The sequence below is a fragment of the Phaethon aethereus genome, assembly GCF_964289735.1.
Source record: "Phaethon aethereus genome assembly, chromosome: 21".
NCBI lineage: Eukaryota > Metazoa > Chordata > Aves > Phaethontiformes > Phaethontidae > Phaethon > Phaethon aethereus.
Window position 1 is genome coordinate 1,483,120 of NC_138597.1, and position 124,425 is coordinate 1,607,544.

A 124,425-nucleotide genomic window follows, 5' to 3' on the forward strand; every position below is an offset into this window, starting at 1 on the left:
CTGAAACGAACCGCGATCTCTGCAAGGGTGGGAGATGTGTGTCTGGGCAGCCAGCAGTTGTTGGGGCTGGGAGATAGGCAGTGGAAGGGTTAGAGAGGGCTTGAGCAGCAGCTTGGCATCTTCTTAGATTCTTAAGCCTTTAAACATTTTGCAAAGTGGTTGAATCACTTGATTTTTGTAATATTCATTGTCTCTTACTAAGAAGAGCTGCTTAGCTATGAAGGGTGTCAGGTGCTAGATTCCTGTAAGACAGTTGAAAAAGTGGAGACGACAGGGACACCGGGGAAAACCAGCAAGTGCCTCTGTAATTAAGGGCTTCATTCTGCGTATACATGGGGGGATTGAATTATGGTCGCACGGGCAACATTAATCCTGTTTTCTCCTAAGTTTGGAGTTGTTTGCTTTGTAACTTGACTTTTTTTTTTCCCCTTGGATGAAGTTTTTATGGTTGTAGTAAGTATTTTGGCATGGAGAGAGGGGATGGCACTGTTTTGATCAGATATATTGTATTTTTTTTCCCCCATGTGACATGCCACTTGATGGAGTTTGTTTTTTGGGGTTCTTTTTGTGTGTTTTTTTTAAAGGCTGTAGCTTGTTTCACTAGCTTTCCTTCCCCTGGCTTCTGAAACTTGGCGTCTCAAAAGAGAAATTTATTCTGAAGGGAAAATTGATTCACGAAGTACTTGCTAAATAGACGGGTTCGTGGTGGTGTGTGTTGCCGCGTTTGGGGATAGCGGGCGGAAAGCCGAGGGAAACAAGTTGCAAAACTTCTTGCTGAGGAGCTTATTTAATTCTCTGCTGCTATTTAATTCTCCTTCCGATAGGGAGAGCATGGAAGCTTTCCAAGCTCTTCATACGTTGCAGTGCAGATTTCTAAAACACAACGTGCTGTAGGTGAGTTTTATCTTTTTACCTTACGCTTGCTTTTGTAAGACTGGTGTGATTTTTATCCTATATAAGCTCGCTAAGAGGAGCATGAGGCTACCTCCCGTCCCTTCTCCGCTGCGTGCACAGCAGGAAAGATTCGGGAAGCCGAAGGATTTCTGCAGCGTGGGTACAAAACCCCACCGAGGTCTCTCTAAGACCCCCGTTGCACTACCTCTTTAAGACCACAAGCGTGCTGTGGGAGCTCCGCTTGCGAGGGCGAGAGGCAGGCAGGAGCTAAGAAGTCACCCACGGGGGGCATGGATGCGGCCGTGGGTTTCGCCGCCGGCGGGAGAAGACCCGGCGCTTGAGCTGGCTCGCTGATGAAGCTCTCCGGGAGCTCGCGGCCACGTAGGATCGAGCACGCCGAACACAAGGCTTTGCCCAGCGAGCGGAGAACGCCGGAGCTGCAAAGGATGGGGTGATGCTGCGGGAGTTTAAGGTGCTGTGGCTGGCGTAGCTTTTCCCTTTTAAGTGAGCTCTTGTGGTTTCCGAACCTGCTAAATTAGGTGCTTCTGCTGTTAGGATGCTCACCTCCTGCATTTTAATTGCATGTTAAATAGAGAAGAGGCTGCAGGGGAGAAATGCGCTCTTATAACAGCTCTCTGCCATCAAATACCTCCCGATTCGGAGGGTTGTTAAAAATTCCTTGCACCAAAAAGCTGAAAGACGTGCTTGAATGCGATGTGGTTCCTTGCCCTCCTGTAATCTTGCTTAATGGTTTTATCTTTTTTTTTCAGTCATTTCATACACAATTTTGGTACAAGCAGGGACACGCCTCGGGATTATATAACCCCGGGGATAGCTGGTGGGAGACTCGCTCCGTTTCTGTGCAGGGGTAAAAATCATTCGTTCTGGAATGTTTTTTGTGTAACGCGTTTGCATACGCGCCCTTGGGTGCCCGCAGATATTTTTAGTCATGTGAGAAGGTGCTTACTCGTTACCATCAGCTGGAAGCGAAGAAAGAGGCCGTCAGTGCGTGCTCAGGATAAAATGGTTGCTAGTTGCTGAAAATGAGCTTAGGTAAGAAGCACAGTTCGAGGGGAAAATGAATCCATTTTGGAAGAAAATGTAATAGTGTTTTTTCTTTTCTCCTCCAATCTTGGAAGTAGGAACAGAGCAGAAAAAACGGTACAAATTCTTGCTGTGAGAGCCTATTTTACTGCATGTTTTCAGGTTGTTCGTCGCTGTAAAAGCGCGCAAAAATCTTGCAGTATTTCTGTTTTGTAGCATGATGAGAGCAAGCAGACAAACGTGATACAGGGGGGAGATTTCTGCAAGAAATGCCTCCTGACTTTTATTTAACTCTGCATTTGTCAGTGCCTCTGCTCCAGCTGACAGGCAGCTCTGGTCTGGATTTTTTTCTTTAACCGCTTTGAAGAGAAGTCGTATATTCTCCCTCTCTTCAGAGCGTGGCTATGGCTGTCTAATTAAAAGATAACCTCCTCCTCTTGCGGAGACTTTTGGTTTCAAGAAAAATTCTGTCTCGTTTCCAGCCGGTGTTACTATCTTTGCCTGCCTTCTCCCACCGGGTCTTTAACAGCTCCTGAAATTCCCCAGCTTGCAATCACTTCTGCAGCCAGAGGGGGACTAGGTGGAACTCCCATTGCATCTGTGCCTGCTTTTATTAATCTGCCAGCAGTATTTCATTTACATGGATTTTTAAATATATATATTTCATGAGTTAATGAGCCCTTAACAGCAACGAAGAGAATCCAGAATCTGTGCTGCCGTCCTTCTCGCGGTTTTCGGCGTGATGCTGATGGAGGAGGGCGAGCTCTAAAGAGTCTTTCAGCCCAACGCAAGCGTGAAAAGCAGAGGCTGTAGCTCCACTTTACTAACCTGCCGGTTGCAGATGTGATTTAAGAAGTTCCCCTTGCTCCTGCTCTTCTGCGTCGTTGCCCGCCTTGTCTTTTCTTTCAGCGGTAATGGAAGGGTCTCCGAAAACGGTGTGAGGTTTGGGTTTAGCTTTGCTTTTCCAGTCCCCTTCCTCCCCTTCCCACCCTTCTGGATCGTTTCAGAGCGTGGCTGTACAAGTACTTGAATTGGTGCAGCTGAAGAAGGTGGTGTGGGTGGCAAGGGTACAGGAGGAGGAGGAGGGCTCAGGATCCTCCCGAATTGGATCGAAGCATGCCAGAATAGTAACATGAAAGAGCTGCCTGAATTATTCAGCGTATCCTCATTTTCTTTGCGCTGTGGTTAATTAAGCGCTGCAATGGAGCCAGGCGGGATTCTGCTTTAACGCTTGCACTTTGCTGGTGTGATGGGGGCAACGGGAGGGCAGCGTTCGTGCAGTTTGCATCACGTCTCAGGTTGTGCAGCTCTCGACGGTACCGAAATCTCTATGTAGTGAGAAAAGACGAGTGCCCCGGAGGATGGTTTGCTGTGGTCGTGGATGAGACGATGCTGCTGGAGGAGGTTCTGCTTCCCACCTGCCTGCCATCATCCATGCACGTCCCGTGGTGGAGTCTCCCGTGCTGCCATGCTTAACCACTTCTAGGAAAAAGAGCCTTGTTAGCAAGAGGCTGCTGATGAATTCTTGCAGTCGCCCAGGCTCGCTTCTCCTGAAATAACAGCAACCGTCACCCCGGGATGCACTCCTTTGGGAGGGCAAGGAGGGTAGTCACTTCTGCCGGGGGGCAGAAACAAGCTGCAGGAGGCTTGCGGGGAAGCGGTCACCTTTCCACCGGCCCAGCTCTTCGCAGAGAGTCGGTTTGTAGGTGCCAGAAGTTAGATGTCGGAAATAATCACTTTCTCCAAGCATTATGTCTCATTAAGGCTTACCGGAATGTAAGGCGTTTTTGTCCCTATCAGTCTCACATCCGGGTTAAGTCCTTTGGCAAAAAGGACTTGAAAGGTTTCTTTTTAATCTGATGGGAATCATCGCTTTCCAGAAGTGATCTTAAATGGCAACCCCAAACTCTGAAAGTCCATCTAAACTTGCTCATTCCTTTAGGCAGCTCTTCCTGGGTGCAAAAAGAGAAGTTACTCTGCTCAAAGAAGATTATTTTCTCCTCCTGGCTTATATAAGTTCTAAAATAAGAAAATAAATCCCAACCTTCTCAAGGATGAAACATTTTTTTCCAAACTCAGGAATGATCCCTTTTGAAGCAGCGATTGCTTCAGTTAATTGGCAAAACTGCCTTGAGACTGGAAATCTCAGCTGTGACCAAAGGCCGACAGCTTAAAACCGTGCCTCCGCCCTATCCTTCTTTATCCGAAGATGGTTATGGGTGTGAGGGTAGGCTGCTATGGCAGCGGCGTGCAGAAATGATGTGAGTTTTTGTTCCGTCTTGCAGTGTGTTTCTAATCCTCCTCTCCCAAATTTTGGCTTTCTGTTGGTGTTTTCTGAAACTCGGGAACAAATGTAAGATCCTCGGGATGAAGGCTGAGGAGTGACGCCTCGGCTCCGTTGAGGTCTGTGGCAAATCTTCCTGTTGCTTCGCTGAAGTCAGGATTTTACATCCAATTTTGTCATTAAAAACCTCTTTATTTTATCAAACGATACCACTTAATGCGTGAACTGGCAAGCCTGCAAATTGAAGACAAGCCTTAGACCCTGAAAATAAATTCTTGCACTTGTGTAAAAAAACAAAAGAAAAAAAAAAGCTGTAGTCTGAGTGAGCAGCGTCTTGGGAACCAGCGGTGCCAGATCCTCATCTCGGTATTCGCAATCCGGAGCTGGTCGTAGGCGTCCTGTTTTATACCTGCCAGGCTCTAATGGGAACATGACTTATGTGCAAAGGTGTTGTGAAGGTCAGGGGTGGTCTTTTTCGTGCATAAACCTATAATGCAGTGTTTTTCTCATGTCTGGCGTTCAAACAACGAATATATAACAAAATTGGAAGTTTTTAGAACAATTTCTGGGGATGCTTGGTGAGGGTGGACCTTTTTAGCGATGTGTTCGGTATCAAAATAGCGTGATGGTGTAAATTCGTCTCTGTTCTGCCTTAGCACTGGTCTCGGAGGAGGAGATCCAGCCGGGTCGTGCTGCAGGCGGTCGACAGACGCAGAGCAGGTCGTGTCTGAAGGGTCCTTACCTCAACCTTGAAGTTTTGTGTGTTTTAAGGAAGGGGAGCAGGTGGGATTGTGGAGCTTGGATCGCTCTCGAGTCTTGTCAGCGCTGGCAGGGTCTCTCCTGCCGCTGTGATGTTGGTCTCTGCAAAGGTTCGGGCAGCAGCGTTTCTTTGGAGCTCAAACTTGTGATGCAAAGACTCTCTTGCAAGACTGAACCTGAGTCAGCTTGAAAACTTAACTTACGGGTGTGTTTTTCTCACGAGAATAAAAGTCAAGAAGTGTTTTCATGATTTTATGGGTTTTTTTAAGCATCCGCTGTCTGTTAACACACGGGGTCTGTGTTGCTGGCTTGTGTGCAAGAAACTTAATCAGTCTGCTCTCGTTTTCCGAGAGGCTTTGACACAGAAAGTGTAAGCAGCAAAACGGTGAAACCTGAATATGGCATTTATGGAAAATTTTTCAGCAAGTTAAGCGTGGCTTTTTTTATGATGGTGGGTGTTAGGTCTTGAGCAGACATATGCTGGACCTAAGGCCACAAGGTGTTACGTAAGTCAGGAAGCTTTTTTCTTTTTAATACCTGCATCCCCTTGTTTTATTCCGCAGGTAAAACGAATTCTAGCTTATTTGTTGCATAAAGTCTTTCCCCCCCTCCAGATTCCCACAATACCATACCAATTTAAGAAAACTATTGCTATTCACCTCTAAATAACCCTGCAGCTGATCATCAAAACTTAAAATCTCTGTGACAGCCCCTTTTAGAAGCGATTTTGGTGGGTGGATGAGGAAAGGAGTTACTGGTTGAAGAGAGGCAAACAAGGAAACAATTATAACGTGATTCCTGCGTGGTTAGCAAAACAGGCGCTGCCTTTGTCAGAAAATGCCCTGCTGATCAGCAGGGTTTGTCTCGCTGAATGCGAAGGGCTTGTGGGTTTTGGGTTTTTTCCCTTACTCTTTAAAAAAAAAAAAAAAAAAAAAAAAAAAGAGGTTGGGGATTCTCTTGACAGGACGAAGGTTTTGTAGATTGTTCGGCGATTTGTTTGCTTTCGGTTTCTCTTGCTGCATTTGTCGGTGATATCCGCCTTTTGAAGCCACACTTTGCTCCTCTTTTGGAAAACCGTGAAGGATCGTTGCTGCCTGGTTGCATGTGAGTGCCTCGGAGATGTTTGTGTGTCTGCCCGAGCGTGGAAGGTGACGCGCTGCGTCGATGGACGACCCGTTGGCTGTGTGTATCACCCGAAACGCCACCCTTCCTTCGACGTTGCTTTCCTTAACTTGCTGTATTGCAGAATCCCCCGAGGTCCTGTTCAGCAGCCCCTCGAGGATCGGATCTTCACTCCGACCGTCTCCGCCGTGTACAGCACTGTGAGTATCTGCGGAGGGTCCTGCCCGCTGGCGGCACCGCGGTTGCGTTGCTTTTGAAGGGAGCGCGCTTTCCAAGCATAAGGGTTTTTAAAAAACAATACAGTTAAACTCCACACAATTTAAAGAGCAGTCAGTTAAAAAAACGCAACTTTTTTTTTGCCTGCTAAAATAAATGATGCTGAATTAAGACCCTTTTTGTTGCATGTGAGTAGGAAAAGAAGAAATATTGGGGACTTCGGGGTCCATTCCTTTTTTCATTAAGTGTCTGCAGTTTTATTTAGCAGATAAGACAGTGGGTTTTCCTAGCAGAGTTTCACCTGAGTAAAAATGTTACTGGCCATATTTTCAGTCTGTCGCTCCATCTCTTTCCTGCCTCCTGCATCTTGAAGACTGGCTTGTTGGCGTGTATTAGTGGCTGCACGTTTCTAATAGTTTCTTGTCAGAAAAACAATCAAGGAGGGATTGTTTTTCACGTGAAACATTTCGTTATGCAGAGGAAGATATGTTTTGATTGTAGATTGAATATTTGGGATAGGTGCTTTTGGCTTGCTGTCCTACGTGTTTGTTTATAAAGCTTGGTTATCGAGGAAATTTAACTTAGAAACGTAGCGACGTTTATTTGTGAACTATGATACCGTTTTCCTTTTATTCATTTCCTTTTTTTCAAATGGTAATAGCTGGAAGCCCAGTGTTATTTATAAGCTTTGCTAAATCAACACAGCCCTGGGAAAGTAATATTTTGCTTTTCTGGTGGGATAGTGCAAATATCTTTAATGTCAAAAAAACGCTTTTAAGCTGCTCGTTTAATTATTTGGAAAACAGGAAGAAAAGCTGTAGATGGGAGAAATTCACTGTATTTTATGCGGTAACATAAACTGCTTATAGAAAAACAGAAGCTGCTGTACAAGGTTTTCTCCTTCCCCCTGGTGGCACAAATAACGGGCAAAGGGGTTATCAGCTCCATCTCCTCCATGTGTGGAGTCCGGGTTTGGAGCATCTTTAGCCCCTTCCTTTTTTGGACTGTAGAGAAGAGTTTTGTGATCACCTCTTCTACCAGAGAGACGGCTGCCAAACGATGCAAAGCCGAGCTTTGCACAGGATTAAGTGCAAAAGTGCTGTCCGGTGCCCGTCGGTCCAAGGGAGGCAGAGCTGGTAGTAGCTGTAGTAGCACTAAGACCCAGGCTTGACTATGGATGGTCTGGTGGCCAGCCAGCAGTGGATTTCCATCCAGGTGAGTTGGAAAGGTCGGGTACAACTCTAACGAGGGTTTAAGCTTTTGAGGTTTGTGGCTTTGACACCAGTGGATCGACAGACTCGAGCTGCGGACTGGTTTTGGGGTTTTTTTGCTAGCTCTGTCCTCAGTATCGTCTACATATATATGTGAGTATATACAGCTGTATGTATGTGAAAAAGCAAAGCCAAAGGAACATAAATGTACAAACAGTTGTAATAAATAATTAACTTTATATAATCCTTTATACCCCATACAACACTTAAAAACCACTTTAAAAATATCTGAATTCCTTTGTGGGGGGGCGGAAAGGAGGTGGGCTTTTTTTTCCCCAATTCTTTCATCCAAAGACATAATTCAGATGCCTGTGGGAAAATATGACTGTAAAAATCTAAGTTAATGTAAAAGTAACTGTGAAGAATGACCTAAAATAGCTTTTTCAGCGTGGAAAAATATCACTCCTTGATATATTACAGGAATAGAAGCCAGGGCTGGGAGTATCTTGGTTCTAGGCTTTAGGAAAACACAAGTTAGAAAGAAAATTCCATGTTTTAGGGACAGGAGAGAAATTTCTCAGATAGGTTCCTTTTGAGCTTCTATTTGAAGCCTTTGGCAGATTGCAAATTTAGAGAAAGTCTGAGCGAAAATGAATTAGTATGGAAGAGGCACGTGACTGGAGGTCCTTGACAAATTCATTCATCGTGGGTCTCTGGTTTATTACAAGAGTAGCAGCGTTGTGTATTTAAGATCTGGGTTTGCAACAAATAGGTCATTTTTTAGTTTATGATTTTTAGATATACTTTGTCTAGATTTTACGAGAGTCATGTAGTACAGAGGTGTGGAAGAGCACCTTCTTCAGCACCCAGGGACTGCTTTTTGATGTATGCATTTTATTTGCTGGTTAACGTATGTGGGTTTCCACGTGGATTACGCATCGCAGTTTTCAAATACGTGTATTTTTGGCAGAGGATGACTGGTTTAAGAAGAGGTCTGTGGTCTGATAGCACCGTGCAGTGACTGAGCTGCCTCGGTGTTTTCCCTATGGGTATGTCATGCATGGGGTGGGAGGACGTATCATTTGAGATATGGGCAACCCACAGATGAAACCACTATTTTTAGTTAGATAAAGATGAAAAATAAGTTGGTTATCCATTCCATAACTTTCCATATGCATTCTCAGGACCTCAGTTGTGCATTCCTGAGCTCTTTTTTTTTTTTTCCAGAACTATGTGCTGCTTGCCAAAAATGGGAATGGAAAATCATGTGGCTTTCACTATGAGCCCCAATAATCTCCCCTGAAATAAAAGCGGAGGAACGCGTTTTCCTGTAGGGCAGAGATAGGAGGTGAGAAAGAAGCAAAGTGTGATTTGTGAGATTAAATCCAGTTTGTCCAAGAACGCAGATATGCTTAAAATTCCCAACAAAACTTTGCAGAACCTCTTTCTCAATGAAATCATACTGGTATTAAAAACAAAAACACCTAAGCTTGTCATATATCATCTTCATTTATTTTATGTAGTAATACTCTAGAAAATACTGATACTTGGTAGGTTGGGTTGTTTTTTTAAAATAAATAAATCCAGCAGTAGAGTATTTTAAAGCAAGTCACAGTTGGAAATAATTATTTCAGTGAACTAATCTCGTAATAATTTCCCCTCATCTGTAAAGGAGAATGCCATACCCTAAGAGCTACTTTTGGACATAAAAGTTTGGGGTTTGTCCTGTCAGCAGCTTCTTGCGAGGTGCTTCCTAATTCTTTATACTGCAGGAAATTAAGGCAATTACTTTTACATCTGCTGTAAGATCCCAAACCTGTGGAATCTGGAAAGGGGAATGGAAGAAGAATGAAAACTGTTTCTGTTGTAAAATATTTCAAAGAAGTCTGTTCAAAGCAGCTCTTTGGCTTGGGGTTTGGGTTTGACTTCTAACAAAGGGACCTGCACCTACGGTGACCTTAAATATCGCAGGCCGCCGTGTGTGCCCGCACCCAGAGTAGCGGGGGCTGATTTCTGTTGAAAACAAAATGAATATGGAGTAATGATCAGAAGCAGATGTGCTCCTCAAATTCAGCGTGAGGCATGAGTTGGGAATCAGAGAAGAAGAATAACTATCTTAATGTACGCCCCGTTCTCACACAAATAACCTTTTTTGGCAGATTACGGTGGAGGTTCGTAACTGCCTCAGTAACATGTTGTGATCTCAAATGCTGAAGCTTGAACCAAAAATACTTTGGGATAAACTTTTATAAGCAAAGGAACAACGGTGACTCCTGGATGTGAACTGATTAGAAACGAGTGCTAATTTGGTGTACCAATTTGGAGGGAAGTGCGTGCAAGTTGGTTGGGTGTAGCCTTGAGCAGCGTTTCTGTAGCACGGCTAGACCCAACGCTGATTGAAATTGTCTGGATTTTAATTGCAATCTCACTGTGTTTCTTTGGAGTAGGTACAACCTCGTGTCAGGTTGCCCAACTCCAAGCCAGCTGATGATAAAGAAGGTAACGTGAAAGTGAGGTGTTGAAGAAACTACTTGCCCCATAAGGCTTGACTCCATCATTCGCTGCTTTGGGTGTTCATTTGGTGGCTTTTCTGCAACGGGGTGCCTGTTGGTGGCCCCCCGAGAGTTTCACACCCAGCAGAGATACTGTGACTCACCTTTGTGTCCTTTAAGGGGATCTTCCTGCGATGAAGAGAGTCCTGTAGAACAGAGATTAGGGAGGATTAGCTGCTCCAGCTACCCTGTGCTTAAAGGAAGGATCTGGGTCAGGAGGCCGACTCGTTCCCCTGCCCGGCTGTGGTGGGAAGCGTGCAAGAGGAATGCTCCGTTCCTCGGGTGCTGGCAGCACTGCTTTGAAGCTGTTTGCACCAGCCTGAGCAAATAAATTGAATGCCGGAAGGAAAGAGGTTCTGTCCAAGTCTGAACCCCTTTTTTTTATTTATTTATTTATTTAGGAAAAGAGCAGTTCTTAGTGATAAACTATCGTCCCCGTAATCAAGGGATTTTTGTGGCGTGCCCCATCCATTCTGATCAAACTTGAATGTTTCATGGACATAACTATGTATCTGAAATTAGGTACTTGGAGTGGGATGTAAAATACCAAACTTGCCAAAGATGCTAAAACCAAAATATTTAAGCTTAAAAAAAAAGAGGAGGAGAAGTCTAGCCTGAGTTTTTATTTAATGTTTCGTTCATCATTTCCTTTAAAACACAGGATTAAGGCTTACTGGAAAACTAAAGTTAGCCTCTTGCTACTCACTTAAGGAAAAAGGAAAGTGATGCTCTAGGAAATTAATATGTAGTTTTGTGTGTTCATTTTTAGGAGAATAACTTAATCTTTAGATTGAAGAAGGATACTTCCTTCCATAGTAATCACAGACCATGTTCTGCAGAATCCCTTTTAATAAACAGAAAGCCAAACCTCAGGCACTATGAGGGCAAACATCTCATTACACAAGTGATGAGCTAGTGGAGTCTCTCCCTGGTTGATTTTTTTTTTTTTTTAAAACTAGTGAATAAACACACAAATTCAGTGAGTTTGCCTCCCTTTATCACCTTTTAACATTCAAACCTGTATCCTGCATTTTAGTTTCTTTGTAAGTAATTTGTTGTAGGAGCCAAGATGAAGGTGTGGAAGTACCTGCGTTGCTGTAGCTGGTGTGAAAGGCGCTGTGCTTTCGCTCGTGCTGGAAGGGCAGCTGGTCTTTTTTGTGGGTCTGCTAAGCTAGGCTTGGCTTAGTAGGAGGTCCTGTCAGGTCAGCGGTAAGACTCCCATCAGATACTATCCAAGTGCGTTGCTGCCACAGTATCGAGATGGTATGGGTTTATGATCATTCGGTTGCCTTAATTAGGCTTTAAAGCAAGTTTTAGTAGGTCCAGACCCGTGTCTGTGACATATCTGCTCCTTGTCTGCTGCATTGCGGAATGTGGACCGTCGCTCACGCAGCTGCACAGCTTTCCTTTCGGTTTGGCTTTCGTATTTCATGCCCAGTTCAGAGCAGCATTCCTTGCAGTCTTTCATTAACCTCCAACCTAGATTATTTGCATGTTTTAATTTCTGAGGAGGGCTGGTGAATGCTCATACTAACCTGCGATATTACTAGTGCCCTCGTCCCCCTTGTCAGATGTCTGTGTGGACTCGGGTGCTGTTGCAGATCAGAGGATTTCAGACGGCTCCGGCCTTAGCTGGAGTAGTGTGGGCACTTGTTAGTGTAGGGAGATACAAGCTGGCAGTGTTTGAAGTACCACAGCTATTGCAAAATAACCTCTTCTCCACGAGAAGCGACATCCAAGGAGGCATCTTGGTGATGAGTACGCGCTCAGCCTGCTGATGGGGCTGTTCGGATGAATGATTTCCTTGTATTTTGTGTTGCCTTTGCTTCCATCTCCCTCCCTTAACTGCATTTTTTGATATCAGTCATGATACATAGTCATTTCTGAGCACCAACTACCGTACGATTGACATGACGAGTCTTTGAAGGTTGCCTTAGGAGTGGCGGAAGAGACTTTGATTTTCTTGGGGATGGGAAGTGGAAAGTTTTATGATGCTCTCTTGTAACGCTGGTTTCGATTCAGCCGACTGAGGCTGTGTGCGCGCACCTGCCAGTCTAGATCAGCCAAAAAAAAAAAAGATTCCACCCCGGGGAAAGGAAGGATCCACTTGGGGACAGAGGATGAGCTTCTCTGTCTTGACCCACCCTTTCCTCTGACGAGCACAAGGGTGCTGTAAATCTTCCCGCAGCAAACGATTCCGGACCGTTTCCAAGCCTTGAGAAATTGCACGTCGTCATTCTCGTTGCCAGTCCAGCTGTTTTAGTGGTTTAGGTAATGTAACGACAGGCATCGATACTTGGAGTGCAATAAAACGACTCAGAAAAAGCATTTAGTCGTGAACTCTGTGGCTTTTGCTCTCATACTCTGCTCTCTTGGAGCTTGGTGCTAGTACTCCGTGATAAGATCAAGAGCCAGGAATTTCCTTCTGCTTGCTTTTCCGATGCCGGGGAAATACATACACGCATACCTCCCTACGCGGTGGCAACATCCCCTTCTAAGCATTGCCTGGTTTTGTGCTTTTAAGTGCCTGTAGCCAAGCAGTGCTTTTCAGCAAGCAAAATACACGTCTGAGAAAAGGTCAGTGAGAAGTGAGTGCTGGACTATAAGCTTTAACCAAATCTGCAAAAATTTAGTTGTGTTGAATTGGGGGGGGATGCCACCCAATGGTTATGTGATTCTTTTTTTCCTTTGAGTCTCCTTTTTTTAATGTGGTCACTATGTATATTATATTTAAAACATTGCCATTATGGAGATAGTACAGTGGAGCAAGCATGCGTGTCGTGAATATATTTTATAACATTTTACTTAATGTGTTTTGATTAGGTTTTTTTTTTTTTATAGAAGCTGAGAAAGGAGATAAGTATATGCAAGAATTGCTTTGGTGTTTCATTCTTTGCTGGTGGCAAGCCCCTCAGCTAACAAGGCCTCTGTGCAGTCCTTTTTTTCCCTTTTTGGAGGGGAGGGTGCAAATTTTCCCCTTACTTTGTTTTTGGGTCACTGGTCATGTGCACCCTTTTGCAAAATCACAGTATTGTTTGATATGGCTTATAATGGAAAGATCGGAAGATCCCAGGCCTGAAGGCAAAGGGACATTGCAAAGCAAGACCACAGCAGTGAAGCTCATCCATTTCTTACACGTTTCCACCCGTGACTCCAGCTGATTTTTTTGATCCTTCCCCGTTTTCCTGAATCATACAAATAGTTACTAACTTGTACAGTGTTTCACTTCCATAAATATAGATTATTTTCTGTATATATGAAAGGGTGCTGCTAGCTGCTTTTGTAAAAAGATGACGACAGTATCTATACAGATTGGATTACTAATACTATGTTTTACTAACAGTTTATCTCCACACAGGTAACACAAGTAGCAAGACAACCGGGTCCTCCTGCCCCATCCCCTTACACTGCACATGAAATAAATAAGGGACACCCAAATCTTGCTGCAACGCCACCGGGACATGCATCGTCCCCTGGGCTTTCACAGGTAAGACCTGGCACTGGAGCAGAGTGTTCCCAGCCTCCTCCTTTTCCTCTCGTCCGATTCTCAGCTTTGCCGCTCAAAATTGGACAGAGCTGTCCTGTCTGTGACCAATGTATAAAACTTGATCAGTGACTAATGTCTTTGTGTGGCTCGAACCTTGCAGTGACTTTACAGGTAGCACCCAAGTTTATTAGGCACCAGTTCATTCTTGATTCTGTAACAGAAACTAAAAGCAACTTGAAAAATCATAGGAAATACTCATTGAAGAGGAATGTGCTTCGCTGTTGGGTGAGGCTGCTTTGGGGCATGGCCTGACTTCCATTTTAAATGCGGTAAAAGTGCCCCATGTCCTCTCTGTTAGGGATTTTCCATTTCACATGTTTTATAGAGGATGCTGCAACTCTGTAACTCTTCTAAGAAGCGGGACAGTAAAATGAATTACAAAAATGAATGCTAATAAGAGAAAGGAGGCAAAGGACTGATTACCCCTCAAAAAAGTACAGAAGGAGAGAGAAATAGGAGTTACAATAAGAATGGAGAAATAGTGTTTAGTAAGATATGTGGAATAAAATTGCTCTTTTTGTAGTCTTTATTAGCTGAATATTCTACAGGGTTGACGTGAGAGTGGACAAGCTTATCTTAATAAAGGAAGAGGCAAAAGAGACAGGTAACGGAGCACAGAAAGAGGGGAGATAAAAGATACAGGCTCGGGGAAAGTGGGTGTGTAAAAGCGTTGAGGTCTGAGATAGAGGAAAGCCTTAAGTTTCGTTTGCTCTTGTTTAATTTATGCTTGTTCGAATAAATGGAACAAAGTAGGAAGAGGCGAGTAGGTCGGCTGTTAGGAAGTGCGGTTTCATCCTGAACAAGAAGTGAGGTAGGGAGGCAGGATGACAAGCCGAGGATGGGCTGGGAACGGCCGTGTGCCGCGGTGAGGTGGTGGTGGGAGCCTCGGGCGTGTTGCAGAGCTGGGAGAAGGCAAGCCTTCTGGTCCTCCTGCCAGCCTCTTCAATTCAGACGAAATATTAAACTGCAGCTGACCTTTTAGACTAGGAGATGCGTGAAAACAAATAAGGTCGCGGAAGGAACACTTCACCTTAATATTGCGCATTCTTGATAAAACGTGGTGAGGAAACTGGAAACTGTGGTTGTGTTTGAAAATGTGCAAATGCTCATCCTTCACAGAGTGGAAAGTTAGAGGCTGAAGTATCTATTCAGGATCGTAAAGCTTGCAGGCATTAATCGGTGGTCTCAGCGCCGTTTCTTGCAGTCTTGCTGCATGGTTGTTGGAAATAAAGTCTCTGGGTTGAAGACTGAACCTCACTTAACAGAGGGAGAACGTAGCAGGGTTGCAAACCCTAAAATGCTGTCTGGCTTGTGTTAGGTATCAGGAAATTCATTCCTGGTAAACCTCATCACCAGAGGGAAGCTAATCATACGGCAGATAAGAAGGGAAGAAAGAGAACACTCTAGGCAGCCTCTTTAAAAAAATACTCTAATCAAGGATTTTTTTCTCCACTTAATATTTTCCTGTTGAGTCAGTGCATACGTAGAGAGCGGGCTCTGTGCCAAATCACCACTCCAGCCAGCCGGAAAAACGCTCGTTTCCTGTTCTGCTGGCTCTTATCGTCTTGGAAATGAGTGTCAGATTGTGTCACTCTGCTGCTGCTAGTAGGAGTGGTTTGACCTTACGTCCTCCATGTCAGCTGAGGATCCTTGAGGGCTCTAGGAGGGTATTTGCCTCTGGCTGTACGGGGCTGGCCCTTGCGTGCTTAGCGAGAGGAAGAAAAAGCAAGATCCAAGGCTATAAGCCAGGTGAAGCGTCGGTCATCACGCTTTTTTGGGGCCGTCGAGGAGCGAGGTCTGGGGAGCTTTCCCTAAGTGATTCCTACAAAGCTGGGATTCGGTAGCAAAGCAGAAAAAAAATAGAGGTTTCTGTTCATTCCCAGCACCTGCTTGCCTCTGACCAGGTATTTTCACTCTTGTAGTGTCCCATCAGTTGACCCTCTCATTTGCAGCTGGCGGTGAAGAGTTAAAATGGAAGTGCCTACACGTGGGACGCTTCCACCAGTAAGGCTTAAAAGGGGTTCAAGACTCTTGACATAAGCGGTTCCAGGATAATGTGTCCCCAGAGAAAGCTTTCCGTACCCCTGAACTATTAGAGGTTTGGGTAAACTTCAAGGTGTTGTTTTTTTAACACTAGTATTCTGAATGTTCTTATGTATATCTCACTTTGACCCCTGTCAGGTGTTGAGTTTCAGTACGATACTATGGTAAGAAATTCCCCAGTTGAGCAGAGCGTTGGATGAAAGTATTACCTTTTCATTGCATCTATCATTTGACTCCTCTGGGTTTCATTGAATGCCCTCTCGTGCTTGCGTTAAGAAATGAGGTGAGTGGAAGTTTCCTATTTCCAGGCCGCTTGTAGTTTTGTGAACTTGTATCGTGACTTCATTTATTTGTTGTTGTTGGTTTTTGGTTTTTTTGGTAAACAATCCAAATCCTTTAAATCTCTCATCACTTGAAAGTTTTTTCCATGCTGTAATTGTTCTTTTTGTCTGATTCTTGGACCCCTTAAATCCTGCTATTTCCCTTTTGAGATAAAGGGACCAGAGCTGTCATGGTGTTCTGATGAACGGTTCATTACTGATTTCTTTAACAGCAATATAACACTTCACAAACTACTCTGTATCTTAGTCGGCGCTATGCTGATGATTGAACGTTGAGCGAAGGTTGTCTTTGCATTTGTCCCGTCGCGCCTAAAATGTAGAGGTGTGTGTTTGTGCATGGTGAGGGGGGTGTGTGTTCTTGGTTTGACAGAGTAATTAAAAGAGTAAGGAAGAGACCACTTCATTTGAATTAGAATCTGATTAAGGGATCATTGATTTCTCCACCAGAGCTGTGACTTCATGAATACTCATGAAACGGAGTCTTTCCTAGGTAGGGACTGCTGTTTAGGCAGTGAATGAAAGCATACTGCCAGTCCAGGGCTCAGCAGAGAGGTCAGTCCCTTGCTTTTATCTAGTAGGCATCTCAGCATCCCTCCTCTTGGCACTCGCAGTCACTTACCGGTTTCTTCAAGCGTGGGGATCTTGCAGAAGCCGTGCTGGAAGGAGAACGGAGGGTTAGTAGCTGCTGCGGTTCCACAAGTGGTCCCCTCGCTGTCCTGGCTGCTCTAAGGCTGCCTGTTCCACTAAGTCTGGGTGATGGGAAATTAGGTAATATCTTAAAATGTTAGTAAGTGATAAAAGGAGCTGCTGTCCCTTACAAAAGCTCTGGGCACTGGGGGACACGGTTTATATGTCTGCAGACTTCTGCGTGACAAGGTGACAGCATCGTGTTGAGTTGTCTGTAAGAGAGACTTTGGGAACCAGAGACCAGGGGTTGTATGGGATATTTAGTGTCTCCCGTGGGAAGAGAAGTCAGGTGCAACTGTATGTTGTACCTTTGTAGCTGGCTTTCCTTGAACTTTATTTAAATAAACAGATGGTCATGCGGTGTTGCGGTCTGGTGTCTTTTTCACTTATTCTTCTACCTTTTCCATTTGACATAGCCAAGACAAGAGAAAGGCTTGCTGTTCGACTTCCTCCAAAGTCTTTCATAACGACCAGCCTCTGGCACTTTGCTGCCCTTCAGAATTAGTTTCTGCTGCAAATCAAGAAGAGCTTGGCAGCGATGAGAAACAGTCCCACGCCCCCATCTCCGCAGCAAGAGACAGCGTTTCTGCTTCCCAAATTCCAGGGCCTTGAAATCATAACTGCTGCTCTCAGGAATGTGTTGAACTCCGCTGGCATTGGGGAATGCGCAGCACATGTTGCTGCGGTGATGTTATGGCCAGATGTGGCCCCACGTACATAAAATTTCATATTCCTGTTGTTCTTTGCGTGAAAGGGCCCCTCGTACGGACTGGGCGAGGAGGGGCGCATCTCCAAGAGCCTCGCAGACTTCAGAAGTGGCTGGTTTGAGACCATTCTCTTTCTCAGCATACAGAGGAAAGGAGAAGTCATTGGGAAAGGAGCAGAGAGGTTTCTTCTTGGGCCTGACTACCGGAGCAAGTCATCCCGAGATGGTGTGGGGCATGGATTTACAGTGTGCCTGGCACTGCAGGGTAACTGCTCGCCTGAGCACGGGATGGGAGATTCTCCAGTGCGAGTAGTGCAGGCAAAGAGCATTCTCACAGGCCGTTAATGCAAAGCAGCTGTAACGCTGTAAATCTGCCCCCCCTGCTCCGGCTTTACATTACGGTGATTTATGGCGTAGCCGTGTCTTAAGATGGGAATAGTGAGAAAGCAGAGCTCCTCCAAAGCAACCAGACTGGGCTGGAAGGACGCAGCCCCGAAGTGCTTCTGTCTGTCCAGTGAGTGACCAAAAGAGGAGGACATGGCTCCTCTGGTTGTACCATGAGCAGGAGGCAGCGGGCAAAGCTTAAGGCATCAGGAGAAAACAATTTCATCCCTGCTCGTGACCTAGGAGTGTTTTGAAGGTTCCCAAGGAACAAGTGCAGTGGGTTCTGGCATGTGAGATGAAGCAACGCGAGAGAGGAATGGTTTGGAAAAGACTCTTGGCTTTCTCCGCCTCAGCTTTAAAACTGCGGGCTCCGCCGTGCGTGCCGAGGGATTATTTTAAGTCCGGGACCACAGTTTGTAAGCACCGACTGACCGTGCTTGGAACAAATCGCCAGGAATTTCCCCTGCAATCAGGGAAAGCTGTAGCTCTCGTTAAGAACACGCCATGCACTGAGCAGATCAGCGATTTGTGCCCACGGCTACCTCTTAGGCTAAAACGATGGAGTACCCAGTTAGCAGAGGACCCTGTGGCAACGGTTGAGACCTTACTCTGAAGCTGTTGTAGCTATTGTCAGCTGTGTTTAGTAATCCCTTATCTGTTTCTAACAGTGCCAAGATACACCCACAGAAAACAAAAGTGCAAGAGAGCCGAATTCTCAGGATCTTGGTGTACAGAGACCTTGACTTCTAGGTGGCTGATGTAAATCCAAAACAGATTGTACTAGCTGGAACTTGTTACCATCTGGTTCTTTGCCTTAAGTGAAAAGAGTTTTGTGGTCTCATTCCGGTCCTCAAAAATGTCACCATTGCTAAATTAGCATTTGTAATAGCAGTGAGACATTCCTTAGTATCTTAAGGTCTGGGAATCCATGCCAGGAAGCGCGTCTGCGTGCCATCTGTGGCATGTTTATAGGCAATCCCCAAGCCCCCCTTTTATTACCTTGGATCCTTTCTACGGGAGCCGGAATCCTGTTATAACCGTGATGTTTATTCAATACTTCCCTCCCATCATTCGTAGCCCAATTTAGATTTCAGATGCTTTTAATAAAGTGACGTTTATTAACGAATTGAAATGGAAGGAGGAATGTAATTTAATCGTAACCTTGCCCGTTCGTGCCCTGTGATAATTCGGGTGCCCCGGGACGTAGTGAGTGTTACGGGAACTCTTTGTTCGTGTTAGAGGCAGCTACCTTCCGTGTTTTGTTGCCTGCGTACGACGCGTTACACTCATCTTCCCCCAAATGCAGCTATTCCCCATTATCCGAGACCGTGTATGCTTTACTAGGAAGAAGCAATCTGTGTAAAGTCAGATGATAAACTTCCATGGCCCCTGGCGCGCCGGGGGCTCCCTAATTTCATCGTCTCATCTGTACAAACGCCCTGTCCGTCGTTTTCTGTGTTAGCAGGGCATCTTTTGCGGACCCTCGCTCAGAGTCGGTTCTCTAAGCTTCGCAGGGAACGCTTCACCCAGAGAGCTTTTCCGTACAGGCACCTGCTTGTTTTATGGAAGGTGCTCTGATAGAGGATTTCATGCTGATTAAAACCACACAGAATCCTGTAACTTGTAGAGCAGGTATGGTTGTCAGTCGGGATATTAATTAGCGATCATCTTTGTGGCCACAATGATGTGGATGCAGAATGAAAGATTAGACTCTCCTTGTGCAAGTAAAGAAATCGGGGCCGGACCAGCCAAGAGAGAAGCTAGCATGTACGTGCTGCCCCTCTGAACAGTGGATTTCAGTTTCTTGGGTCTTCTGTCCATACCGGATAATGAGGATAAAGAAAATTTCAACACCAAATTCTTGATGGTGCTTTGTGGGCAGGAAACCTGCCTTCCAGAGACATGCTTTAATGTCTTTTTCTGAGCAGTCAAGAATTTGACCTCTTGTACTTCTCACTTCTTTTCTTGTGCAGGCTTCTGTACATCCGGGTCAGGCTTCTTCACAACATGTATTTTTAATGCAGCTCGCTAATTCTGGGCTTGCAGGAATGTATGACTGCAGGTGGCGATTTGAAAACGTGAGTTGTTTAATAGCTGATAAATCCAGGAGAAGTGTAATCTTCTTTCGGCCTTTGTGTTAAAGACCTGCTGGAAGTGCAGCTGAACTCTCTGTTTTGTAATAGGATTAGTAGGTTTTTTGATTGGGTTAATAATATTTGCTCATACAACGTATTTCATTATTTTTGATTCATTGCTCTGCTTTTTACCTCCTTAGTTTAAATCTGGGCAAATCTGTGCTGGAAACCTAAAGCTTGTCTGTGTCTCAGCAGCTGCTGTCGGTGCCTTTTGGGCTTCGGGGTGCTATTGTGTAGGGATGCTCAACTTCATGGGTGTCTCCTAATTTGGGGAGAGCAGCTGGGTATGAGAGCTGCAGGAAGGGAGATCTGGGGTAGTGGGGAAGGCATAATGCAGCTTCAAACGCCGATTAACACTATTAACCTTAATAACTGTTTCCAAGGTTAAATGATTAATTTTCAAAAGGCGCTAGGTGGGATGAATGAATTGGTTTTGGTATCTGTGCACTTAGGAAGGACTAGAAACAGCCTTAATTTCCTTTCTAACAAGGAAAGAAGGAAAAACCTGTTACAATTTTTTCACGTACATGTGCAAAGTACAGGTTGCAGCACAAACGCTGAGTCTAGTTAGGCCAAGGTCTGCCTGCAGACCCACCCCCTCACTGCTGCTACTACATTTTGCGGTGGATTACTGCTTTGAGAGGTGTCTTTAGTACTTCTCCGTGTGGTCTTGTGTGCCCAGCGGGGGAAAAGAGTGTGGTTTTTTTCTACTGTGCTTAAGCTTTTTCTTTCGGGAGTAAGCCTAGCCTGGCTCGGAGTCTTCCCTGGCCCATCCTCCCTAGTGTAAACTGAGTTATTTTGAATAAGAAAGCTCTCACGGTTGGTGTCTTGGCCACACAACACATCCTGGACGCATGATCTAGCGGAAGAGTTTTCTTTTGGCTTGTGATACTATTGTGAATCAAAAGCAGTCTTAAAACTGCTGGTAACTTTTTTTTAATTGAAATAGCATTTTTAATAGAAAATCAAACTCCTCTGTAGTTGTTTTAAAATTCTACAGATCCCTTTCTTCAGGAGTTTTCCGTGCACATTTTCTGTTCTCATCGTCACGTGGACTGTGCTTTATTTTGGTGCTTTTTAGACTTTCCCACTTGTTGAACCACATTTTTGTTCATAATATAAGACAACAGAATAATGTGAGGCAACTTGCCATTTTCTTATGTTTAATAATTTCTATTCTGGTATTCCTTTTGTAACAATACCTTCTGTTCCATGCAATTTAATGGATGTTTTCTTGCATGCTCCAGAAAATACATCGTTTTTAAACACACAGAATGTGTTGCAGAAAGCAGTATGTCCCAATAAATGCTAAAGTCAGCACAAAAGTCAGAGCTTTACATGGTCTGTGTTTTGTAGATGTAGAGGGTAGAAAATACCCCTGCAACTAGATGAAACTAGGGAGAAGGAGCCCTTGAATTACTGGAGTCCACCGTTAGCTGTTGTGTCAGACTGAGGAACTGAAGAATAACCTCCGGAGCCACTTATAACTTCAGGAGGGAGAACCTACCCAACAGGGGTGCAGGTTTGAAATCCATAAACAGCGTGGTTCTCCTGCGAGCTGAAATCTTGATCTGCTGCTTTCCACTCATGACAAAGAGCACAAAAGGGTTTGATGGTTACGGAGCAGTAATTCCACTTTTGGCTCTTTGTGGCCCGGAAGGGCTGTGCCAGCATTCTCCGTAGACCCCTCCTTACGGTGCCATTAGAAACCGATAATTTATTTAGTTGCTTTAAATTGTCCAGATTTGCGGTGGCATTTCTGGGCTTCGGTGTAATGCAGTGAAATCTGAACATTTTATCCGATTGCTGCCATAGACTCATAAAATGGTTAAGGTTGGAAGGGACCCGGAGATCATCGAGTCCAAGTGCCTGCTCAAAGCAGGGTCAGCTAGAGCAGGTTACTCTGGACCATGTCTACTTGGGTTTTGAATATCTCCAAGGATGGAAACATCTTAGAGATAGATAGATAGATAGATAGATAGTGACAAATTTTTGGAGCTTTTTGTTTGGTCTTAGAGAAAAGGAGGAGGAAGGCTGCAAACCTGCTGCTCTTTTGGCAGTAGGATGGACTAGAGGGGCTCAGCTGACTGCAGGTTGTGTTCCTGAGCCAAAGTATTGATCCTCAAAGTTCATGTTCTGGTTAAATTGGGACAAAAGGCACTTTGTAAACTCCAGGATGTCTCTGCTGAGATTCACAGGTCTGCTTCCAGCAGCAGAGGTGTTGGAATGTCTCCCCCCAACACCCGCAGGCACACACACAGTCTCTGTATTTTTGAGTACCTTTATTATGGAAAATAGCAGTTCACTTAATTATGTCATTACCAGACCACCCCCAGGCTGCAAGCCACGTGCTGCTGCCAAGGCAGGGACTGTCATTTCAGTCTCTGTAAGAAGCCAAGTAAATCCATGCTAGTATTTACAGATGTTATGAAATGATAATCTACTGCAGTGTTATCCTTGCCCTCGTGCCTTCATTAACAACAGTTTTGAACCTAGGCAGATTCGGTGTTGATGGATTTAATAAACAAGTGTCTTTAGCCATGAGCAGGACGTCTGTCCACCCCAGTGTCTCAAAATTACACTTGTTTAAATATTTCACTCTGCATCGTCAGCTGACCACATCACTGCGGTCTGAAATCGGGCATGGGCTTATCAGCTCAAGTGCCTTATTTTTTTTAAAAAGTAGAAAGATTGTTCCTTCTCCCCAAAGCTGTGTGTTACATTTACCTTTGCAGCGTGTTAAGGGACAGTTGCATTCGGCCGTATAGCTGCTGATAAAATAATTGCAATTATTATGTTAAAAACAGGGGGTAAGCCTGAACTTTGGGAATATAGCATGTCAAAGAGGGACGCTTTCCACTCGCTTTACCTTTTCACCCTCCTCCTTCATAACATCCCTACACAAATAGTAACCAGTGTCTTAAGCAGGAAGGAAAGGAGTGCGTAACATGCGCCTATATTGTCCTTTGCACAAACTGTCTTTGTCCGGGGAGGAGGAAACCACATTTCCTTTGCTGCCTTCCCTCGGTGGGAATCTGATTATTTATGTTAAAGTAGAAAAAAAAATGCCTGTAGTTCTGCGATTGTTACATGAGACACTCTTTCCCTGTTCAACTTGCTGCCTGTGCCCGCTTGAATGCGTGACGCTAAATCATACGAAGCCATAAAAAAGGCTGTTTAAAATTTAGCAGGGCAGGTAATGACACAGATGACACACCTCGAGACACGCTGCTGCGGAGGAATAGAGGCAACAATGGTTGGGCCACGTTTGCAAGACAAGTAAATTCCTTCTGGGTCAGGATATTTTTATCCTTTTAAAGGCTGAACTTAATATTTACCGACACGGGGAGTCTTCCTAAAGGCTCGGCTTATGGAAAAAGGGAAGAGCGGAAACCGGTGTGCTTGTGAGGAGGAGGAGAAGTGAGGATGCTGACTGCTGCAAGCAGTGCAGGCTCTTTGCTCGATCTTCTCGTCTGCAATTTGGTGAATCCTTAAAATCGGGCAAGACACCTGGAGCTGAGTGCCTGGCATTTTGAGGAAAAGGCTGTTGAACACACCAAACAGTCACGGCTCCTGTTTACTCTTTGCTTCCATCCGAATCCAAACCTTGAAGCTTCCTAGCAAATCCGATGTGCAAAGATTTTGTACCAGTGTCACAAGCTGGTCCCATCCCAGCCCATTTCAGCCCCTTCATCAGGAACAGGGTATTTGTACCATAACTCCATTAAATTCTGTTTTAAAGTGGAAACCCTTAATCCGCACAACCTGTTCAGTGTCAGAGAAGAGCTCTGCGACTTGCATCATTAATTTTAATGAGGCTTTGAATATTCCAAGTACTATATACCAATATATGCAGAAAAACAGTGTTTTCAGGTTACTGATGCATCTTGCGGGGTAGCAGCACTGGCTTATAGAAAGTCAGCAGAGTAGAACTGCTGTGTATTTTTATTTTACAGAGATGCTATGATGAGGACAAGCTGATTTCAGTGATGCTGGATAATTTGCAAATGAGCTGCTTAAAAAATTTGAAATTCTTGATGCTATGTATACCAAAAACCCTGCATATTTGAACATGTAGCTGTGAATGAGGACTTACATTTAATCTGATAGTGTGTTTGACGATACGCAGTTGAGGTGTCGTCGTAAATAACGAAAGCCAAACTGCGAGCGTTTAGAGGGGAATTGTCCTTGTTTATTGGTTTAATCGTTGTTGTGCTATTTGTAAAGCTGGGATAGGTCACAGGAGTAGCGTGAGAATATGCTTTTATGCATTATTTGAGAGAGTACTGCATAGAAAAGCCTGAAGTGGATGAATTTAATAATTCAGTCTTCTCCATCATCATTCATAATATTTGCAGATGAGCTGGTTCTATATATTACAGATACTACAGATTTTTTCCTACTGTACTCAAATTATTCACATTATACAAGTCATTGCAGACAGCAGCTTCGAAGTCTGCCGTGATCCCGTTCTGACTTCAGGGGAAAACAAAACAAAAAAAAGAGATAGATTTGAATTATCTAGTTACCAAAATAGTAATAAAAATCATGTTCAGAAGAAATCCAGGAGCTGAGTAATGTCATGTTTGCATTCAGATGCAGGAACTAACCTGAGGTGGTTGCAGCCCAGGTTTCCAGGTATTGTAGTGACACTGGCACGGGTCCAAGGGAATGCTTTTTGATGTGTCGGGCACGGTTCGTTCCTGCAGGATTTCTACGAGCTGTTTTGGCACTTACTTCTCTTTCCCCGCAGGACTTGTATTGCTTGTACACGCAGGCGTTGGGAGGGCTGCGGAAATGCTGTCGGCGTTACGTTGTTGTTGTGCGTTTGTCACCAAGGTGGATGTTTCTGGCTCGATAACGTAACCCCGAGCAAAACTGCGACTGGCGGGGCAGAGGGACGCTGAGGTCTTGTGCGGCTGTTTCGGCTTCTCATGGTGTTGGCTTGTGAGTGCAGGTGGATTAAAAGCTCTAATTCTTCGCTCTCTGAACTCTTCCCACAGGTTGCTGACTCCACGGTGAGGTAGCTGGGTCCTGGGCATCTCCAGAGATGCCACTGTTGGGAGCTCAGTAACTTAGTTAAAAAGTATTTTATTTTGTCCATTGCCAACATACTCATTTTAGGGCAAAAGCTGCTTCATCCCCAGTTCAGTCACCTCTGCTGCAGGTGCTGCAGCGCCTGGGAGGATGGCAAGAGACAGCGAGAGCAGGAACCTCTTCATCCCTTTCACTTGATGCTACGGGTGCTACTAAGTCAGCACCCAGGTGGAAAATGAGCCTTTTGTTTGCAGTGTGTCTCGTAGGCTGTAGTTGTAGGTGATTCTGGACTGTCCTCGGATGCTCTGGCTGTAGCTGTTATCTCGGCCTTGCAATAGTATCGCTTTTCATATTGGATAAAAAAAATAATCTTGCTGTAACGTTCGGTCTTCAGAAGTTTTAAACATCTTTGCAGTCACTTGAAGGCAGCACCGCTGCTGAAAGAGGAACGGGAGCAAACACTTGGGTTTGGGGAAAGGCAGGATGGCTGCTTCTGCCGACACCGTGAGTTTGTGCTGATACGCACCTCTCTGAAAATTAAGGCTATTCAGAAACCAAAGCTTCAGGAAAAATAAAGGTATTGTTTTTGTAGGAGGGACAGTCTGAAGAACTGCTCTTCTGGTGTGCGCTTGCCTGCGGGTGAGTCTTATTAGGTAGAAATGAAGATACGGGTTTTAAATTGTAATCCCCTTACTTTTTTAAGAGCTGAAACCTGAGAGATTCCTGTTTATTGGGTACTGCACGGTTGCAGTCGTTTAGATTGTACAGTGATTCCATTGCAGGCTGTGGGAGGGCCGAGCAAACCCAACTCAACAAATATACCACGATTCAGAATTAAAAGCCGCATCCTTGCTGGCACCGTCCTTCCATGCTTGTGAACCGAGTGGCGGTTTATGCTGCTGCCGGGGATTTCTTCACCGGCATCCGAGGCCAAGCTCCCGCCATCCAGACCAGTGACCCAGGGGAGAACTTTCTAGGAGGCTCTAAGAGCAGCCTCAAGGGCTGGTGCATCAACACAGCCAGTCCTGCGTTCCCTGTTGTGGTTTTCCTCGAGGGAAATAGTCAGCAGCCGGAAGGAAAACTGAGCTGGGTTGTTAAAATTGGGGATGAAAAGGAAACACCTGTGCGATGATCTGGCCGATGACTCCCGTAGCGCTCGCGCCTGTACCTTGCTCCAGGGGCAGTGGCATTTTGTGTCGGGGGCTTGTATAAATAAGAATTTCGAAATGTAGGGACAGGACCCCTTAGTATAAAGTACACTGAGTGTTACTCCCAGTGCCCACCTGGTGCGGCTTTAGTCAGTATTTAGCGTTTAACCGGGTCAGTGAACGTCTTGGAGACCACTGTTGTGCAGAAATCTGTTTACATGCAGAGAAACGCGTGTGGTTTTGTTTGGGGGTCATTTGAGGGCAGAGATGGATCTTGCAACAGTTTTAGCCTGTTTTCATCCCCTGCACGCTTTTGATATTTTACATCTCAACGTAAAATGGTTCAAAATGGTTTTGAAAGTCCGTGCGGTGACGCTTTCAGTAAGCTTTTAGCTGGCTCCTCTCCGTTCATGGGTGTAGTGATCTGAGCCCTCAAACGAGGTATAAACCGCTACGGCAAGGTATCATATTTTTTAATTCATGTGTGGGCATCGCATTGCTTTCTCTTGTGGAAAAAGTGGCCTTTGGGGTTGCTCCAGGATAGCTGAGGGCTGCCTTTGGCCCCAGCGTGCTGCATGGTGTTATAAAATGTTTTGCTTACGCTGTCATGTTCCTCCCAAAGAGATTAAAGCTTTTTGCTGGCATTCAGCAGAGTTTCAGCTCTCCCCGGCCAGGAGCATGGTCGCTGCGTTGGTGTTACTGGGAAGAAACTGGAAGTCCGAAGGTTTTCTCGCCCAAGGTCACAGCGATAGCGATGGTAATAGAGCGGCAAGCTCCTGAGTCACGGTCATGTGTTGGAACTACAAGACCATTTCTCCTCCTCGTATGTAACTTCAGTAAATATAGACTCGGCCGAACCTCTTCCCTAAGTCAAGAGAGGATTCAAGAAACAGCGACAGAGCTTAACCCCTTCCCACGCCAAACCCAACAGCGCTGCTGAAGGCAGAAAGCTCAGCAAGCGACACCTTTCTGCCTGGGGATTTCGGAGTTTTGTTGCCCAAAAAAATTTCCACCGGCTGCGGGAGGCAGAGCGCTGCGTGACTCAGCGTTTTCTGAACCTGATGTGTGTACTTTGCCTGTTTATTCCCAGTACAGTCAGTACCGAGGGAGTCATGTTTCGCAGCAGGCTCAGTGTTTATTAACCAGCTCGGGAACTGATCTAAGAATAACTTTTTTCATTTGTTTTGTTGGTAGGGATTTTTTTTTTTTTTTTTTTGCTTAGTGCAGTCAGCAGCCCAAGGTGGAAACTGCACAGAAAACAGATAGAAAGGGTTTTCCCCAGCAAGTTACGGGAATACATAAACACACAACGATTACTGCCTTCCCCCCATGAATAGCCACATCTGAAATACCAAATCACCAAGATGAAAGCTTTAAGGGAAGCAAATTGCTCTGCCTCGAAAGTGGAGCAGCTCAGCAGCCGTCTGTGCTGTTCCAGCTCGGGGTGCTGCAATTATTTGAACTCCAGGGATTTCAACACCAGCGTTTAGATGCTTCTGAACCAAAATTTTTATACAGAGTAATATTTGCTTCCCAGCCTTCCCCTCCGTGGTAGTTTATTTAGGGGATTTTTGGAGCATTTCGTTGCCGATAACTTCATTTGCTCACCTCGTCCTCAGCATTTTAGCCACAGCGCATAAAAGCCACATATTTCCAGCGTGACTGCATGTGATTACATTACTTTGTGTACCTATTTAGGTGCTTGGCACAGAAAAAAGTCCTTTTGACAGATGAATAGATGCGATACTTCTAACCAGCTGACTTGTCTGAAAAGCAGTGGAGTGCTGTGATTTATCCTGTCAGATGTTTTGATAGTTTATTTAGGCTGCCATGTACTTAGATGTGAACTTAGTACCCGCAGAAATTCATAAAGCACGTTTTTTCCTCCCCTTTTTTTGTTTCCCTGTTACGGTTTTAACACAAATACCAGCTAAGGCACACCTCCCTCCGCTTTGAAGCGTGCCCAGCAGAAGCATTTGTTGTTGTGTAATAGTTGTGAAACATGTTTATTTAGGTGATGTTTGTTGTCTCCAGCGGGATTTGTATTGCACTCGTTCTTCAAGGCTGCAGTTGTGAACCTAGCACCCGGAGCGGTCGTCTGGGTTAGAAACAGCATTGGTTGTCCAAAATTACCGTGTTTTGATGACAGCTTAATAGCAGGAACCCTTCAGTGGCTGCTATTTAAGCCTTCGTATGCTTTTTTTCTTTCTTTATAACTTAATTTTCCTTATAGCCTATTCTGATAGGGTTTAAATAGTAAAGCAAATTTAACACTAGATTGCATCGTCTCGCATTTGCCTCTCAGCCCTACTAGTGTCAGAAATGACATCTGTTGCCAATGAGGTGGCTGTCTTTGGCACTGTATTTGAAAATGCCTGCTTTGCAGTCTTTCTGCTAAAATTCATAGGTTTTTAGGCTTAATGATAGCTGCGCTTCCTTTCTTTCAAATTTCCTTTTGCTTGGGTGATTAAAAGAAAACTCAGGCTGTTTTGGAGGTGGGCAAGGACCTTGGGGGTGGCATGGAAGTTACATCTGACTTAGGCTTTGTCCTGTTGTGTGCAACTTGAGCCTGAAGAAAACATGTTTCATGAGCCTGAAGAGGGAGGGGAAGAGCGGATATTTTCCTCCCCTTTTGCTGTGATGCTACGGGAGCAGCAATTGAAACCATCTGGGGTAAGGTCTCTTCTCTTGAGATGCAGAGCTGGAGGCAGGAGGAGCTGGTGGTCAACTGGTCCACTGAAGATGTGAGTGTTCATAGTATTTCCTGACACGGTCACCTACCCTGCGTGCTGGGATAAGAGGAAGCCGCTGATCCTCCAAGGGGAGAAGCCTTAATCTCCTCTTGGGCAGAGATCCCAGATGCAGAACGTCAGCAGCGAGATACTACAAATGCAAGACAACTTCTCTACGTTGCAGATAAAAAGATACCAGAGTTTCCCTGCGTCTCGTTAGTGCTTGATTATTCTATGCTGGGCTGCGATCTCTCGTTTTCATGGTGTCATTGCTGCTGCGAGATACGGTACATACTGCTCGTTATACAGCGTTGACACGAACAGCTCAAGCAGAATCACACTTGTCAAATAAAAGTGGAAAATATTTGATGCTGCATCTGACATCTCAAGAAATTAGAAGACTTCTTGTGAATTAGTTGTTAACGTGACTTAGAGGTTTTGCCAGTGGTAAGAAGGGAGGGAAGCGCTGGCTGGAGAGGATTAGACCGAATGAGCTCCCGGAGAGGAGAGGCGGTGGAAAACATGCCCTGCTTACCTGCCAGAGGTTGCTGCTTGCAGAGCAGGAGCTGATTAAAGCATTTAATTGCTCTTCAACCAGAGCCTTTGCTGCTGTATTGATATAAAACTACTACAGAACAACATTCTTCAGCTAAATATTCTCCCAAGTGTGCCTTGGCATCCTAGATCACAGAAAAAATCTAGTGATACGCTTGGAGACAGACATTTTTATCATCTCTCTGACCCAAAAGGCAACGTGAAAATCAAGTAGAAAAGAACACAACGTCCTGCTTAGTTAGCCTGTGTAGTAGGAACACTGTCCCTAAGTGTCTGGGACTATTTTTGGGCTATGCTCAGTCCCCTCATCCCCTCTGCCATCTTCTGTGGTTTGTTTTTTTTTGTGTTCTGAGACTGGATAATTCCTTTGTCAGATTGTTTCTAAACTATATTTTAATTTACCTTGCATTATATTTTAATCAGCAGGAGATTAAGTGAGGATTTTATGTCTAGAAAAAGAAGAAAAAAAGAGTAACAAAGAGACCCCAGCTGTCTCCTAGGCACTGCATGGGACACTGGCCAGCGGGTGCTGGGACACTTGGTGGTGGATGTCTCTCAGCGATCAGGTGTACTAGGTGCTCTTCAAAGTAAGGCATATTCTTGCTCCACAATCATCCTACACTTGCTCATACCGAAAGGGCTGAAGAGGCTGAGCTGTGGGTGAGGTCTGTGACTCTGCTGTAGGACTCAGCCTGCGAGGTGAGGACTGAATACACGCTTTACGCAATACCATACTATTATGCCCACTTCATTTTGTAAGAAAAAGTCCTCTTAAATTGCTTTCGTTTCCTTTAAAGCATACATCTTGTAAGGATGGGTTGACTCTCCTTTGAAAGCCGGAACGTGCTTGATTATACTCAATGTAGTTTGCTAATTCAGACTTGGAAGTTCTGCAGGCTTCAGGACTGAGTTTCTTTCTAGAAACAACATGTTTTGTGTTGTTTCCACACCACTTCTTAAGCTATTTGCCTAAAACTGAGCTTCAGTCTTTATGCTGGATCACCTCTCTTGAGAGCTGAAGTTTTATAAGTTTGTTTCTTTCTTTCTTTCTTTCTTTCTTTCTTTCTTTCTTTAATACAAACAGGTTTGGCCTACCAACTATAACTTAGTTTTATTGTTTAAAAATTTAATTATTAAAATCAAATATAGCACAGTTCAAATCGAAGATACCCTAAAATGTGCCTGAGGGCTGGTGCAGGGAAACCTGTTCTCTCAATACCACATTATGGACTCAAACGATTCCCTTTATTCCTTAGACCTGCTCTTGAATTTTAATGCAAGGGCCATGAAATTCAAAGATGAGAAGGGATTCTTCAGCAAGACTTGCAACGTGAATGTGTCATAATTCTGTGTACAGAGAGGTATTGCGATGTTTTGAAGCATATCTTCTCCCATAATCCGTAAAGTGAGCCCAAAAACCTTCTCCCAGAGGACACCTGAGACCTGATGAGCTGCTTTATTCATCGAGTAAATCTGATGGTTTGTAGCCAGGAGGCCAGTTCCTCTTGAAAGTGAAATGCTGCTGCAGGCTAGTGGCTGGTTTTTACACCGTTACAATAATAAACAATTTAAGCAAAAAAAAGTAAGTTACAATTTTTGTGTTCCAAAAAAAAAGGAGAAAGGTGCTCTGAAAAGCGAGTTCTAAATGTCTCGTTGAAATGTGTAATCGGCATAACTCTGCAGCTCCAGTTTATTGTTACTTTGGGCACATAACATGGGGGAGAGCATCTGGTGGTATAAATTGTTATAGCCCATTGAAATCAGTGGAACTATGAAAAATTTACACAACCCGTGGTCTGCCTTACATCTGCGGCGATTTCATTGTGTGGCGAACGCTTTAAAGCAGCAGCGGCTTGTATTAAACGTGTTCGAGGTGGTTTCTTGTCGTTTGTCTCATTTTGGCGGATTTATCGCAATACCTAGAGTTCCAGTGGTCCTAGGAAGCGAATTCAGAGGACGCTTGCGCAAAGTACGTGGCGGGGGGCTCGGACAGCACAGGGTTCTGGTGACACGGTGTTGCACTGACGTGCCTCTTCGCTATGTTTTCTGCTGTGGCACTCGGGGAGCTTGGGGTAGCGTTGACAAATTGGTTGGGTCCTTGATGGAGAAGGCTTTCTGCATCGCAGTCACCTATGTCATCTTTATCTCGGTGTCAGTCAGCAGTCCACCTGATAACGTGTTCAGTTCCTGTCTTTTGGGATGAATCATTTAGTAGACTTAAGTTTTTATTTCCTTTTCTTGTTCCCCGGCAGGCTCCTTACCCCTCAGGACAGAATGCAGCTCCTACCACGTTGGTGTACCCTCAAGCCCCTCAAACAATGAACACCCAGCCTCAGACCCGCTCGCCGGTAAGGGAGCCCATGTTTCCATTATCCTGTGTTCTTTCTTCCTCATTTGTGTGTTTCTCTGTGTATGTGTGTGTCTCTAGCACTTGGCCGGTTCTCTGGAAGGCGTGTTTTTACTGAACTGGAAGCACGTTCCAAGTGGCAAATCGTGATTGATTTTTTCAGGCGCTGTCCTGGTAGGATAATTTTCCTTTTAAAGTGGCTTATCAGAAAAGAAGCAATGGAGGAATTCTCATCTACGTTCAAACAACATGATTTATTTTTAGCATAGTTGCTTTCAGGTTCACTTCATTTTAGAGTTTAGATTAATTACCAGAATCTTTCTTGTGTCTTCGTTGCTTTTATTTTACTTTTTTCTTTAAGGAAGTATTTCATAAAGTGATAGACCAAGGATCAGTAAACGAAAGCTATTTTCTGCAGCAGCACTCAGTCTCAGATGGCCTGTGGGCACTACCTCTGAATCAGTGCCACTGGACCAGTTCTAACCATTTACTGCCTAGTAAAAGGTTGTATTGGTTGTATTGTAATACTGCTCTGCCATTGTAGGACTTGGGTTCCCCAAATGAGGCTCTTTTTGGGGAATCTCTGTTCGTAGCACAGTTCCACGCAATGCTAGGAGACCCTTCTAGGGCATCAGATGCTTAGCCCAGCTTCTAGAGGCATGGTAGCTCACCATCACGATGTCTCAAGCCTCAGCCAAGGGAGCAGCAATCCCTGTGCCTTTTGCGAATCCGCATCTGCGTCGTAACGCTTTCAGGTTACCTGTAAAACCACTGCACCGTTCCCAGCACTCTTCTCTTTTTAGAGTAAGATGAATGCTGCTGAAGCGTGGCAACTGAAAGCCTCTGAGACAGAAGTCTTCTGTTTGCCCACATAACAGGTATATAAATATACACACAGAGGGCAAGCTTTCCCCCCACGTGCCGCCGCACCGATGCGCTTGCCCTGCTTCTGGAGGTTTCGCCTCCAGGGGATTCGCAGGAGTGTTGGTTCTGAGGCCCGTTAACCTCTGTGTTGATGAACAAGCCAATTAACATCAGTCTGATGAAGTTTCTGTGATGTGGACAGCTGTGAATTTGTAACTGGATCCTCCCCCACCTCCTTAGTCCCCCGTTCTGATCAGTAACACAGGATACTGATGGTAAAAAAACCCTCTTTTCTCTGTAAGTATAATCATCTACTTTATCTTTAATTGTTGAAAAACACAGATAAATTTATATGGTTAGAACTGGAGCAAAAACCTGACTGAAGAGCTGCATCTCTAAACCAGTTTTTTTGACAGCCCAGCAGAACAGTGCCAATACATTGCACAGACAACTGGAAGAGGAGGAAGGTTTTGGAACAGAGTCCGGTTTACAGGTCCCTGGCTGGAAGAGGCTGGATAAAATACTGCATTGTAAGCAATATAACAAACTGTACTCCTTCTTGCAGGCAATTGTGCCGATGGCACTGTTTTTATTTCTTCCTTTCTTTCTTTATTATTTTTTTTTTACCACATCTTTTTTGTTGGCTGATCTACAGAAATGCACTGATTTTGCTGCTTTGCTAAAAGCATGAGCTACAGTGGCGGTTTCTGCCAGGTTCAGTGGCAACGCAAGGTCCAAAGTTGAATTGCAGTTGGGAGGGTCTGACCTGGTATAGGACAGAGACCAGGGGCACTTTGGGTTTGCTGCTCAACAGATAACGTCCTCAGGAGATTTGGCCGGAAAATGTGTCAAATTGTAGGGTTTTGGGCCCATTCTTGAGGAAGTATCGAGGAAGAATTTGTCTGCAATTGTCAGCCATTTTTCTACTTTTTTTTTAAACTCTCCTGAATGAAGTTTTTGCCATCCGCTCTGCTAGTGACCGTTTCCACCCCCATTACTAAAAGCCGCACCCATAACATCTCATTACACCTCCCCACCCCAAAACAAATGCAAGACTAGCCTGGTCCTGAACTACTCTTGCATTTTGTTCTGGACTTGATTTACTGTTTTGGTTTGGGTTTTGTTGTTTGTTGTTTTTTTTTTTTTAAGTTGTTATTTTTTAATTTTTTTTTTTAACTGTCTCTCTTTGGTGGTGAGGGGAGGGTGAAGAGGGGACGAGGAAGGTGGTAGGAAGTTGTTACCATCCCTAGGCTTCCATAACACAGTCCCATCTGTCACGCAGCTGGTGCGGCTGGTGTGGGTAGGTAGGCTGTTGCACTGACGAGGTTGATCCTAACCCCGCTTCCTCGAGCAGCCGGAGCTTCCTCCATCCTTTTTCTACATCCAAGGGCCATTGGCAATTGCACAGTTCAGGCTCTTCTGTTCCTTCCAGGACAGCTGCCTTTGCAATCCAAGTGGCTTCATGTTTTCTCCCCGTTAGCATTGTAGCATCGCTCCGATAGCAGGAATTTCAAAGTGCGGCTCCAGCTTGGGGGAAGGAAAACAAAATCAGAGTCATTCAGCCCTACTGAAAATTACCCATTAGCTCTTGCCGATGCCAGCCCCGAGCACCGGGTGATTTTAACACAAACTCTCCAATTCTAGGAGGTCTCGCGATCGGAGAGGGTGTTTGAGCGATCCAGAAGCGGTTATTTTCAGAGAGGCTTGAGGTGTGCCAGTTCAACATCAGCAGATAGAGAACATGCCCCGCTGTCCACAAAGCAATGAGCAGGACCATAAAGAGCATGGGTGGCAGAAATGTTGGACCCAGGTTTCTTAAAGAAGTTTTCCTTTCTATCTGTTATGTTCATTGGACAGAGGGAAAAAAAAAAACCTCAAAAGTGCCTATTTTAATCTGAGCCAGCAGTGACTACAGTTTGTTCTGTTGCTTACACCTACTAATAGGAATAAATCCTATCAATCTGAATTATTTAAAAAAATTTTAAAAATCAATAGCCAGTGGTGACCAGTGCAAAATAGATCAGGGTATTTTTCACTAACTTTGAGGGGTTTTTTGTTGTTTGTGGATTTTTTTTTTTTTTAATTTCTTGTAACACATATTACTTTTCACCATGGAATATACTACAGCTTCTTAAGATACAAGCTTCCAGCTCCTGTTTTAAACACAGTGAGAACAAATCTTTTCTGTGGAACAGTGATAAGAGAGGTACTCTCGCCCTGCAATTAAGCGACGCAACGTTTTTGCATCCCATCGTTCTCTTTTTGATGAACTTTTTCATTGGTGTTTAACATGGAGAGTGTAGCCCTGCCGGAAAGGCTTGTGTCAGCCCTTCCAGGGTAAGCTTTGTTCCCTTTTCTCAAACACAAGACGTCGGAACTGGTTTTGAGTTCTTCCTTTAGGAAAATAAGGACTTGAAGTGCATTCACCTCCTGAGACTCGTCCAGGTGCCCGTTTCTCATCGCTGTAGGACCCATCGGCAGAGCCACAGTCCTCTTCACACCCTGAGCCTTGGGAGGATGCTGAGAGTCTTTGAGTGCTTCTGTCCCGTGGTTGCTATTAAAATAGAAATTTTAGCTCTTTAGTCTTACAAGATGATCACGCTTTGCTTTTTTTTCTTTAAGGCTTAGGGAAAATTTTCAAGGGTGGGAAAACACTGTTTGGTGAATGAGTGCAGGTCATTCTTTATAAACTCTTGTACTAGAAATAGTCCATGTGTGCATATTTTCTTGTTTCCGAAGGTTTTTATGACTTTTCCTCCAAGTGTCACGATGAAGTGAAGGTAGAAGGCGTATGTAAACACTGGTATTAGTATAGACTAGTTGTTGGAAATCTTAAATATAGGCAATTGAAATGTTTATAAAGGAGAAAATCAGCTGGACCAGTGATTATTTATGCTTCACTTCTCATGTTTGATGGCATTAAAATAGCTGGGAGGTAGGGCTGCAAGTGAACCCTGGTCCACTTTTTCCTACTGAAAAAACCTCTTAATAAGAAAATCAAGAATTAGTAGCCAGTTTTGATCACTCTTCTCAGGCAGAAAGTAAAAGATACCGAGTCCCTGTAGCATGAATCAGCAGAGGTGGACTGTACCGTGTGCTTCGGCACGTGCTGGACGTTGCCAAGCCATCACAGCTAGCAACAGGTAGAGGCATATGGTGGGTAAAAAGCCACCATGGGATCTAGTTTCATTTGCTCCATTTAATTATTGGAGCTATTATCAATAGATTTATCGGCTCTCATCGTGGAGCTCTGCTGATTACACTGGGAATTAAGGGTTTAAAGACCTAACTCAGCTTCTGGAAGAGGATACCTTGTCATCTTTATTTCTATTTTCCATTTCTTGCATTCATTTTTATTTCTATTTTAACAATCAGTTACTTATTGGGAAATGCTTTTTAATGTTTATTGAGTATGTTAAATTCTGATTGCTTTCCTCCGTGTGTAACCCAAGTGGGTGGGAAGTGATTTAGTAACCCGAGCTCAGGGCTGGGAACCAGGACCTCCTGCACTCCAGCTGAGCTCTACCGCTGACGCCTTCAGCTCCCCGGGGTTAACCGTCTCCTTCGCTTTCGGATGGGGGTGACAAATCCAACTCGTTAAGGAGGGTAATGTGATCATTGTGGGCGGGGGGGGGAAGGCTGAAAAACGAAATTGCACTGTGTGTACGTGCAAAGAATTGCTGATCTTTGCCTTGCAGGGACTTTCCGGTGGCCCCCTCGCCGGCAGGACACTAGCTGTGCCTGCCTGGCTCTTAGCTGCTCTCCAGCCATGAGTCTCCATCCTCCGCTCCCGCCAAATATTTGGAACGGCTCTGAGTCCAGCTGCTTTGACCATATCCCTCCACCTTAAACAGTTTAAAATCGCCACTGCTGCTTGTTTTAAGTTGGTTTTTGGTTTGGTTTGTTTGGTTTTTTTCCCAGGCAGGATAAAGAATGCCTGCATTCGTACCCTGTAGTGCCTTTAAAATAACTAGCAGCTTTGGCTGTTCATCTCCCAGCGCTCGAGCAGCACACTTCCCCCCGTAGCGATGTTCACTCGTTACATCTCAGTACCTGTCTGTCACTGTCCTGCAGCAAAGCTTTTGACTGTTTTGTGGTTGTTCGTTCTGTTGTTTTTTTTTTCTTGTGGGTTTATTTTGCATAGAGTGTGACATTTTGGTTCCGTTGTGGTGTTTCTGACTCTTTGTGCCTTTCCTTTTGTGTTTGTTTCTCCCGCCTTTCCTCAGTTTGCAGCGGGGCCTCGACCTGCCCATCACCAGGTACAGTACCCTGCCCCTTCATTATCATCCTAAACTAATTGGCTGGGGGAGGCGGGTGGTTGGAGGTTGTTCACCCACTAACTCAGAACGAAGGCTCGCTTCGGAAACCAGCCCCAGTAGTAGATACAAGCACGCGCATAACCCCGCTAACAAGCTGCCTGCAACGCAGACTTAACACTTTTAATTCTCGGTTGGTGTCACTGCACTCATTAACCACCCCACTTAACGCCCTTTCCCTAGGAAAGGAGAACTTGTAGAGATGGTTGCCAGGTATTCGTGAGGTTTGCTTGCCTTTTCAAGTCGCTAGAAACTTTGCCGAGTAGTTCCCAAACTAGTTGGTGAATTAAGTTGCCTGAGCTGAAGATGTCAACGAGAACCGGACGCTCACATCCCTGAGACAATCCTACTTTTCAAACTCGGAGCGAGGCAAATGACTTCCCAATTCATACGTTTCTTGTGTGATATGCCTGGTTATCCGTTATCATTACACTGCTTCGCGTTGTTTTTACTCATCCTATGAAAGCCAAACATTTAGGAATCTTTGTAGTATTCCTGTTGCATGACTTGGGACTCCGTAAGGAACCACTTAATTAAGAAGAATGAAAAAATTAGGAATAGCTCTCTCATGAAACTCATGGGCAGCGCTTATTAGGATGGCAGAAATACCCAGAGGACCTCTTCAGCGTTGGGACAGATGCACAGGTCCCATCTGTCCTAGTCAAGGTGTCCAAAGTTGGCTTTTCTATCAACTCCTACATTTGTCTTTGCCAAACCCCTTTTCCTTGGGGACTGAGTTTTGCTGCTTCTTGTAGCTTTTGAGGGGACAGAGGTGGCACTGGTGGGTGGAAGGGAGGAGGAGAGGCACGGCAAGTGCGGGAAAGCTCTCCCAGAATCAGCTGTCTTGGTGTCACTCTTCCTTCTCTTGGCTTGGAAGGAACCAGTTTGTTTCCACCAAGTTAATGGCGGGTGGTGGAATCCCATTAATTCCAGTGATGTCGGGACAGGGGCTTAAGTCATGGCAGGTTTGTTCCAGGAGAATTATCTCATTCTCCCTTTGCTCCTGTTAGTCTGAGCAGTTTAATACTGTAGAGATGAGCACCTTTGGGAAAGTGCTGTCTCAGGACAGCAGGTACGTGCGTTAAGTGGGCACAGACACTCAAAAAAGCCGATAATCATTGTTCCTTCCAGCTCAGAGAGCAGCATGGGGGCAGGCATCCTTCCAGAGCAGGACAAAACAAGGCTTAAAAAGTAGAATGAGGCGTTTGCACTTGTTTGCTTGCAGGCAAACGTCACATGAAAGAGAGAGAGAAATTATTTTTGTGCTTGGCAAGGGATTGCATTGACAGGCGGTGGTGGAGGAATGTTTGCAGGATTACTGGGCAACGTAGGGGATGACGGAATTAGTATCTTGTTTAGATACTTTTGTTCTTGACCTTAACTTCAGGTCTGTGTTTATATTACACGATACCAAAAATGCATTGCTGTTCAGAAACTCGTTAGTTCTTTCACAGGTCATTATTAAGGCAAATTATATATTCAGTGTGAGCTGTTCAATATTCTCATAAAAATTACTGAGCTCACTGCGAGCAGATTTTGGACCACAAGTCTTGAGGCAGCACAGCCTTGGAGGAAACTATTTCAGCGCTTGGTGGCTTTACTGGTATGACTCTACCACTAATCTGTCATAATTTGATTTAAAACGTTCTTTTGGACCCAGTTGTGACCCTGCCTGCAGGTTAAAAACTTGTAATTTCCAAGTGTTTTCCTGATTTTATCACTACATATTTAACTGTGTTGCAGTTAGATTTTTGACTCATATTACATTTGAAGTCTGCTTATAATTATCTGCGAGAAGCTGTCACTGTTAGAAAAACATTTCAGGCTTTATTCCTAGTTATATCCGTCTTGCGCTGGACCAGGACAGGCACAGAGGAACCTGGGCTGTCGATGAGCTATTTGTTTCTTTTAATCCAAAAGTATCTGCCCATGGTGTGGATTGGGGATGGAAAGGGGGGTTTTGGCCACCGACACGTGCAGGAGGGACACGGCTGTTGAAGTGAGTTCGTCCCAACTTAGAGGATGCTTGAGACCAACATAAGTAATTATTCCCATGTGGGAAACTTTTAACATGCTTAAATTGTGTAACATAAGCAGCAGGCTTCGAGACTGCGATTTTGTAACCTAAAAAGTCCAAAATAAGTAAATTGACCATAGCGGTGTTAATATTTGTTGCAGCAACCAACGTGGTCTTCTAAGAAAGCAGCAGCCAGATGAGGTTTGCAATGATTCCTGTGTTAGTCCCAGTGTGATTTTATTAACATATGCCTCGTATTGATTCTGTCTCTTCTTCAGTCCAACAATGGATCGTTCTTTAATGTTATCTCCTGTAATTATTAGATCTTTAAAGTACTTAAATGAGCATGATTTAAGCACCTGAAGTTGACTGGCAACTTCATAAGCAGGATTTTTTTCGGATGGGAGTGCCTGCTCTGGTGGTTGATAGCCAGTTGACGCTGTAGAAGGTGTCATCAAACTCTGTACAAGAGAAAATATTAGAATGAGATTTAGGACGCTGTACTAATGGTGACTGAAGCCAAATGAAAATAGTTGTGGTGGTTCTGATTAAAAGTAAAATCTGTATCAGTAATCCTTGATTCCAGTAACACGGCTCCCCAAGAAACCACTGAAAAGTCTCGTTCTACAAGCAGAAAGAAAACGGGTCCTTGCAAGTGTTTTGTGGCAGTATTTTTAAATGTACCGGCAACTTGTGGTTTGGTTTTTTTGTGGGGTTTTGTTTGTTTGTTTGTTTGGTTTGGTTTTTTTCTCGAAATGCTGTAGCAGACTTAGCTACTGCCCTGCCTGGGCTCGCTGCTCTTTCCCACTTTCTCCACGGAGCATTCCTTTTCTTTTATTTCTAAGTGAGGCTCTTGAGTCACTTTGTTGCTTCTGATCCTCACGAAGCACAGTTGAAAATAGCAGTTTTCTTCTAATCTGAAGTCCAAAATGTAGAATAACCCTTAATTTAAGAAATGACTTCAGGAGCATATGGGTTATTTTAAAATGGATGCTCAGAAGAGGCCAGTGTAATTAAAAACAGAAATAAGAGCAAGTATAAACTGAAATGTCATAGTTTTCTGACTTATAATTGTATTTGAGATTAGTTTACTGGTTATGGCAGACTAATTTAGTTTGAGGTTGCTGCTGTAGTTTGTTCCAGTTTTAGCTTGGGGTTACTCGAGTTCTTTTGGGTATAGCTTATGCAACAGAAAGCTGGGTTTGGCCGTGTGCTGTTGTTAAAAAGCCTTGTGATTTGGAGAGGTTGGGAATTTATGCCCTGAGCTGACTCAAGACTGACCATTTTGTAGCTTTTTGGAGTATCTCGAGTTAGAGAGCAACCGGAACCAGCCGCCGTAATTATTTCTCGATCTTCATCCGTAAGCGTGGAAAGGAGCTACCAGTTTTAAATGCCATGGCTGACACAAAAACAGGGTTTTCCCCTCTGTTTTTTTCATTTAGTAATTGATACAGCTGGGAAGGGCTGAGGCAGGGAGGAAGAGCAAGTCCGGCGTCGTGCACCAAGGGCTGCGGTAGGTTGCTGGTGGCCAGTGGGGAAGCAAGATGTGGCCCTGCAGAGTTTCTGCTGCAGCTCCTGCTTCTGGCACCAGATCTTTACATCTCAGGGCTGCAGTTCCTCAGCTGAGCCCTGGTGCCTGTGTTCAAGTTCGAAAGGTCAAATATAAGGGAGGGACGGGATGCCGTCCGGAGGGACCTGGACAAGCTGGAGGAATGGGCCCCTGTGAACCTCATGAGGTTCAACAAGCCCAAGTGCGGGGTCCTGCACCTGGGTCGGGGCAATCCCCGGTGTCAGCACAGGCTGGGGGGTGAAGGGATGGAGAGCAGCCCCATGGAGAAGGACTTGGGGGTCCTGGTGGGTGAAAAGCTGGACAGGAGCCAGCAATGTGCGCTCGCAGCCCAGAAGCCATCCGTGTCCTGGGCTGCCCCCAAAGCCGTGTGGCCAGCAGGGCGAGGGAGGGGATTCTGCCCCTCTGCCCCACTCTGGGGAGACCCCCCTGCAGTGCTGCGTCCAGCTCTGGAGCCCTCGGCACAGGAGAGACACGGACCTGCTGGAGTGGGGCCAGAGGAGGCCCCAGCAACGCTCGGAGGGCTGGAACAGCTCTGCTGGGAGGACGGGCTGGGAGAGCTGGGGGGGCTCAGCCTGGAGCAGAGAAGGCTCCGGGGAGACCTTAGAGCAGCTGCCAGGGCTGAGAGGGGGCTTAGAAGACAGATGGGGACAGACTTTTCAGCAGGGCCTGTTGTGATAGGACAAGATGGTTTTAAACTAAAAGAGGGGAGATCTAGACTAGATCTAAGGAAGAAATTCTTCACTGTGAGGGTGGTGAGGCACTGGAACAGGCTGCCCAGAGGAGCTGTGGATGCCCCATCCCTGGCAGTGTTCAAGGCCAGGTGGGATGGGGCTTTGAGCAACCTGCTTTAATGGGAGGTGTCTGCCCATGGCAGGGGGGTGGAACTAGGTCTTTAAGGTCCCTTCCAACCCAAACCTTTCAGTGATTCTATGATAATGTGCCAACTTTCATCTGCAAGTAGACGTGGTTCCTGCTGCATTGCCTGTGCAGACACCTCCTCCTCCTCCCTCTTCCAAGTCGGGGCTAGGTTATCCCACCAGCCTTCTCGGTGGGACCAAAACCACTAAAAATTAATAACGGAGCTGTCTCAGAGTGTGAGAAGCTTCAATAAAGCCGAGAGCTTGGGTGTGTGATTTGATTTTATTTGATTCAATTTGATTTGATAGCATTGATGCCAACTTGTTGAACTTCCCTTTTGCTTCCTTTCTCTACAACCTTCTGCAGGGCTTTGTGGACCCATCACAACTGCCAGCCTTGATCTGATCTAGAAAAAAACAGACAGGTGCCAATGCACGTCGTGTTTGATGGGCTAGGATTAGCATAGATTTGTTTTCAGTGCTCTTACCACAATCTCATTTTTCAGTGAAGCTTTTGGAGTACGGAGGAGGTGTTCCACAGACCTTTCACTGGAAGTGACGGCTTAGAAATACAGAGTAAATAGAAAATCAATTAAAATGCAGTAGTGGTTTATCAGAAGGAGGTTGGTGCTCTCTTTGATCATTGATTTTTCTAGATGACAGCCTCTTATCTGGCTGCCGTTCAACGGACTTTTGACAGAGGGTCATGTGGGAAGAAAATTAAGCAAGAGAAGATGATGGTTAATAAAATGATACCGAGGGGTGTGTGTGTATGTAAGGAGTGACTAAGAAGTAAATGGCAGGGTCATGCTGAGAGGGCTAGGCAGGAGGTTAGTAGTGGATTTCCTTAATATTAGTGTTAATCACTCTGGCACAATTAGCAGGTGTGTGTCTGCAGCAAACTCAATGAGCACAAAGCTAGAAAATGTGGTCAGCACAGGGATGCTGGATGCAGTGCAAGGAGGACCGGCATGATGGAAGCAAGGCGTAATCCAGCATTGCAGGATGCTTCAGTGCCAAGGAGAAGCTTTATAGAATGAAAGTAGGAGCCCATCAGCTGAAACCAGCTGTGCAATGCCAGCTTTGGATAAACCACAGCAGTTTTTTCCAGCTGAGATAGGGAGTTATTACTGGCTGTATTGAGGAAACCTGTCTGGACCATGTGCGCAATTCAGCTTTTTTATTTTCCGGAAAGACTTCCTTGAGCAGGTGGGTGAAGGGCTGCTGAGATGACGAGAGTTTTTTAAATGAGCAGCTGAAAGAGTTGAGCTTGAGGCAGCCAATAAAAGCAATGTCTGAGAGGGGTTTAGGTGCGCTTTTCTGCGAGTATGTCGGAGGAGCGAACCTAGGAAGGAAAAAGTTAAAAGACCATATTGCCCAGTAGTGGACAGATAAGGGATGGGACCATGACTTGAGGACCATGGCTCAGGTCCTCGCTGGTTGCTCAGTGACCGTGTAGCACGTTTCACACTAATTTGACCATTGTAAGATACAGCAGAGCTTAATTTTTGAAGGAAGTAGTCCAGGTAGGGTTGATGTAACGCAAGGTTTCGCTTGGAAGCCTTGCTGTGACCCAGGGTATCTTCGTTCTGGTCCTAAGTGGGTCCTGCATGTGCTCCACTCCAAATCCTGCACTCATTAGAAGAAAGAGACAAAATACCTTGGATTTTAATCTCCTGATGTTCTCCCATGGGACATCATTAGCGTTACTTGAAAATGTTGTCTGTGCAGGCATCTGACCTTGCAAGACACATTTTTCAGCAAATCAAGTCAAAACAGTAAAACATCTCTAAGAATGACTTTGAATATTGCTAGCTTAGCTTTGGAGGGACAGGAGCAAGGCTGGAGCATAAAGGAGTTTGCCAACCACGTGATACTTATTTTGAACAGTAAAACCCACACACAAATCAGATGCCCAGCCCTCTGAGACCGGATTTCCTTGAGAGTTTTAGTCTTACTTATAGGAAGTGGAGTAGCTAAAAGCAATTCAGACTTTACCAGAGACATCTCTGGTTGGCACGTCCAAAAGCTTTTGATGGTCATTTGGAATAATGGATCTGCTTTTCTTCTTGCCGTGTCCGTCTTCCTTGCGGTAACGAAATCCTCCTCCTTTTTTCTTAATCTCCGGATTTGAGCTACCTCTGCGATGGTGTGGGCAACACGGAGTGGTTTGGAGAGGTTGGTTTTTTTTAACACAGAGTTTCCTCCTACTGCTGTAGAAGAGTTTAGCGCTACCGTGGTGGTGTTTAATGCTTGATGGAAGAGCAAGCACCACCCGTTTTGGCGCACGGAGCGTGCTTTCCTTCCTTCTGCTACGGCAAGAAAGAGACTTGTGCTTCATGAAGTGGAGTTTCTTCAGCGTGTTACCCCGATGGATAATATCTCATGATCTTTCAGACACCGGCTGCCGGCGACAGAAATGAAAAGCTATCCATAAACCAGGAGTTTCCGCTGCTGTAAGTTTTCCCTCAGTTGTTTCAGGGATGTTATTAGGTTTCATAGGTCCAGCAGGAACTTGAGGAGCGGGATCCACGTCTGCGACTCGCACCGGTGGAGGGCTCCCATCTCTTGCAGTGAAGGCTTTTCCATGCTGCCCTGTGGATGCAGTTACTGTTAGTAGAGAGGCAGGTCTCGCTTCCACCTCCAGCCCGTTTTCACTCTGCATAAAATACAGAATCATGGTGGCTATTGACTCCCCCCTCCCAGGGAGACTTCTGCTGTAACCAGTGAACAGGTTAGAAATAGTCATTATTCAGCAATCTGCAGTGAAAGAAGAAAGGACTTTTGCACTTTTCAGTGTCTTTGGATATTGAAAAATTGCAAACTCTAGTTATTCTCACCATAAATTCAGCGTGTGCCCTTGGTTTATGCAACGCTCGTGCAGTTCCGCCACATCTGGACAGCCACACAGTTTTTACTAGGGTGGGAGCATGGCAGTTGCTCTACAGGTTTTCTTTCTGCGCCCTCGCTACCAGAGTTTTCTCCCCAAACAGTTGCCTTCTCCGGGTTCAGGTCACACTGTACAGTGTGCCAGTGACAGTTCTTCATCCGGGTTCACAAGGTTGAACCGAAGAGTGCTGTGCTCACCTTAATGTTGTCAGGATTTCTGCGACGGGGAGTCATCCGTAGCTTTCCTGGAGAAACCATTTGCTATGGGGAACAGCTTAGGTGTCGTAAAGTCTTCAGCAGCACCAGAATGACCATTTTAAGCTCACTGTCATGTCAAATATAGAAGCATCGCAGCTTCCTTCCGCCCTACCCCATTCTTCCTGAATGCCGAGGCAGATAAGCCCAGCTCATTCCTTCATTCCTGAGCGGTTACCACTCTCTTCTCGCCGTTCATGATGTAGTTACTCACAGGTCATTTGCGTTGATGCACTTCATCAGGCAGCAGTCTTCAGTGTGATGTATGATGACTTTTTTTTCTTTTCCCCTTTAACAATTAAATGCATGGCATTTCTTATCGTGGTGCAGAAGTGGAGACCAAGTCCATGATCTGAGCAAGGGTTTCTGCTTTGTCTGCCATCTCTGTATCACTGACAGAGCCCAGAAAGGAAAAATGTTTGATGTTGTAGGAGCAGAGTAAACATAAAGACTTTCTGTAGTATCATATTTCCTGCAGTTAATCATGGTTAGGTTTTTTTTTTGGTTTTTTTTTGTTTGTTTGTTTGTTTTTAAACTTTTATACTTCCAAATAAAATTTTTTTAGATGAGTTTCTGACCCCTGCCTTGGGATTCTGGTAGAAGAGTCCTTGGTACCAGTTCAGTGTCTCTTGTTTCGGTAAGAGATTAGTCAAAGCAGGGTAGAAAGATAAATGGAATTGTCTGCAATTAGGGTGCATGTTATATCCTATTCCTTCCTACTGATCTGTAAGCTGTTCCATTGGCTTTCTTTCTGTTTCCCGCTGCTTTCTTGCTTCGTTATTGAAGGGAGGATTCAGACCTATACAGGTAATTTTAACTCCTGGTTCTGCATGGCATAAATGTCTCTATTACTTGTATCGTTACTCCGTTAGTGAATGCGTTAATGTCTGATGCATATCTTACCGACTGAGTTTCAAGATTGGAAAGACTCTAGAGCAAGGGCTGCCAGTGCCGTGAATGCTCCGTACAGTGGATGCCGATGCCTTTCCCGGCGCGCAAGGGTTGAGGACGGAGCATGTATCAGTGGGTTGCTCGGTTTGCTGGACCTAGTCCATCTGCGTGGGGCATCACTCCATGCAAACGTGGTAGCAGGGTTTGGTGCCACCCTGGAAGAGGTTGCCACCTTTCTGAAAACGGAGGGCAAGACAAGTCACCCGGCTCAATCTGTATAAAAGATAGGCACGAGGAGCCTCTGGCTTCTCTAAAAATCTGGCTTTTTAGCTGTTCTGGAGGTATATTGAACAGTTGCCTCGATCTTTTATTTCCCTAGCATATTTATAAAGGTGGCTTTTTTGGCAGTCAACCTACCTTATAAAAAATATATTTGACAAAAATCATTTTTAACGTCTGCTCTGAAAGTTGAGCTGTATAATTCAGTAGATACAAACGAATAATTATTGGCATTTAAAGTTTCTTACCTTTTTCTATCTTGTAAAATGGAAGGCCGTAGCATGATCTTGCTATTTACAGTGAAACAGAAATTGTCCTGCAGTTTTCTGAATGCCTGGCAACCCTTTGGAAGTAGTATTATAATATTGTAATGATATTTCAAATATTTTTCCCAGGAAGGCTGACTGATTCTTTGGTTTTTTTCTCTCCCTTCTCTCTCCATTCCCTGCCGTAGTTTTTTCAGAGGCCTCAGATACAGCCTCCAAGAGCTACCATCCAGAACAGCAGCCCCTCCATCCGTCCCGGTGCGCAAACGCCGACTGCGGTGTATCAAACCAACCAACACATCATGATGGTTAATCATCTGCCAATGCCCTACCCGATGCCTCAGGGCCCCCAGTACTGTATACCACAGGTAAAAACACATTGTCCAGGCACCTAAGGAACTGCAAAGCAACATTTGCTCCATCTGGATTTTCTCAAGACTTGCCACAGAGTTGCAGGGAGTGCGAAGTTAAGCTGGTAGTTGCGTATTTACCCTCTGTCCTTTTTCTGTGCGAAGTATTTGTTCTTCCGAGCATGGAGGCGGGAGGAATAAATTACCTTTCTAGTTCTTGAGGTCCCCCTCAAAAATGGCATGAGACTAAGCTCTTGGAAAACGTTTAGTGCTATAAATGTACCTAAATTGACTTAATAGCTCTACAATTACTGTAAAACCTTGGGCCTTATAAAAACACAGTACTACTGTAATCAGAGGAATGGCTGTTTTCTACTTCAGCTCCGAAGTCCTCGCTGCCTTGTCTTGCAGCTTGCCTCTCTTTGACGGTAACGTTTCTGAATCTGTGATTAATCAGTTTGATAATCAGATCCTTATTCGTTTGGGGGGCTCGATTACAGTTTGTGTATGTAATAGCATGAAGTTGCCCAACTCTTTGTAAACTTGATGTTTTTTTTTCTCCCTCCTAGTATCGTCACAGTGGCCCTCCGTATGTCGGGCCCCCGCAGCAGTATCCTGTTCAGCCGCCAGGACCAGGACCCTTTTATCCAGGACCAGGTCCTGGAGAATTCCCCAATGCCTACGGTAAGTTCTGCTTGGAGATTTCTTAAGAAGTATTTTCTGGGTGTGTTTTCCTGTTGTCCAGCTGAAGATTTATAATAGCAAAATGTATTAGCATTTGTTTGAACTTCAAATAGCTGCTCAGTTTGGTTGTGTCACAGCGCTTATTATTCACTCCTGAAAAATTCACAATAACAGAGCATTGTTTGTATGATTGCTTAAGGAAAGGCTGCAACTCACAGAGCTACCCGTAATCACATACGAACAAGAATAGTGGCTATTTGTTATTCCCTGCTGGATCAGTATTATTTATTAAGGTATTGTGGATACATCTGGCAGCCCTGGTTTCCATTGAGCTATGCCCTGAATATGTTCACAGCATTACAGCAGTTAACATTTCTTATCCCTGCATCCCTTGTTCAGTGTTTAGCCAGGGAGGAGAACAAGCCATGTGGTTTATTCACCAGTCTCATGCTGCAAAGATCAACTTACTCCTGTCAAAGAGCTTGTAACCCGTGCACAGGCTGAAATTTGCCCTTTTAATGGGCAACTCCTGGTCTTGCCTTTTCTCAAGAGCAAGGGTTGGCAGATTGCCCAACACAGTTGTGCGCGCTGTGGTTGTTTGGCACGCTATATTCGGTATATTTGGTTGACTCCTCCAGGTATTGAGCTTCAAAGCTGCCCCTAAAAATTCAGAGGCTGCATGTCCAGCGTCGGGCACCCCTCCTGTCTGCGTCTCACCGGTCCTTCTCTCCCCTGGGACCTCACAACTGCCTCTCGTTTGGGTCCCAGTTTGCACACCCCGTGTCCTTCAGCATCCCATGCCGCCTCTTCTCTTGGCGATCATCTTCTACGTAGAAGTCATTAAGTCCTTCCCTAATTGTTTCCAGTGTGTTGCCATCTACAATATATATCGTACTTACATCACAGTCCCCTATAAGGTTTTCTGTGGGATCAGGTATTTTGATATTTAAAACAAATCAGCTCCTGCAAGGTGTGTTTGAATGAGATGCAGAATCAGGTGTCTTGCAGTCATGTATATCACTACTGTTGTTTGGTTTATTTACCCTCCCTTCCTCGATTATGGGAACACTTGAAAAATCCACCAGGATGATTCTAGTCATCGCCCTGTTGCATGCTTTTTTTTTTTAAGGGTTTTCACCTCTCGATAGCAAATTTGAGGTGTTTTGTTCAGTCTGATTTGCTACCTGCCCACACGCATTCTGTAATCTGTTGGGGGCAGAGATACTATCAACTTTCCAGGCGGCTTTAGCTGTTGGTATTTCGGAGGGTTGGACGTGAATGATTACCTTCCGGGCTGAACAGTGACAACCCTGTACTGTTGGCAGAATTGCATGTTTGCTCTTCACAAATACAGATTCCTTTCAAAGGGGAGAAGAGGCCCAGTTGCTTCCCTGCTTCTCATTTGAAAAGGTCTGGACTCTTTTTCCTTCTTTTATTTTTTTTTTTTTAATTTATTTGGTGTATATGGAGCTAATGGGACTGCTTTGAAAGGTTGCCATGAAGCCTTCAAACATGGTTATGCAATTTCTGAATAAAAGGAGAGCAATTATAAGGCAGCTAGTTCCTGTTTGCTTATTCTAGAAAAAATAAAGAGAAGAAATATTGCAATGACTCTTTAAATCTGATTTGCTACATGAGGAAATTACCCAGTATTCCTCTTTTTTTTTTTTTTTTTCCCCCCCTGCAGTTACAGGTCTGCTTTCTTACTTTCTGCTCACTTAGTGCCCTTTGTCTGTCTTCACTTCTGTAATTTGGAAAAGGTTCCCTTCCGGTTCCTTTCTACTCCTGAAAATGCCTGGTTTCTTGCACAGAGGCTTGTAATCTTTCAGCCCCAGCTTGTTTTTAGGTTGCTGTGTCTGCAGAGCATCAGTGGGCGAAGCTGGAGCCCTCCGTCACACAAAGCATTTTCCAGGCAGAGCAGGTTTAGCCGAGGAAGAGGATGATTGCAGGTTTGCCTGTACTCGTCCACCTTTCCCTCCTCTTGCTCTCTCATTATTTATGTAGGGTCTGAAAATGTTCAGTGTGCTCATGGCGCTGCTCATGGCATTGGAAGACAACTAAATTTACAATACAGGCGTGGGTGATGCTGCTGGCAGTGGCCTTTCCCATAAAGCTCAGGACTTTGTGGCCAGTGTGGCTGCTAGGCATGAAAATCATCACAGTTCGTCAGGCTGTGAAGTGATAAGGGAGAATCCTGCAGAAGACAAAACTTGTGAAGATGGACAGTGCATTTTTTTAAACTCTCTCAGTTTTGCAATTTATCTTTCTCTTTTATATCGGTGAGTTTCCGTGCTACGTTGGGAAAGACCTTGAAATGACAGATGGAAAGGAGGGAGAATAAAACTCGGGTGCCGCTGAACTGGAAAGGATCAAAAGGCAGGGTGCAGAGCAAAGAACGTCGCACTGAAAAATGTGCTTGGCTTGTTGCCACAGAAGCTATATTTCTTCCCAGAACTTACTCCTGCTTTTTTGGGGATTTGCTTTTTTTAAAGTATTTTTCATAAAGGGAGAGTCCTTCCTTGAGTGCCTCGGGATCACCTTATAGGCTATCTGATTAGATCTGGGTTTTAGGAAACTAGGAATCGAGGTAATTAACACATTGCAGGGCTCCCAGGCTTGCTCCTGGTCCCCCACGTTCTCCAACCTCATGCTGTACCCCTGGCCAGCTTGGCCAAAGCATTAGTGGGAAGAGTTGAGACTTCATCAGTGTTTTTAAGGGGAGAGAAGCAGGAGGGCTCTCACTTCCCAAGCCATGGGGATGCTGACGGAGACTTTTGTGCCCTGAGGCCGGATCTGAAGTCACGCTGCCTACCGTGAAGTTCAAAGTGAAAAGTTCATTGAGTAATTTAGACCACCTTAATTGCAGCATCCGAGAGTGAAGGTAGGCTGAGCTTTTAGCAGCTTGACGGCGGTGCCGTGCAATGCCCTCCACTTTCAGCTACCTGCTTTCTACTTCAGCAGAGAAACATTCTTGCTCTGAGCATGCAGACAGGGAGCCCGGTCCGAGCTTTTACTTTCCAGTTCTCAGTTTGAGGAATGCGTCCTTTGAAATTACAAAGCAGGTTGTGCTGGGCTGGTTGTGTTTGCTTTCTTGGATTTCACCGTTTGCTTGACGTAACTAAAAACGGGAGGTTATTGCTACACAATACAGATTTTCATTCCCATTTAAAGGTTAGTTCAGCTGAAGAATAAATCAGATTGTTCCAGATGCAGGTGTGAGCAGGCAGGCCATCCATGCTTAGAAGGAAAAAAAAACCCAGCACCATCTTAAAAGTTCACCTGATATCTGGTCCACAGACAGAAAACAGCTCTACTACAGCTCTACCACCTTTCTTTATGTCTGGTGCGTTTTTAAAGCACTCAGTCATTTTGAGCCAGTCTTATTCCATAAAGAAAACTGTATTGGATATTATGAATGTAATCAACAACGCAGCGTAATTTTGCAATAATAACAGTAGTCATGCTTTTTTGTGTTGCAGCATGAGAAGAACATTGCTTGTAATTAAATTTTCTGGCTGTGCTTCAAAATAGGTTGCAGTTGACCTTGCAGATTCTTTGTAATGGCCTGACTGAATTTCTCTACAAAGGCAAAAAAAAAAAACCCAAACAACAAACCCACCTGTTTGTCAGTCAAAGGAGTCCAAGGATGGGCCACTTTTCTTGTCATGCCTTGGCGATTTCAACAGCCTCTCAGAAATGGATGCATGTGATTGGGTGGTTTTTTTTTTTTGTTCATGGAGGAAAAATAATGAATCACAGAATCACTAAGGTTGGAAAGGACCTTCAAGATCATCAAGTCCAACTGTTAACCCAACACCACCATGCCCCCTAAACCATGTCCTGAAGTGCCACATCCACACGTTTTTTGAACACTTCCAGAGATGGTGACTCCACCACCTCCCTGGGCAGCCTGTTCCAATGCTTGACCACCCTCTCGGTGAAGAAATTTTTCCTCATATCCAATCTAAACCTCCCCTGGCGCAACTTAAGGTCATTTCCTCTTGTCCTATCGCTGGTTACTTGGGAGAAGAGACCAACACCCACCTCGCCACAACCCCCTTTCAGGTAGTTGCAGAGAGCGATGAGGTCTCCCCTCAGCCTCCTCTTCTCCAGACTGAACACCCCCAGTTCCCTCAGCCGCTCCTCATCAGACTTGTGCTCCAGACCCCTCCCCAGCTCCGTTGCCCTTCTCTGGTGGACACGCTCCAGCACCTCAGCAAGTGAAATAGTGACTTAATCGCTTGTGTTGATGGAGTAGCAGCTTCTGTTTTAGTGCAAGTGGGGAAGAGCAAAACACAGACCGGTGGCCAGCTGGATGTTGGAAGTCCTGGTTTTTGAAGGGAGGGAGGAGTAGGTGGCCAGTTTTACCTCTTGCGCTTGGTTTTGTTTCATTAACAAATGAACTGCATTTTTCACTTGTTGCTGTCTCGTCATCCTTTCGCAGGAACTCCTTTCTACCCAAGTCAGCCAGTGTATCAGTCAGCACCCATCATAGTGCCTACGCAGCAGCAGCAGCCTCCACCAGCTAAAAGAGAGAAAAAAACGGTAAGTGATCATCAATAGCTGATATATCCCTTCTGAGAATTGTTGTGCTTCTAAGGTTGAAGGAAATTAATAATGATCTTAAGCCTAAAACTGAGCTTTATCTTCACAGAGAGGCTAAGTCTTACCTCTCACACCTAATTGTAATTGAACATATCACAATGCTGCAACATTTGTCTTATTTTCTATTTTCTGCGGGGACTTTCTGCTCTGAGTTTGTGACATCTCAGACAGTCAAAAAGGAAAATAATTTTGCTGGTTTTGTAATGAGCATAAATGAAAGCAACGTCGTCTCCCCAGGCCGGGGATCCTCAGCTGCCGTTGCTGCTGTGTAGAGTTTTGCCAAAGAGCCAGGTGGGAATGAACAAACTCAGATCAGTTTGGGGAGACTGTTGGGAATTGGTTCAGACTGACAAAAAAACCCCCAACAAATTGTTCAATATTACGCTTTGGAAAAGGTAGAAGAACAATAAGTTGTGGACTTATTTGCAGGTTTGAAAGAACCTGAACACATCCCATTATCAAAGTAGGTAAAGGTTTGGAGACCACATTTCCTCTCTTCCTAATTCACTGGTCAGAATTTGAGACACACAGATTAATGAAATTTAAACCCATTTGCAGGTGGCTGATGGTAGGGAATAGTAAGGAAGCCAGGTGAATGTAACATCTAAATAGAAAAAGTTAGGGGCAGACTTGAGTCTGGGAATAAATAGTCAATTCTGAATGATTGAAAAGGAAATTACTTTACATCACTGTGTGTGTTTAGAGTGGTTTGGAAACACTAAAAGAACTATTTCCTGGCGAAAAAAAAGATATGGGATTTCTACATGTCTCAAAATGCAGAATATTTGTATCTTTTGATTTTTGAAGTTGATCTGAGATGACACTTGATTTGGGAAACTGGAAGAGCTGAGCAATGGTTTAGCTGGGCTTGCAGAAAAGGCCTTTTTTGTAGCTGCTTCCAGCAAAGGGCGATGCAACTTCTCTTCTGCCACCTCTTCACCATCCTCTTCAGTCCTGAGGAGTCTCTTTTCAGCATCCAAAATGTGTCATGGCCAGGTCATTGATGTCATTTGAAAAGCAAAGATGTTCAGAAACACTCAACCGTGCTTAAGACAGTTTCATGCCAACAAAGTGAAGTTCTTTGAAGCAGAAAAGCAAAAGGTTTTTTAAATGCCTGAGATGCTTTTCTCAGGAAGTACTGTTTCAGTTTGCTAATTGGTGTTGCAACTGAAGAAATGAGAGAAATTAAAGAAAAAATAAACATAGATATGTACGCACACCCACATGCACCATTAGTTGAGTATTTGAGTACTACGAACTTTCATGCAGGGAAAGCTTGTTTTAGTGCCATTGACTACTTGTCAGGAGGAGTGGGTATGAATTTGTGCTGACTCTTAAGTCCTTGTTGCTGGGGTTAATTAAATGTTTTAGCAGAAAAACACTAGTCTCTTCTTTTTACTCCATCAAAAATAAAGAGAAGACCACATCTTGTCAACATCATATGTGCCGTGTGCATATTCATTTGTCTTCGTAATCCAAAGAGTCAAGAAGACATCACACGATACTGAACTTGATAAATCACAAAACCCTTCTGCAGCTAACGACTTTATATATTGCCAGTGGAAAAAGGCACGGCGGTTTCCAGCAACACCCCTGCCCTCGGAAGGACGATGGCTCTAGGTTTGCTTGCAGTTGTGCTTGGCACAACGGGGACTTCTGTGTGCGATTTATAGAGAGAGTTCAACCAAGAGTTTTTGGGAAGGTGGACAGACAAACAATAGCACTGTCTTCAGGTTTATGGAAGTCTTCAATTCTTACATTGAAGAAAAAACTCTTGTTTTGAATTAACTCAGACAGCTTGACTGTTCGCATATTCGGTGCCACACATTGGCTCAAGTGCCAGTTGAGGATTCAAATGAGCGTGTTCTCCAGTGGTTTATTCTGGACAATATTTTTCCTTCCTATTTTGGGGCTGTGAAGAGACTCAAGACCATACTTGTTTCCTAAATGCCGATGAGTTTCGTAGGACTTCAGTTTGTTCTTCTTGCAATTTCCCTTTCCTCCATGCAGTACTTTTTGTTTCCTTCCTTCTGTTTTGCTGGTATGACATTTCTCAATGTGGAAGGGAAAAAAGAGCTGATTTGCGTTCCCCCTTTACCAGCAGCTGGATTGGCAAGGTCACTGAATTTCCTATCAGGGTAAAAAATGGATTTTTTTTCATTCCTGTGCTTCCCGCTAACTGACAAGCTTAGTTCTGTAGCTAAACTGTCTACTAGATTTTCTAAGTTGCAGTAAACTTATTTTCCTGAAGTAGAGACTATATTCTGAATTACAGGGTCATGCACTGGGGTGCACTTGTTTAGACCTAACTGGTGTGGTTGGTGAGCGTTTTGATTAAAAGAGGTTTTGAGATTACGGGGTGACATACCATGCATTTCAAATTATCGAAACAAACCAAATTCCAACGTTCCTGCAGAGCTCAACCCAGAGCATCTCCTGCCGAGTGTAATGGAATTATGTCCTGTCCATGCTCTCCTCTCCATAAACCCCAAGGACAGCGTGTCACGGGAAGACTTGTTTGAATTATTTCTTTGTTCAATACCGTAGATCCGAATCCGGGATCCAAACCAGGGGGGCAAAGATATAACAGAAGAAATAATGTCCGGAGGGGGCAGCAGGAACCCGACTCCTCCCATCGTGAGACCCACTTCCACACCTACTCCACCTCAGGTAATGAAGCGGCCGCGTAGCCTTCTCTCAGTGATGTCTGCTTTGCTTTGCTGTTTGTTAGAGCCAATTCCTTTAACTTCCATCCACACCACCGATCACCTTAGGCACCTGGACAGTCCTAAATTGATGTTCTTTGAGGATTATTTTTTTTTCTCCAAGTTTGGTCATTTTTTACCAGCCTGTAGCTCGTAAAGTGTGGAGCTGCAGTGCTGCTACAAGTTCCCCATCCCTGTTTTTTGTATCAGCAGTAGCTTTTAGAGCTGGTAAAGGCTCCTAGTGTTACGGGAGGAGCGAATATATTTGTGAGAGATTTGATGTTTCCATTAGCGTCTTGTGCACCTGAGGAAAGTCCATATCATGCATGTGATTGATTATATATCTTCAGTTGCATCACTGCCCATACTAATGTCTCTCTGCTTTAGTAGTGTTGTTTTAGAGTAACCAGAACGACTGTAGCTCAGGAATTTTATCGCAGATTTGGTCTCTGCATGTTCAACCTTAAGAATGCATTTTTCTGATGTAGGAAAAAGCATAAGTAGCTCAAACTGACATTTTCCGTAGCTCATAAATATCTTCAAAAATCCTTGTCGCACGTCTTTGGGTTTCTGACCCCTTCTAAGCCTCTGTATCCTGCTTCACCTGAGAAGTCCACGTGTAATGTCTGGAAATTAAACTGATCGCAATCCAGGTCTGTTCTAGGCCTTTTTGACCCAGGGCCAAAAGAGCGCTCTCAGACTCGCAGACCAGCAGCCCTGACGTGAGCGTAAGTCCACCATGATGTGAACCGCTGGGGCTGGAAGTGGCTGCGTTGTTGGAAAAAGATGTAAAAGATTTCTCTCCTCTGACCAGCTCTTCCAGGAAGAGGCGATGCCTCCTTGATCTGCCCATAGCATCGGAGGCGGAGAGGAGGCGCGTGGCGGCTGCCACCCTCTTCCCAGCTGCTGGCTTGGTGTAGCTGCTGTTGGCTTCCTACGTCATCTCAGCTCTCCCTCTCTTTCGGGAGAAGCGGTGCTAAGCCACAGGCCACTAAACTCAAATGTTTCTGAACAACTGGAGAAGAAGCTCTGTGGTTTGGCACAAGCCTTGGAAGCTGGCTGTGTTTTATTGAGGTCGTCGTCTGCTTCTCAGGGGCCTGATACAAGAAGACGATCAATATCAAGAAGGTTCCCCAAGTGATGGGGGGGCTTTAGATCAGAGCCTGGCTGAAGCTGGGGTGCAATTTCTTCTTCTAAGTTCTTCCCTGTTCAATGTCAGAGACTAGCTTTTGCTAGCTTTTAGGTGAAACAGCCTTTCCTAGGCTGCGACCTTACTTTCCCCTCTGCATCTGGGTAGTTTTTCTGATGACTTCCCTGTGCTGAGGCAAAAGCACAAGCTTGCCTTGAGACACCCGTGGCACTGGAGTGGGAGCTTGAGGTTGCAGCTGAGCCGGTAAAAGTATAACCGAGATGACCGAGACGAAGTAAGAGCCTAGCCTGCTGGTGTCCCCTCCCTTGAGACCAACGGGACAGTCATGGCATTTGGCCGTTCCCCTGATTCAGTCGAAGTGTCTTGTCATACAAAGGCGTCACCGTTTGCTTGGGTCACCTGCTTTCTCCTCCTGGTCTCCGTCGTGGGCAAGCAGCAGCAAGGCACCACGCTCGAGCAGTTCCTGGCTAGCCGTGTTTTTGGAACAAGCTCTGCAGTACTCAACTGGAAAAAGTTGCTTTTCTGCCTGAGAGTGGTCTGATGATTAGTGACTGCAGCTGGAAGGGGAGAAGAGCTGAGAGCTGGTTACATATAGAATCGGTTAAACTTCTTTCTTAGCATTTTCCATGAAAGAAGGTATTAGTGATGTATAACGTCGGAGTGTTGGTGAGATCTTCTTCCCATTACTTCATGCTAAATGACTTCCCTCACTAGCAGTGGGGAAGAGTTTAAAACAGCCAGGGCTTCAGGCTGTGTTTATGCATGGTGCAGCTAATCCAGGCACTTACCAGATCATTTTTGCATTCTGAAATCTATTTTAAGTCAAACAGGACGAAATAAATGTTTTTCAAGAGGAGATTAATAAGCATGAATTTTGATCGGCTGTAATTTATATGCAGAGCAGAGATGTCCAATCATCTGCGCTAAGGTATGCAAATACGTCATTGTTTAATGTCCAGGCTTTGTTTTGATGAGGCAACTGGAACCACTTTTGTTAATCACAGAAGAGCTCTGAAATAGAGTTCGCCAGAAAAAGTTCATTAATGTAACATAACTGAAAATTTAAGCCCCCTTAAACCAAGATGTTCGAAGTTTATTGTCCCAACAGCATCTCTAATTCATTTCTTTGTAGCAAGTGTAGTATCTTGGATGAAATTAGATGATGCCTTAATAACTGTGCTCAGTGGCTGAATTCCAGTAGTGGTGGATGTTGTAATTTTGACAGTCTAAAATTGGTAAACTCTAAATATTCAGCCATACCTTTGCTTGAAATGTGCTAGGGCTTTTTTATATTCCCTTTCCCTAGCTGATAAAAGCTGTGAACAGTCAGTGTGAGCTTCCTAAGAAAATACCTGCCTCTTGGAACGCTCACAGTTTGGGAACGCTCCTGGCATAGCTGCAAGGCGAGCACCGTTGCTTTGTTCCACCAGCCCTTTGGATCAAACCCTGCATGTCAGGACGGGGTTGATGAGATTTCATCTGGTGGAACGCTCAGTAAGCGAAGATGCAGTCTCCAGGCTTGACGAAGCATCATCTAATCAAAGTGACTCCCAATCCAATGACATTTTAAAAATATGCTGAATTCTAGTAGCACTTCATTTGTATTGATTGCCAGTATCTGATTCTCTAATCTTGTTATTTAGACAACACAACCACAGAGGGAGAAGCTTGCTCCAGAAGTGCGTAGAAACCACTGCTGTAGACCAGTCCCTGTCACAAATTTTACTTTTTGTTATAATTTTATAATAATAATAAGGCCTATTGTGTTGCCTGTTTCAAAATCTTCTTTTTTCCCCGGGTATTTGGATTTTTTTTTAACTGACCCAGCAAAACCAGAAAACTTCAACACAAGCCCAGAGCACCCTCGTCTCTCAGATTAAGATTAACATCAAAAAAACAACATTGGACTTGTCCAAAAAGATGAGCGTTGCTGCCAAGTCTCGAGCCGCGTGGTTTTAGCCACTTCCATGCTTCTCGTATCTCCTGCTTTGTAGTTGGCATCGCTGACCAAAAAGTGCTTTAGGTGGAGTCTTCCCAGCACCTCCGCAGTGGTTGCTTAATTGCTAAAACGCTTTGAAGTTCCTGCGTAAGAGGAGCTGACAGTAAGTGGAGACTTTATTTATACGTTTCTAGCGGGGCACTATTTTCCACACTCCGTTTTTTTCTGGGAAGATAAATGAAACCCAGGACCACATATTGAGTCTGGCTGCAGTATTTGCTCGGCACTGACTTGGCTAGAAGATCACCTTTTAAAGAGTAAGAAATGCTCTAATTTTCCTGGCAAACCTCATCCAAGTATCGATGAGTTTGTCACATTTTGTGTTTGCTCAGTCTACGGGCCATGGAGGGATAGAATAGCAGAGCCACTCTTTTAGCATCATAAATCACGAGAGCAATTTTGAGTGGGTTTTTTTCCTAGAAGGTCCCTAAATGCTCCATTTTGAAGCTGAGAGCCTGTAAGGGTCAGTACTTAAGTACCATTTATATTGCTTTGCAGTGTCATTCCCACAAAATAAATGAGTGCTTTCCAGATTTCTTAAGAAAACATGTTTACTGACCCAAGGAGTTTCTAGACTTACAGGTTTCTTTGTCCGCTAGTCTCGTTTGGTTCCCGTGATTCTTATCACATTCTCTTTTTTCCCCACTGCTTTCGTCCATAAATTTTTCATAAAATATAACTAATGATCCGCTGAGAGCAAGGGGAAAGCGTTCTTGAAACCTGCTTGTTTGTAAAACTCTGTTTTCTTTGGCTTCCTTCAGATTTGGCTGGAGGTAGGGATGCAATTCTTCATCCATAGTCCAGCCGGTCTCATCGAGCTCGTTCCTACAAGTGGAGCAATCCCAAATAAAATTTCAACCCTTCACCCCGCTTACTTAGATTTTGATTTTGATTTTTCCAGATGTGGTTTTTCACAGTCCTCCTTTACCTTTCTGTTGCCTGAAATGGTGAAAAGTAGTGTATTGAAGATAATTCACTCTTTATTCTGCAGTGTTCAGCTGCAGTAGCTGAAGAAGCTGGAAATGGGAGAAAGAGTCCCCGGCAGAGGAGCAGATTGCCAGAGAGTTTCTTTTTTTCGGGAAATAAGCTTTGCATGGATTTCTGATAGCCTGTCCGAAATAGGGAATTGGACACCCATGTCATGGGCACTCTGCTTTATTTTGATTGCTTAAAAATCCCTTTTCCTCTAGATCTTCTGAGAAGTCAGCGTGGGCGTATAGCTAGATAAGAACAGCCACCTGCAAAAAGCTGCGTGGCTCTCCACTTTAAAGTATTAAATTTAACTTTAGCCCCATTTCTTCTTTGCATGGTCCCTGGTCCGTGCTTAAGGGGATTTTGCAAATGTGAACAGTTGACTTGCCCCATCTGTGTTCACTCTAACATTCAAGTGCTTTACCTGTAAGTTTGGGCGAGTTTGGTGTAGTTACTTAGTCTTACGCAAGGTCTTCCTTAAATTCTGAGCTAAAATACAGGGGATTTTTTTCACATCTTTATTGAACCTTCATGAACACAAGTGAGGTGTTTGTCCCATTAACGGTGAGGACATAATTAAAAGATGTGATCTCTGCAACAGGCCGTGGCTTTTTCAGTCTTGTGACCTCGCTGGTCTTACAGTTTTGTTTTTGTGTATGGAGAACCTCAGGCTCACACCGCGGTGACTGGGAGCCAGCTCCTCCTGCTCTCCTTTAGAATGATGCACAATTGGTTTTATTCTCGTGTTACCCAGCAGGTACCATCCGTAAGTCTGTTTGCAGAAGGCATCGGATGGGTTTTTTCATACGACCACACAGGTATAACCAATCTAGATTATTTTCCCACTGTGATAACAAGTATTATGATATATCCATATATATTTTATATATGTGTGTATATATAATATATATCCATATATATTATATATATGTGTGTGTACGTGATGATACATATAGATACGTATATGCGCTATTCTTACATGCGCACCTTATCTATATATTTTAAAAAATGAATCAATATAAAAATATCAAAGGTGTTTGAAATAACTGATCAGCTGAGAAAGGAGTCACGTCCAGAAACCAGCCTTAGGTTACAGGGAGGTCCGGGAGTCCTGGCGTGTATCCGGCTTTCTGCAGACTGCGCGGAGGAGCATTTCTGCTGCGCTTAGGAGAAGCGTTCGGAGAATGAAGTGTGATAATACCTGTGCTCGGCTGTCTCTCTCTTGCTGTTGTTAACAGTAATCGTCTCTCTTTCCCCTTTTCCTGCTGCCTTTTCTGCCCTTTCCCACCTACTTTTTGAATTTTTTCAATTGGTCTATCTTTTCTCTTTATTTTCCCTGCCTTTTGTTTTTCTTTTCTATCCCGCCCTGTTCTCGTCTCCCCACTTGCTTGTGCTCCATGTTGCTAGTTTTTATGTTCGCACGCTCATTATCACCCTTTTTTGTACTTCAAATCCCAGCAGCTGTCCAGCCAGGTCCCCGAGCACAGCCCTGTGGTTTATGGGACTGTGGAGAACACCCATCTCGCTGCCAGCACCCCTGTCACTGCGACTAGCCACCCGAAGCAAGGTTTGTTGATGGATATTTCCTTCCTGATTATTTTTAGTCTTTTTTTTTTTTCCTCCCCCCCTCCTTTCTTGATTTAGTTTGAATATTTTTGGCATGGAGACAAGCAGTCAGCAGAAATAGGAGGGGAGGGACTTCTTTTCCTCCAGTGGAACGTTTTAACAATGTGTTGCTAAGGGAATTAATTGACATTCGCCGACGTGAAACTGCTTTCAAATAATTGTATTCAGGCTTATATGTCCTAAACGTCGTTTCAGAACACCTAGAAGAGCGGAACCTCCTCTTGCCCACGTGCCATCCTTCAGAAACAAGTGTGTGGTAAAAACGCTCTTAGCCAGAGAGGCTTTATATCATTTGGACGATGGCACGTAACCAGAGCATCATATGGCTCCTCCAGAGCTGCTCCCTGTGTCCCGTCCTACAGGATACGGGAGTTTTTAATCAGAAAAAAAAAACACCAAAAACCATTAGCGTACAAAGTGTCTCATAACAAATATTGCTGACTTCAGTAAAAATGGCGCGGGTGGAAGAAGTTTCTTAAAATGATTACGGTTCCTTCTCATATCTAAGAATACCCATTTGAAGGGAGATTTTTTTAAGAAGTGTTTAAAGAAAAGGGTATCCCAGGCGGGAGGATGGAGCGTGCCAAGTCTCTTCCCACACTGCAACTTTATAGCCACCCTAAAAGCCATGAAAAAGCTGTAGGTAATACTGTATATACTGCCGTCATGTTAACGGGCTCGGTGTTGGAATACGGAGTCGACACCGTGGTTTGCTTCCTGGTCATTCACCGCGTTGCAGCATTTGAGGTTTCTCCCTAGAGCGATGTGTACGTGAAAGTTGAGAAGTGCCATCTTTTCGCTCGTGAGCGTTGCCTGTAAACTTTGAGCCTGCTGCGATTATTTTTTGTTCAGAGTATTTGCTAGAGGAAAACTAAGCCCCAGGGAAGCACAGCTCTGGGAAGGAGGAAGAGAAGCTGCCTCTGCTGCTTCAGAAGTCACAGATCCAAGCAGCAGCCCAGTCACTGTTTGAAAGTAAAGGGGAGTATCCCTGAGGCTCGTTTGTACCAGATTCTAAAATTGACTGAAAATGTTGCTCTTTTACAGCCGTAGCGTAGACTTCAGGTTTCTCCCTCGGTGAGAACTGTTCCATGGATGCATCTCTAGACTGCTGCGGTGTCTAGAAATAGTTGAAAAGGGTCCTTTTGGAGATTGTCTGGTCCCGTCTCCCGCTTGAAGCGGGACTATGGCTTTGTCTAGCTCTTTGTGCAAAATTCGGATGTCTCTGTCGCCTGAAAAACTTGTGAGTAGGTTTAAAGTTTATCAAATTGACTGTGACTGCGCCGGCCGAGTGTGGCTTGCAGGCTCGCTGCCGTGTGGTGCTGCTCGGCGTCAGCGCAGCCGCTTTTCCTTGTCCGCCTCCTCTGCCGACGTGCCCAAGTCCCGCTCGCTGCCAGGGACACGCTGTGAGCACGCCGAGGTGCGTGGTGGCACTGGGACTTGAACAACTCGTGGCTGCGATGCAGGCAGCGCAATGCATCTGCCTTTTTGAGCGAGTTGATGCTGAACCGTAAAATCCAGCACTTTTCATCACAGTATTTCAACCCTGGGGATGAAAACTTGTCTTTCCAGGATAAGCGGGTCTTCTCCGTTGTCTCTCTCAAGCTTAATCCTTTCGTAGGCAACTGTAAGTAAACTGGAAGTAAGTGGGTTTTAGTTAGTTAGTTACACAGATCTGACTGTGCTGGTTGAAATACAAATCGGGGCTTGAACTGGGATTTAGCACTGATGAGCTTTCCTGTGTTTATCTCCGTTCCATCCCAGAAAGATTCAAACATTTGTTCCAGTCCAAAAATTGCTAAAGAGCACATTTATGTAAGCATTGCAGGGAAAGAGCGAGCCCTGAAATAACACCATTAGCATTCGGCTGTGGCCTCGGGGCGGGGGAGAGCAGGGGTGGTGTCAGTCGCAGGACAGAGCGAGTTAAAGGTGAAGGAAGTTTAGGCACCATTAAAATTATTTCTTTAAACCGAACTAGTGACTGGGGGGGCACATCTTGCCAGAAATACATGCTGAGGTATCAAAATAATTTTTCACTTTGTGCCTGATGTTGGTGTTGTTTTTGTTCCAAAATAAAAATAGGCATAGATAGGGTTGCGTGGCTTGCTTAAGCAAGTGTTTATTAAAACCAGTATTATTGCTTCCCTTAAGACCCCTCTGCCGTGTTCGTCCTGTGGATCGGATTGTGCCGATCAGTTGAAATTTGGTATGAAGCTGTCATTCTAATTTTGTGGTATTCGGCGATCGTTTCGCAGTTATTTATAACCGCGCGCAGCATTTGGCCCGTTTGGGTTGGGGATCGGGAGTGGAGCTTGTGTGCTGTGCCGGCAGACCCGGCCTCTGTTATTTTGCACTGCGAGTATCTGCAGTCCCAGTTATTTTTGCGTAGAAGTCATTAGCGAGGCTGAATTTGTGTTGCGTTTAATATCCTTGGGTTTTTTTTTAAAAGACAAGCATTTGGCATTTGCTGCTTTTAAAGCAGCTTCTGGCTTATCAGGCTTCAAAATTCGTGCATGACCTGGAGGCTGGTATAGGAATTGTTACTATAATACCTCAAAAAGTGGCGTTATTTGGGGGCAAGCGGTTAGCTGTCGTTCCTATAGGTGCCCCTGGCGCATATATATCAGCAGGGCTGCAGCAGGCGAGGGTGTTGCCGGAGAATTTAGGTCAAGCTGATGGCAGAGCGTGCAGGAGCCTGGCCGCAGGCCAGGCTGGTGCAGAAGTTGTAACGGGGTGTAATTGTGGATGAAACCAGCGCTGTCCACGTTTACTCAGCTTGCACAGGTTCCGTGGGAGGTTTGGAGTAGTTATTATTATTTTTTTAAACCTCTTTCCAAATCCTGCGATGTATCAGACATGGAGAACGCATAACGTGGTTTGTGGAAAATAGGTTGATGTCAGATCCCGAAGTTTGGAAAGCTTCGAGCCCCTCTGCTGACACTGTGACTCAGTAACGTGTGCTGCAAAAACCGCCTGCGAAGCCAGCCTCGGTACCGCCTCGCCAGTGTTTGCATCGGGACAAAAGATGGAAAAATGGCAGCAAGCCCAGCGATTATTTTCAGATAAACACCGCGAAGCAGAAACAAATTCCCATATCCAGTAAAATCTTCCCCAGCCACTGCTCCGGGCAGCCTTTGCCGCCACGACCACCCAGCAGCCCAGCTCCTTCTCTGGCTTTAACGTCTTTGTGTGGAGGAGATAGCGAGTATCTGTCCTGCTGAGTTTGTAAAAGTATTTCTAATGACGAGTAATTTTGCAAGATTTGTGTTTATTTGGAGATTTTTAAAAAACCTATTGGAGTAAGCTTTCCTCCTGAACAGCCTAGTGCTTCCAGTAAATACTTTCTAAATATAATGTGAGGAATGATCTTGGCATGTTTAGGAAAAGGGATCTGATTCAGTTTGGATGAATTGCGTTGATTTTTGTTTTCCCGTCCCAACTGTATGTTGTTTCACGTGACTGTTCCTGTAATAGTTGGCAGGGATGAATGTTCTTTTGCCAGGACTTTGAGATTTGTTCTGCGTGATGGTCGTTCAAGTTAAGATTTACTTCTCATTAGCCAAATCTGCTCATCGTTCTTTGGAAATCTCCCCTCCCCAAATTACTTTTCTCCTTGAATTTTGCACACGTGGCCTGTATCAGTGACTAATATATTGGCCAAATAAGGTGTAGTTTGAAGAAAGTGGGTTGAAACCACTGGTTTGAAAATGCAGCTGTATATTTTTGCTGTGCTTTTTATCTCTCAGCATGTTTTTCTAGACACTTCAAATGCGCTGCTTTTTTTTCTTTTGAGCGATCTCATTTGACTCGAGGGAGAGAATATCCAGGCAGTTGTTTATAGTGAGCTGTAAATGTCAAGAATGCTCCATGAGTTGTCTGCAAAGGATGTTCCAGAAATCGGAGGTGACGCATTTTCTTTTCTAAACTAGTTCCCAGGTCCTTTTTCTTCCACAGAGCCTTCAGAATCAAAATCAGCTGTTGGGATACTTTCTCCCATCTTTTTCCTCAGTTGTCAATCCTCCTCCAAAGCCATCTCCCTACGTGCCTCATTAAGTTGATAAACTACTGCTTTGGCCGTGATCCTCGCTGTAACACTGCTGGGGCTGTTGGCGGCTGGAAGCAAAGTTCTTCGTTGCTCCAGCTGTTCCTGAAGATGGGACGTGACGGTCCGAGCAGTTTCGGACGGGTTCTCCTTCAGAAACCCTTTCCCTTCAGCCTATCTGTTGAATAAGCTCCAAATGGGAAGCCAGCAGAGCTGGAAAAGCCCAAGCAAAGCCATACCTGTTCAGTTCTACCTGAATTTTGACAATTTGGGGTTGGTTGTGGCCTTCGATTTCCTAGTCGGAACAGGGAGGTTTGTGCCTCTGGATTTTCCAGAATTGCTGTTTTGCTGTTGCAGCAGCGTCCCGACGGAGTTCCCTGTTGCTTCGGTGCTCAGAAAGCTTCGGGGCGTTTTGCGTTCATGGCGCGGAGCAGAGCTCCCTCCCCGAGGACAGACAAAGCCGACCTCCTCGTAACGGTGATTAGGAGCTGGACCGCTGCGTCCCTGCCATCTGTATGATCGACGTGAGCGATACCTGTCTCGCCCGTCTTGCAGGGTTGTAGCACAGAGACGCTTTCCTAAGCAAGATCTTACAGTCAACGTCTTGTCGTCGAGTCGGAGGTGGGAGAAGGTCTTTTAGGATCTTGGCTCGTACTTTGTTCAAAAGAAGTGGGAGTGTGTTAAATGGAGTTGCAGCAGACCTTTGGGAGCTGCGTGATGGTCGCGGCAGGGACGGTGTTGCAAAGTCTGTTGCTAAACACAGGATTAAGTACAGGAACTTCTCTGTGCACGATATTTTGGGGTTTGGTTTGATACATGTGCATGTTTTGCCGTGCTTTTCCCACCCTGCTTGATACCCTTAGACCACAAACATCAAGAGGTAATGATGCTCTTCTTTGGTGGCAGCTGTGCTTAAATCTGTCTCTGTTTTTCCTTTCTTTGTGAAAAGGTATCTGCTGAAATTTAGAACAAAAAAAGGGATTGTGTCCTTCAGCCTGATGTGCTGATGGGCGATGGAGTTGAAAAATAACAAGTGGAGAAATAGGGTAGATGCATCTCACATCTCAGTACACCTGGCATCCGTAAATGAACAACCCGTCGTCAGTTGTCGAGTAGTTTCCCCGTTTTAGGAAGGGGAGGAACAGTTGCAGAGAACGCCAGCAGGTTGCCAGTGTCTCTGCGTGCCTGCATTTTGGAACATGAGTTTACCCAGGTCTTGGTGTTAAAACTCCCGGCTCCTTTGAGAAATAATCTAAGTAAAGCGTATTTGTGTCTTCCATAATTTCTGCAAAGAAAAATTCTATTTTCAGCAGCACTTTCTGCAAAAAAAATCCACATTTTGTAACATATTTCTATGCCTTTTCTGTAAAGGACAGCCGTTTACTGCAAAGCCTACATTCAGAAAAATAGAAGCAGCGATTGTATTTTCGGATCTGCCAGGAGCAGGCTGTCTGGACTTTTCCTTTAGATGCAAAGATTAGCTTCAGGTGCCTGTGGTGTCTTCCTCGGAGCTTCTTGAATAGTGGGCAGAATGCAGGCAAAGGGAACCAAGGTGGCTTAGAAACAGCGAAGGAGAATGGAGTTGACTTGTTGTTGGTAACATTGGCTCTTTTTTTCCTTCTTCTTTCCCAGAAGAGAAGCCAAAACCAGATCCAGTATTAAAACCACCTTCTCCAGTCCTCAGACCAGAACCCACTGGGGAGAAAAAAGATCAAGCTGGCCAGACGACCGAGGCCACCTCAGTGGAAACCCCACCAGAGCTTCCCCTTGCTCCATCGCCGACCCCGGCCGCTCCCATCGCAGTTGTTTCTACTGCTGCTGCTGTTGTCGCCGTTTCTAGTAAACCCACATTCACAGCTGACTCAGAGGAGAAATGTGAACTCGCTTCCCCAAAAGAGGAGGCAATGCCTATATCTAATGCCGCACCCTGCACGGACACATCGGACCCTTCGCCAGCGGAAGAGGCTGATGCCGAGGAGTGCAAGGAGCCTAGTAGTGTAGCATCTAGTGATATTCCAGTGACTGCTAGTACTAATCTAATTAATGAAGTGAACGGGGTGAGTGAAAAAGTAACTGCTGCAGAGAGCGTAGTAGATGTAGCCCAGACGGAAGTTGCGCCATTGACTGTTGAGTTGGAGACACCAGAAGCACCTCCAGCAGAAGTGGAAAGCGTGCCATCTTCCAGTGCTCTTCACGCTGCTCCCTCTCCTCCTCCCACCCCACCTCCCACCCCTCCACCTCCTTCTCCTCCGATTTCTGTTGCTGCTGCTGCTGTTACCACTACAACTCCTTCTCCACCTCCTCTTCCGTCTCCTAGTGCCCTCTCTGTTGTTCAGGGAGATTTAGAAGGAGAGGAGAGCACAAGAACTACTCTTAACGAAGAGGAAAAAGATACTGAAGAGAAGGAAGAGACAGAAGCAGATGGGCAAGTGGAGGAGAGCACGGAGGCTCAGAGTTTAAACTCGAGCAAGAGTCCTGTCCCAGGTAAGCGTTTGGCACCGTGGTTGCGTGAGGTAAACTGGAGGATGAAGGAAAGGGGTTTTTGGGATTCTTCCTCCATCAGATGTTGTGTCCATATCTATCCGCTACAAAAAAAAAATTCTGATCCTGCTGCATGAGCGTTGCTGTGATTGTGAAATGCTCATCTTTGTTTGCAGGGACAAAAAACCTTTCATAATTCTTCTTAAAAGAGGCAGCCGACTCGGATATGCGTCCCGGGGTTGGCTGGGTCCATGTAAGCTGCCAGCGTTTTGCTTTCAGGGTGATGCGGGGCAGCACTGCCAAGTGCTGTTAACGGGCAAGTTCGAAGGACACTGCTCTTGTTCTCTCCGAGATGACCGGTCGGTTTGAGGGCTCGTTGCTCTGAATTTATCAGGCTGCGCCTAAACCGGGTTAACGTTCCGACCTTGAAGCCCGCTGGGTGAACCTCCTGAGCCCGCGCTTTCTGGAAACCAGTGGGCTTGGGGGTTTTTTCCAACTATAAAAACGTGTCATGGTGTTACCAGATGTGGGTAAATGAAATGGACCACTAAAGCTCTTCCAAACGACTGAAGCACCGAGCGTGTCGCACCTTAATCTGCCCAGCCTTAATTAACGATGCATCTGGTTTTCCTCTGCAAAAGTACCACGTAAGCGAAATTTCCCCTTCTGGCTTGGCTGTTCTCATTTCACTGTTCTTGAAATTTTCAGAAAACAAGGTGCTTTCGTTTGGGAGGTGTAAGGATTTGGTACAGATAACTAAAAATTGAAATTTCTGTAGCTGCCTTTTAAAATCCAGGGTATTTCTGTAAGTGTTTTTATCTGCCGTTGATTTCAGTGTCCTGTTACATGACTGGTTTAGCGTTTAGTGGATTAATACGGACCGCTGTCTTTTTATTTGCTGTATTTTCTGTAGAAAACTGCTTCTTTTTTCAGGACTTCCTGGAAATGAAACTGTGGAAAAGAAGTGAAATAATCAATTACTTGTACTTAGCTGCTGGGGGGACTATAATGGTGCCTATTATGCACGCCTAGCAGTGTTAAAGCATTTAGTGTCGCATCTTTTACGCCCTGTTTTGCAGTCCTTTCAGAGCCGTGGAGCTGAGGTTGGTTGTCTAAATACACCCTTTGAATTTGGTGAAGTTTGGACAAGAAAGGAGAAACAGTAGGGCTGTGACTTGTTTTTTGGTTTGGGTTTTGGGGTTTTTTTTGAAGTAACATTTAAAATAGGGTTGGGGTTTTTTTTTTTTTAGTTTATTCTTTCCTAAGCAAGCGGTAGTGTGTAACGGCATGAGTAGCGTCCAGGGCTACACGCTGCTACGGATTGAATTAAACGAAAAGCTGTGCTTGGCCTTGTTCCATATTTGTGTAATTGTATTGTCGGTCAATATGCTGAATCTTAAATAAAATCCAGTATCTAGAGAAGATCAGAAAGATCCCTTCACTATATCATCCATAGCGGTGGGGATTCTGTTGATATTTTTCTGTTTTTATTTTACTCGGGTCATTTCACTGCTCTGGCGCTTGTTGTTCTTTCAATCTGAGCTACTTCATAACACAAATTAATTTCCTTACCAAGTGGAGAAATGGGACTCTCTCTGTAAGTAAGGTTTTACACAGACAGGTTCCAGCTTGCCGTATTATTGCTTGCTTTGTAATGTCCTGTAGTTTAAATTAAAAAAAAAAAAAAATTGCTTACAGCATTTTGGGCTTTTAATTATGCAGAAGATTAATTTTAATGCTCCAGTGTCATCGGGCTAGACAACACACATTAGCCAATACATTGGCTTTGGCAACAGAGAAACAAATATTTCTCAAGTCACGTAAAAGATCACTTGAAACTCTGATCACTATTAAAAGCTCAGTACTTCAAGGAAAGCAAAATACTCTCCCAGTCAGTTTTTTTTGTGCTTTACCCCTTCTTTCATGGTGTATAACTGTATTACATTTCTCTGCCAACCTTTTTTTGAGCAATAGTTTTCCAATTCTTCCTTGGGGAGAAGAGGAGAGATTTAAATAACGTAATCTGAAGGTGACTGCTAATTCAGGCGTCCGTCTAGGCTGAGCGAGGAATTGCATGTCTCTGCCATATGCTGGAAAATACAAATGCTGAACTTCAGGAGCAAAGAGACAGGGCTGTATTATTTTTTTTGACTCTTGGCCTTTAGTCCAAGGAATTTTTTTATGATCTCTGGAGATACAATAGAAAGTGGGATAAGGGAAACTTCGCAGACACGTGGTGGTAAGCCTGAGCTCTGTGACTTTTAACACTATTTCTTCGGGGTTTTCAGCAGAAGGGTGTACTTACTACAGAGCGGGTCGGTTGGCCACAAATCATACCGCTTTCTTCCCTTTAATGGGAGCTGATCTGTTTGACCAGGAGGCTACTCGGACCCAAGACCTCTAAGAATAATTAATTGCTGCTGCGCTTGCTCCTGAGTCTCCTTTTCATAGTTACAATCTGGCCTGCCTAGAAATGGGGGGGTTTCAGGACGAGACGCCAATCCACCTCCTCCCTGACGTGGCAGGGCGGTGCTGCTGGGACTTGCAGGTGTATCCCGTGCTTTGCGATGGAGGTGACAGCTTTTCAGTGATGAATGAAACGATTTGGTTCTTCCTCAGGCGCTTTACAGACTGTGCTTTTATCTAACAGTCAGAGAAACAATACTTTTATTTTTTGCTCCATCAAGCTCTGTATAGAGAGAGAAGAAAATACGTTCAGACTGCAGAGGCTTTCCCTTAAACATCTTTATTCTCCAGCAGTTCTTTTTTACAGCTCAAGAAAATGAATTTTTCAGTGTTTGCAGCACTGGAGACTGGAGCTGAGCAGAGCTGACCCTTTTGGGATCCTCTACTCTTGCTTTTCCACTGGCATTTGGTCTCTGCCAGATTTCCGAGGTCGGAGGTTGTCTACAGGAGCACCTGTGTTGTAGTCCTCCTACTTTGTAGAAATTGGAGTATGCTTAGTTTTCCTTTTTATTTTACACTATATTCTATCTACTCTTAACGTCCTAAGTTGTGTTAGCCTGCATAATGAGGACAGCAATTTTAGTGGCTCACTCTCAACGTAGCCAGTTCACCCATAGCCAGCCCATCAGCATCATCGGTCTTGCTTACAATCCCCTACGAAATGGGGAAGATTCAGTGGGTTTCAGGGCATTAAGCCACTGAGAACTGCAGTTTTTTATCCTGCAAGCAGGATGTTGTACCTGCCTGTGCGGTGTATTGCTGCGGTGACTGTTAACTGTTTCTGTTCTGAGCATTTGCCAAAATGTGGGGTTAGAGGAGACGCGTTCACCCTACTGCGAGTGTGCAGGCGGCGGATCTCGTTCCTGCCTGCTGAGGGACGGTTATCTTGAGGTTTTCAGGATGGGCAGAGCTGTTCTCTGCAAAGGGCAAGAGCACGCAGCTTTTAAAATAATTAATTCCTACTCATCTTTATTACAAGTAAAAAAAATACAGATATTATCAAGAGAAGAACTCGGCGCTCAGCCTGTGAGCCTTACTGAAAACATTGCTCCGGTTAAAAGTCATCAGCAATGCGCAGCTGCTTTTATAATTAAATTGTGTTTTTTCTCTAGTAGCTTCGCTGCCTGCGGTGAGGAACCAGCACTTCTCGGGGAACAAAACAGGAAAAATTTTGTTGGTGGAGTGGAATTTCTAAAGAAGGCGGCTCTACCAGAGACTTGAAGCCTTTAGGACATGCTCTGAATGCCTGCCTTTGATGTAATCTTTCTATCATGGCTATTGCAAGAAGCAAAGAGTAAAATAAGAGATTGATGTCTGTCCCAGGCAGAACTGCTAGGAACACGGGAAGCCAAAGGAGCTTAATACGCATTGAATTCAAAGGGCTGTTTCTTGTAGAGCTAATTCATGAGATGTATTTCAATATAAAGTAGCCCAACTGACTGCGAGTCCCTGGGTTTCTTAGCTGTGGAGCCTGGAACAAGCAACTTGGGGCAGTAATTGGAAATATCTTGGAGAAATATGTGCAGCACCCAAAGGCGGAGAGCCGGAAACATAAATCAGGTGTCGCCTTTTTCTTGAGTTGCTGCCATAGCCCACTGGAATATATTTTCTTTCCCGTGAGCTGTGAGGCGATGGTGAGTCTTTGCTTTGGTTTTTAATGGCACATTGGCTAAGAAATAAAAATTTAAGAGCTGGTATTAATTTATGCTTAGCAGTTGGCACCCACATCAGAGAGGAGACTGCCTTCTCTGTCCCGCCTGATGGGTTGTGGACGTGCTGGGGTGGGTATCTCCTGCAGAAAGATGTTCCACTGAAGAACATGATGTAGCTGGAGAAGTGGATTGAGGTAGCGTAGGATCTGCTGAGCAGATTTCTCCAGTGGTGATGATGTTACCAGTAGTGATGTCCAGGATAGTCTGGAAATAACGAAACAAAAGATTTTGTTACTTTTTCCAGCCCTAACCTAGATGGGTATTGTCACTCCTGTTATCTCTCCTATTTTTGTAAGCAGCGGTAAACAAAGAGCTCGCAGTGTTGGCGAGACAGCGGTTCGCTGGGTCTGCTGGTGTCCCTTCTCCAACGGACAGAATTCACCACCGAACACGTCGAAGCAGGCTGAAAACAAGCTCTGGAAATGCGTGAATGCAGGCAAAAATGAACCTCCGTTTGAGAACGAGTTTGATTATTGGTGTGCACGCAAAATGCTTAATCTGGGGGGATGGGAAAATTGAGAGAAAGACCAGAAGTGTCCAGAGACCTTCCTCATCCAGAGCCAAACTAGAGACGTTACTTTTGGTTTCTCGACGGCTCATGTTGTGCCTCGTGGCTGAAACTTGGTTTTCCGATAGCGCCGTTGTCCTGGTCACGTTTTGGGTTTGGGAGGGTTGGCATCTAAACTCACTTTAATTTCCTAAGCATACATTAGCATAAATTCTCCTGTTGAGTCAGTTCCTGTAGCAGAAATGAGAACTCCAATGGGGAAAAAAAAAAGAAAAAAATCTGATGTCTGCTATTTTAAGAGGGGAAAAATTTAGCAACGTCTCTGAAGGTCTCACCGGTCACCTCTGAAATACGGTCGGGTGTTACTAAGGAGTTACAGGCTGCAAAACCACAGAGCTAAGCGAAGGCTGCTGCCGTCTCTTGGGATTGAAGGCAAGCGTCCGGCCAAGCATCCTCATGCAGGGAAGCCCCAAAGTACCAAAAGGATTCTGCATGATTAAAACAAGGCAAAAGCTGTGAGACTCAGTCAGGAGGCTTGGCAGGACAGCATCCTTTATATAGCTTTCTTTTGCCAAAAAAAGTGGAAAAAATGTATTCTTGAGGAGCGATAATGTTAACATCCTGACAGTTGAGGAAGGAAACACCCAAACCTTTGCCAACCCCAAATCCATGACCTCGAGTTTATTTCTGTTTAAAAATGAAACATTATTTTACACCGTGGATGTTTTCTATAGTGTAGTTTAAGCTTGAGTGAAATTCTATCAAATTAAAAACTTTGGGATTAATCAGTTAAATTGCTTGGCTATGGAAGAATTTAGGTCATTACTGTGTGGATGTGACCCCTTCCTTGAAGAAATCCCCCAAAAGTGTGGAAGTGGCATCAGCAAACAAGAAAGCATCATATCGTGGCAGTGGGGCTTGATGTCCAGCCTTAAAACAGCAGGCTGGCTTTTGAAAAGCACTAGATTTTCACTGAATTTTAGCAGATTTCGTGGTAGAGGGAACTGTGGAGCCTCGCTTAGGTCCCCGCTTTGCTAAGTCACGAAGTTAACTAAGAAGTTACCACCTGCAGGGACACCTGGTCCTTACCCAGCCCCGATTTCACCCCCAGACAGTGAGAATAACTCGGCTGTTCTTGCGAGGGTACCGTGAACTTCTGTTGGCAGCAGTAAAAGCTAATCCCTGGTTGCGTAAGGCAAAGCCGTTTTGCAGTCTGTGCCTCCTTGGCCATTTCTCTACTCTCCTTCGAGCCCCAGAAAATTCAGGATTACTGCTGAGGCTCTGACCTGCTCGTAAAGCTTCGAGTTTCTCCGTAGGGTGCTGCGATGGATGTGGCGTGCGGGACTCGGAGTTTGGGAGACCCGGATGATTCTTCCAGCTCCTCCATGAACCAACAGTTCTGTCATCAAGCGGACGACATTTGAATCTTTGAATTAGACTTTTTTTTTATTTTTATTAACCTTTGCTTTTGTGATGTTTAGCATGAAGATAAATATATTTTATCAGCAACGGTAGCTCCTGTTGCGCTGTGGGTTGGGGCCAGCGTGCTGACTGTCGTGATTTCCGCAGCCCGCAGTGTTTCTGCAAGTCCATAGTCGCCCTCCAAACAGGGGAACGCTGTTAAGAAGCTGCCAAGGCTCCTACGTATCTTTTGGGGCAGCGGGAACGCGGCAAGTCCACTTTCCTCCTTGCCCATGGGAACAAAGTAGGCCATTATCAACACTCTTTTCATTTATCCGTAGTTGAAGAGCATTTCAAAATCGTATTTTATTGTGATAAAATAAGGACACGCTGTGTTTTTCCACAGTGTCTGCTAGAAACCAAAGGCTCGAGCTGGAAATCTGTTTGCAGTAAACTTCCATCACGGAATCAATTCTGTTTGCGCTCTGTGTTAAATATGCATCTGTGCCTAGTATCAGAATTTAAGCTGGTAGCACTTGCAACAAATTACGAGCGTATTGGATTAATGGGTTTGTCTCCTCTTAATATATTGTGTGGTTTCTTTTACCCTTTGGAGGGGAGAGAGTGATTAGAGTAAATCACTGCTGATTTTAGAAATATTATGTGGTGTTTTCATTGAATTGGTTGGCCAGGGGAATTAATGAATGGTGGAGTTGTTAACCTGCTTTTAAGTTGAAATATAAATCCAGCTTGGGAGAGCCAGTAGTGCTGCAAGATTGAAGGAGTTGTCCTTTTGGATGAGATAGTGGAATTTTTGGCCTGTTTATGGTTACGGTCCAGATGATGGTTAATTCTGACAATATTTCTTGAGGAAAAATATGTTGACAACGACCTTCACTCCTAGCCAATACTTGATGTTTCAAAAAATTCAGTTTCTGAAGGTTTTCTTTTGCCCTGCATGATTCTTACAGTGGTGGTAATAGACTCCTTGCTATCACAAGCGCTGTTTCGAGCTTGAATGAGCAACTTGTAAAACAATTGCAGTGTTTTAATGTCACACTAACGATTTTGTTATTACCGCATTGAAAGAAAAAGTAGTTATGTCAAGCTGAATCCTCCGCAAGGCTGTGACTGCTTCGTTTTCCTGTATGTAAAACCAGCGCGCAAGAGGGAAGCGCATCACCCGCGGCCAAATTTGCTGCGTGTAATTTAGTGTTTTAATAGATGTACGCTTATATTGCAGCCCAAACAGCCGTAACTGCACCAAAGATGTGGAAGAAACCAAAAGACCGGACCCAAGCCCCTGAGGAGGTGATAGAGGCGGAAACAGAGGTAAGAACCACCACAGTCTCACTTTAGACAAATTTCATGATGATGTTGCTCTCTTTAAACTGTATTTTAGAGCCGTTGCTTCCTAGTTGTCAGCCCTGGATCTTTGCGAGACATTTTTTGGGGAGGGGAACTGTGATATTCCGCAGCATTTTAGTCTGTTCCCTGTTAAGTTTTCTTCCTTCTTGCCTAATTTAACGACTCCCAACCTTCAAGAACATGTAACTGCTGTCCTTCCAGTAAAGGATGAGATAAAAGTGGGTTTGAATCCCTTAGCGCTGCCCTGTTCGGGTCGCAGGCCGCTATGGTGACATTTGGCAGGTTCTTCTGTGGCACAGTGATGTCATTGTGATGTCATGGCTAAAGGTTAGTTTTCCTGATGACCACCTGATGGAGAAGCTGGGAAGGGAAAACATTGCCGTTTCCAGGCAAAACCACCTCGGCGGTAGTTAGATGAGTAAAGAAAATCTCCCTTGCTGCCATTCCGGTAAGGATATTGAGGAGGAACTATCCTGGGTAAAATTGGGGTTAGAATAGATCACAGAGCGGGTAAAAGAGTCCAAATGTAAAAATTCAGACTGCCCTCTGCATATATGAAACCTGATGTCAGCCACACGTGACACAGAGAAGCGTTGCTCCTTCACTCCAAATTTTTCTTTAATTCAGCTTCCCCTTGCCACAAACGTCGATGAACCTTTCCGTTCTAAAAACATGTTGTTGCACAGTAAATCTTGAGTCTTAGAGGATGGTGCTTCATCCTTTGTGTAAGCAAACGTTTGCAGCACTTAGACGTTATGAGTGGTATGTAAGTGCTTAAGATGCTTATGTGCAAGGTACCGCGCTGCGACAGCTAGTCTGCGCGCAACAGAGCACGATGATTAGGTATTAAAATTAAATTTTAGGAAATTAGGGAAATTAAAAGCATCCCTGTGCTTGTTTTCAAGCCGGAGAGCAAAGGATGTTGCTGGGCTGCACCAGCGAGTTCATATCCTCTGTAACGCTTTCTTCGTCGTTTTTTGGAGGAGTCTTGTCTCCTGGACCACTCGGCTTTTTCACCAATGCTAATTTTTCAGAGTATTCCCTAGAAAAATCTGCAAAAAGCATTTGGGATGCGGTGCCCTCGGGTAGGGAGGCGAAAGGATGGAGAGCCTCTTCCGGAGCATCCCCAATTAAGTCTTTCCTTTGTGTAATGCTTTTAGGCGTGTTGGGGTTTCTCCCAGGAGAAGTGCGTTCCTACCACCTCCTCTGTCCAAATGCGGAATAAGGCTGTGTCCTTGGAGAACTCTAAAATTAACAGCCAGGGATACTTGTTAATTTTTTTTCCTGAAACCAAGATGCTGTATGTCCCATTACCTTCTTTATTGGGATCTGCTCCGATTAGCAGCAGGAAGCACACGCTTAAGGCAGGATCCCCCCCAAAACAAGCGTGGTGTGCCCCTTGAAGTAGCCGGTGAGCTGCGGGAGAGGGGAAGAGCGAGGTTGTCTTTCTAGGCTGGGATTGCTCCTGGCTGTCGTGCGACAGGACTTAACCGTTCCTTCCATCCCATCCCAGTAGCTTCTGGGGTTTTCACGGGCAGCGCTAAGTCTTTCCAGTTGCACTGTTAATTATCGGTGGTTATCTCCGGGAACGAAACGATAAATCATCCGCTTGTCTGTGTGTTGTTCCAGATCTCCATAGCGCTGTTTAAGATGCGTATGTATTCCTGTTAGGTGCAAAATGCCGTGTGAATAAACGAAGAGCTGTTTCACGTGCTCTGAATTTTGGCAGGGTGTTTTTCACGTAACCTCTGTGTTTCCATCAGCCTAAAGTAGAAGAGGAACTTTCAGGTGACAAAGTACTTGAATCTGACCAGGAGAAAATGAGCCATGGGTTTCAACTGGAGAGAGACCCCTCTGAGCTTAAAAAAGCAAAACCTGTGGAAGAAAACGGAGAGCAGGAAGCAGAACCTGTCCGGAACGGTGCCGAGAGCGTTTCAGAGGGAGAAGGAACCGATGCAAACTCAGGCTTCACAGAGAGCTCCAGCGAAGGGCCAGTGTACCAGTATAAACCAGGTAAATCCTGTTTCAGACTCTTGCGTGCTCGCTTGGTTTTCTGCCTCCCTCCTTTCAGGGCTGCGAACGCCCTGTGCATCCTCCCCGTGGAAGGAGGGATGTTTCCAGTGGGGCTGGAAGGGGGTACAGCGTTTGACCGTGTCCGTGCTGCCGGGATCCGCTAACAAACAGGCTCAGAGACACCTTCTGGGGGAGCGTGAGGGAAAGGCTGTTTTTTCTCTTGCTGGTGGTAATGAAGAAAAGAGAAAATCCCTGATTCCTCGAATCGATTGCGCATGGGAATGTTGGCTGCAGCCCAGGGGAAATGGTGACGAACGGGTTCCCGTGTGATCGACAGCTGAGAACGATCCAAGAAATTCCGTATACGCAGACATACTGCTTAAATAAGAGGTCTGAAAGTTCTGACTGGGTACTCAATATGAGTATGGGTGTTTACAGACATTTAATTTCCTGGCTAAACAGTTGCGTAGTTCTTCAGAGTTCTAGAAGAGTAAGGAAAAGAAAAGAAACAGTATGAACTGTGAGCATGGAGTTCTTTTGATAAAATATTTCAGGTGGGGGCTCACAGGATATGGTCCTTCCACTGCTGCTTAGCGCTGGATATAGTCTACCTAAGGGGTGCTTTTGTAATTTATTTAAGATACTTAATTTTTAGACCAGAACCTCTATTAATTCACCTCATTAAGAGAGACCTTGAGACCCACTTACTTCTTGGTTGCTACCAATTTTTAAGCCATCTCTTGTTCAGGTGAAGCTCCCTCAAAATAAATCGGTCTTTTTCTTAAGAGCTCAGAAATTCAAGAGTATGAAGCAAAATAAAGAAGGACCGTGAGAGCCCAGACAAGGTATCGGGAAGGAGCGCCGCCGTTAAGTGATTAAACTGCGTTGTTATTTCAGCGCTGCTTTGTTCTGACAGAGACCTGAGTTGCTTTTCTTTCATTAATTTGGTAGTGTAGTATCGTTAGGAGAAAATGTAGAGGCCTCTTGATAGCTTACCACACACTGAGGATAGCTTAACAGTTCATTAGTTACGCACATCTTGAAGTTAATCCATAATTCATCAGCTGTCTCTCCGAAACACCCGATGCAGTCCGAACGATCCCAGTTGGATCTGGACGTCCATTCGCTCAGGTGGAGGGGTTGGATCGATCCCTTGGGAAGCAACACGCATCGGACTCGTCTGCTGCAAAGCAGACCTGGCCACTTGGTGCAACAATCCTCGATTTCAGCTCTGCTCTTTCTAAAAAAGGGGATTTTTGCCTTTTGGTTGACGATAGGAGGAATTATGTTTTATCTCTCCCCTCGCCGGGGATCCAGAAAGCCTGCCTGTGGTGCTGCCCAGCTGCTTCTCACGTTAAAACAGCTTGTTAAAATCTTTCCAGGAGAAGGGAACTGTACATACAGTTTCTTGCTGCTGTCGGTACTTTTCCATGATAAATGGGGGGTGGTGTGGCACAGTGGATAGACAGCTGGCCAGGAATTCTGGCTGGGACACAGCTAGCCAGCCAAACCATTTTCTGCACCCTTTTATCCCAAAGCTCTGTAGAAATAAAACTGCACAAAGAGCTAAAAATTGTAATTACTTTTGTGTATTTTCATTCCCAGTTATTAAAACCCGTCACTTGAAATAAGTTCCTGTTTGCGGCCTCTGCAGGGATGAGGATGGTGAGAACCCAGAGACCTAAAGCTGGTGACCGGGGACTAAAATAAATAATAAAAAACCTTAACGGCGAACCGGAACAGCTGGATAAATGCGAAGCAACACCGTTTGGTGTCCGTGAAATACAAAGATGGCATCTCATACAGATGTTTTTCCTTCAGATAAAAACATGCTGCCCGCGTACGGGCCTGACTAGTCAACCTGGCTGCTGAGCAAGTCCAGGTTTTCTTTCCTAACTTCAAACAAACTGTGCGGCCGGCAAGGAAAATCCTGTCTCTAGGCTACCAGATGCTAATTCTCCTTGCACTGAAATGGTTGTAGGTTTACATTTTTGTTTGCATCAGGCGAGGTCCTCTACGGCGCAGTTCTCCTGCCCAGAAAGCCCTCTGAAAAAATGGGTGAAAAGTTGTAATTCTTAGAACGTGGCCTGCAGTTGTGTGTTTTCTTTGGTTCCCGCTGTTATCTCCAGCATGGGTTGTTAAAGGCTCGGTGTTTTCATGTTTTCAAAGGATATTTTTGTTCTGCGCAGCGCTTTCCTCGGCTCTGCGTTTATCGCTCTCTTTTACACAAAACCAGCCTCTTCAACTTTTGCAGTTTTGCCCAGAAACCGGGAACCATCCTCGTTTCATCATAGCGCATGAAAGAGTGCAAGTCAGAGTTAAAATGAGATGACGTGGGTTAAAACTGGAGTTGGTGATTAGCTCTGTGCGTGGCTGCTGCTGGAGTTGGCTATATGCTCCCCGTTGTTTATGTTCCTTTAACGTGATGTGTATTCCTCTCCTTGCTGCCTTCAAAATGAAAATAAAGTTAAATTAAGGTTTCCCAAGCAGCTGTAGCAATCGCTTCCCTTTAGGTTTAGGGGAAGCGCGTTGCGGAGAGCGGAGGTTTTTGTTACCTATGAATCTCAGGCACCTTCTCTCCTTATAGAGCAGTGGAAGCCCCTGGACCCGGAGGGGAAGAAGCAGTACGACAGGGAGTTCCTACTGGATTTCCAGTTCATGCCTGCCTGTATCCAAAAGCCGGAGGGGCTGCCTCCCATAAGCGACGTGGTTCTCGACAAGGTGAGAGGAGAGCCGATCAAACAGGTGCGTGCAGTTTTTTAGCTATAACTACAGATCCCTAGTGCGTGCTTCGTTCCTTGGTTGTTTTGATGCAGACTTTTGTCAGGAAGGGGAAATGCTTTGCTGGTGTCACATCACAAGATCTTCAAATAGAGACATTGGTGCCTAATGAATGAAGATTTAAAAACTGAAGCATTTTTAATGGTCTCTATCTGGATTACGTTATACGCAGTTGTTATTAAAAATTAAAATTATAAAACCATGACGATCTGAGGATATAAGCAAAGCAAGACTGAACAGAGAGGCAGTGTCTTCTATTAGATCAATTCTACGGTTAGAAAGCGTAGGCAAGCTTTTGGGCAAGCTGGTTTTTTTTTTTTTTTTGTCTGAAACAGTTGTGTCACTATTTATGAGCTGATCTAATAAAAGATCTTTAAAAGCTTGACTCAAAAGGTTTTATGATTTCTGTCCAGCCTTATTACAGATGTGATTTTCTCTGCTGTGTGTCTGTGCTTATTGAAATCCCTGTTGTTTCTGAAGCGCTGACACCAAGACCTTATTCTCCTCTCAGTTAGAGCTATGTAGTTAGTTGATTTTGATGTAACAGCTACAGACTTAAGATTCAAGATTAAAGCTTAACATTCAAGCACAGATCAGGACAGAGGTGATTCTCATGTGCAGAAACATTTCCACTCTGAATTTCCTACCCAGACAAATTGTAAAACGCAGCTTTGTTCCCAAAACAATTTCACCCACCTCCTCGTTTTCTGTGATTACTTCTCACTGCTCTGTCTTTTGGGCTTCCTTTGCTCGGTCGGCCATCTGTCTTGTTAACACAAAAGACATTTGTTTGAGGGAAGGTGGCAGTTTTGTGATCCTGAGCCAAGACTATCACGTTCATTTTGCAGAAGTCAGGCCCATGTCGCCATGATTTTATCCTCCGTAAGTCATGCCCAGCCTCAAAATGTTTCTGAACTCCCACCTATTTCCTCGATAGCCACCTGCAGAAAACATATTTTAAATTAAATGAATGTTTTTAGTGTAAGTGTGGATGTGTAAAACTTGCACAGTTTCTTAAAAGCATTAATTTGGATGTTAACTGTGACTGTTATGGTTTAGCAGCGATTGTCTGTAGACTTACATGAACTTTGGTAGCTGCAGCACCTGCTGAACAGATCCTGTTTGTTCTGCTCCACCATGCAGGTCAATCAGCCAAAATTGCCACTGAGAACCCTGGACCCTCGGATACTGCCTCGAGGACCAGACTTCACGCCAGCCTTCGCTGATTTTGGGAGGCAAACCTCTGGTGGAAGAAACGTATCTGGAAGTGTGAGTTTACCCCAACTTGCTCATTTAAAAACTGGCCTTAACACCGATGAAGTCCGTCCTCACGCTTGTGGGCCTCTTCTGGTGCTCCGGTCGTTCTGGTTTTGTCAGGATGAATGCAAGGGTGATGTTTTCTTGGCTGTCAAAATTTAGGCAAATTAGAAAAACGTTGTGGATGTTTTTAACTGGTACGTATTGGTCTGAAATGGACTTGATCTTCTTCCCCTTTTCCCTGCGTGAAAGTTGTGGAAACACGTTTCCACGCTGAGGCCCCGGCAGTCACGCGTGTGGGAACGTACGTTTCTCGTACAACAACCCGGCGTCAGTGTGTGTCATCATAGGAGTCGTCTTTTTATAAAACGTGCCAATAGAGCTGATAGATTTTACTAACAAAACAAAAAAAAGACTATACACAGCGCCCGTGTGTGTTTTTGCTTTCTTTATGCTTCCACATGTTGCTTTGCTTTGGTCACTTCATTCCTCGTTTCCCTGCCTTTTCCTCAGCTTTCCTTTCACCTCCACTTCTTTTCCCTGTGTCTGGCTTTGCCCAAACTCTGAAATCCCTCTCGGAATTTCTCCTTCTTGCCTTTGCCGTCCCTCGTTCCTGGGATGCGGGTGCCCCCAGCACAGTGCCGCAGCTGGAGGATGGAGGCTACCACTATTGGGTGCCATCATTTATTTTTCGTCTATCAAGATACATCCAATGTATCCGTCTAGATATATCTAACGACATAGCCATCATTTATCTTTCCGAACTGCTGGTGTTAGAAGAGTTCACTTAATAACCTTGACTTCCAAGTGAGCAGACTTCCAGGAGGCTCAGAGTTGATGTGATATTGCTGGTTTGAGAGCGGCCTCGTGGCCGGTGCCTCAGTTCTGGGGTGCGTGTCCATGTCTTGGAGTAGCTTCGGTGTCGGGGTTTCTCTCAGAGCACCACCCGGTCCTGGAACCTTGATGCTCTTTTGAGGTCAACATCGCTTCCTACATTTAGGACTTGCAGGTTGTACCTCCGGCGCCTTCTCACCCTTCATGCGCTGAATGTCCCAAGCCTCTCGGCATCTTGGTAACGTCCCTGTCGCTCTTTCTCTTTCCGCAGGCCTGCAAAGTGCAGAGCAACCCTGGATTGCCTTCCCTGGCTCGGTGCGGTTCCCCAGCATGCCCTCTCTTGGTCTCGCCTCACCCACCATTGAGGAACCTGCCGATAGGGGTAAGCCAAATCCCCCCCTCACCCCCCCAGTCTTTGCACCTTTTTGTAGAGTTGTCTTTTTCCCTAACGCCCACTGTTGATAAAAGAAAGACTGGCAGAAAACTTTACAAAAAGGTGCAACATTGTTTAAAAAAAAAACGAAACAAGACTTGCATTGTACCCCTCTAGGCAGTCTTCAGTGGTGGGTGGGACATCACCAGCTGAGGGCATGCTGGGACGTTGGCCTGAGCGGGATCCGCGAGGGGTCTGCACTTTGCAGACCTGTGGAAAGGGGGAGAAAAGGTAAGTCCCGCTTACCCCGTTCATTTGGAGCATTCAGCACATAACATACATCTTACATTTGCGCCTTTACAGAGTAGAGCCTTTCTTTGCGTTTTTCTCGAGGAGGGTTGGAAGGTAACGTTATTTAACGAGCCCTGCTGTCCTGTGACGTCGGCGGTTATAGGATGAGAGGGTTTTCAGCCTCGAGCAAAATCAGACATTATCTTCTCGTAAAGCATGGCAAAAATCTGCGTGTACGCTGTCTGTCCACTCGGTCATTCCACCTCTACACAGGCCATGCCCATAAACCATTAAACCCCACTGCCTACTCCTTGCCCTCAAAATAATGTCGAGCAGCTCAGCGCTAACAAGCTTTCGGCACGTTGAGAATCTTTTGTTTTGCTTCCTTGGCTTTTGTCTTTATTTCCTTCTTTTCGCTTAAACGTGTTGTATGACTGTTTTTAGAACTAACAAATGTCACATCAAACAACACAAGGGGTGTAATTACACAGGAACAAAATACAGCCAAGAAATGCTTTTTGATGTAGACATGAAGTTAGAGGAGTGTGGTGGGTAATGACATGCAAACGACTGAGAAATAGGGTTGGAGAGGACCGGTTTGTCCCCGTGCGCCGAGGTGGGATGCATCTGCTTTTATCCTTGCTGAGAGGTGATGGGAACTCGAGTCACCTCGGTTCTTAAGCTTCCCTGGAAGGCAGAGTCGCTTCTAGCATCTAAACTCAATTTTACCTTCTGCATTTCAAGCCTGTTGTAGAGGGAGAAGCAGTTCTTTAATTTCTTGGATGTGTTTTAAAACATAACCATGACTTGTGTCCTGAGAGTGGAAGCGGACCGTGAGGGAGAGCACCAGGTCGTGTTGCTGTGAGTTTTTGGCTCCTCTGCAGGAGGCTTGTCCCTATTTCTTTCTGCTTTCCTTTTTTCCCCCCTCGCCGTCCGGAAGACGGGTACTTCACGTTAATGTAGAAACATCTGGTAAGCACTTCTCCGTGCCTTTGGTGGAAAATATTATTTCAGTGCGAGCTGTAGCGCAGTAATTGCAGGTGCTACAGCACCATTATTATTTACTTGGACCAGGTTGCAAAAAGGAGGCCAGCCATGAGTTAAAGCGTCTCTTTAACTTGTCGCTTTGACATTTGGAACCAAAAAACCCCAGATTTTTTCTGTTAAAAGTTTGACCTGTATATTATTTTATTACATGTTCAAAGGAGGCTTCTGTTCACTGTTTTTAAAACTTAATTAAACAGTTTGAACCAAGTTTATTCACAGATATTAAAAAAAATACAGTCTTAAAGATTTCTTTGTTTTCTTGATGCACATACAGGTCTGGTCTCGAAGGCAGCCAGGCTTGAGGAGGCTTGTGATGTATAACATGCTGCTGTTCAGGAGCTGCACAAGTGCTCCTTGCATCCCTCAGTTTTGCAAGGGAAGTAGTCACCTCCTTCAGGGAGGTGCGTTTGCTCTAAAAGCCAACGCCGCGGCGTTGCATGGACCCGTACCCAAGGAAGCGCTGTGCCTCTGCGGCTCCGTCCTCGCGGGTTACAGCCCGGCTGTGGTTGGAAGGTCCTTCAGAGCTGCCTCCGCACAAGAGACACGGGGTGGCCGCAGGTTACTTCTCGTCAGCTTTGCCCATGTTCCTGGGTGTAAATGAGCCCAAATGTTTTGATTTTCAGGGCACATTGCCAGTCTGGCTCTGGTTACTAAGCTTTCCCTGGGCAAGGAGGTGTGTGATGAGGTCAAGTGCGCGTGGCTGAAACCAGTCGGTTTTCTGTTGCGTTATTGTCTGGTTTTTCAGCTGGAGGGAAGTTTCTTCTTGCCATGGCCATATGTTTGCAGCGTGGTTAGAAACTGGGCAGCAAAACTGTGTGAAATTGCGTAAAAAGAGAGGTGGATGTCTCAAGGCAGGGCTGCGAAGCAGACGTCGCTGCGTCGTACTGCTGTCGATCAAGGGCTCTGGGCGGGAGTGGAGAGGGGTCGCAGGGAGGGATTGACAACTGTTGTAGGAAGGTGTCTAACACACAAAAGCGTTGTGAAGGTTCCCTGTCTCGTCCCGCTGTTGATTTCTTGGGAGCGCTTGACTCGCGCAGTTGCGTTGCAATTACGGCTTGCGCCCAGAAAGGTTTGAATGATCTGATGGGTTATTTCTGTGCATGCCAGTGGGATCCGAATGCAGGTCTTGGCAGGTGGTGGGGCAGCACGCTAACACGCTGCACCACGTAGCCCTCTTCCGTGCGTCACCCTGGTGTACGAAGCGCATCGTGACATGAGGTCGTTGTCCTTTGACAACATCTTATGCTGTTGCTGTTATCACATAACAAAGCTCAAATGAGAACTCCAGCAGGGGCGGTGATTATGTTCATTTGCTTTCATCAGCGGCACGCATTTACATCGTTGAAGCCAATTGCAGATACAAGCTCCTGCCCTTTAAGAAGGGTTTTCTTTTTTAATTGTGCAAAGCTGGGTTTGGGGCTGATACGACATGAGAGGCACCAGCTGAGTGCCTCTTCTCCTGTATTCAGTGAAGCTGTTTGAATAACTGACATGGTTTTGCCTCTCTGATGCTTGTTGAATCCCTTTGTTGGACAAAAAAATGTTTTAAATGGCCCATCTTTCATGTGGAGGTTGCCTACTGCCCACTGGCGAGATTAATTACTTCTGTGGAAAGTAGCGGGGTTTGATAATGGAGTTTAGCTGCTGCGCTAATTTTTACACTGAGGTTGGACATCTCTAATAAATGAGTTCAGAAATACGAAAGGGTGCAGGGGAAGAATAACCTCCTGACAACATTTGATACCTTTAGCCCTTAACCGGAAGCTTCCGGATAATGAAGAGGGAGTTTGGGGGCATCATGTGCCCTATCATTTGTACAACCGATGAAAAACTCCCCAGTTTCGGCAGTTTTCATTCCTGGTTTGACCAGGACGACCATCGTGTTATACAGGATTGCAGAGAAGTGCTTGATGCTGTTTCAAAGAAAGTATCGTGCTTCCCTGTCTTCTGTGAAACTATGAAGAGTTTGACCCACATCTGTTAGGATCCTGTTTCTACAATGCAGGAGCAGCACCGATGCTCCACTCAGCTGGTTTGTGTAATTCCTGTCTCGGAATGGCTCTGTTTGTAGCAATCTCCAGTAAAACTTCACGTTTTTGGCAGAGCTGCTAATTTATCTTTATCTAATTGCTTGGGATGGCACACTTGAAATACACCTGTAAGGATTGTTGTAGTCCTTAAACACGCCTTCGCTATGACGTCTCAGTTATGCCGTTTCTGGCTTTCAAGAGGCTGTTTTGGTCAGTCAGGTTCAGTTCTGCAGCGCTTAAGCAGCGTCTGGAGCATTGCCGATGCGTGTAGGTCATTCCATATCTGTTTCGGGAAAAGCTGCCCGAGAGAAATGTGTTTGGTGTCTTCATGTTCCCTCTGGCCAACCTGGACCAGTGTGTTGAGTCGGAGGGAGTCCTCAAAGTCCTAGGAGGAGTTGCTGATTGTCGGCGTTGCCACCAGCGGGTGTTGGCATGCGCCCTGGAGTGTTTTATCGAGATGCGAGTTTAAAAGGGGATATAACAAGGAATGTTTTTGTCCTAGTTGTTGAATGTTGGACCGAGGAGATCTCAGCCAGGCCAGAGGAGAGAGCCCAGGAAGATCATCACTGTGTGTGTGAAGGAGGATGTCCACCTGAAGAAGGCAGAGAACGCCTGGAAGCCGAGCCTGAAGAGAGAAAACCAAACTGAGGACCCAGAAAATGTCAAAACCCAGGTGAGAGCATTAGCAAGCGCTTCTGAGTACAGCAGTCTGTAACAGGAGGAGGAGAGTAATTTGCCTTTGCTGTTGTGTAAGGCAGAAAAAAAGGGCAGTGAATTCCAGTTGGAATCACAACTTGCCTCTACCTTGATTATTCTTTTTTCATGTGTTTATTCTTGACCTGGAGTTTAAATGACAGTCCTGTGCATTAAGTGAGTCTAAACAGGGAACACCAGACAACCTACTACCTCTCTTGCAGGATTGTTTTTCTATTGCTATTTTACTAGAATATTTCTGTCTCCATTCTAAAGCAAACATCCTCAGCCTTGCAGCACAGAACTTGCTTTTCATCCCCTTTTAGACAACATTTCTGCCCTGAGCCTCAGCAAGACTGCGGTTCCTCTGTCAGTTTGTCTTGCCCAGCCTAACAGCGCCGTCTCTGAGGCTTTCTCTGTGTCTCGCTCCCCCCTCCTCTCCTCTGTGGGGCAGCCACTCTGGGCGGAGGTATTTGCCTCGTGGTCAAACTTGTAATTTGTAGGATAAGTTGGGATAGTTTTGAAGGACACTGGAATTCTGTTCTTGGGGCTAATGGCAGTGTTGTTGACCTAATTATCATTCTGGATAGGAGGGAAAAAAAAAGTGCCTTAAAGTAAATATAGGAGAAGTTGATTGCCTCTGGTTGAGGGAGAGGGAGGCCACTCCCTGCTAATTTATATCTGATGGCTAAATTGATATCAAAAAGAATATTTCAGTTGGGTGGCAGCAAGGGCTTTGGGCCTCTGTGGCACTTGAAAAAAGCACTTGGGCGTTTCCAAAAATCCTGCCCTGCAGCCTTGGTCTTTGGTAGCTGAGTTGGAACTGGAGCTGGACTGTGCACAAATGTGTGTCTGTGTGTAACTCAACTTCCTAGAAGTTCCTATAGGACATCTTCTCCGTTCACCTTTAAGATTGTTCCTGAAAGCCACCTGTTCGATTTGTGCTTAAACTTACCGTTTTCCTGTCGTTTAGGAGCTGTTCCGCAAGGTACGAAGCATCTTGAACAAGCTGACACCCCAGATGTTCAATCAGCTCATGAAGCAAGTGACAGACCTGACGGTAGATACAGAAGAGAGGCTGAAAGGAGTCATCGACCTGGTCTTCGAGAAGGCTATCGATGAACCGAGCTTCTCAGTGGCATATGCCAACATGTGCAGATGTCTTGTAACGGTAAGAGCTGCCAAAGTCAAATGGGAAATTCCTCTGAGCGGGTGAATGTTGTGCACGTTATCCCCGTGAACTGGTTGGCAGTAATATAAACATGGCAAGAGCAGAGTTAAATGTTAGTTTCTGAAGTAAATAAAAATAATTTACATGATGGATTTCTTCTACATTCGTTGGCCATGCCTGCAGGCAGGGGCTTTGCTGGGAGTGATGTGGTGGTGGAGTTGAGGACGCTTCGCTCTGCCTGGTCGCAAGATGCAATGAGTCACGCTTGGGAAGTTCAGTTTCTCTCTCATTTCAAAGGGGAGCCCAGGGTGCCGAGCCAAGCTTCGGACAGCTAGTTTTCAAATGGTGAATTTGGGACAAAGTAACCCCTTTCTCTTCCCGATCCTTGATGACATGCAACGAAGGAGCACAGCTCCAGAGTCTTCAGCATATAACAAGAGTGTTTTTAAGCAGTGTGTCTTTTTAAAGAATCCTGTGAATGGAAATGTAATCTGTGTCTGGGCGGAGGTGGTGTCAGCCAAGTTTTGAGTGCGACTTTACATGTGAAATGTAAAACTCTGCTGGAAATCATGACGAGAGGCTTAGCTGTCGTGGCCTTCCAGACTTGGGCTGCTGAATATGAAGTGCATAATAAAACGTAATGGATGGCTTATAGGAAACCTCGCTCATATGTAGAGTTTAGCCATATTTCTGCTGATGTTTTTCTTCCTTCTCCTACAGCTGAAAGTGCCCATGGCAGACAAACCTGGGAGCACAGTAAATTTCCGCAAGCTGCTGTTAAATCGCTGCCAGAAGGAATTTGAAAAGGACAAGGCTGACGACGATGTCTTTGAAAAGAAGCAGAAAGAACTTGAAGCTGCTACCACTGTAAGTGGTATTTTTCTCCATAAATTCTCAGAGCTCCCTCTGAGAATGATCTCTTTTGAAGATGGCAGTCGATTTGGGGGGAATTTCAGAGTTGAGAGCTTCATTCTGTCACTGTGGCCGAGTATAATAAAGAATATTTGCCTTGATTAGTGGATTTATACCAGCCTCCTTTTGTTTTTTAGGCAAAAAAGAGTAAAGAGGGACAACAGCAGCTGCAAACGTAAAACAGGATCTTTTGAAGAGTTCTGTGCTCTGTGAACATGTTTTTTTAGAGCCGTTTTTCTGTTTTACAGCCAGAGGAGAAGACGCGGCTCCATGACGAGTTGGAAGAAGCCAAGGACAAAGCTCGACGGAGATCCATTGGGAATATAAAATTCATTGGCGAGCTTTTCAAACTAAAAATGCTGACGGAGGCTATCATGCATGACTGCGTGGTAAAGCTGCTGAAAAACCACGATGAGGAGTCCCTCGAGTGCCTTTGCCGCCTGCTAACTACCATTGGCAAGGACCTGGACTTTGAGAAAGCAAAGGTAGGGCAGGACCAGGAGTGAGACATGAGGCTTTCTGGGCAGGGGTGGAAAAATGGGTGTGGGGTGTTTTTATTTGAGGATTTTTTTTTTTTCTTCGGGAATTTCTGTACGGCATGAGGAAATCATCCGCTCCTCTGCGAGTGTTTCATCACAACCTGGCCTCACGCCTCCTCTCTGCCCCTTTCTAGTAGAGTCTGTATAACTTTCAACGGTGTTCTCCAGTCGCTACTTGTTTCCAAATATTTAATCCAAGCACAAAGTCTAAAAGTACTCAACGTGTCCTACGGGTTTCTTTTTCCAAATAGAATTTAGCTCTTATCTGTAGTTTCCAAAGCATTAAGATCTAGAGTTGTTTCTTTACCATTGAAGGCTTATATTGCCTACAAAACCTACCACCGAATGTATTGTTCAGGTTAAATCTAAAAAGAAAACCTCACTAACTGACCTAAACCCCCACCTGAACCTTGGTGGGTGCATTTATTTTGTGTCATCATTGTCTCCAGCTGCGCTGGAATGAAGCAGCTGTTTTGCCACTGCAGTGCTCCAGCATCCTCCTCCCGACTTTCCAACAAATGTATATGTAGCACGGAGCATTACACACTCGATGAGCTTCTCTTGGCACAGACAATCTGCTTCTCCTTCGCAAAAGCCAGGCTGGGGATGAAAAAGCATTCAAGGGTTCTGCCAGAAATCAGTCGGACTCAACTCTGGAAACAAACTGAGCTAATTATTTTCAGCTGCTTGGGGAAGGGAGTTCCCTTACAGCGCGCTGGAGTGCAGGGATCACGGCGGATCAATCCTGATCCTCATGGGGAAACGGGTTTCCAAACTGTTTTGCGGAGCATTGACCAAAACTGCGTAGTTTACCGCTAATCCCCCAGACCCTACGCTGTTAACGCAACAGTGTGTGTGTGTTACTGATGCAGGTTTGAAAGCGGGGATTAAATTTCTGCATGTGCTTTGGGAAGAAAACCGGGTCTGACTTCTAAGCAGTAGCTGAGGTCATGTTGGATGCGTCCTGGATGCTGTTTTGGTCTTTGCGAGCATGGAAACACTTTAAAAGCCAACATTTTGGTGCACTGGCCAGTTCTGCAACCTCGAGCCATGGCAACGCGTAACAGGGAGCATGCACACAGCAGGGAAATGCTTGCAGATGTGTTACCTGTTGTGAGAAGCTGCCCGTGTCCCATCTTTGTGATTTGTTATTTCTATCAAGATTGAGTGAGAATCCTTTATTTATTTTCTATTAATGGGGTAGACGTTTTATTATGTTTTTATTGAAGCTGAAGTGTTAGTGATAGTTATAATTAAAGCTTCTGGACAAAGTCCATTTTAAATATTTTCCCTGTCATTCCTAACTTTGGAAACATTTGCTCTCAGAGATGAAACTTTCCAAGGCAAGGCCGGAACCAAATTTTAACAGGGTTTTTTCTTGTTTGTTTAAGTATAAGGAGAAAAGGGTTTAGCTAGTTTTTAGGGAAAGGAGTGGGAAACACTTTATAAAACTGCCCTGAAACTTTCTGTTTAAAACATGCAGAGCCTCCATTTTGGGGAATAAGGCTTTTTGGAGCCTGGCGAGTCAAATTTAGACCTGATGGAGGCTTCTTTAATGATACGGTTTCACATCTTAGTGCCAGTTGATTTGGATTCCGTGACATCAAGACTTTTTGGATGAAAAGGAGCTTGTGGGATTTCATACTACACCTAAGCCCATTAAACAGCCCCTCGCCGAGAGAAGCAGTGCTTCTGACCCCAGCTGAGACAGTTCAGGGAGGTAAAGCATCGAAATGATGCGTGCAGGATTAGTTTTATGCCTGTTTAGTTTCCTGAGCCAGTTTGTCTTGGGCTGAGGTGAGCACACATGCTGGTATGAAAAGGAGGAGCTTAGAGGTAGAGCAGGACTCCCCTTTACCGTGGCGGCTAGCAAGTACGTCAGTTTAACTGTACCGTTAAAAACAATGTTTGTTTGTTTGTTTTAATGGATGGCAAGTCTATTATGTACATGAAGAGGATGTAGATTATTTGACTAATAAAAAATGCAGAGAAAGCATTTCCTAAATGAAGGAGGTGCCCGCAGATTTGTGCATCATTTCCTGCAGTCCATGCACTCAAATCCTACCTGGGGCGAGCGTACGGGACCCAACACTCACTTCTCCGGAGAGCAGCTCTGGGTCCCCAGAGGTGTTTCCGGCACAGAAATGCTGTAATGCAGCACCCACTGACTCCCAGACACATTAATGATGATGTTTCCCTTGTGTAGCCTCGCATGGACCAGTATTTTAATCAGATGGAGAAGATTGTGAAAGAGAGAAAAACATCTTCAAGGATTCGGTTCATGCTTCAGGATGTAATAGACCTAAGGCTGGTAGGTACCAACGCAAGTAAGTACAAGAGCATGTTCCCTTTTGTGTCCGGGCTGGAAGAGCTCTCATGCAAGAGCAGGGATTTACAGCAGAAGTGGGAGATTGGGGAGGGATCTGTGCCCCTTATCCCAAAAGTCTGGCTGTTTAAAGACAAGAAATCTCCATTTTGCCTTAGCGAAGGTCAAGGTTGGTAGGCAGGCAAGCTGCTTCTGTCAGGTGTTTTGGTTCGGCTTAATGTTAGACACGTGCCTACACCAGCTTCTGGTGACGCTGGTCCAGCTCCATTGCAGCGGCCACGCCTGAGCTCTTCTCACAGGAAAGGCTTTGGGTGTTTCCCCCCGCCGCAGCATCCCCTGTGCCGGTCTGTCAGTCGTGCTGCTCAGCTGTCTGTGTTTCCATGCACTCTGGGTGTGACTGTTTCCTGACAGCGCTTACTTTTGCTGATGGGACCAAAGTGTTCTGAGATGCATATCCCACAAGTGAGGGGGACTGGTTAGTGCAGCTGTAAAAACTGTGAGGGCTCTTTTTCATGGCAGTATGGATTTTATCGAAAGATGGTCCTATACTAGCCTGTATTGCTAGCCCAGCCAGGCATCTGCTAGTTGTCTGCTGGCCGTATTGTGCAGACAAAAGCCAATGGAGTCTGCGCTTGATCAGAACATGACGATGGCAGGTCCACGCTGAGCTCCAAAAACGACACGTAGGGGAGAACCTGGTGTAGACAAGTGCACGTACAGTGCAGACGGGGACGTGTCCCTGTTCTAATCAAGCAATGGTTTTGAACATAGCCAAGTCGTTGGACCTGGGGTCTCATACAGCGTAGGGTGTCTCCACGCCGTGTGGTTAAAGATGTGACTGCAGCTTGCATGAACCTTCCCAAACCACTGTAACTTCACCCATGTAGGCGCTGACAGCAGTGTGTAGTAGTGACTTTAGTAGTGCTGGTCTCAAGACAGTGCTTGACTGAAGTCCTGAGCAGGTTTTACTCATACCTCACATAGCTGTTTTGAAGCTGGTTTGGGGTTTTGTGGAGGCTGAAGTCACCATTTTGGCTGCAGGGTAGGCAAAGATAATTACCACGAAGTTGTAATAAGGTTGTAGCAAGATGAAGAGAGAGTCTGGTTGTTCTGGGGATAGATGGATCTGTGTACTCCATGGTTGAATAGACACATCAAGCAGTGGAAATGTTTTGTGGAGAGACAGCTCCACCTCTCTCTGCAGGATTTCTGTCTCAGCCATCACGATCCCTGGAGTAAAGCACCATCTCCAGATAAAATGCAGTTGCTTCTTGCTGCCTTATTTTCAGGATTTCATTTCTTTTTCCCTGAAGCTTGGAGGAAGGGCTGCAATGAACAGTGTCGGTGAGAGACAGATAGAGAGTGACAGCAGCCTCCCTCTAGTCCGTCTCTTCCCTCTGAACCTGGAAAGACTGGAAAGCTGGGAATGTGCAGGATGCTGGGGGTTAAAACGTCTTGAATTCAGTCCTGCCTCTCCAAAGTCACGTCTTCACTGCAGCCTCCACTCTCCACCAAAACATATATCACAGTCTGTAGACCAGAGTATAGAGCTCTGACCTGTGGTGCTGGGGTAACTGTGCCCGCAACGTGACCCAGCACCACAAAATTTTCCCCAGTCCTTTGGGGAACAGCCCCTCTAACACAGTACAAGGGTGGGAGGATTAGGCCTCGTTCTCACAGCGTTCAGAATACCCCATTTACGATGCGCCGCTGGAAATATCTCTCAGCACGTGTTTATTTCTTTCCTAGTGCAACTGGGTGTCACGGAGAGCAGACCAGGGCCCGAAGACCATCGAGCAGATTCATAAAGAAGCCAAGATTGAAGAGCAAGAAGAACAGAGGAAGGTCCAACAGCTCATGACCAAAGAGAAGAGGAGACCGGGTAAAGTAAACGCCAAGCTGTCTGCTCGTTTCACTCATTTTGCATCCAGTGGCCATAGTCGGAATCCCACATAAAAGAAAAAAGTCTGGGTTTTTTTCCCAAGTGTAATGAGCAAAGGGAATTGGGGCCTGATTATGGCTGAGGCTGGAGGAGGAACAGACTTGGCCATGGTTGGCTGTGTGGATTTTTCAGGGGCAAATCCCTTGGGTAAAAATAAACAATCGCAGGCCAATAGTGCTTAAGTTTCGCATTCATGCAAACCATATTTGATTTTGTGACAGGCTGCCAGAAACAAGTTACTATGTAGGAGTCAGATTTGCCATCCATTCTTGCCTACAGCAGCGTCTAATTTCAAAAGAATAGCATCTAATTTCAAGAGTAACCATGTTGTCTTTAGCTGTTAAAGTTGTGAGGTGTTAACTCAGCATGAGAAAGTGTCTTGGCATTACCTTAAATTGCTACCAACCCTTGGGGCTGGCACTACCTGGAGATGAACTTGGAGTGACTGGGAAAATGAAGAGCGGGACAGAGCAGGGCAAGGAGAAAATTATCTTTGGGATTCCTTAATACTAAGGATTGTCAAATGAAATGAAAGTTCTGTGAAAACAGGCCGTAAAGAACATACACATAGACTGGCATCAGAAGGTAAGGAACTTGCGATTGCTTGAATGGTTCTGCAACTAGACTAGCCTAGCACTGCTGAAATCTGTGCAACAAGTGCGGCTTTCAGTTAGCAAAGGCACATTGTCACAGAATCACAGAACCATTAAGGTTGGAAAAGACCTTTAAGATCATCAAGACCAACTGTCAACCCAACACCACCATGCCCAGTAAACCGTGTCCCAAAGTGCCACGTCTGCACGTTTTTTTGAACACTTCCAGCGATGGTGACTCCACCACCTCCCTGGGCAGCCTGTTCCAATGTTTGACCACTCTTTCAGTAAAGAAATTTTTCCTAATATCCAATCTAAACCTCCCCTGGCACAACTTGAGGCCATTTCCTCTTGTCCTATCGCTGGTTACTTGGGAGAAGAGACCAACCCCCACCTCACCACAACCCCCTGTCAGGTAGTTGTAGAGAGTGATGAGGGCTCCTCTCAGCCCCCTCTTCTCCAGACTGAACACCCCCAGTTCCCTCAGCCGCTCCTCATCAGACTTGTGCTCCAGACCCCTCACGACACTTTGTGAGCTTGTGAAGGCACAGGATGTGCAGCCGTATCCAGATGGCAAGAACGCACACTTGAGAAATCTAACCAGGAAGAATCACTACCAGAACCAGCCCTTAAAAATAGAGATCTCACTTATGTCAGGGCTATTTTGTAATAATAAAGTCAGGCAAGCTAGTTATGTCATCTTGGTCTGAAGAAACATTCCGCAAGACAGGATTTCTGCACAGAATTGTGCTGAGGCTTAGCAGAAACATGCCATCTTCTTCTCCTCCTCCTGTTGAACTTGAAGACGATGGCCTGTATTCTCCCGGGGTGCCGCTGGAGCAGCGGGGATGAGCTAAGGGTGTTGTGTTTGTCGTCTGGCAGGTGTCCAGCGGGTTGACGAAGGCGGTTGGAACACTGTGCAGGGGGCAAAGAACAGCAGAGTGCTGGACCCCACCAAGTTCCTTAAAATCACCAAGGTAGGTGCCAGCATAAGACTTGTTCAGAGCAACAAAAACGTCGAGGTCTTACCTTGCTGTAGCTAGAAAGCTAGGAAAAGTCTAGGAAAGACCGATATGGTGTTTACAGGTCAAAACTTGTTTTTTGGGATGTTATAAGTCGCCAGAGTTAATACTGTGCATAAATAAAGCACAAAGGAGGCTCTTGTCCTCTGAATGTTCCTGTTTTGTTTGTTCTGAGGGAAAGGAGTACGCGTACACTTTTTATCAGGCTCGTAGTGTCCTAACCCAGAAGTTATTGGGTCACAAAAAAAAGTCGTCATCTTCATTGGAAAACCTGCATTTTATTAAATGATGAAAAGAGAATGTGAGTCGGGGTATCGCGTGTGATGGTGATGCAGCACGTCCCATGGCTAGTCACAGAAGGGGTTTCTTCGAGTGAAAAGAGACTTTCTATCTGTCTGATAGAAATCCTTTGCTGCCTTAAGTTCTCACGACCCTGTTCTGACGCTGCTTCTCAGTAGAATGAGGATGCCACATTCCACTGGAAAACAAAACGTTCCTGACGTGTCGCAGGTGGCAGCCCTCCAGGCTCGAAAGGTTCAAGTAGTACAAGAAGAGCTGTGTCTGCTTTTACAGTGTTTCCGGCCTCCTGTGCTGTGCCGTTGCATCCCTCCGTATGTCATAAACTTTCACGCCCATCCTCCAGACGAGTGTCTTCCTGTTATTTTACTGTTAGAACGGTAGTTTTGGGACATTTATTTCAGGCTGCAGGTTAGGCAAGCTTGGAGATTTCTCCTTTTTTAATAATCTTCAGAACAGCTTTGGGATTTCTCGCCAAGGAGAACTCCAGCTTGCACATAAATCAGGGTGTTTTCTAGACATTCCCTTGTCCCAATTAATGTCACTCTCCTTGAATTTTACTCACGGTGCCTGGATGCTCAGAGCGCTGTAAAGCAGAACCTCAACAGACTGTAGCCCTTCTGCAGATCAAGCTCAGTTTGTTCCTTGTGAAAGTCATAAAACAAGACTGCAAAACTTAATTAGCAGGAGGGATTCAGCCTGCTTTTGTGTGGGCTTACAGCTCATCTGGGAAAAGTCCTACGCCATTTAGTACAAATACAGTACAAACAGAACTAGCTCCACAACAGCTGCATTGTTGGAAGGAAAGAGGAGCTTGTACAGAGAGATCTGCGGGTCACAACCTCCTTGTCAATACATTCACCTACTGAGCATTGTAAAATCAATGTTCTCTTCTTGTCAGACACTACTTTTTCCCTGCAAGTTTTGCATCCTATTGTCGTTCTTCACCCTCTGAATTCTGTTTGTTACCATGCCGATGCCCCCCAGAGCCATGACTGGTAGGTGGAGTGGACAGCAGAATGGTTTTGCTCATCACAAAGAAACAAAACATCTTTCAAGTACTGATACGCTGTGCTTTTTCCTCCTTACTGAGTGTTGTAGTTCCCAATATAAAGAAGCTCCTGGTCATTGTGAACGTGTTTCACTGACACTTTGGAAGAGGCTGTTTGTGATGCATTCTCTCTGTCTGCCTCTGTCTTCTAAAAATGTGTTAAAGTGCATTTTGCTATTCACAACACAGGATTGTTGCCCAAAAATGCCCCATTTATAATTAAGACCTACTGTTTTCCCTTGTGATGGTGTATCTTGATGTGTGTTACAGCCCACAATAGATGAGAAGATTCAGCTTGTGCCTAAAGCCCAGTTGGGCAGCTGGGGAAAGGGCAGCAGTGGTGGAGCAAAGGCAAGCGAGATGGGTAAGTCAGGACAGATCCTCACCCTCTGCTCTGATACCAGCCATCCTTGCCAAGAGCGGATTTGGGTGGGAATGCGCATCTGTCTGTGTGACTGCCTGGCAAGCAGGGTTAAGTGGGGCAGGACCAACCCTTTCCCTTCAGTTCTCTCCCCAACATTCTGAAAACAGCTATTGTAAATGATTTTGTGATACCAAGGTGTCGGTGGATACTGACCTCGTTGTCGGTCTTCCCTGTGTTGTCTTTACAATCTCCCAGACTCCTTACGACCAAGTGCCACTAGTTTGAACAGATTTTCTGCACTTCAGCCTCCAGTCTCATCTGTATCTGCCTCATCCGCATCCTCAGAATTAGATTCTCGCAGGGCCTTAACTAGGTAAGCTTCGGTCCGCCGATGACTTTCCCTTCCGCTGTCTGCATGCCTGCGCGTTTCACTTGCTGCTCTAGTTACCAGCACACAGAAAGAAGAGAATTTCATTGAGTTTCCAGGAATGGCTGGGTCTTTCCCCCCACCCCATGTACTTTGAGCTAACTTAAAACACACGCATCTTTTATAATATCATAGGAGAGACAGGTGGTATTAATTTTTAAAGCCATTACAGTGAACGTTTTAGTTTCCACATCTCAGTCACCCTTTATCTAAAGGATACATTTGCTAGTAGTTTATAACAGGTTAAAAACTCTTCCGATAAAAAGTTGTAATAAATAGGTATGCAGGTTGGATTCAATGGTCATGGATTCACCCAGGTCAGTAGGATTATTTACCCGGAAAAACATGCGTAAAACCTTGCAGAAATTTAGCAGGGCTCTTAAAACGCTCTGGCTGTGTCTGACCCATCCCATCATGTGATGCATGTGTAAGGCTGCGCGGTGCTCTCCCACACCCCGATTTCATTGGCACTCCAGCTTGTAGCATGAAACATGTATTAACCCTTAATAATTTATTAACTCTAGACACGGTTTATAAATGTACAATTCCTTTAAAATGCCAACTGGTTCTTCCTTCCAGTACACACCAGCTCTTGGGTTTGTCCCTCTGATGTTTTCCCTCCTATTTCACCTTAAAACTCTGGCTGACCGGGGGATTATTCCATTTTGGTATCATTTTGCCTGTCTTACTCATTAACACAGTAATTATTTGGACAGGTCCTTGTCACCTGTTGCTGGTAAACTTCACTATTCTGAACCTGTTTTTCAATAAATGGATAATAAAGTACGCCACTCATACCATTTCACAGTAAAATGGTGCCTTTACATTATAAAATTTACCATTCTACATATAAAATGGGTGCTGTAAGGACTTTACTGCTTCTCTGTGTGTTCTCTAGGAAGTGTTGGCTCTGCCTGTCTGCTCTGTGGATATTTGTATTCGCACCTCTGAGACTTGAGTTAGTTTTGATTATATTCTGTGTAGCTACTACTGTAAAAAGTCAAGACAACAATCCCACTGGGTTTGGGTTGTGGTTTTTTTCTCTGCAGTTACTAGAAAGCGATCCAGTGTCTTTTCTAACGTAACCAGCATTGCGAGCAGGGGTTACTCGTGCCATAACCTCTAAGCACGTGTGGTTTTTGTTCCGCAGTCGCGGGAGCACAGGCAGGGAGAAGAATGACAAACCTCTCCCACCTTCCCTCTCCCGTCCCAACACCTTCCTTCGGGGCAGCAGCAGTAAAGAGCTGCTGCTCGACAATCAGGCACAAGAGGAGCAGCGGAGGGAGATGCTGGAGACAGTGAAGCAGTTAACAGGCGGCATGGAGATGGACAGAAACAGCACAGAGGCAGAGAGGAACAAAGCCAAGGAATCTGGTAAGCGGCTCTTCCGTGCTCGGGGAATCTCGCTATTCAGTGTGAAAAGGCATAAGGGAAAAATCTATCAGAAAAAGTGACCGATTTCTGTGCAGCGGTGTGAATATTTGGCCTGCAGTGATGCATCGTCAAGCTGTGATACCTGTGATCTGCCTCCCAAAGGTTTGTAACGCAGCTGATTCCTACAGGCCTCGGCATCATCTCTCACCAGCTCCTCCTTAGGATTCAGCAGAGTTGAAAGGCTGGAGATACCAGCAAAACACCACTGCACCGCGTTGTCTTGCCTGCTCATATCCCATCACTGTTGCTGCTGGTTTCCGGGTTAGAAGTCCCCAAAATCAGTGTCAGTACTGCAGAAATGCTTCTTCAGTGCCGAGTAAGGCCATATCAACCCTTTCCAAACATTTCCCAGGGCCAGAGCAGTGGTTTGGGTCTGGGACAGACCATGCATAGTATCTTTCTAGCACTGCGTTGTTGCCAGTCCTCGTTCCAAGCAAGTCTCGGTGCAGTGTGGCGTTAGCACCCACTGGGGTGGCTTGTCACCTTGTCAATGCTGCAGCTCCCACTTTTTGCTTCTGCCAGCTTGAGGTGATTTGTTAGTGAGAAAATATTGAGGACGCTTAGAGCGATGTTCCCTGTGGACAGGACCTTTGCAATAAGTACTGTGGTTTGCTCCTTTCCTGGGAAACATCTAGAAACTGCTACAGTGAGGAATACATCTTGACTGCCACGACACAGCACGCGCTCGCCTTGAAGCTTTGGGACTTTGGGAAGAACTTCATGGGGAACAAGGTTTTGGGGATGTGATCGGGAGATTACTTTGGGTTGTTGCCCATTGCAGTCGGCGTGTTTTAAATTTGCGGCATGCTGGTAACAGCTCAAAGTTGAATTATTTAACATTGATAGAGTGCTTTGAAGGTGTTGCATCCTGTCTCACTGCCAACTGTGTTTCTACAAAAGGCTGATAAATATTGGGAGTTCATCCAGAGGAAAATGTAGCCAAGAAAGAAGTGCCCTGTGCCTGATGATGGGACAGGGAACTCACCTGCTCCAGTGACTTCTGTTTTCAGAGTGTTGTGTCTGAAAACGATGCTGATCTTCCTCTTGTAAATGTGCTCTTTTTTTTTTTCTTGTATTTCTACCAGCCAAGCCAGAAGCTCCCCCAGCTCCAGTGCAAGAAAAGCCTTCACTATCAGAAGAAGAAATAGAGAGGAAATGCAAATCTATTATTGATGAGTTCTTGCATATTAATGATTTTAAGGTAAGCAAAATGAAAACCTCGCTTACTGAAGTCCCACAGACCTTTCTGCTGTGTTTTCTCTCCAGGAACAGTGTCTTTGTAGGCACCCAGCTCACACAGAAGTAACAGAAACGGTCAAAATTCAGGCAGCAGTAGCTTCATGAGCATTTTTAGGACAGTTTTCTCCCAAACTTGTTTTCTGCCCTGCTAGTAACAGGAAAAATAGCCCAGTTTGTGAGTTTTAAGTGGTAAGATGTATGTGTATCTTGTCGTAAATCACTGAGCAGGTCCCTAATAACAGCAATTTTGGAAGCAGAAAAGCTAGTGGGAAAATCAACAGAGGTTTTTATTCCGTTATCAAAGCATGTGCTGTTCTGATCTGGAGGCAGGTAAAGCAATACTAAATATTGAACAAACCACTCCAGAGTATTCTTAATAAACACTGAAAATTACTGAGCAGCTGTCATCACTTCCTAGTTAAAGGTTGAAATTTTGTTTCCCCTGTAAATGGATTTTTAGTGTGTCCAGGGAGTTTGCAAAAAGTCTTACACTTCCTGCAAAGCCAATTGGTTTGATCTTTTACTCAAATAAATTTTAAAAACCTGCCAAGTTTGAAATGGGAGCACTAGGGAGTTCCTAGTTTGCCACCCTAAAAGCAGAGTAGCTGCTTGCACTTCAGAGGGCTTCCAATTAAAATCGGAAAGAGGAATATTCTTATGATGGATTGTTTTGGGCTCCCATCTAGTTAGCAGGAAAAATTATTAAATTCTGGTTTGGCAGGGAAAAAAAAAAAAAAGATACACTTTGATTCGCAATGTCCCCCAGCTTGCTGGCCTGGCAGATCTCAGCAGGAGGAGTCGGGGATGGCGGGGCTGGTTAACAAAGGAGTCTCCGGTCCTTTTTCTTTTTGCGATAGACTTCAAAGTCTAACCCCAGGATGTCTGGGGCTAAGGGGCTGCTTCAGTCTCTGTGCTTGCAAATACAGTGACATATTTTTATGGCTGGATGAAAATGGGAGTTGAATTGTAGTAGACAAGCGCACCAAAGTACATCAGATGGAGGCAGCTTGTTTGCATTTGGGGGTTACTTGATAATTGTAAATTCTCTCTTCAAACGCAGCTTCTGACAAATTCAGCTTAAACCCACATTAATAAGGCCATATATGAGTGTGTTAATGTAGCATATGGCAGAGGAATAGCCATTTCTCATGAGTTTAGTCTTCAGTATTTAACCTGACTGTAAATTAAACTGCTGAGCTGTATGCCGGCGTCTAGTGACAGCAGGACCGACCGGCAGCGTGTTCACCTGTCTGTCCTGGAGACACCAGGATCCATCCAGCGGAAGAGCTCTGACCTGAGCCCGTGGTCTGGGACTGCCAGGCTTCTGACCTGCAGAAAAAAAGCTGTTTGGGGGCTGCCAAGTTCTTGATAACTGAAGGCATAACCTAAGACAAAGAGCAAATGCCGTTAGTCAGGAAGCCTGTTGAGATCTGTTGGGCTGAACCTAGAAGGTCAGTGACAGATCTTTGCTGATGACAGTGGAGATTTTTGAAGTGTGACATTGAGTGCTTCTCTGAAAGTCTCTATTTAAGAGTGTTTTATTTGCTTAGCTTACAAAATGTACATGCCAGAAAGTAGAAGCTTTATAAAGAGGAAATTTTCCTCCAAACGCTACCCACCTATGTTCTGCTTCTTTATATGGTGTGGGTTTGTAACACAGGCGCTTCTGTGCCAGATCAGATCAGCAATGAATCCAACCTGATGTCCTCTTTTTGTCTTGGCTTGATACTCAACAAAAAAAATAGGTGTTTTGGTGGCATCCAGAAAACAATTTCTGTACTTTCACTGAGCAGCTGAACTGTACCCTGGAGCGTGATAGTGTATCTTAAAAATTCTGTCGCCTGCATGGTATAAATTCTCATTATTATTATTCGATTGCCATCTCAGTGGTGATTTGTAATGAGGTTCCACAGCCTAGTTCAGCACCTTTGCCTGGCAGCCTCACTAAATACTCGTTTCCAAAAAAATCCAAGGCTAGCAGTCTCTTGATCTGCCATCAAAAAAATCCCCATCCCGTGTACCAGGTGCTAAGCTGTGCACCCTGAACTACCTTATACTAGAAAATATTCTTCTGTGCCCTTTTTCAGTGTTTTCGGTTCAGGCAAATGATCCCGTGTGTCGTTTGAACAGGAAGCAATGCAGTGCGTGGAGGAGCTGAGCACCCAGAATCTGCTGCCTGTTTTTGTGCGAGTGGGAGTGGAGTCGACGCTCGAGAGGAGTCAGATCACCAGGGATCACATGGGCCAGTTATTACATCAGTTGGTGCAGTCGGGAAAGATGAGCAAGCAGGATTTCTTCAAGGGGTTTGTATTCTGCACGTAGAAACAGCTACTTTTCTTCAGCATTCGTTGCAAATGAAGTCTGTGTTGGAGAGGAATGATTTCCCACATTGCTTTGGTATCCTGCCTTCTCCACGCATCCGTTTCGAAGCAGTATATTGTAAATATACTAATTACTATTGAAGTAATATTGTATTACATAATTACTAATAATTACTAATGAAGTAATATTGCAAATGTATTTTTAAGTATTTCAGATGCTTTAGTGAATGTAAATATTTTTGTGTTTATGTAAGTATTTATTTCTAAGCAAACATGTAGGTGTATATTTGATTGTGCGAGTTTAGATTTATGTTTTCTGGTGTATTTGTCAATGTTTGCCTTGTGGCAAATCATTGAATACGATTAAAAGAGGAGGGAGACGACAAAAATCTTCACGTGACATTAATCCGTAGCCTGAAGTCCTGTGCATCCACAGAACCACAGCCACTCTCCTGCTGGTAAAAGAGGCTTCACCCATACGATGTAGTTTCTCGGGACAACTCAACTTTAAGGAGTAGACATGTCCTCGAGGGGCTGAGAAGGAGAGTATGCCCCAGATGCAGTATCAGAAGGGTTAGACCTTCCTAGAGACTGGAATTTTGGCTGCTGGCTCATTCCAGGTCTCTGGGTTTTGTGTTCCTAGCTTGGATTTGAACTGGAGTCCAGTTGTAAAAGGATCTGTGTTCCCAGGGAGATCCCTGGCACCACTCAGTCTTAGAGCAAGATGATTAAAACAGGGATAACCACGAAAAGCAGCCAGCGAACGGGCAGACGGAATAATGCTTTCAGATACTGAGTTTCTGGGTAGTTAATCCTGCCTTGCTGCTTTTATTTGAATCACGTCTCGTCATGGTACTGCTGACCGCTCCAGTGGTGACCTCCCTGCACTCGTGTCTGGTGGTGAATTTCATCGTGATGCAATCCAGTGGCTCACTGGAAAAGTTTAGGCAGCCTGACTTCAAAAACCGTATGGAACAGCAATAAAAAATACCTGTCCCCAGGGAGTAACGCTTGTCTGTGTCCATGCAGTCGCTGATGGTCAAAACGATGTGTTTGAAGTGACACATTTCCATAATGGGTTGTGATTAAAGCCGTTCTTGTGTTTCCTGGAGTGTGGATAAGTGGTTGTGATGCCAAATAAGTAGGACCTTGATGAAATAGTGGGATGTGTGGTCTGAATGTGGCATAAACAAAATGAAACAGCTCCTGAAGATGATGAAAGGACAAGTGGTGTTCAGCGGGCACATGAGAACAACACCGAGAACCACTACACTTACGCACACAAGACAAATTACCGTGTAATTAGGGGTTATGGGATGAGTACTGGTCACAGCACAAGTCTGGAGAGATACGCAGCAGGAAACCAATTTCTGGCAGAAATGCTTAGACAAACCTAGGTTGCACTAGTAGAAGAGGATGTAAAGAACAAAGCAAAGGAGATGGTTTCTGGGTTTGAAGCACAAGAGAAAATGTGCATTTATAGTCACTAAACTGGATTTTCAAGGTTTTCAGGGAGAAGTGAATCACGATGAAAACTGGCAGGAGAAACCAAAAAATTATCATCTTGTACCAGGCATGGGAAGTGAAGCCACCTGCAAGGCTGTTATCGGAAAGAAGAGTTTTGAGCGATTCTGGAAAATGTATCCAGAGTTGGGGAGCGATTTTGTAATTCATCCTGCCACGTTTTCTGTTCTGGATGGAAGCCTCCCTCTGGTGTACTGAACATTTTTCTTGTGGTGGTTTACATACTTACAGACATTTTGCTGATTACATTTGGACTTCGTTATTATTAATCCCCCTGCTGTAAATGTTTGGGTATTTTTAGGAAGGCACCATTTATTAGATGTTTTGTGTTCGTAGACAAAAATGCTTTTTACTTTTACAGGTAAAAGGTTTTACTAGTTGACAAACTATTCGTAACTGGGATATAAGAACTATCGTAAATGGAGCTTTCCTGGATCTATCTCTGGTTTTACAGAAGGCGATGCCTTTTCCACTTACCCTCCATGTTACCACATAGATATGTTGCCACATACCCATTCACTCCTGGCAGTTTTAAAGCTCTGAAAGCACAAGATGGCAATAGTCGTTTTTTTGTTACCTTTGTGATTCTCTTTTTCTCTCCTCTTTTCTGTCTTTTCTTCTGTAACAAAGGATTTTTAAAGTGCAGATTTGCTTTGCAGGAAAAGTCTCAAATTAAATTGTATTTAATGCTTGACATTTTTCCTCCTTCTTTTAAAGTTTTTCAGATACCTTGGAGATGGCGGACGATATGGCCATAGATATACCCCATATTTGGTTGTACCTAGCTGAGTTGGTGACCCCCATGTTAAAAGAAGGAGGAATCTCTATGAGAGAACTTATACAGTAAGCAATGCTGTTCTTTTCCAGCGTCGGTCGAGCTGAGCTGTCTGCCTGGCTATAGTATTTTCACAGCATGGTTCCCGTCAGTAGATAAAAGACAAGTAGTGTTAGAGGCTCAGCTTCTCGTACGAGTCGATAAAAGGCTTGCTGCTCATCGTTCGGGACTCGCACCAGACTGAAAGCTGTGGTGGGAGGGGAGCTTGCTGCTCTGTAGTCGCCACTCAGGGGTGAAAGTTTTATCCGTAAATCTACTTCAATCCTGTCTGTTTCAGCTGAGCTTAAAAAATACCCGTGTTGTGCAGTTGGAGTCATTTGAGAGCACACTGAGGCTCTGAGAATTGGACTTGAAGAGAGCAAGGTACTGCGCAGGAGGCTTTATGTCTCGGAGTGTAGTAACTGCCACCTGGGCATTGCCTTAAACGGGCACAACACCTTGCCTGCAAGATGGGAAACTGCTTCCAGGACCGGAGTTTCTGTATTTCGTACATGTCCTTATATATTTGGGGATTAACTAGAAGCCAATTGAATGGTTCCCTTTTCCTGTAAGTAGTGTATTAAGAAAATAATAACCTTTTCCCCAAAAAAGGGTCCTGCTACCCAAATGCAGCATCCCACAAAAACGAGTGGTTTTGATGTTATATAAAAAGGAAGTCTTTGTAATTAGCCCTGTTGTGGCAAGTGCACTGCATCACCAACGTCTGTTTTATCGGCAGTTCTAGCTAGACCAAATCCTTTATCCCTGGCAGAGGTAAAGGTGATTTCCTGCATCAGTTTGATCACTACACCTTGCCTTGCATTCCAAATTCAAATTACAAGGAAAAATACCCGTTTTTCTTTCATTCTAGAGAATTTAGCAAACCTTTGCTTCCTGTGGGAAGAGCCGGCGTCTTGCTTGCTGAAATCTTGCACCTTCTATGCAAACAAATGGTAAGTGTCCACGCGTACCGTTCGTAGATAGGAGCTGGATGCCGCAAGTACATGTTTATGCATGAAGCCTGCACGTTTCCCACATGAAGATATTTAGGGATGGGCCAGCCAGTCCAGATAACCTAGGAAACCTGCCTTTTTCATCCCCAATTTCAAACCAAGCCATACGAGGTTCCAAAAAGTTAACTTTTTTTTTTTCTCATCACTTTTCCCTTTTGCAGGTACCTTTGCACCTGGCTTCTTCCAGAAGCTAGAGTGCTGAAATACTGCAAGAGGGACATTCTCAAGGTATTTCTGGGCTGACCAGAAGCAACAAGTGCCGGAAATCTTGCGAGAGAGCTGTTCTTGCAGACCGGAGAGGTTCTGAGGGTTGGGATAAGCTGCAGGTGGCCTCCCAGACTTCTGGGCGCTTATCCAAACCAAACCTGCCAACTCTTAAGATTCACCCATCACTAGGGGTAGTGACACCTTTTCACCCTGTAACCTCTAGAGCTCTCTTACACATTTCACAGTTGTGTGTCCAAACAGTTTGGTGGTTTCCCTACAACTCTGTCTCCATTTTTTTGTCTTTTTTTTCTTTTTAATCAAGCTGAATACTGCACTTTGGATAGTGTCTATTTTAAACCCTGTATAAAATCCCTCACTTGCCCCCTTTTTTTTCCTTCCTTTTTTTTTTTTAAAGCATGCATTCAAATAAGGTTGATTGTTCCAAGGGCATTTCAGTCTAGCAGTGCAAATAGTGACTCTTTATTTATTTATTTTAGTCTTATGCTTGTGCGGACAGTCAGCTTCCATTTATTTTTCTCTGTTCTGTGAAAGAAAGGCTGCTGTGCTCTGGGGGTTGAAGCACAGACTTGGGTTTCTCTTTCTGCCACGGCTTTCTAATTCAATCTCATCCAGGCCAATACTTGGACTCGCATATTTCAATGTAGTATCAGTCATCTAATTCAGATCCTGATGAAGTGTAGCAGGAACTAAGCACAATTAGCTCTTAATGATCTGCATTGTAAAATTAAAATTGTAATCTGCTTTGTAAACTGAAAATCAGGCTGCTTTTATCAGTGCTTAATTTAGGCTATGCTCTCCCTTGTGCAGGTGCTATACGGTAAAAGTTTTGGCAAAGCATTTGGGTGAAAAGAGCTGGCTGTTACTAGCATTTTTATTCTCGTCAGAATTGCACATAATGTCATCTTAGGGTACCAAAAGGTCAGCGTGACATTAGAGGGAAGGTTGAACTGTACGTGCGGCAAAGGAGCTTTTCTTAAGTTTTGCAATAAATTCTAGGAAGTGAAGAGTGAAGTTGGTATTATCTACCTGAATTTGAGGCTTGATCGCTGCACAGAAAACAGCCAGTAAATAATTATTTTCTGCAAGTACCTAATTTGCGGGTGCTTTAATGTCAAGGCAGGGAGAGAATGAGTCACGGAGTAAGTTAATGACAGAGTCAGGAGAAGAATCTTAAGTCATCTCACTGCCAGGTCTGTGTCACGGCCGTGGGAAACTGCGCCTGGTTCAGATGTGTCACTTTTCGTAGGTAATCTCTGGCTGAAGTTGCAAACCCCACGTGTCACGTTCTGCCTTGTTTCTTACCCATCACCATGGCGTTTGACCCCTTGACAAGATGTGTATACCTGTGGCAGGATTGCATATATGATTTCTCTTGCACGGGATTTCCAGACCTTTTCACTTCATTGCTAGGCATCTTGTTTGGTGGCTGAATGGTTCTTTATTTCTCCTGACACAGCTGCACCTCTCCGGATTGTGTAAGCTCCCCGGTCGTCTCTCAAGTCTTTAAAATGAGCAAATTGTTTGTGTTTTAGAGCCATAAGAAAGTGGGAGCCTTGTGGAGGGAGACTGGCCTCAGTTGGAAGGACTACTTACCCGAAGGGGAGGATGTACATACCTTTCTCATGGAACAAGTGAGTTCAGAGGAAGCATTTGCTTAATGATTTTGGCACACTGATTTTTGGCCCCGCGTCCCATTTGTTCATCCTCTTCCATGCCATTCTTGCGTATAGTTTTGGTATGGGATGTGGGGTGAAGTGTCTCCCCTGCCAACTTGAGGTTGGATTATTTCAGCACCTCCTTTCTAAAATGTCGGGCCTGTCCCCTCCAATCCCAGGCACACATCTCCCATCAGCTGGCTCCCTCTAGGAGATCTATTTCTCCAGCTGAGGGGAATGAACTCAAAAATGAGTTTTGCAGCAAAGACAGACGATCTGCAGAAGGGCCAGAATAAATGGCAGCAATTACTCACTCGACCCACCTTGCATTATGATCCCAGAGGGTTTCACAGCCAAGCAGAGCCAGGACTGATGGAGGGCACTTTGCAGCTCCGGCTGGTGGTTCTGCTAAGGAAGAAGCTGGATGTCTCTCTTTGGAGCTACAAGTGATCCGCTGCCCTGTTTCAGCAGCGAGTGCTGCGCTGCAGGAAATGAAATGGATTACCGAGGCCTGGGGCTTGGTGAGGGGACTGTAGATCCTCTGTCACATTTTGCAATGAATTGGGGCGTTAGCTGCAATTTCTTTGAGCGAACGCCAGCTCTGGTAATTGCATTCCAGCTCCCCGTCGTTTTAGTTGAGCAACATGCACTTTATTTTGTGCACGCTCGTATTGTGCAGGGCTGGAGTTGCCCTGAGATGCCTGGTTGTCTTTGCTGGATAATGTTGTTCCCATGTGTTTGTAAAATGCTTTATTAATCTTTGGAACAGAGAAAGTATATAAATCGTTGTAATGATAACTTAGCAGTTGAAAGATGCCAGAAGTCAGAATGGAGTTTAGCTTGCTGCCTCAATTTGGTATAATTCAGCATAGGAAAGTATATTTAACTAATTCTCATCATCGCTTCTGATGTTGCAGAAGTTGGACTTCACGGAGTCCGACTGTTCCAGTTCCTCAGAAGCACTTTCAGAGAAAGAACTCTCTGCGGACGAGCTGAACAAGCAGCTAGAAAAACTCATTGTTGAGGACAAGGCGAATGATGAACAAATCTTTGACTGGGTAGAGGTACAAAGACTATTTTCACCCTCCCTGCACAGAGTTTGTTAACTGCTCTTGTAAATATTTTCTTATCTGAAGGAGCATCTCTGCAGGCTCCTCCCTAGGCACAGGACATGGAGATGATTAGGTCTGTGCAATCAACACTTCCAAAGGATTAAAATCTAAAATATAATCAGTCCGTTATTTCATAGAAAGCTTTAGGAAGAAAGGATTTTAGCTATGTTCACATACAACTGTGTAACTGCCTTTAAATACTGTAGACTTTTTGACTCTGAAAACACTGCTTCTGGCTCCTTACTACATTTTAGACAGAGTACACCGCTACGTTCTTCCTTCCTAAAATATGAGATAGAAGCTTCTCTCATTGCTTTTTGCAACATGACCTACCAAATTCCCCCTGCCACGCTGGGCAGTCACTTGAGGGCACATGTACCTTCTCCCAGTGCATTGGACCAGTAACTGTAGAAGAAAAAAAAAAGAAAAAAGAAAAAAAAAGGGGGGGGGAAGCAGCCCTGTCAACCCACTGATCTTTTGCCCTCTATCTCTGGCTGCATCCTTTAAGCCTGATATTTAATCTAGTGTCTGAAATTATAGCCAACCTGATTCATTTACATCTGTGCTTACAGCTAAACCTTGGTCAGCTTCATTTCAGTTATTTCTATTGCTGGAGCAATGTGTTAGAAATGTCATTTTTCTACTGCTGTTAGAGAAGTCGAGAGTGGCATGAAAGTGGCACTGAAAATCTGGGGACACCCACAAGCTCTTTGTAGTCTTGGACAAGTTTCATAGCCATTCTCTGAATTTCTTCTACAAAGCAAACAAATCTCCACCCAAGGAGCATGCTGTAAAATTTGTTGAAAAAGCCTAAAACTCTTAGAAAATGTATTAAGGGCATTGTAAAAGCCAAGCATTGTTGGGTTGGTTTGTTTCTCGAGACAAATGACCAGTTATGGGAGTAGTTAAATGGTGTAGTGATCACCTGAGATCACATTGTTGCGTGTTGACGTACCTGAGCTAGCTGCAAGAAATGAATGGGAAAGCTAAGTTTTTGCAGAGGGGTGAACTGGATTTCAACTGCTGCAGCTTTCGGTGAACTTGAACTTGCTGCCAAATGCAGTAAGTGGAGTTTGAAAGAGGTCACTCTCACGTAGCAGCGTGTTTTTAACTGGTCCATTTACTCTTGATTTCAGGCTAATCTAGATGAAAGCCAGATGAGTTCACCTACATTCCTTAGAGCTTTAATGACAGCAGTTTGTAAAGCAGCTATTATAGGTGAGTAACTTGCAATGTAAACACCATACAAACCAAACGTGCAAAGGATTATTTCATGTTTTTCAGGTTTATATCACTTTTCCCTCCCCCTTGAGGCTATTTTTTATCACATGCTAGGACTTCTGCACTGTGTTGAATCCTCTAGCGCTTGAGAGCGGGATGTCCATTCCCCCTGTGACAGCCAGGTGTTTTGCTGGTTGTGGTCTTGTTGAGGTTCTGGCGTGTCCCAGTGACCTTCCGTGAGCAGATGTTTCAGACGACGCTAAGTAATGCCAGGTTGTTCATTGTTTTTTTTCCTAGCGAAGGTGGAAGTGCGCTAGACGTTATTAAGCTAATTAGCATTTCCACTTCTGTGTCAGCAAGTATGCGTGGGTGCTCTACCATCGCAGCTTGCCACATGCGAGTTGCAAGCGTGGGTTGCAGAAGAGAAGCCAGCCTGCATCCCTGTCTTGTTAATAGTTTTATGTCCAAAGCTGCAATTTGAGAAAGATGGTTTATATGGATTACTTGAATGTACGGCAGTCAGCTGGAAATGGAGGAAAGGGTGGGTTCCCAAGTCAGACATCTGAGCCTCAGACCCTCAGGGGGGCTTGAATAAAGCGCTGCAGCCAGAAACATCTGGTCAGTTCACTTTGTTTTCTTTAACTTTACTGTTGGCATCTGGCAAGGCAAAAAAATTGTGCTTGTAAAGCAGCCGGTTCTGCTCTTAGCTGTAAGAGTCACGCTCGGTGGAGAGAATGGTCTGAACTTCATCGTGTTGCCAGGGGAAAGACAGCCCAGCTCCTTTCTTCTCCCCAGCACAGAACCTTTCTGATGCCACCTAGTGTTAATGGCGAAATGACACAGGATTTGATGACAAATGTTTAAGGGCTCCCAGATGTGTATCAGGAACATCTTGTTCTGTTTTATGTTTTGACCTTGCCTCCAATTGAGGGGTTTTCCCTCTTGTTCTCAAAATATCGGTTAATTGTGTTGTACAGGCTACTTAAAAGCTGCTGAATAATTTACCTATGTTGCTGATGGACTTCTAATGTGTATTTTTATATATGCCTGATTTCCTATTTCATGTGCAGCTTATGATTCTGTTTCAGAATCTGTATTTGGCGGGGGAAGAAATACTTTTCTAAAAACCCTCTATCTAACTGAAATTTTAGCCCTAGCCACTGTATGCACTTTGGACATCCAGTTGCCTGTGGAAACATAACAATTTGCACTGCAAAGTAAGGCATGTGTCAGCAGGCTGGCTGGGGCCAGGGTCACTGCCGGTACTGGTTGAATTTGGGGAACTAGAAGGATCAAGACTTCCAGAAAAAGCCATGGATCAGAAATACTTCTTATTGTTTCTTATCTCTTTTTCTCTCCGCACTAACCTGTATCTGTGATTTCTATTGGGATAAAGGCGATAAAAGATCCGCCCCTGCTGCCATGTACCACAGCTGACTCTATTTTCTTCTCTTCCCTTCAGCGGACTCGTCTAGCTTCCGTGTGGACACTGCTGTTATCAAGCAGAGGGTGCCGATCTTACTCAAGTACCTAGACTCGGACACAGAGAAGGAACTACAAGCACTTTATGCACTACAAGCATCAATAGTAAAACTTGATCAGCCTCCTAGTAAGTGTTGCCTCTGCGCTGGGGACGGGAACCCTGGTAGCCTAAGGAAAAGTTGTTTCTGTGAGAGCAATACCTAACAGTAGAGTCTGGAAGATGATGTGCTTTCCTGACATTCCTTACCATTTTACGTAGCAGATGAGAGAAAACAGTGCTCAGTGGTTTCTGCTTGTCCATATTCTGGCTTGAGAGCAGCGCAGTTCCCCAGATGCTTGGCCAAAGGTCGGCGCTTCTCTTGGTTGCTGCTGTAAGCAGCTATACAGAAGGAAAGACAAACCTCTGTGATGCAAAAAGAAGAGGGGGGGAAAAAGAGCAGTAAAAAATGATCTGTTAAGTTTACAATACCTGGACATGTGAGAGCACTGGGCATTGTAATTGCGTTGCTGCACCACAGATGTCTGTGGACTTGGAGGGAATAAAGTGAATTGGATGAGTCTTGTCCCAGAGACACTGCAGAAAACTGTTGCTGGAAAAGAAGCTGGGGAGTTGCCAAAGAAACAGTCTGCAGCACAAAATCAAAGAATGCCCAAAAACACCCGACTTGATCATCCTTAGCTGTAAGGCACTAGTTGTTTGTTATCCCTCCTGCTGAGCGCGAAAAATCAGAGGGAGAGGAGCCAGGCTGCAGGGTCCAGAGAGGGGAGGATGGGCTGTTGTGGATTCTGTTTGCTGGCCAATCCCTAGATAATACATTCCCACGGCTGCTTTCCCAGCTTTCCCTTTTCTGCAGAGCTTGTGTTATCCGACAAGCATCAGAGGGACCTGTTCTCCCCCTCAGCTGTGTGTAACCAGCCAGGAAGCAATAACTCAGTAACAGACCTTACTTTTACTTGTATCTGCATCTCGTGCATGAAAGGTCACGTTAAACCCCTTATCCGTAACCATGTCTTTGTCCGCAGACTTCAACTGCGCAGTACTAACAGCTGTTCTCTCCCGCTACTCCATTATTGCAGATTTGTTGCGGATGTTTTTTGATTGCCTGTATGATGAGGAGGTGATATCGGAGGATGCCTTCTACAAGTGGGAGAGCAGCAAGGACCCAGCAGAGCAGAACGGGAAAGGAGTAGCGCTAAAATCTGTCACAGCATTCTTCACGTGGCTACGGGAAGCCGAAGAGGAGTCGGAGGATAATTAAAACTTAAAATACAGAGAGAGAGAGAGAGAGAGAACAAAAAACAAAAAAAAACAAAAAAAAAAACAATTTAAGTATTTTTTTAAAGAGTTTCACGTCTTCGCCAATCACAGTGCAGCAAGGCCAATTCTCGCGCAGACCCCCCTTCCCCCACACATGCACGAGTGGGAGAGGTAAAAATAGATAAACACAAAGGTGATCATGGAGGAGAAAAGGTACTTGAAAAAAAAAAAGTAAACTTCAAACCTGAGGGCGGGAGCACTAAACCAAAATACATGTATTATTTATAGAAAATATTTTCTGTTTTAATCTTTTTTTTTTCTTTTCTTTTTAAACAAGGACTCATACTTACGAAAACAAAGCGAAACAAATCTGTTTAGCAAAAAAAAAAAGTTGAAAACTTTTAATTTATTATTTTAAGGACTGCAAATGCCAGTGTAATTTTTAAATTTGCAGTTGCTGTAAACAAATTGTATAATAGAACAAAAGCAGAGAAATAAATTTCCCTCCCCTTCATATGCACCTCAGTTTTGTTTCAAAGCATGATAAGTAGACAAAACTTTCAAGGGGGTTGGGGTAAGCTAGATGAGGAAGAGATGAGGGTTTTTTTTTTTTAATTGTCATCAGATTTTTCTGCCTGCCTCTCAGCTTGCTTCAGAAATTTAAAAAGAAAATAGTAATCAAAACGTACATAACCTTGGAACGGAAGGAAATGCATTTGAGAAAACCGCTGCGGACCAGAGTGCTCCGAAAATAACTCATTCAAAACAGTGCTACCCTGGGGAAAAAGTACTAGTGATACTTTCAGAACCTTTAGAGCAACTTTAAGGCTTGTAAATACATAGAACAAATATTTAAAAAAAGAAAAAAAGAAATTGACTCATTACTATTTCTTTTCACTTTCAAAATATAAAGAACAAAATAAAGACAAACATTGCAAGTTTAAAAGAAAGTAAAACGACTTCTCCTTTGACAGCTGCTGAATGTGTGCACCATCTCTGAGCGGTGCTGGCTCCCTTTTCATTGTCTAGATCCTCGGTTCCAAATTGTGTACCTATAGTGTGTGTATGTATGTGTGTCTACCAAAAAAGAGGGGTGAGAGCAATTGTTGTTTTTTAAAAAAAAAAAAAGGAAAAAAAAAAAAGGGGGTTGCTGCTTGGGAGACCTTTTCTGCAGAGAGAACTTAATGGCCGATGCGCAGCCGGCTGGGCTGCTGTACCACGTAGGTGCACTTGGTTCCCAGCACGTTGCCGTGAGGCTGGGAAACAACCTCGGGGGCAGTTGGTGCCCAAGCCCAGCTCTGCTTTTCCAGCCGTGTGGCCACGGTGTCTCCCGTGTGACTTGGATCAGTGGCGTCGTCCTGGGGACTTGGGAACCTGGTAGCTCTGGAGGTAGCAGCCGCTCAAGCAGAGAACCGGCAGCCCTTCATCACGGCTTGCGCGTCTGTTGCCGCCCAGCTTCCGCTGCCACTGCCCTTCACATCTGACGGTTGCCTTGCTGTGCCTAAGGAACCCTAGGACTCGTAGGGGTGAAAATGAAAGCACCCTACAGGAGTCAAGAGGTGGAACAAGTGATGCGGTGCTCTTCCCAGCTCTGCCCACCCTGTGACGGTGTCTGAAGTCTGAGCGCAGCCCAGGTGCAGAATAACAGTGGTCGCTTTGCAGTGCGGTCAGAGTGCGTGTTTTCTGCGTGCCCAAAGGGACCTCAGCTGCACCCCGATGCCACGCGGTCCTCCAAACTGAGCTGCTGCTGAGTACATTAAGTCTCTTGTGTGTCTCTCTTCAACAACCAAAGATGACCTGCTGGCTCTCACTGTGAAGAAGCTTCTACCGTAACACAGTCTGCAAAGTTTGTGAAGCCCTAAAATGTAGTTTGTGAACTGTGGTCCATGGACCACGAGCAACCTGTGGAGCATTTGCTGGTGGTCTGTGCAGCACTAGCTGCTCACATGATGCTGTCTTTTTTTCTTTCCAGCTGCTAAATCACTTTTTTAAAAAAAAAAAATGGGAAAAACGAAAAAAAAAAAAGGCTACAGATACATTAAATACTTTCCTAATCTTACTTTTACATGTAAACAATTGCTGTACTTGCATAAGGATGTTATTTGATCACCAAGGGGAAGGGAGGAGGGTGCCTGGTTGTGGCTGGAGGGGAGATGTCAACGAGACACTTTCCCTCTTAACATGTGTTCCACGCCATGAATCTGAGCTAAGAATCCATGGCCTAAAACACTAGAGCATTGTTTGTTTTTTTTTTTTTTTAGTAACAATAAAACACTTTTCTCTGATGTTTTGTTAAAAAAAAAAAAAAAAAAAAAAGAAAAAATATCCTCACCCTTAATATATGCATATGTATGTATCTGCTTGTACGACATCCAGTGCCTCCTCGTCCTCAGCTGCTTCCCCTCCCGGCCCCACAGTTGGGCCCAGCGGTTTGGCGACAGGCATGCTCAAGATCTCCCAAAGGCTCGTCCGCACGGAAAAACCCCCCAGCGGGTCTCAAGGTGTGTGTGCGCGTTAAACCTCTGTGGAAGATCATGTGGGTGCTCTTCTCGCAAAAAGTCATTTTTGAGCCAGAACATCAGCGGGTACGGGATGGTTTGTAGCAGTTAAATAGTTGAATTAAATGGATGCAAGTTTGTATGTAAATGAGGCCAAATATTTGCCGATTTGTGTGCACCTGACTAATTTCCCCTCAGAGGATGGGCAGTGTCAGACCCTGCTGGGAACGGGAGTGTGTGACGCTGGAGCTGCAAGGACTGCAATTTATTTACCGATTGCCTTGAGTTAGGAAGAAATTGCTAGAGCCTTGGAACAGCCATGTGAATCAAAGTGTGTCAGGGCAGGGAAATTTGTCTGAGGAGCTTGAATCTTTTGGCTGAAAGATTTGGGAAAGCACTGGCTGGAGGGAATGGGAGCAGTGAGCATGTGGGTAGAGGAGAGATGAGAAAGTCTCTCCCCTCCTTCTTTGAGCCTTTAATGTTAAATGTTCAGAAGGGGTGAGAACTTCCCCTGTTAGTGTCCTGCAAATGCCAGGGAGTTCTCAGCAGTTTTTAAGTTGTTTGGGGTTTCTTTTTCAGAATTATCCAAAGGCTCTGAAAAGGTCTGCAGCAAGGCAAGCTTTGAATTTTCTTAAGCTAGATCAGTTAAGCCTCACAAGGAGTGCTGTGAGAAGTTTGTGCACGAGACCTTGAGGGTATGTTACCTTGAGGTGCGGCTTCCCACAAATGTCACACAAGGAGCATATTTGATACCAGTCTTGGACCCTAACTGCCTCCTCTGCTCCCCTTGTGCTGTTCGCCGCAGGCCGCTTGCTTACCTGCTCCTGTATCAAGATGTGGTTGCTTTTCAGTCACCTTCTGGATGAGCGCAGGTTTGCAGGCTGTTGCAGCTCCTCAGGATGCGGCCCATGGTCCTGGAAGATCTTTGCAACATGTCTAAAGGGTATTAAAATACAAAAAACTAAGTGGTAGATGAAATGGAAAAGGGGATAATTAATTAAAAGAGGTTCCCATAGGAATGTGATTTGTGGGAGCCTCATTTTACATACGTGAGGAGAGGTGAACTGTGGTTACTCCTACCTAACATTACAGCAAACCCTAAACAGGAGGACTGCACATTTCTGCCAAGAGTACTAAAGGTTTAAGTGTGGTGGGGTTGTTTTTTTTTTCCTCCCAGTCTTGGTCCTGTGAGGCATTTAAACACATCTTCTGGGCAAGGCTCGTGAACGTGGCAAGGAGTTAATGCAGCTCGGCAGGAAAGAGCTGCATTAGGAAGCCATTTCCGGTGCTGGGAGGCCTTTTTGTGCTGGGGGTGTGCGCACCATCAAAGGCACGAGCAAGGAGGAGCAGACGCATCGCTTACATCCCCGTTCATTGCTGAAAACGTCCACAAACCTGAAGAAGTCAAACAGAAAATTTCCAGGCGAGGTGTGTGCCTAAGGCTGGTTTCTTTCTAGGAAAGTGTTTTCAGAGAAGGATCAGTCATTTCTGTGAATGAGGTCAGGGAATACACTGGTATCAGACGTTGCGCTCTGCTTGTGTTAACGTGTTCAGGGTTTAACCTTATTTTCTCAGGAAGTCTTGGGTCCAGGAGCAGACCTTGGTGTGTGGCAAAATGTTTGCCTGCAGTCAGCACTCCCTGGTGCAGGAGCTGGTAAAGCCATGCAGCAGGAGAGGGTCGTGAGAAGGGATTCCTCTGCAGAGATGGTTTTTAGTATGCACAAGGCGGGTTTAAGCCAGTAGTAACTTACACTGGTCATTGCTGTGTTCCTGCGACACACAGAGCTTTTGGTTCCAACCCTATAGACCGTTTTTTCTGATAAAGGAAAAATGAGGCCTCTAAAATGTCCCGTTAACTCACTGAGCATCCTGAAAACATTTCAAACCAATTGCAGATGTTGGCATCTGATTGCCAAGAGGGTGGCTGCAATTGTTCCTGCTGCATTTCATTCCAACATGAGTCGGTTTTACAGATGAAGGGACCTGAAGCTGGTTGCCTTGTCAGAAGCGTTCGCTGCAGAGCAGAAAAGCTGTTAATAGCCATGCCCCTGGTGCTGCTCACTTGAGTTGTTTCACAGATGCGAGAGGGTTTAGCTTTGGGGGCAATAAGCTCAAAATTGGAACCCTCCCAAGAACACTCATGCCCTTACATCCAGCATCTCCCACTTCCCTAAGGACTGCACCATGGAAATGGCTGTAACCAGCTTCGAGGCACCAAGTCCCTTTAGGCGAGTTGGCTGTTGGCCGCAGGTAGGTACGTGATGGTGGTGAGATGCCGCATGGGTAAGAGTTTGGTCAGGGCTGCCATGTGCTATGTAGAGATGAAGCTGTGGGGCCGTTCAGGCTGGCAAATGCCCTGAGCTCTTGCCTTAAGCAGTCAGTCTTACCGCTCTCTACAACTACCTGAAAGGGGGTTGTGGCGACGAGGGTGTTGGTCTCTTCTCCCAAGTAACTAGTGATAGGACAAGAGGAAATGGCCTCAAGTTGCGCCAGGGGAGGTTTAGATTGGATATTAGGAAAAATTTCTTCACTGAGAGAGTGGTCAGGCATTGGAACAGGCTGCCCAGGGAGGTGGTGGAGTTGCTATCTCTGGAAGTGTTCAAAAAACATGTGGATGTGGCGCTTCAGGACATGGTTTAGGGGACATGGTGGCGCTGGATTAATGGTTGGACTTGATGATCTTGAAGGTCCTTTCCAACCTAGTGATTCTGTGATTCTGTGATACTACTCAGTCTGGCAGGGAGAGCTTGGCCTTTCTGCTCTTTGGAAGCTGTTAGCCCTCTGCTGCTACCTGATCCTAGGCCAACTGAACAGCATCTCCAGCCAAGCAGCGTCAGCAGGAGTGTGAGCTTTTCGCACGCCGCTTTCTTTTAATAAGGTGCCAGCCCAGAGGTTTGCATAAGATGCCGTGTGCTGATAGAAATTCCAAGCGACGGTTTGATGTGGCCTGGGGGCCACGTGCAAGCTTGCAGCAACCATAGGATGGAGCCTGGGAAAGAGGAGGCTTCAGCCCAGAGGGTCCTGCTTGGCTGCCCATCTCCCAGCCCAGTGCTGTGAATAGATAACCTGCAAGAAGCCGTTGCAGGAAGACCACAGTGGTGGGCAAGAGATGGATTAGCTCACTCAGCTTCTAGCAGTATGACTAAATCTCTGCCAATATCCGAGGAAACTCAACTCAAAGTTGTCTACCCTTGTATTTTGCAAGGGGCTCCATTTGCTACCTTTGGTAACCGTCGTGGAACTGTGGTCTGCTGAAATAACTCCTGCTTGTTTAAATGCTGCTGTAGGGACGTCTGACCATGATCTGTGGAAAGCTTTGGTCATGTGGCACTGGTTTCTCTTCCTCATTTCCAGCTGCAAAATTACACTGAAACAGCAACAGAAATAAAACCAGCTCCTGCTCCATTCAGTGCTTTCCAAAGGGGAATTTGTCCCGAGTGTGCAGTTGCAGTCCCAGCTGCAGGGATGGTTGTGCTGTGGTTGCAAATGGGAAAGGGGAGGAGGGTGCTTGGGGAAGACGATCAATGCTTTAGGTTAGGAGTTCCTGGTCTTACTACGCGAATGGAGAGAACAGTAAAGGCTAGCTCTTGCATACTTGGTTGTCTTGTTCCAGCCCCCTGCAAGGTTTAACAGCAGATGTTGTCAGGAAGCAGAGTTGTACTAAGCTCACAGGTACAAAGCATTAATGAACATGGAGTGGAGCCCTGTTGAGTTTTATCACAGCGTTGCAGAAAACAGCTGGAAGGGATCTGAAAAGATCATCTCAGCGGATGCAGCTGGTACCTTCGGTCATTTCAGCATTGCAGAATAAGCTATTCTGAAATAATGCCTGGTGTAAATGCTCTGTGCCATTAAAGACAGCCTAAAGCAAATAATTTGTCAGTCCCAGCCACCTCCTGTTTGTGTGTGAGTATGCTGGGAATCCGCGTACTTCACCAAAAGCGGCTGGCTTGAGAAGAGAGCAGGCACTTGGCCTCTTTGGCACTCTGCAGGGTGTGAATTTATGGTGATGGGCACAGCTCTGCTTCTGCTGCCCAGCCCTGTTTTGAGTGTTTTCATACACTGCGATCATCGAACGCAAGGAATTTCACACACCTCTGCAAAACAGGGGAGTTAAGTGTTTTACCCATCCTCCAAGGAAACGCATCTGACTCTTCAGGCCGCCTCCAACATCACAATGTGGATATTTTGAGCAGGAGCCTGAGCTGTGGCTGACACATCTCAAAGAAAAGCCAGTTGACCAGATTTCCCACGGAGAGACGAGCGAGCCAGCACTAGAGCTGACCGTATGCTTCAAGCAAGAGCCACTGCCAAAAACGCTTTAAATTCCTGCTCAACCCAAAGGTCTTCTGTCTTCCCAGCGAGGCTCGCTGGCACGGCACTGCTCTCCTATGGCTGCAGGACCGGCACGGAGGCCGGAGTCCAGCCAGGCTGCTGAACGCGTCGGGCACGCTGCTAATCGCAGGGGCGTACAGGGCACGCGTGGCAGCCAAAAACGAGCTTTTGCGGCCGCAAAAGCATCCCAGCCGGGAGGCATTACTGACAGTAAGTTATTACCTGCCTGGGTGAGGGAAGCGGCCGCTGCATGCTCCATGCTGCAGCCTGCTGCTTACCAGTTTTAATCTCAAAACGGTGTTTGGCTCAGAGCACAAAGGAATTTAGCAAATTCTCTCTGCCAGATGTTAACTGTGGGGACACACGGCTTTGGGAGAGGTGTGTTGTCCCAGTGTGAAACGCTGAGCTGGTGGACTTCAGCTTGGACTTGCTTAGGGTAGCTGGCATTTCCACTTGCCTGCTTTGAGTAAAATAAATCACTACTGTAGTGCCAAAAGTGCTATATTTAAAAAAAAAAAAAAAAAAAAAAATCACAGCTTCCAGCCACTAGTCTCCCAGTGACCATAGCATCTACCTCATTAGCAATAAGGATCTATTTCAAATTAGAGTGTCTCTAGAAAAGCAGCAGCCTGTGGAGGCTGCTCAGTCCACAACACTTTCCTGCTCCAAGTTTCTCTCAGCTTCAGTGGCATTTCTAGCATACATTTGCTCCAGAACAGAGCTTATTTAAGCATATTCTTATTCATTTGCTAGGAACGGATATAAAAATGGGTGCAGTGATGAACAGAATACCCCTTGGAAAAGGGGAAATGGTTTGAAAAGAGAAATCTAACTGGGTTAGCCTTAAGGGTAGCTGTTGGAGGGGCAGCAACAGAGATCAGGTGTGAGGTGGTGTAGGGCCACGCTGGGAAAAGTACAAAGAAAAAAATTACTAGGAAGCTGATAAAAGAGATCAAAGGTGAAGTCTGGAAGGCCACAAAGAGGCAGGGAATATGCATTTTTGAGTTGAAACCAGAATTGGAGTGATTTTTGCACAGAATTACGGGAAATACAGGGCTGTCTGTAGGACTCCGCCACTGAAAAGAAGTGAACCAGCAACTAAGTGGAAAACTCTGGTTAAAGGACGTCACCTCAGCTCTTCTAAAATCCATATTTCTACTGGAGGTGTAAAGGGGGAAAAAAAATCCAGAAGTAAAAAGCAGCTGAAGCGTAAAGACAAGAATTGTGTGTGGGACTGCAGGAAGGGTGACACTGCTGCCTAACTTCATCACTTAATACTGCCATGTGTTGCAGGCAAAAGGCCCCTGAAGTTTGTGTGTGGCTCCACAAGTGCAAAGGGATGATGGATGCACAAGACCCACATTAATTAAATGTTTTGATTCTGTGATGGTTATGGGATCGTTATACTCTGCACCACTCCCTGTGCAAATCCACCACGTCAAGCTGAAAACAGCAGCGACTGTGCCCTCACAGCCAGGCACGCCACCGGCTGAACAGGAGCTTCAAGGCAGAAGAACAAGGGTCCTGCTCAAGCGATCCCAAACAACAGTAATTCTCTTTGGATACTCATTCAGGGATAAACAGGTAAGAAGCTTCTCAGGGAATATTTGATTTTTTTTTTTTCCCCAAAGCACAAGCAGCATCAGAATGTGAAGCTTTAGGGATAAAAGAACAAGGCGACGGGAAAGAGCTCCCCAGCCTGCTGGCAATTAAGACACAGGATGAAACAGAAAAAGGATCAAATTCTCCCTGAGCCAGGCAGACTGCAGGACAAAAATTTATAAAAGGCTTTATAAAAACAAATGCAAAAGTTGAGTTAAAAATGGAAAAACACTCAGGGTGATGGCACCAGAGACAAGGCCTAAATATAATCAGAGCTGAAGTTTGAAGCTGCACGCCAATATTAAAACAGAATTTGGCGACAAAGACACCACACTCACTTAGCTGGCAGGGTCGAGAACATTATCGACAGAAGCTAATTTCAATGTATAAGGTGCACAAAGGTAATTAAAAAAGGTAGTAAGTCTTGTGTTTTGTACCATATGTGGCAGGTAGCTGTTAAGCAACACAAGGGCAGTGCTTAATAAAAACGTTCACTTTAAGTAAAAAATGCGGCAAAATGGGGAAAATATGAGTTGGTGTAGGGTAAGAAAGTTAACAGAGGGGCTTGTGACCCCTGGAATGGAGTTTCTGTGACCAGATGTATTTAAAACAGAAGCACAAGTGGTTTCTTGTTTCTGACAGAAGAACAAGAACACACGGCATTGCACTGGATACGGGGTGGAAACAGTAAATCTCTTGACGTGCAAATTTTACAGCTACACCTTGGGAACAGTAGCAATATGTCTAAATGATCTGGTTTAAGCTGCACAGTACAGTCAAAACCCAAAGCTGCAGGCAAATTTGTAAAAGCTCCAGGGCTGCAGAAAGATGTAATCAAATTGAATGATTTTCAGGAAAAAAAAAATCCACAAACTAGTTGGAATCCTACTAGTGTACTGCACCGGGGAGGGCAGAAAGGCTAATGAAAACGCTTAGTAATTATTACAAGTGCTTAATACTCATTAAGAAGTATTTTATGATGATGCCAGTGCTCTGCACAATCACAGATCAACTCTGACAGCAGCCCCCCGCTGAAATAAGACTCCCTGGCACTGAATTTCCCTGTCCTGCACTGTTCCTTCCTCCTGCGCTGGCTCACAGGTTCCCACAGCTTCACTCCTGCCACTGTCACACAGTGTGCAGTGCTGAGAGAACAGGGAGTGGGACACAAATGACACAAGCCCGCACAAAAAAACAGGGCAGAGGAGATTGAGCAGTGGGTTTTGATCCCTGCTGCGGGATGCAGCTGCCTTCCCCAGGTGTGGTATTTTCTGCAAGAGCCCACCATGGTCAGGCAGGCATGGATTTCAAGATAAAAAGCAGGGAAGGCGAAAACAAAAGGTTTTCTCCTCCTCTGCTTGCATCTCAACATAGCTCTGTGGCTCAGCCAAGGCAGGTGCTGGGGTTTTGCACAAAGGTTTGCAGTGAGCAAGGAGAGGGCAGCTGGCATGATTTCATCTTTTCCTTCTTGGTGTCTTAAAAGCCAGACGGAAAGGAGAACAGTCCCTCTCGCTCCCCTCTCCTCCACCTTCCCATCCCTCCCCTCCTGCCAGAGAGGCACTGCAAGGGGGGAAAGGCCAAAGAACACATTTTTCTGCAGCTGCACGGCCCGCCGTTTCGCACTCACAAGCAAGGCAGGAATGTTTAGCAAAGTGGAGCCATCTGGCTAAGGCACTTCCCGGGCTGTTCGGTGCAGGAGACAAAGGACTGTACGAAAGCAAAGCATCACGGAGATAATCTGGAGTGGAGAAGATGACACTGAGCAAGGCCAGGCCTTGGTCACAACAGCTTGACTTTGCAAGGAGGTGCTCTCGGGTGTAGTATGCTGTTGCAGCAGCCACCTAAGGGGGGAAAAAAAAAGTCATAAAAAGCTTCGCCAAGAAATAGTCAAGGCACTACTGCAGAAACAAGACACCTCCACAGTGCTTTGAGTGGCGTGTTTCTAAAAGGTGCTTACAGCAGGGCTTCCCATCCACGGGACGGATAAAAGGTACCACGGTGTCCAGATAAATGCGTTAGTGCCCATAGAGTCTTCAAATCGTAAAAACACAGGTGGAGAGGGAGAAGTTGGCAGCAGACAAGTACGGATTATGTGCCTAACACAGAGATGAGATGTTGCCTGGGCAAGAGACTACAGCTGAAAAAATCAGTGGCGTATTTGGGGACAGCTTGCAGAAAGCATACTTACAGCAGTAAAGAAAATAAGAATAGGTAGGGGAGGGAATTGAGGAGTTGTACATTAAACTCAAGTGAAGGGAAAGCAGAGGGATTTGGGGAAAGGAAAAAAACCCCACCCACAGGCCTAGGCAAAAAAATAATGCAACCAACTTGGAGCAAGAGGTACACAGAGCAAGCTTCTGTTACTTCTCAGTGTACTCTGCACAGACCTGAACTAACCATGATGGTGAAAATGCCAGCATGGGTCACACCTCTGCTCTGCCTTGCAATGATAATCCTCACCTCGGGCAGCTGAGGCACAGGTAAAGCAGCTGGCTGAAACAGAGCAAACAGAAGGAACACCAAAAATGGGATACTTCCTACAAGTGAGAACTTGTTGACGTGTTTTGACAGAAAATTTCCAGCCTGCAGCTGGATCTCAGCGATGGAATTAATGTAATTGCGGCAGGCAGTAAATTGAACGGCAAGCTGGGTAAAGAGGCCGAGGCAGGAAGGCAGGCAGGCACTGGAGGACCCGCAAAGGGCGGGAGGAGGCCGGAGCAGAGACGCGACGCTCCAGCAGTGGGACGCCCGGGTACACACGGTTCCGACGGGGCGAGGGAAGCCGCGGAGCCCGGCGGGGCTGAGGTGACGGCCGGCGGCGGCCCTGGCCCCCTCAGCGCCCTCAGGAGGCGGAAGGCGGGAAACGCCTCAGCGAGGCGGCGGTGGGGGCGCGCGCCCCGCGCCCGCCGTTGTGTTTGCGGCGCGAGCGCGGAAGGTGAGGGGCGGGAGGACGCCCGCGCGGGCGGGACGGGACGGCGCCGCGCATGCGCGCACTCCCTCCTTCCCCCCCTCCCGCGCGCGACGTGGAGGCGGAGGGGAAAGGGGAGGGAGAGGACGGGCGGGGGGGCGTTCGAAAAATGCCTGCGGCCTCCCATTGGCCGGCGGCGCCGCCGCGGCCCGCCCCCCTACCGCGCGCCACGGCCACACCCCTCCGCGCTCCCGCCTCCCTCCGCCCCTTTGCCCCGGCCCCCCCACCCCCCCGCCGGTTCCCCCGCCGCCGCCGCCATTAGAGGGGCCGCTTTGTGTCCGCCGGGCCTGCTGGTGAGTCCCCCCCACCCGCCCGCCCACGGCGCCGCGGCGGGGAGGGGGAAAGGCGGCGGCGGGGGGGGCCGGGCCCGGTAGGCCGCGGAGTGGTGCGCGTGAGGCGCGGGGGCGGCCTGGCGGGGCCTGCGGAGGGGCCCGGGAACTCCCCTCAGCGCCGCGCCCCCTCCCTGACAGGCCTCGGGGAGGGGGGGTGCGCTGTCGTGACGGGTCGCGACACGCAGCGCAGACAAGGGTGTGCTGTCGCGGTGGGCAGCGCGGCCTGTTTCGCAGCCTCAGAGGCCCGCGGTGCGCCGGGCTCGCCCCCGTCCAGGCCCAAGGAGGCGGCGGCCCCGGCCCTTGGGTGCCGCCGAGCCCGAGGAGGTGCCCGGCTCCGCGGCCGGGCCTGACGGGCTGCGGGCCCCCGGCCCCTTGTCGTTTCTCACAAAGGGGGCGTGGGCGTCAAAACCGCCTCTCCCGTCCCGCTGACACCCGGTAAACACCGGCGGGTGTGCCCTGGGTCGCGGGGGGAAGGTCAGCGGCGGAAGGGGCCGATAGGGGTGCGGCGCGGTAAATAACCGCTGTTTATAAACTTAGGAAGTGCCTTGGCCCCCCGCGGTAGCCTTCCCGCGTTTTGCTTGCTTGGTTGCGTGGTTGGTTCCCCCCCCCCCGCATAAACTCACTTCATCAGAGGCTGGAGAAGTGCTGCCACTGGAGGAAAACCTCTGTCCAAGACTTCAGTGTGTCTCTGCTTCCAAAAAGAAGCTCTTTATCCCTCTCGGTGCTGCTAGAGATGGATATCGGCCTAAGTGTGAGACTACTAGGTGCTTCTGAGTTCCTCTCCGAGACCCTGGGGTGGCCACAGCCTGGTTAAAGAATGTTAATGACCCCTCTTTCCTAATTGCACACACTTCTCCATAGAGAAGGCTATTAAATTCCAGTCTGGAATGGGCCTCTTCCAGAGTGGCTTCCATTCCGGATTTGTTATCCTTATTGCCGCTCTGGACTGTGGTTTTGGGTTAAAACCTTGCAAAGACTTCAGGAGGGAGGGAGCAGTGTACCAAAATCTCAGCTGATGTAAATTTGTGTAGCTCTGGCCAGGGGGATACTGGGATACCGCCAGTGGGGCTCTACCAGCTTACAGTGCCAGATGACAGCTCCAAACCGGGGATGCTGGTCAGGACAAATCCTTCCTGCATATATTCTAACTATTTTGACAGTCACCGGTGTCTGCAAATCACAGGGGCCTGCTCAGCCTGTGTTGCAGGAGAAGAAGAGTTTGGTAATGTGGGATTGTGGGTGTGTTCGCTCCTTTTAAAGTGTAGCAGAGACTGACAGTTTGCTCATATCTGTAGCACTTCACAGATTACTCTTTTCAGGAGTCATACTTGGCCGCTGAATTATTTCTGGGTTAACAACTGTGTCACTTCTCGGTTCTTATCAGGCCCTTTGAGTAATAGTTGCACTCTGAT

At 45.4% G+C, this 124,425-nt stretch overlaps 1 protein-coding gene across 1 annotated transcript; it reads left to right on the forward strand.

The window, feature by feature from the left end:
• The first annotated feature begins 31,700 nt into the window (after nt 1-31,700).
• On the forward strand, nt 31,701-111,514 carry EIF4G3 (eukaryotic translation initiation factor 4 gamma 3). Its single transcript, XM_082009465.1, has 34 exons — nt 31,701-31,745; nt 33,025-33,138; nt 36,835-36,867; nt 45,299-45,319; nt 46,137-46,316; nt 46,868-46,982; nt 51,427-51,527; nt 54,135-54,257; nt 59,872-59,980; nt 65,711-66,562; nt 73,890-73,978; nt 75,778-76,027; nt 78,615-78,772; nt 79,952-80,077; nt 81,171-81,281; nt 85,143-85,313; nt 86,307-86,504; nt 87,225-87,371; nt 87,665-87,901; nt 90,162-90,266; nt 92,031-92,163; nt 93,699-93,793; nt 95,457-95,550; nt 95,806-95,923; nt 97,128-97,351; nt 98,497-98,612; nt 100,781-100,953; nt 103,213-103,338; nt 104,181-104,262; nt 106,083-106,181; nt 107,123-107,269; nt 108,454-108,535; nt 110,001-110,147; nt 111,098-111,514. The coding sequence occupies exons 1-34, from the start codon at nt 31,716-31,718 to the stop codon at nt 111,277-111,279; spliced, it is 5,088 nt and encodes a 1,695-aa protein (XP_081865591.1). The 5' UTR covers nt 31,701-31,715; the 3' UTR covers nt 111,280-111,514.
• The last annotated feature ends 12,911 nt before the right edge of the window (nt 111,515-124,425 follow it).

Bases quoted from the DNA above. Each gene is read 5' to 3' on its own strand.
- EIF4G3 (XM_082009465.1), top strand. From the start codon at position 31,716: ATGAACACCCAGCCTCAGACCCGCTCGCCG. The intron at 33,139-36,834 runs GTAAGCAATATA...GCCTTTCCTCAG, and splicing joins GCTGGATAAAATACTGCATT to TTTGCAGCGGGGCCTCGACC. The intron at 86,505-87,224 runs GTAAGAGCTGCC...CTTCTCCTACAG, and splicing joins TGTGCAGATGTCTTGTAACG to CTGAAAGTGCCCATGGCAGA.